This window comes from Heterodontus francisci, chromosome 15, assembly GCF_036365525.1.
Source record: "Heterodontus francisci isolate sHetFra1 chromosome 15, sHetFra1.hap1, whole genome shotgun sequence".
Taxonomy (NCBI): domain Eukaryota; kingdom Metazoa; phylum Chordata; class Chondrichthyes; order Heterodontiformes; family Heterodontidae; genus Heterodontus; species Heterodontus francisci.
This window is the reverse complement of record NC_090385.1, coordinates 11837486-11981664: the sequence shown is the minus strand read 5'-3', so window position 1 is coordinate 11981664 and position 144179 is coordinate 11837486. Positions and strand designations below refer to the sequence as shown.

Sequence of the window (144179 nt, the reverse complement as noted above, 5' to 3'; positions counted from 1 at the left end):
CTCCCATATCTAGAATGATCATTCGGTGAGGGACCAGCGGGTGAGAGGTATCTGTAAAACTGTACCCCAGATGAATCAATGCCTTGAGGCAAAGGGGAGAGTAGGCATGAACATTGAGGGGGGGAAGAGGCAGTGAGGAGAAAGTTCTAAAAAATAATAAATTACAACTCGATAATACATACAATTGCCATGTGAAATGAAATACCAGCATTAATACTTGTCTGAGAGTTAGCAGAAAACAACAATCTTCATTTATACAGCAACTTTAAAGTAGAATGCTTCATGGAGGCATAATCAAACAAAAAGAGGAGAGATAAAGAAGGCAATATTAATCGGGCTGACCAAAAGCTTGGCCAGAGAAGTGGTTTTAAAAAAAGCATTCAAAGGAGCAGAGGGAGACAGGGAGGGAATTCCAAAGCATGGGGCCTAGGTTGCTAAAGGTATGGGTACCAGTGGTGGAGCAAAGGTGCTGTGGGGGGATGGGGTAGTAGAGGAGGTGGGTGTGGGTGAGGCATGCTCAACAGGCAGAGGGGAAGTGCAGGGCTAGTGGAGGGTACAGAGATGGGGGAGGAGTGAAGCCATTAAGAGATGTGCGGCCCTGAAATTTCACTGGGAGTCTTCTCATTCCTGCGGGTTCTGCTAGTTTTCCAGAATTCCAGCAGATAAATGGGAGAAACCTTGCAGAATTTCAGGGACAGTATTTTTTGAGCACTGATGCTGTTTGGGGAATTAATGAACTCATCCTTAGACTTGTATCATAAACTCCAGGTGGGTATTTACAATCCTATTACTAAAAGGATATTGTGAATCTTTGGAATTCTCTACCCCAGAGGCCTGTGGAAGCTCAGTCATTGAGTGTGTTTAAAGCAGAGATTGACAGATTTCTAAATACCAATGACATAAAGGGATATGGGGATAGTGTGGGAAAAAAGGCATTGAAGTGGATGATCAGCCATGATCGTATTGCATGGCAGAGTAGGCTTGATGGACTGAATGGCCTACTCCTCCTACGTTTCTATGAAAGGTGTTATATAAATGACTTTCTAATTTTGCATAAAACAATGGTGGCAAAATTACCTGTCAAAGGCTTAATTTTTTAAAATTTTAAAACAGTTGAAATGAAGTTATGCAATTTCAACTAATGCTTCACATGGCTACAAAACTATACTTACTGAGTGGACGAAATAATTTGTTGAAGGTATTTCCATTCATTGCTTCTCTCGTAAACCTACTGTAACTCCACGCACTGTCTTTCGGAGGTTGTTGTTCCCGGTTAGTCAACCATAACTTCTTTGCTGTCACGGAACCTGGACAATCAGTTTCAGAATAAGCCATAAGTCAAATTATGTTTTCATGACTCTTTATATCTAAGAAGTGGTTGATGTGAGGAGATATCCATGGTACTCCTGAGCAGATGGAAAATTCATAACTGGCTTACTAATATTCTGATCCAGGTACATCTGACCTTACCAAGCTTTAAACATTTACTTTCAGGATGCGGACATCACTGGCAAGGCCAGCATTTAATGCTCATCCTCAGTTGCTCTGCTATAGCGGCTTAATACTTGTTGCTTGCCAAGCCACCTCTTAGAGCAGTTAAGAGTCAACCACATAAGTGTGGGACTGGTGTCACATATAGTTCAGGCTATGTCCTAAAAAGGACATTAGTGAATAAGTTGGATTTTAACAACATACTGACAGTTCCATAATCACTTTCACCTTCTTTACGCAGAGAGTAGTAAGAATGTGGAACTTGCTATCACAGGGAGTAGCTGAAGTGAATAGCGTAGATACATTCAAGGGGAAGCTAGATAAATATATGAGGGGGAAAGGAGTAGAAGGATATATTGATAGGGGGACTGGGTGGAGGCTGGTATGGGAAGTAAACACTGCCGTAGATCAGTTGAGTCGAATTGCCTCTTTCTGTGCTGTAGACTTGATGTAACCAAATCAAGCTTTTAATGTCCAGATTTAACTTCAATAGATTCAAATTTGATTAATTCAGCTTCTCAAACCACCTTGGTGAGGTTTGCGCTCTCTGGATTATGAGCCCAGTAACGTAACTGCTACATTATGACACACTGTAACCCCACTACTTTGCCCAATATTGATGTTAGGCTAAATTAAAAGCAAAACACTGCGGTTGCTGGAAATCCGAAAAAGAAACAGTAAGTGCTGGAAATGCTCAGCAGGTCTGGCAGCCTCTGTGGAGAGAGAAACAGAGTTGACGTTTTGAGTCGGATATGACTTCTTCAGAAGGAAGGTAGAAATGCGATGGGTTTTATGCTGTTGAAAGGGGGGAGGGGGTGGAAGAACAAAATGGAGGGTCTATGATAGGGTAGAGGGAGGGAGATATTAAATAACAAAGCTGTCATGGAACAAAAGGCAAAGGAAGTAGTAACAGCCATAGTAAAAGATAAAGCATTTGTCCGGAGAGAGTGGTAATAGTTACTAATAGTAATTGATGTTAGGCTATTGGACAGCAACTACACACAAACCTTTTCACCTTATAAAATAGGGGTACAGTTAACCATGTTACAATTCACCTGTGTTAAAACTCAGACAGCCAGGCAGTGAAGGATAGAATGCTGGAGACTGATCTTTACACACCTACAAGTTTTTATTTACAGAGATACACTTCACATATTGTGCAACTCCAACCAACAATCACACTTTCAGCCTGCTCATATATACACATATAATATATATATATATGTATAACATATATATATGAGCACAGGTGAATCCCCAATAAACAATTAACAACCTGTCACCTGTGTAATTCCTTTTTTTTTGTCATCCAATGTATTTGCCCAGATCATTTTGAACTATATCGTCCTTCCTGAGACTACTCAGCTGGTCATACAGCTTGCCAGAAGCAATTGCCTCCATATTGCTTTTGAATAGTATAAGCAACTGGGGTCACTCAGCAGCCTTCTAAAGAATGTCCCTGCCATTTTCTCACAGTTGCCAAGCAAGTTTTCAATTCAGTTCCTTATAGAATCGTAGGATCTTGCAGTACAGAGGGAGGCCATTTGTCCCATCGTGCCCATGCTGGCTCTTTGAAAGAGCTATCCAATTATTCCCACTCCCCTTCTCTTTCCCTCAGGGCCCTGCAATTTTCTCCCTATCAGTCACTAATTCCAGGAGGCTTAATCTTTTTTATAAGCCTCATCTGTGGAACATCATCAAACATCATCTGAAAATCCAGGTACTTTATTGCTACTGGATAGTCTATTAACTTATCTCTCAAATGAATCCCAATAGATGTAAGCAACATTCGGACTTCTCCCTATTATGTCTTTACTCTTCTAGATCTTCACCAATAACATCCTGTAACATACACTTAAACAATTTTGCATGGCAAATGTTAGTCAACCTACATTAGAATTAACTCATGGTTCACTGCTTTTTTCAATTACTTTAAATTATGAGAATGATTGATTGAAACTAAAATGTGAATCATCATTGGAAATGTTTTTTTTAAACTAAGGTGGCAAATTCAGCAATGGGAATGACACACAAGTTATAAAAATACTTATTTTGCTAAAATATTAAGCATAAATGGCAAGTTAATGGGGTGGAAATTCATTTTGGCCCATTTCACACCTGAACTCGGCAGGTAAGAAGCCAGAGGAAAGAAGTTCACCCAAAATTGGGCCTCATCAGCCTATTTCCAGCGAGCTGCAGATGCCAATCTGTCCTCCAGAGGTAAATCACCAGTTCCACAAAGGTGGGCCAGCTGACTCCCCAGCGCCCACCCTCAGGTAGACCCTGGTGGAGGTTAATCTGTTAATTGTGTATCAATTATTTGATTATGTGTAGGTGGAGGGTGTTAATTTGGGTCTTACTTGAGCACTTATAAGCAGACACTTACTGGTGGAGGGTTTTGTATGAGGAGTGACATGTTTGTAATCCTTTTACCCTACACGATAAATGTGAAACTGAGTAAAGATAGGCCACTATTATTCTTCCATAACAAGCTTTCTGGAGTTTAACATAGCGGTAGAGAATGGTTGCCTAAAGCTGAAGGTTGGAAACTAGGAATTTTTTTTTTTACATAGAAAACTAAAATCTCACTGGCTATTGTGGAAAATATGTCAGAAAGCAAGTGGAAATTGTCAGGGTATTATTACCCTCTGATGTTCTCTGAACCCTATGACCAGTGGAAGCAGGAAGTAGATATGTGGACACGGGTTACATTTCTACCAAAGAGGAAACAAGGTATGGCCTTAACGTTGTCACTTCCTATCAAAAGTAAAATCAGAAGTATAGTGTTTTATGAACTGGATACTCGAGTTGGATACTGATGAAGGGTGTTAGTATCTAATAAGTTCTGTTAATAGAAGTTAAATACCTAGTAGTTAAAGCTAACAGGGTGAACAGGTGTTGGGTGTTAATTAGTTAATTGCACTCATATGTGTATATAAAGAAAAGCCAGCTAATGCTGGCTGGGTGTTGGGAGTGGAGAAATAAGCAATAAACAGTCTCCAGCAAAGCATCCTAGTCTTTGTGGCAAACAGGCTTGGAAGTGTCTCTAACATTGGTACCAGGGGATGGTTTCCTAAAAGTGAAGATTGGAGACTAATATTTGTTTTCAATTAGAATTGGAGTTTTGTTTTTTTTTGAATGCTGTAACTGGAGTTTTGCCTTTGAAGAAAGATGGCTGAAACCTGATGTAAGGTGTTGGGTTATGATTTTCCAGCACTGTTATGTGAATCTGAATCTTATAAACAATGGAAGAATGAAGTTGATCTATGGACATGGGTTACATTTTTACCAAAAAGGAAGCAAGGAATAGCCCTTGCACTTTCATTTCCTGCCAGATGCAAGATCAGGTGCAAAGTGTTCTTCGAGCTAAAGGCTCATCATTTGGACCATGAGGAAGGTTTGGACAATCTCTTAAAATTTATGGATAAAATTTATATGAAAGATGACTTATTGAGTGCTTATGAGGTGTGGTCAGACTTTGATAAATTTAGAAAAATGGATGGTTCTTCCATAGAAGAATATATTCTGGAGTTTAACTGACTATACGCAAGGTTGCAGCAATTCTACTTGGACATTCCTATATCAGTACTTCCCTTCAAACTGTTGGATTGTGCTAGGATATTGAACATGGATAGGCTCTTGGTATTAACCAGAGTTACATTCAAAGAAAGAGATATGCTTTTTGATTAGATGTCTGACACCTGAAAACATTCCTTTCCAGCTGTTTTCATGGTGGAAATGGGCTCTTCAGCAATGACACCAAAGGTGGAGGATACAATGCTAGCAGCATTTTGAGGCTATTCAAATATGGAGCCCAAACGTCAGTACGAAAGGAGAATCACAAACAAAACGAATGAGGATAGAGACCCTTTTGGCAGCTATAACAGACGGCAGGAATTAAGCAATTATGGCAGAAGGATGAACCCCAGGAATAACCAAGGGGTGGTCAACAGGTGTTTCCGATGTGACTCAAAGTATTACTATGCGTTGCATTGTCCAAAAAGGAATAACAGGGTTTTTGAGATGACACATGTGGAAGATTCGGAAGGCGAGGATGATGCTATTGATCAATCAGAAGAAATTGTACTGGTCATGAGAAGCTTCAGTCTGGTAATGAGTGTCCTAGTCGCAGATTCGTTCAACTGCACAGTACTAGACAGTGGGTGTACGTCCACAGTATGTGGAGTGGACTGGTTAAGGTGTTACATGAATTCTTTAAGTAAGGAAGATCAAAGTAAGGTCAAAGAATGACAGTTCTGCCTGTTTCAGGTTTGGGGATGATAGCATGTTGAAATCACTGAAGAGTGGTAATTCCGTGTAAAATATCAAGGGTAAACCATTTTTAGTATGATGTAGTTTCCAGTGATATACCTTTGCTGTTAAGTAAATCGTCTATGAAAGGCTCGGATGAAATTGGATATGGAACATGATAAGGTGATTGTCTTTGGGAAATCTGTAGCTTTGCGGTTTACACAGTCGGGACATTATTGTATTCTTTAGCGAGATCAAACATCTGTAAGCAGGATGTTAAAGAAGTATTAATGGCATCTGGGTGTAGGGATTTAAAGGAGAAAAGGCAAATTATTTAAAAACTACATTGACCGTTTGCACATCCATCTTGTCATAGGTTGAAGATTCTGTTAAAAGATGCAGGGGCAATAGATGATGACTACACTAAACTTATCGAAGATATCAGTGGAAAATGTGATATCTATATTAAAAAAAATACAGGAGGACGACATCGCGACACTGAGTCTCCTACTAGAAAGGGACTTTAATGAAACTGTAGTAATGGACTTGAAGGTATGGGATAATGACAGAACATTTTTCTTCTACACTTTATAAACCTAGCGACTAGATTCAGTCTGTCATTGATAACAGAAACAAAAATTAATAGTGGACAAGATAATGGAAAGGTGGATAGGAATGGGTCTGGGAGCATCGGCTCAGTTTCTAACTGACAATGGAGGAGAATTTACCAAAGATGAGTTCAGGAGTATGTGTGAAAATATGAATATTGTAGCAATGCAGGTGGCTGCAGAAAGTCCTTTCAGTAATGGGATTTGTGAGAAATCATGCTGTGATTGACTAAATGCTCCGGAAAATTTTAGCCAACTAGCCAAATTGTAAATTGACGACTGCTCTAGTGTGGGCAGTATATGTGGGGAAAAAAAACACTTCAAATGGTTGGGGGCTACAGCCCATATCAATTAGTTTATGGCAGGAATCCAAAAATACCTTTGGTAATGTGGGATCATCCCCCGGCTTTAGAGGGGACAACAATCAGTTCAATTTTTGCGGAACATTTGAATGCCATGCATGCAGGAAGAAGAGCATGTAGGTTTCAGAAAAGATTAGGAGAGCTTTGAGGTATCAGATCAGGCCATCAGAAAGGAATTTTGATACCGGGGATATGGTGTATTACAAAAGAGAAGGGCAGCAAGAATGGAGAGGCCCAGGAAAAGTTATAGGCACTGATGGCAAAATGGTGATTTTGCAACATGGCAACCAAACCATTAAAGTACATTCCTCCCAGCTTATTGGCACTGATTATACATTGACAGAATCTGAGTAAATGATGGATACTGATGATCCACCATGTGCTTCGCATGCACCTATTTCGGACCTTTAAGACCAACAGATTTTGGCAGATAATGGGCTGACTGAGAGTGGACCAAGTTATAGTGAAGATCAAGATAAGGCCATTTATCCCAAAGGTCAACTAACAAAAGTTGGGACTAGAGTGACATATATGCCAGAAGGGACTAATGAATGGAGGGAAGCCACCATTATAGGAAGAGCAGGAAAGGTCACCAGGAAATACAAACATTGGCTGAATGTGCGAGACAAGGGACAGGATATCAGACCTATAGATTGGCAGAAGGAAGTGAAATTGTGGAAGGCCAGACAATGTAGTGTAAGTATCTTCAGGCCCACTGTCTGAAATCAGAGTCCAAGGAAATGGTGATGAATTTGTGAAAGGAAGGCTAAAATGAGGCTAGTTGAGAGGGGTTTTGAAGGACGACTGGGTGGTACCAATGTTAGAGTGGACTCTCCTACAGTTAGAAAAGTAATCATGAAAATCTTTTTAGTTCTTTGGCCATATATTCATGGGAGTGTAGATCCATTGACATAAAAGCTGCATTTCTGCAGGGTGATACTTTTCAGAGAATAGGAATAGGAGGATTGATCGATTGAACACGTGGCTGGAGAATTGGCGTAGGAGGGAGGGCATCAGATTTCGGAGACATTGAGACCAGTTCTAGGGCAGGTGGGACCTGTACAAGATGTACAGGCTACACCTCAATAGGAGTGGAATTAATATCCTTGCAGGGAGATTTGCTAGTGCTATTGGGGAAGGTTTAAACTAGCTTGTCAGGAGGATGGGAACCTGAGGGGTAGCTCAAATTGGAAGGAAGTAAAGCTGGTAACAGGAGGTAGAAAAGTAGCAAGCAACATTAGAAGGCAGGCGAAACGAAGGCAAGCACCAACTAGGGTTAGATTGTACAATAATGTCAAGAAGACAAGGTTAAAGGCACTCTATCTGAATGCACGCAGTGTTCGCAACAAGGTAGATGATTTAGTGGCACAAATAAAGGTAAATGGGTATGATCTAATTTTCATTATAGAAACATGGCTTTTGGGTGATCAAGACTGGGAACTGAATAATCAATGATATTCAACATTTGGGAAGTGATAGTCAGGAACTCTCAACGTTTAAGTAGTATTTAGATGAGCACTTGAAATGCCATAGCATACAAGGCTATGGGGCAAGTGCTGGAAAATGGGATTAGAATAGTTAGGTGCTTGATGGGCAGCACAGACACGATGGGCCGAAGGGCCTGTTTCTTTGCTGTATGACTCTATGACTAAAAGGAGGTGGTGTTGCACTGATAAGGGATGGGATCAGTACATTAGTAAGGGAGGATCTTGGGTCTGAAGAACAAAATGAGGAATATGTTTGGATGGCTTGAAGAAACAGCAAGGGGAAGCAAACATTGGTAGGAGTTGTTTATAGGCCACCAACCAGTAGTGGTAGTGTGGGGTATGGTATTAATCAGGCGATTAGAGAAGCCTGTAGCATAGGTAATAGAGTAATTATGGGTGATTTCAATCTGCACATAGACTGGGTAAACCTAATGAGCACTAATGGTATGGAGGACGAGTTTCTGGAGTGTTAGGGATAGTTTTCTAGATTAGTATGGTGAGGAAATGACTAGAGAACAGGCTATTTTAGATGTAGTATTATGAAATGAGAAAGGGCTAATTAATAATCTTGTTGTAAATGAACCTTTAGGGATGAGTGACCATAATATGTAGAATTTACATTACGTAGGAAAATGAGGTAGTTCAATCTGAAGCCAGGGTGTTAATTTGAACAAAGGAAATTATGAAGATATGAAGGGCAAACTGGCTGAGAATTGGGAAAATACATGAAAAGGTAAGACAGTGCATAGAGAACATAGTCTTCAAATAATTCTTACATAGTTTACAGCAACTATACATTCTTTCAAGGCACAAAAACCTCAAAGTCACGGCAGTCAACTGTGGCTAACCAGAGAAGTTAAGGATTGTATAAGGATAAAAGAAAAGGCCTATAAGTTGCCAGAAATAGTAGTAACCTGAGGATTGGGAGGATTTTAGATTACAGAAAAAGGAGGACCAAGAAACTGATAAAGGGAGAATAGAATATGAATGTAAGCCAGCAAGAAACCTAGCCAGACGTTTCCTTTTTGTGTACCTATAGACGCTTTTACAGTCTGTTCAAGACAAATGTGGGTCCATTACAAGTAGTCAGGAGAATTTGTAATGGGGAATAGAGAAATGGCTGAGAAGCTAAATGATTACATTGTCTGTTGAGGGTGCCTGCCTCTATCACCTCTTCAGGCAGTGCGTTCCAGATTCCAACCGCCCTCTGGATGAAAAAATGTTTCCTCAAATTCCCTCTAAACCTCCTGCCCCTTACCTTTTAAATCTATGCCCCCTGATTATTGACCCCTCCACTAAGGGAAAAAGTTTCTTCCTATTAAACCTATCAATGCCCCTCATAATTTTGTATACCTTTAATCAGCACCTCCTTTTCGCCCCCCCCACCCCAGCCTTCTCTGCTCTAAGGGAAACAACCCTAGCCTTTTCAGTCTCTTTTTTTTCATAGCTGAAATGCTCCAGCCCAGGCAACATCCTGGTGAATCTCCTCTGCACCCTCCAGTGCAATACATCCTTCCTATAGTGTGGAGACCAGAACTGTACACAATACTCCAGCTGTGGCCTAACTAGTGTTTTATACAGCCCCATAATAACCTCCGTACTCTTGTATTCTATGCCTCGGCTAATAAAGGCAATTATCCCATATGCCTTCTAACCACTTTATCAGCCTGTGCTGCTGCCTTCTGTGATCTATGGACAAGTACACCAAGGTCCCTCTGTACTTCGTAGAGTCCTACCATCCATTGTATATTCCCTTGCCTGGTTAGTTCTCCCAAAATGCATCACCTCACAATTCTCAGGATTAAATTCCATTTACCAATACTCCGCCCATCTGGTTATCTGGTAATTTATCTCATTGCTCTTTGGGAGAGATTGCTATCAGCAAGTTGGCCACCACACTTTCTACATTACAGTAATGACTCTTCAAAAAGTACTTCATTGACTGCAAAGAACTTTGGGGTGCCCCAAGGCCATAAATATTGAGAATGTTGATGAACCTCAATCAAGTCTGGAAACAGGAAAATTCCTGATGATGCCATAACCCTGCTTCCTTGCTTTGTTGTGAAGACGGGCTGCATTATTGTAGCTCATGTACTAATGACAAAAAGCTTGATAAAGGAAATCTACGTAACAAAAATAGTGCTGGAAATACTCAGCAGGTCAGGCAGCATCTGTGGAGAGAGAAATGGTTAATGTTTCAGGTCTGTGACCTTTCATCAAACTGGCAAAGGCTAGATAAGAATTAGTTTTTAGGCAAGTGAAGTGGTGGAGGGGTTGGTGAGGAAGAGAACAAAAGGGGAAAGTGTGTAATAGGGCAGAGGGCAGGAGAGATTGAATAACAAAGCTGTCGTGGGACAAAGGCAAAGACTGTTAATGCTTGTGGTGAAAGACAAAGCATTAGTCCAGAGAGATAGTTACTAGTAGAGTAATGAAAAGCTATGTCTAGATGACAAAACAGGCACATTTATAAAAAAAAAAAATAATTAAAAAAAAATTATGCAAAAAAAAAGCCAGTCATGCCTGAAATTGTTGAACTCAAGGTTGAGATCACAAGACTGTACAGTGCCTAATCGAAACAGGAGGTGCTGCTCCTCGAGCTTGCGTTGATGTTCCCTGGAACACTGCAGCAGGCCATGGTCAGAAATGTGGGCATGAGAGCAGAGGGGGTGTATTGGAATGGCCAGCAACCAGAAGCTCGGGGATATGCTTTCTGACTGAGCGGAGGTGTTCCGCAAACCGGTCACCCAATCTGCATTTGGTCTCCCAAATGTAGAGGAGACTGCCTTGTAGTGGGCACTTAGGCACCGGAAATGACCATGGCAAACCCAGCCCTTTCGACCCTGCAAAGTCCTCCTTACTAACATCTGGGGGCTTGTGCCAAAGTTGGGAGAGCTGTCCCACAGGTTAGTCAAGCCTGACATAGTTATACTCGCAGAATCATATCTTGCAGACAATGTCCCAGGCACTGCCATCACCATCCCTGGGTATGTCCTATCCCACCAGCAGGACACCACCAGCAGAGGTGGCGGCACAGTGGTACAGTCAGAAGGGAGTTGCCCTGGGAGTCCTCAACATTGAATCCGGCCCCCATGAAGTCTCATGGCATCAGGTCAAACATGGACAAGGAAACCTCCTGAAGAATATCACCTACAACCTACCACCCCCTCCCTCACAAACCCCCTGCTCAGATGATGAGTCAGTACTCCATGTTGAACACCACTTGGAGGAAGCACAGAAGGTGGCAAGGGTGCAGACTTCAAGAGTGGCTCGTAGCACCATTACTGACCAAGCTGGCTGAGTCATAAAGGACATAGCTGCTAGCCTGTGTCTGCGGCAGGTGGTGAGGGAAAAACAGACTTGACCTTTGTCCTCCCCAATTTGCCTGTTGCAGATGCATCTGTCCATGGCAGTATTGGTAGGAGTGACCATCGCACAATCCTTGTAGAGATGACGTTCTGTCTTCACATTGAGGATACCCTCCATCGTGTTGTGCAGCGCTATCACCCTGCTAAATGGGATGGACTTTGAACAGATCTAGCAACTCAACTAGGCATCCATGAGGCGCTGTGGGTCATCAGCAGCAGAATTGTATTCAACCACAATCTGTAACCTCATGCTCATCAAGCTGGGGGATCAACCCTGGTGCAATGAAGAGTGCAGGAGGCCATGCCAGGAGCAGCACCAGGCATCCCTCAATGAGGTGTCAACCTGGTAAAGCTACAACCCAGGACTACTTGAATGCCAAACAGCATAAGCAGCATGTGATAGACAGAGCTAAGCAATCCCACTACCAACAGATCAGATCTAAGCTCTGCAGTCCTGCCACATCCAGTAGTGAATGGTGGGAGTCAATTAAACAACTAACTGGAGGAGGCTCCCCAAATATCCCCACCTTCAATGATGGGGGAGCCCAGCACATCAGTGCAGAAGATAAGGCTGAAGCATTTGCAACAATCTTCAGCCAGAAGTGCCAAGTGGGTGATCCATCTCAACCTCCTCCTAAAGTCCCCAGCATTACAGATGTCCGTCTTCAGCGAATATGATTCACTCTACATGATATCAAGAAATGGCTGAAGGCACTGGATACTGCAGAGACTATGGGCCCTGACAACACTGAAGACCTGTGCTCCAGAACTTGCAGCGCCCTAGCCAAGCTGTTTCAGTACAGCTACAACATTGGCATCTACCCAGCAATGTGGAAAATTGGCCAGGTATGCCCTGTACACAAAGCAGGACAAATTCAACCTGGCCAATTACCTCCCCATCAGTCTATTCTCAATCATCAGTAATGTGATGTCATCAGTGCCATCAAGCGGAACTTGCATATCAATAACCTGTTCAGTGACTCTCAGTTTGGGTTCCGCCAGGGCCACTCAGCTCCTGACCTCATTACAGCCTTAGTTCAAACATGGACAAAAGAGCTGAACTCAAGAGGTGAGGTGCGAGTGACTGCCCTTGACATCAAGGCAGCATTTCACCCAGTATGGCATACAAGGAGCCCGAGCAAAACTGGAGACAATGGGAATCGGGGAAAACAATTTGCTGGTTGGAGTCATACCGAGCGCAAAGGAAGATGGTTGTGTTTGTTGGAGGTCATTCATCTCAGCTCCAGGACATCACTGCAGGAGTTCCTCAGGGCAGTGCCCTAGGCCCAACCATCCTCAGCTGCTTCATCAATGACCTTCCTTAAATCATAAGGTCAGAAGTGAGGATGTTTGCAGATGACTGCACAATTCGCGATGACTCCAATACTGAAGCAGTTCGTGTAGAAATGCAGCCCGGACAATATCCAGGCTTGGGCTGATAAGTGGTAAGTAACATTCGTGCCACACAAGTGCCAGGCAATGACTATCTCAAACAAGAGAGAAACTAACCATCTCTCCTTGACATTCAATGGCATTACCCTTGCTGAATCCCCCACTGTCAACATCCTGGGGCTTGCCATTGACAAGAAACTGAACTGGAGTGCCATATAAATACTGTGGCTACCAGGCTAGGAGTCCTGTGAAGAGTAACTCACCACCTGTCTCCCCCAAAGTCTGTCCACCATCTAAAGGCACAAGTCAGGAGTGTGATGGAATATTCTCCACTTGCCCGGATGGGTGCAGCTCCAACAACACAAGAAGCTCAACGCCATCCAGGACAAAGCAGCCCACTTGATTGGCACCCCATCCACAAACAATCACTCCCTCCACCACCGATGCACAGTGGCAGCAGTGTGTACCATCTACAAGACACTACAGCAACGCACCAAGGCTCCTTAGACAGCACCTTCCAAACCCGCATCCTCTACCACCTAGAAGGACGAGGGCAGAAAATGTATGGGAACACCACCATCTGCAAGTTCCCCTCCAAGTTACACACCATCCTGACTTGGAACTACATCGCCATTCCTTCACTGTCGCTGGGTCAAAATCCTAGAACTCCCTTCCTAACAGCACTGTGGGTGTACCCTACACCACATGGACTGCAGCAGGTCAAGAAGGTGGCTCACTACCTTCTCAAGGGCAATTGGGGATGGGCAATAAATGCTGTCCTAGCCCATGATGCCCACATCCCATGAATTAATTAAAGAAGAAAAGTACACTAAATTGAAGAAAGTACAAGTAAATTGCTGCTTCACCTGGAAGGAGTATTTGGGGCCTTGGATGGTGAGGAGAGAGGATGTAAAAGGGCAGGTATTACACCTCCTGTGATTGCATGGAAAGGTGCTGTGGGAAAGGGACAAGGTGTCAGGGGTGATGGAAGAGTGGACCAGGCTATCACTGAGGGAACAATTCCTTCAGAATGGTAACCAGGGAAGGGAAGATGTGTTTGGTGGCATCACATTGGAGATGGCGGAGGATGATCCTTTGGAGGTGGTGGGGTGGAAAGTGAGGACAGGGGGCACCCTGTCTCAGTTCTGGGAGGGAGAGAAGGGGTGAAGGCAGAAGTGTGGAAAATAGGTTGGACACTATTGAAGGCCCTGTCAACCACAGTGGGCAAAAATCCTCGGTTGCAGAAAAAGGAAGACATTGTCAGAAGTGCTGTTGTGGAAAGTTGCATCATCAGGACATTTGCCTTGGAGATGGAGAAACTGAGAGAATGGGATGCAGTCCTGACAGGAGGCAGGGTGTGAGGAAGTTTCAGTGCTGTATCTCTAAACTAAACTAAAGTGTAGTCGAGGTAGCTGTACAATTTGGCGGGCTTATGATGAATATTAGTGAACAGCCTATCCCCAGAGATGCAGACAGAGAAGTTGTGGAAGGGACGTGTCGGAGATAGACCATGTGAGTTGAGAGAAGTGTGGAAATTAGGAGCAAAGTTGATGAAGTTTTCCAGTTCAGGACAAAAGCAGGAAGCAGCATCGATAGTCATCAATGTACTGGAAAAAGAGTTGGGGGAGGGGGCCTGAGTAGGACTGGAACAAGGAATGTTTGAAATATCCTATAAAAAGTCAAGCATAACTAGGACTCCTGCAACATCTTTTATTTGAAGGAAGTGAGTGGAGTTGAAGGAGAAATTGTTCAATGTAAGAACAGGTTCAGCCAGGCGGAGGAGGGTGGTGGTTGGTTGGGCTTCTGTTCAAGGAAGTAGCAGAGAGCCTTCAGACTGTCCTGGTGGGGGATGGAGGTGTAGAGAGGTTATGTAGATGAGGCGATTAGGACCGGGAAACTGGAAAGAGTCAAAATGACGTAGGGTGTCATAAGAGTCACGGATGTAGGTGGGAAGAGACTGGACCAGGGGAGAAAAGACAAAGTCAAGGTAGGAAGAAGTAAGTTCAGTGGGGCAGGAACAGTCTGAAACGATGGGTCTGCCAGGACCGTCTCATTTGTGGATTTTGGGAAGGAGGTAGATGCAGGTTGTCCAGGGTTGCGGGACTGAGTTTGGAAGCTGTAGAGGGAAGATCTCCAGATGCAATTAAGTCAGTGACAGTCCTGGAGACAGTGGCTTGATGACTGGCCTTTTAATTTAAAAAAAAAAAAAAAAAAATTTTTTTTCTTTGCTTGTATTTTTTAACCATGTGCCTGTTTTTCTTGTGGACAGAGCTGCTTGTTCTGCCATTAATACTCTCTCTGGACTAATGCTTGTCTTTCACCACCAGCATCAACACACTCTTTGCCTTTGTCCCAGGACAGCTTTGTTATTTATTCTCCTGCCCTCTGCCCTATCTCAAACCTTTTTTCCTTTTTGTTCTCTTCCTCACCACCCGCACTCCGCCCCCACACCACCCCTTCACTTGCTTAAAACCTAATTCTTTTCTAACCTTTGTCAGCTCTGATGAAAGGTCACAGGGCTGTAATGTTAACTCTGCTTATCTCTCAGCAGATGCTGCCTGAGCTACTGACAAAGCATTAGTCCAGAGAGATTGTTAACAGCAGAATAATGAGCAGCATTAAAAACAGGTGACAAAAAATAAAATTTAAAAAAAATATATATAAAATACAAAAAAGACCAGTCATGCTCTGAAGTTATTGAACTCAATGTTCAGTCCGCAAGGCTGGCGAGTGCCTAATTGAAGGATCAGGTGCTGCACAAATAGCTGTGTGGGAATAGATGTTGTGGCAATAACGGAACCATGATTTAAAAATGGCAAGGACTGGGCACCTAATATTCAAGGATATAGTGTTCAGACAAGATAGGGAAGGGGAAAAAAGGCAGGGTGGCAGTACTGATTAAGGAAGACATTGTAATGTTGGAAAAAGGATCATAATGAAGGGGCAAGGACAGGATTGGAGTTGAGAAGCAAAAAGGTAGGGGTGGCCTAGAGTTTGTGGAAAGATTTTTGGGACATTTTCTAGGAGCAATACATTGTGGAACAAACTAGGGATAAAGCTATCTTAGATCTAGTATTGTGTAATGAAGCAGGGTTAATTAGCAATGTCACAGTAAAACAGTGATTCATAATACCATTGAATTCCATGTTAAGTTTGAAAGTGACTTGCTCCAATCACAAACAAGAATCTTAAACTTAAACAAAGCCAATTACGTAGGCATGAGGGAAGAACTGGCTAAGGTAAATCAGGTAATTAGACTAAAAGGTATGCTGGTAAATTAACAGTGGGAAACCTTTAAAGAAACAATTCAAAATGTTTAACAAAAATATAATCCTTTTGAAACACAAAACCTTAGCCAGAAAGACCCATTTGTGGCCCACTCATACTATTCGATTTAAAGAACAGGCTTAATAATTTGGAAAAAAAAAAGCGTAGCAAGTCTGAGGATTGGGAGTGTTTTAGAAACCAACCAACGGCCACCAAAAAGTTGATAAAGGAAAAAATAGAATGTAAGTAAACTAGCCAGCAATATAAACAGATTGTAAGAGCTTTTATAGGTATATCAAAAGGAAGAGAGTAGCTAAAGTAAATGTTGGTCCCTTTAGAAGCAGAGACAGGAGAAATTTTCATGGAGTATGAAGAAATGGCAAAGGCATTGAACAAATATTTTGTCTGTCTTCACCGTAGAAGACACAAGTTCCATACCAGAAATAGTAACCTCGGGGCTAAAGAGAGGACATTAAGGAAATTCATATCCGCAGAGAAAATGTATTGGAGAAACTTAAGGGACTAAAATCTGACACATCTTCAGGACCTGATGGCCTGCAGCCTAGGATTCTAAAAGAGGTAGCTGCAGAGATAGTAAATGCATGAGCAACGATTTTCCAAAATTCCTTGGATTCGGGTCCCATCAGATTGGAAGTTGGCAAATGTTACACCACTTTTCAAGAAAGGAGGGAGAGAGAGAAAACCATGAACTCCAGGCCAGTTAGCCTAACATCAGTCGTTGGGAAAATGCTGGAATCTATTATTAAGGAAGTCTTAACAATGCACTTAGAAAAGAATAGTATGATTAGAACAAGTCAATGTGGTTTTACTAAAGGGAAATCGTGTTTGACAAATGTCTTAGAAGTTTTAGATTATATAACTAGTAGAGTAGATAAAGGGGAACCTTTGTTGTATACCTGGATTTCTAAATGGCACTCCATAAGATGCCCCGCAAAAGGTTAATTGGCAAGGTAAGGGCTTGTGGATTGTGGGTACATGATTGTTTAACAGACAGGAAGCATAAACAGGGCATTTTCAAGTTGGCAGGCAGTAAATAGTGGGGTGCAGCAAGGATCCGTGCTGGGGCCTCAGCTATTTACAATCTATAACTTAGATGAAGATACAGAGAGTAATGTATCTACGTTTGCTGATGATACAAAGGTAGGTGGAAAGGTAAGCTGTGGGGAGGATACAGAGAGGCTGCAAAGAGATACAGACAAATTAAGTGAGTGAGCAACAAGATGGCAGATGCACTCTGGTAAGAATAGAAAAGTAGAATTTTTTTTTTAAAGTGTGAAGTTTGTAAGTGTTAATGTTCAAAGAAATTTGGGTGTGCTTATACAAGGAATGCAGAAAGTTAACATGCTTGTACAGCAAGCAATTAGGAAGGCAAATGGCATGTTGTCCTTTATTGCAAGGGGATTGGAGTACAGGAATAAGGAAGTATTGCTACAATTGTACAGGGTTTTGGTGAGACAACATCTGGAATACTGTGTGTTTTGGTCTCCACATTTAAGAGAAGATATTGCATTGGAGGTAGTGCAGCAAAGGTTCATTAGATTGGTCTCTGGGATGAGGAGGTTTTCTTAAGATGAGAAGCTAAATAAATTGGGCCTGTATTCTCTGGAGTTTAGAAGAATGAGAGGTGATTTCATTGAAACATAAGATTCTAAAGGGGCTGAATAGGGTAGACACAGATTAATCTGCTGGTTGGGGAATATAAAACACGGGCACAAGTTTCAGGTTAAGGGCCTGACCATTTAGGACTGAGATGAGGAGAAATTACTTCACTCAAAAGGTGGTGAATCTTTGGAATTCCCTACCCCAGAGGGTTTTGGATGCTCCATCGTTGAATAGATTTAAAGCTGGGACAGACAGATTTTTGGTGTCTCAGAAAATCAAGGGATATGGCGAGCAGGTGGGAAAGTGAAGTTGAATCCTAAGGTCAGCCATGATCGTACTGAATGGCAGAGCTGACTCGATGGGTGATATGGTCTACTCCTGCTTGGAGTTCTTGTGTATGATCACACTACTGGGGGTTTACAATACAAAATAAACCCCAATACAGAGCTTTGATAAAAGTATTATATAAATGCAAGCTCTTTTTCCTCTATCAAGCAGCATTAAGAAGAAAGACAGATGTGCATTTATATAGCTAACTACTGAGCCAGGGCTGAAAAAATGGGTCACTGCTTCAGGTCTATGACATTTTGACCATTTTGACAAAAGGTCATTGACCTGAGATGGTAACTCTGTTTTTCTTTTATGTGTGTTTCTATATTTTTTTTTTTTCAAAAAGTACATTAAGAGCTGATAGTTGAATTGTGGACTGAGTGAAGTGTGCACAGAGTGCAAGACACCTGTTTCCAAGCTGCTCAACAGGGAAATAACAGAAGATTTTTGTGGGTATTAATTTCACTTCTGCATTGTGAAAGAAGTGTGGGCTGGACCAGCAGCATGCAGTGATACCTGGCTGGGACATGTTTAGAAGACCAGAAAAAAAGACCTATTCTCTGTAAGAAGCTTGCCTCTCTTGAAAAAAGAAAACCTACATTTGCAATGGTGGATATGGTCTAGCTGGAGAGGGGCAAAGACCCCTGGAGAGAGAAAAGACTTGGGAAGAGAGGAGTTGCTACACACTGGAGGAACACTGCTTTGCAGAGGGGAAGTCTTGCATTTTTAAAGTTTGCAAATTCCTGAAGCCTCAAGTGACTCTCTTTTTACCTCTTTGTGTTTTGGGAGATCGTTAAAGCTCAAGAAAGCTTCTATTGCTAGTCTGCTGTTTCAAACCCAAGTAGACCTGTTGCTACATCCTTAGCTGAAAGATCTGTGCGACGCCTGCTGCAGACAAATTGCCTTGAAGATCTACCCATCACAGACTGCATCAACCTCGTGTGGTATGATCCTTTCACATGTAGTGTTATCTCATTTATTGTTTAGACTTAATTTATTAAATACTTAATTTTGTTTAAAGAAACCTGGTTTGGTGTGCTTTATTCTGGGGGACAAATAGAGGGTTTAATTTGGCTACTTTCCAGTAGGTGGGACAATTTGCTAATATGCTATGACCTGTGTTGCAGTGGGACTGAATTAATAATGCATTACTCCCACCTTGGTCGTAATACTCTCTACAGGTGCTGCCAGACTTGCTGAGTATTTTCAGCTTCCGCAGTATGTTGCTTTTGCAACATTTAAAATGGGGTGGGAAAGTGAGCTAGGAATGGAACAGAAGAGCGAGTGTAATCTTCAAATTAATCTGCAAGTAAATCATCCTCCTTGAATAAACTGCAATAAATCATCACTTTTAACAGCTGGATGCTTTAAAAATATAGATTAATGTTTTTATTTTATTTTAGAGATACAGCACTGAAACAGGCTCTTCGGCCCACTGAGTCTGTGCTAACCCTGCAGTAATCCCATATTCCCGACCACTTACCTACATTAGGGGCAATTTACAATGGCCAATTTACCTATCAACCTGCAAGTCTTTGGCTGTGGGAGGAAACCAGAGCACCCGATGGAAACCCATGCGGTCACAGGGACAACTTGCAAACTCCGCGCAGGCAGTACCCAGAACTGAACCCGGGTCCCAGGAGCTGTGAGGCTGCAGTGCTAACCACTGCGCCACTGTGCAGATGTTTTCAAATATAGCCTGAGTCCGATTGATCAAACACTATACATGGAGGCAAATATAGTGCCCGCTGTGCTTTGCTTTTGATTAGGTACCTGTACATTAGTTGGGTCTTTTATCCTCAAGGTATCCATAAATCATTAACAGAACAAAGCACCGTTCATCTATTTTAATGAAATGGTGGATTGATACAAATGGACTGATTTACTTTTAAATTGGCATATTATATAAGGCTGCATTTGCTGACAATACAACCACCAGGTGGCGCTGTACTGGCACATGTGCCAATGTAGCCTGTTCCACTTAAACGTCACAGTCTGCGATGTTCAGGCAGCGGCCGGGACTAAAGATGGCACTGCTGAATAATCACAGAATGACAAAGTAAACCTATGGCGGCACGCAATAGGAATCTAAAGTACAGCACCTCTGACAGTGCTGCAGAATTCTAATTGTTCTCAGTGCCATTCCGCTCTGGCCGCTCGCTCTCTGCCCCCTGCTCCCTTCCTGCACCGTGCCTCCCTAAGAAGCAAGGCGATGTAGGAGCACATGGCAGAGAGGCGGGACGCAGCGCCGCCGTGAGCTAGCGTATGGAGAGATGGGGGAGAGGTGGGGGTAGGGGTTGTGAGTGGAGCGGCCGGAGAGAGCAACGGGGTTGTGAGTGGAGCGGCCGGAGAGAGTGATGGGGTGGTGAGTGGAACGGCCGGAGAAAGCGACGGGGTGGGGGCTGGAGCAGAGTGGCCAGAGAGAGTGAGGTGGGGGGAGTGGAGCCAACCAGGCACGTTGCACGAAGATGTACACGTTGCGTGATGACATCGGCGCATGTGCTAAGCAGTCCTGGCAAGTCGGAACGCCGAGCAGGAGCCGACCTGCGCATGTGTGCATCTTGGCGCAGCCTGATGACGTCAACGGCCGGCTGCGTTGTCAGGAATCACTTTGATTACAGAACACAAAGTGTTCTGTGCCTTTGTTGTATTTAAACTTGACTGTAGAATTGGAATGTATTGCCAGAGTACATTTTCACAGAAACCAAACTTCAATTTATTAGACAGAAAAATTATTCTCAAAGTGACTAACATACTTACAGGTTGTGACATACGTAGAACCAATGAATAGTAGAACCAACCAAGTCTTTACAGCGAGACCCATCAAATAGCCATTCCTAACCAGGAATAAAAATGTTAGTGTCTTCAAAAACAGAAATCACTTGCGTATCACATACAAAGCAAAATCCTTCAAACATTTTGCATCTCAAAAGTCATTTTAGCAAGTTGGCAAAGTATCATTGACCAACTACATAGGTCACTGAAGTAAATACAAAGGATAGACTTACAATGCAGTGGTTACAGGTTTGTGGGGCCAAACTACCTTCTAATTCATTGAGTTGGATTGAATTGTGGTGAGCAAAGTATTTATTTAGGGTCAGCAATGGAGTGAACACACTCCCAAGGTCCAGGATTACATGCTGAGGGATGTACTAAAGCTGCGGCAGCTGCCACAGAAGCTCAATGGGGAAAGGCCACTGTGTTGGGCCCTCCCACCATTGTATACCGAGGGGCTGGAATCCATGTAAAACCCCTCGGTCTGTATGCACCAGAGAATGTCTGACATGAAATGTAAATGTACATTGTAAATATAACCTGTATAGACAAGGTTGTGAGGCAAATCATGTGCTGTATTGAAAGAAACTGATCTGTATTGCACTTTATGTAATGTCAAATTTGAACTATTATGTAATGCATTTTTACAAATGTTATGAATAAAGTATATTTTTGGAAAATAAAATCAATGGAATGAATGGTGATGACATAAGCCATGAATGTGCATTCAATAATATTCCCAGGGAAAACGGTACAATCAACCAAATGATCATCAACCAGAAACATATGCTCTCCCAGTGGTGAGTTTGAAGACGGGTAGAGCATTTCATTGGGCGGAATGGTGGCAGGTGGGGACCCCGCCACCCCAATTAAGCCCGTGGCGGGAAGGTCCATGGAAGTGGGAAAGGTCACAGGTTTGGTTGGTGCTGTTTCAGAAATCTGTACGGACAGATTCTTATGATCAAGGAGAGTATTTAGGAACATTTAAATCTCGATTCCAGCCTCACTCTAAAGCCCTGAGCACATAATCCAAGCTGACACTTGAGTACAGTAGAGGGAGTGCAGCACTGTTGGAGGTGTCTTCTTTCAGATGAAACATTGAAATGAGGACGTCTCTGCCCTCTCAGGTCGACATAAAAGAACCCTTGTTAGACAGTTACATCTGATAGCAATTGGCAAAAATGATTTAACTCAGAATTATGACATGACTTAACCGATCAACCTTTGTTGAATAAAACACTAATATTATGCTGTGACTTCTGGATTAGTGATTCCAGAGAGTACTGGAATTCTTCACAGCTCAAGTAGAAGAGGTGAGGCCATTCCGTTTGGCAAGGTCATGCTTTAACCATACAGTACAGTCACTAAATCAGTTTTCAATACAGTGACGAGAAATTAAGTAAATAAATTAGTCTTCTCATTTAAAGCTTCTTCACAAAAATACATATTTGTTGTTGTTTTTATTAGTAAGATAAATTTTTAATGCCTTTATCATGTGAAATGTTCTCACTGGCCAAGCAAAAGTCATAATGCTCCCTTCTGCCCGAAAAGGTTGGACAACCCTGTTGTAGATGGTTCACACTGCTGCCACCGTGCTCCAGTGGCAGAGGGAAAGAAGGTTTCAGATTGTGCATGGGGTGCTGATCAAGTTAGTGTTAGTACCAATCTAACCTGGGGTGGCTTTTGACATGCACATTAATTAAGATACTGAACACGCTAGCACAGTGATCCATATCGTCATCAGCATTCACTAAGTTAACATCATTCCAAATATAAAATGAAGCATACTGAATGTTACAGGAAATGGAACCTTCCACCCATTTATTAAATGTACTAGATACTACCCTGAGGCACAGTGTGGCTTTCGAGCAGAGAGATCGACCATTGACATGCTCTTCTCCCTTCGTCAGTTACAGGAGAAATGCCGTGAACAACAGATGCCCCTCTACATTGCTTTCATTAATCTCACCAAAGCCTTTGACCTCGTCAGCAGACGTGGTCTCTTCAGACTACTAGAAAAGATTGGATGCCCACCAAAGCTACTAAGTATCATCACCTCATTCCATGACAATATGAAAGGCACAATTCAACATAGCGGCACCTCATCAGACCCCTTTCCTATCCTGAGTGGTGTGAAACAGGGCTGTGTTCTCGCACCCACACTGTTTGGGATTTTCTTCTCCCTGCTGCTCTCACATGCGTTCAAGTCTTCAGAAGAAGGAATTTTCCTCCACACAAGATCAGGGGGCAGGTTGTTCAACCTTGCCCATCTAAGAGAGAAGTCCAAAGTATGGAAAGTCCTCATCAGGGAACTCCTCTTTGCTGACGATGCTGCTTTAACATCTCACACTGAAGAGTGTCTGCAGAGACTCATCGACAGGTTTGCGGCTGCCTGCAACGAATTTGGCCTAACCATCAGCCTCAAGAAAATGAACATCATGGGGCAGGATGTCAGAAATGCTCCATCCATCAATATAGGCGACCACGCTCTGGAAGTGGTTCAAGAGTTCACCTACCTAGGCTCAACTATCACCAGTAACCCGTCTCTAGATGCAGAAATCAACAAGTGCATGAGAAAGGCTTCCACTGCTATGTCCAGACTGGCCAAGAGAGTGTGGGAAAATGGTGCACTGACATGGAACACAAAAGTCCGAGTGTATCAAGCCTGTGTCCTCAGTACCTTGCTCTATGGCAGCGAGGCCTGGACAACGTATATCAGCCAAGAGCGACGTCTCAATTCATTCCATCTTCGCTGCCTCCGGAGAATACTTGGCATCAGGTGGCAGGACTGTATCTCCAACACAGAAGTCCTCGAGGCGGCCAACATCCCCAGCTTATACACACTACTGAGTCAGCGGCGCTTGAGATGGCTTGGCCATGTGAGCCGCATGGAAGATGGCAGGATCCCCAAAGACACATTGTACAGCGAGCTCGTCACTGGTATCAGACCCACCGGCCGTCCATGTCTCCGCTTTAAAGACGTCTGCAAACGCGACATGAAGTCCTGTGACATTGATCACAAGTCGTGGGAGTCAGTTGCCAGCGTTCGCCAGAGCTGGCGGGCAGCCATAAAGACGGGGTTAAAGTGTGGCGAGTCGAAGAGACTTAGCAGTTGGCAGGAAAAACGACAGAAGCGCAAGGGGAGAGCCAACTGTGTAACAGACCCGACAAACAAATTTTTCTGCAGCACCTGTGGAAGAGCCTGTCACTCTAGAATTGGCCTTTATAGCCACTCCAGGCACTGCTCCACACACCACTGAGCACCTCCAGGCCATTGTCTTATTGTCTCTCGAGATAAGGAGGCCAAAGAAGAAAGAAGAAGACTAGATACTGACAGTGCTGTACTTTAAAATGTGACTCTCACCAAAACTCCACTTACTGTGCAGTCTAATTGCTCTCATTCAACTCACATTTACCTCTAAACACACCCACCTGAAATGTCCTGCATCTTCACAACTTTCCAGGAATCAGCTACCCTTCATTGGAATGATCTTGGGTCTCCAGGCATCAGAATCGTGTGGGTAATTCTCCGAATGCCTTATGCCTGAATCAAATGAAGTTAGAATCCCTGTTTAATGGTTGCAAAAGTCAGTCCCAGTTTTGGATACGCTCTGCTTTCACCCCCAAGTCACCGAGTGACCTCACAATAACCTAAAGTGACGGTGAAGACCATTCCCTTCAAGGTTAGAGCAAGAGCAGAGAGTTGAACGCAAAACTCACCAACTCTCCCATCGACTTACCCGCAATGCAAACGATGAAACACTAGTGCAATATAGATCACAGCAACCACTAAAACTATTCTGTTCTCCATTCATAAACACACATGTCTAGACCTGGTCGCAGTTTATGCTCAATCGCTACTTTAAAATTCCAGAACGCAAGAAACACAAATCACAGGTCTATAATGACACGTTGCCTCACTATTTCCTCCCGTCTAAATACATTGATATGAACTTCGGAAACATAAGCACGTGATATTTTAACCTGCACCGCCTCTCCATAATAATGATAATTTAACGCTGGGAACCTCAGTCGAACCTTCCACCATCATTTCACTCTGAATGAGAGAAGGGATCCCAAAGACTGACACAGGTTACAACACGGTTTGAACCATTTTAAATTGTTTTTTTTAGCATCCAATGCTTCAAAATAGGTCATAGTTTTTCTTGCAAATGAGTGAGACTTAACATCTAATTTTGGAGACAAGATTGAATGCAATCAATAAATGACAGCGAGATTATTTATTGGTGCCAGCCATGGCTCAGTGGGTTATACTCTCACCTGAGTCAGGAGATTTTAGGCTCAAATCTCAGATATTTGAGCACATAATCCTGACTGACACTTCAGTGCAGTCCCAAGGCAAGGCTGCACTGCCAGAGGTGCCATAAAAAGATGCCCCTGCAGTATTTCGAAGAAGAGCAGAGGAGATCTCCCCAGTATTCTGATGACGATTTGTTCCTCAACCAACATCACTAAATCACTTGCTGCATTGGGGCTGGTTAGCTGGATGGTTAGCCTCTAGTCCAAAATAACACCCAACAACACAGGTTCAATTCCTGCGATAGACTCAGGGACCTGCCTCTTCAGCCTGTTGGAGGAATAAGGATGTTAGTCTGTGATACTGACACAACCAAAGCAGAAGGATTGTTGTTTGTAGTACCTTGCTGTTTGCACATTGGCTGCTGTACTTCCAAGCTTTACCATGACTGCACTTTGCTGTCTCTGAAGCACTGAAATGAGAAATTTCTTTACTCATCCATCGGTTCCGGTGAGATTCAGACGGGACGTTACCGCAATTCTGGTTTTTATGAGGTCGATAGAACCATTGACTTCCTCCTTTATCTGTGCTTTCCTCTCAAAACTTCTCCTTCGGCTGTTGGGGGTGTCTCTGTGGTTCAAATTCCACTTTGCTTCTCGCCAAAGTACAAAGAGGTAATAAGAGAAAATTAGCTGTAGCAGACAGGAAATTTCAACACTTTCTTGCTGTGTTTCTGTTACTCCTTGTCTACTTCTCCATTGGCTAAGTTTGTAGCCCATCGACTATGGGTGAAAACCAAGACTTATTTTTCTGACTAGTCATTTACTTTTGCTCTCTCAATTAAACTATGCTTTTCTCCTGTTATTCCCGAAGCTTTCTCAATCACTCCAGTGATCTCTGAACCTTATTGTGTTATTTACTTCTTATGCCCTTTCAATTACTGCATTTTCATCGAATGATCTCTCCCAATTCCATGCTCCTTAATTCTGTGTCTTGCTTGATGTCAGCACCAGCTCCACTTCACCACCCTGGCTGAGGAAATCAAGACACTTCAGGTAAAAGTACTATTCATTTTGGATACTGAACGATGAAGCAGTCCATCGAACGAATGAGTGAGTGATCAGGAAACAGTCAAGCCCTTGTCTTCAGCCTACACCATTTAAATTGCTCTTCCATCCTCAGCGCCTCCCCCTCCCCACCCCCCCCCCCCCCCCCAGTCCTACAAGTGCAGGTCAGAGGCTGGGAATTCTGCGGTGAGTAACTCACCTCCTGACTCCCCAAAGTCTGTCCACCATCTACAAGGCACATGTCAGGTGTGTGATGGAATACACCAACAAGAAGCTCAACACCATCCAAGACAAAGCAGCCCACTTGATTGGCACCCCATCCACCACCTTCAACATGCACTCCTTCCACCACCAGCGCACAGTGGCAGCAGTGTGTACCATATACTAGATGCACTGCAGCCACTCACCATGCCTCTTTCGACAGCACCTTCCAAAACCGCAACCTCTACTATCTAGAAGGACAAGGGCAGCAGACGTATGGGAACACCGCCACCTGCAAGTTCCCCTTCAGGCCACACACTATCCCAACTTGGAACTCTATCGCCGTTCCTTTTCTATCGCTGGGTCAAAACCTGGAACTCTCTCCTGTGGGTGTACCTACACCACATGGACTGCAGCAGTTCAAGAAGGCAGCTCACCACCACCTTTTCAAGGGCAATTAGGGATGGGCAATAAATGCCGCCCTTGCCGGTGATGCTCCCATCCCATAAATTAATTAAAAAAGGCAGCATGGGAGCCTGTGCTATATTTGGGTGGAGCAGCATGAGGTTGGGTGTGTCAATCCTTCAGAGCAAAACTTAGGAAATTAGTTGCTGTGGAATTCACATCTTTGTTTTCAAATGTTTCCATGGCCTGTCTCCACCCTGTCTCTGTAACCTCATCCAGTACTACAACCCTTGGATTCCTGTGCTCCTCCAATTCTGGCCTCTTGAGCATCCCTGATTTTAATTGTTCCACCATTGGCGGCCGTGCCATCAGCTGCCTAGGCCCCTAAGTCCTGAAATCTCCTCCCTAAACTTCTCTGCATTTCTACTACTTTCCTTTTTTAAAATGATCCTTATAACCTCTTTGATGAAGCTCTCGGTCATTTGTCCTAATATCTCATGTGGCTCGATTATTCATTTTTTTAAACCATATGCTTGCCCATTGATTTTTTTTTAATCATGTTTGTGCTTTGGGCCAGGACTGTTCATTTTTCTGTCAATTAACACCCTCTCTGCACTGACGCTTTGTCTTTCAGCACACCATTTGCCTTTGCTCCATGACCTTCTGGTCAGTTCTTCTCTGTGACCCTCTGTCCTATCCACACCTTCCCTTTTGTTATCTCTTGCCCCATCCCCGCTTTATTTGCTTAAAACCTATTACATTTCTAACCTTTGCCTGTTCTGATGAAAGGTCACTGACCTGAAACGTTAACTCTGCTTCTCTCTCCACAGATGCTGCCAGACCTGCAGTGCATTTCCAGCATTGCTTGTTTATATTTCAGATTTCCAGCATCTGAAGTATTTTGCTTTTATTTTAGTGTTTAATTCACTGCCACTTCTCTTCCAGGAATGCCTATCTTGAAGAAGTTCTGCTCTTCTCTTTGATGGGATTTTCGTTTGTCTCTTTTACCTTGTTCACCTTCATTGCGTTCTATTTCCCTCCTGGTGTTCGATAGATTGTCTACCAAAACCCTTTTCACAGCCACATTTCCTTCCTCAGTGATTGTTTCCGGTTCCGACTTATTCTACGTGGATTCCAACTGAAGTTTCATCCTTCATGTTTTGAATCCACCCAGGGCTATAGGTATCTCCGAGAAATACAACGTTCCTCGGATTGCTGTTCTTGACACATCCTGAGATCCACACTCAGTGCCATGCATCGCCACATGTACACACTGGACCTCTCTCTCCAGAAGCACTGCCTCACCTTATCTCAGCTGTTCTACTCCGAGGTTTCATTTCATCCTTTGTCTTATCTGACGCATTAACAAAACTTTCAGGTGTTAAGGAACACAAACTCCAGCAGCTGATGGGGACTAATGCCCCTCCAGATCCTTCTTCCCCGTCACTTCCCTCTGACCCCAACCATTCTGATCTGACCCTTTGCCGTGTATTCACTATAGCCTCTGAGCTTCCCCTCTCTGATGCTGAACTTTCTGTACTCAGCACTCAGTTTTATCCCCTTACGCCCCCACCTCAATGAATTTCGCACTTGGCATGATGCTGAGCTCTTCTTCCGTCGCCTTCGCCTCCGGGCTCACTTCTTTGATCAGGACTCCTCCCCCCTACCAGCAGACCCATTCACCCGCCTCCAGCATTCTCCCTCCACCTGGACCCCTCCCTCTGGCCTATTACGCACTCTTGATCTTTTCATTGAAAACTGTTGGTGAGACATCGGCCATTTCAATTTCTCTGCCCCCCCTCACTCACTCTAACCTGTCTCCCTCTGAACTTGCTGCACTCCGTTCTCTCAGGTCTAACCCTGACATTGTTATTAAACCTGCAGACAAGGGTGGTGCTGTTGTTGTCTGGTGTACCGACCTCTACCTTGCAGAGGCTCAGCGCCAACTCTCAGACACTACTTCCTACCTCCCCCTGGATCATGACTCCACCACCGAACATCAAGTTACTGTCCACAGTTTGGTCATTAACCTCATCTCCTCTGGAGATCTTCCCTCTACAGCTTCCAACCTGATAGTCCCACAACCCCGGACATCCGGCTTCCACCTCCTTCCTAAAATCCACAAACAGGACTGTCCTGGCAGACCCATTGTCTCAGCCTGTTCCTGCCCCACTGAACTTATTTATTCCTATCTTAACTCCCCTGGTCCAATTGCTTCCCACCTACATCCGTGACTCTTCTGACGCCCTACGTCATTTTAATAATTTCCAGTTTCCTGGCCACTTCACTATGGACATCCAATCTCTCTACACCTCCATCCCCCACCAGGACTGTTTGACGGCTCTTTGCTTCTTCCTTGAACAGAGACCCAACCAGACCCATCCACCACCACCCGCCTCTGCCTGGCTGAACTTGTTCTCACACTGAACAACTTCTCCTTCAACTCCACTCACTTCCTTCAAGTAAAAGGGGTTGCTATGGGTGCCCGCATGGCTCCTAGTTTTTTTAAATTTTATTTATTTAGAGATACAGCACTGAAATAGGCCCTGCGTCCCACCAAGTCTGTGCTGCCCAACAACCACTCATTTATACTAATCCTACATTAATCCCATATTCCCTACCACATCCTCACCATTCTCCTACCACCTACCTACACTAGGGGCAATTTACAATGGCCAATTTACCTATCAACCTGCAAGTCTTTGGCTGTGGGAGGAAACCAGAGCACCCGGCGGAAACCCACACGGTCACAGGGAGAACTTGCAAAGTTCCGCACAGGCAGTACCCAGAACTGAACCCGGGTCACTGGAGCTGTGAGGCTGCAGTGCTAACCATTGTGCCACTGTGCTGCCTGTCTTTTTGTGGGATATGTCAAACATTCCTCGTTCCAGTCCCACTCAGGCCCCCTCCCCCAACTCTTTTTCCGGTACATTGATGACTGTATCGGTGCTGTTTCCTGCTCCCATCCCGAACTGAAAAACTTTATCAACTTTGTTTCCAATTTCTACACTTCTCTCACCTTTACATGATCCAGCTCCGACACTTCCCTTCCCTTCCTCGACTTCTTTGTTTCCATCTCTAGGGATAGGCTGTCTACTAATATTTATTATAAGCCCACCGACTCCCACAGCTACCTCCACTACACTTTTTCACACCCTGCCTCCTGTAAGGACTCCATTCCATTCTCCCAGTTTCTCCGTCTCCGATGCATCTGCTCTAATGATGCAACCTTTCACGACAGTGCTTCAGATATGTCTTCCTTTTTCCTCAACCGAGGATTCCCTCCCACTGTGGTTGACAGGGCCCTCAACTGTGTCCGACCCATTTCTCGCACCCCTACCCTCACCCCTTCCCCTCCCTCCCAGAACCGTGACAGGGTTCCCCATGTCCTCACTTTCCATCCCACCAGCCTCCACATCCAAAGGATATCCTCTGCCGTTTCCGCCACGTCCAGCGTGATGCCACTACCAAATGCATCCTCCCGTCAGCATTCCGAAGGGATAGTTCCCTCCGCGACACTCTGGCCCATTCTTCCATTACCTCCAACACCTCATCCCCTTCCCATGCAATCACAGGAGGTGTAATAGCTGCACTTTTACCTCCTCTCTCCTCACTATCCAAGGCCCTAAACACTCCTTTCAGGTGAAGCAGTGATTTACTTGTACTTCTTTCAATTTAGTATACTGTATTCGCTGCTCACAAAGTGGTCTTCTCTACATAGGGGAGACCAAACGCAGCTTTGCGGAACACCTCCGCTCAGTCCGAAAGCATGACCCCAACTTCCAGTTGCTTGCATTTCAACACTCCCCCCGCTCTCATGCCCACATATCTGTCCTGGGCTTGCTAGTGTTCCAGTGAACATCAATGCAAGCTCGAGTAACAGGACCTCATTTACTGATTAGGCACACTACAGCCTGCTGGACTGAACATTGAGTTCAATAATTTCAGAGCATGATGGGCCCCCCTTTTTATTTTCAGTTATTTTTTCTTTTATTTTAGTTTGTCTCATCATTCATTTTTTTTTACCATGTGCCTACCCACTTATTTTTGATGTTTGTGCTTTGGCCAAGGCTGTTCAGTTTTCTGTCAATTAACACCTGCTCTGCACTAACGCTTTGTCTTTCAGCACACCATTAACATACTGTTTGCCTTTTCTCCATGACCTTCTGGTCAGTTATTCTCTGTGACACCTTCCCTTTTACCTCTTGCCCCACCCCCACTTTATTTGCTTAAAACCTATTACATTTCTAACCTTTGCCAATTCTGATGAACGGTCACTGACCTGAAACGTTAACTCTGCTTCTCCCTCCACAGATGCTGCCAGACCCGCTGAGTATTTCTAGCATTCTGTTTTTATACGCAGCTCATCATTAGGTGAGTTTTGCTATCAACAGGCACTGTACCAATTGTTATTAAAGTCAAATTAGATAGACATTGTGAAAATTTATATCAGTGAGATTTCTGAATGCCACATCGAATATACTTTTGTTGGGATTAACAAAACATCTAAAACAGCTGATGGTTTCACATGCCTCAATTCACAATAACATTTGTTTTCAGTTATGTGTTGGCTCTGCACACCAGTTAATGTAGCAGCAGCTTGGTTGCAACTTATTGTACTAGTTATCCTTCTTTTAATAAACACCCAAGCACTTATGTTTGGGTAGTGCATATACTGCATAGAAAATTTCATATTTTTTCCTTAATTTGTTCATCAGTCAGAACAAAAGCACTGTCCACTATCTCCAGAATATGTTGCCATTAGAATAAAAGGAATTGATCTATTTTTGCTGTTTTCACGTCATTTTAGATAGAACTTAACCTTTTTCCTTTATTTGGTTTTGATTGTAACACTGGTGACAGGAAATGGAGATCTAAATCCGAAGCCTGTTGTATTTATTGGAGGACATTGTCATGAGTCTGAGAATATATTTGCTATTTTCCCCAAAAGTGATATTACATCATCCCAACAACTTCCAACCTCCTCTGTGTGGCCAAGATGAAATCATTTAACTTACACTTGAATTCAGTAATACCAGTGTAGTATTTTACCTTGCGCCAGTTTGAATTGTGTGCAAAGACTCAATGAGGCCAGATTTTGATGGAATGTGGCACCTTGTGGTCTTCCCTGTTAGACTTGTTGAACATTTAAGTTTTAAAACTTTGCCCACTAAGTTTCTGTAAGTGTGAGCTGATATTGGCACAGCAAGGGCAATGGGGCATCTGGGACGTGGTGAATGACGGGGCCAACGGTGTATCCTGTTAACCAATGAGATTAAAAGGTTGAGAAATAAACAGATGAAGAACCAAAAAGGGGAGGGGGGGTGAATTCAATGTGAAATCAGGCACAGAAAGAGGGCTTGAGAAAGAATAGATTGTGAGAGGAAAAAAGGAAAATAAATTTTAAAAGACATTTTTTAAATCTCCAAAAACCATTCACAACCCGCAGAAATGAATGAGACGTCTCACTTATAATTATTTACTTTCTGGGCCAGAGAGGCTGATTGACAGTCAGTAACAATCATCACGTCGTTAAAAGGGTGCTTATGCTGATAATTATTGGACTTCACTTTTTGGGGAGTTTAATGGGCAAGTAAAATGCACAAGAGCAACTCTAAAAGTCAGAGAGGTTAAGTTCTGTTTTTGCAGAGATACTTATGGTGATCACAATTCATGGGGTATCTCTTAGATTCAGTCATTTATGGCATAGGAGGCCATTTGGCCCATTGAGTCCATGCTGGCAGTCCGCAGAGCAATCTAGTCAGTCCCACCACCCGTTCCCTGTAGCTCTGCAAGCTTATTTCCTTCAAGTGTCCATCCAATTTCCTTTTGAAATCATTGATTGTCTCCACTTCCACCACCCTCGTGGGCAGCGAGTTCCAGGTCATTACCACTTGCTGCGTAAAAAGTTCTTCCTCACAATCCCGCAGCATCTCTTGGCCAAAACCTTCAATCTGTGTCCCCTAGTCCTTGTACCATCAGCAAATGAGAACGTTTGTCTCTGTCTAACTTATCTAAGCCTGTCATAATCTTGTACACATCTATCAAGTCACCCTTAATCTCCTTTGTTACCTAACCTTGTAACTAAAATCCTCCATCCCTGGAACCATTCTGGTAAATCTCCTCTGCACCCTCTCAAGGACCCTCACATCCTTCCGAAAGTGTGGTGATCAGACGTGGATGCAGTACTCCAGTTGGGGCCTAACCGGAGCTTTATAAAGGTTCAGCATACCTTCCCTGCTTTTGTGCTCTATGCCTCTATTTATGAAACCAAGATCCCATATGCTTCGCTAATTACTCTCTCAATATGTCCTGCCACCTTCTAGGATCAACGCACATGAACCCCCAAGTCCCTCTGTTCCTGCACACTCTTTAGAACTGCACCATTAAGTCAATATTGCCTCACCCTATACCTTCTGCCAAAATGCATCACCTCACACTTGGCTGTATTAAATTCCATCTGCCACCTCTCTGCCCATTCTGCTAGCCTATGTCCTGTTGCAGGCAGTTCGTATCATCCTCACTGTTTGCCACACCTCCAAGTTTGGTATTATCGGCAAATTTTGAAATTCTACTCAGTATAATAAGAGCCAAGTCATTTATATATAGCAAAAAAACCAGTAGTCCTAGCACTGTCCCTTGGGGAACACCACTGTCTACCATCCAACAGTCTGAAAAGCAACCATTTACGACAGTTTGCTGTTTTCCATCCTTAAGCCAAATTTTTCCCATTGGACACTGACCCTCCTATTCCATGAGCCTCAGTTTTGTTAACCAGCCTTTCATGTGGTACTTTATCAAATGCTATCTTAAAATCCATATAGATAACATTCACCGCATTCCCTTCATCGACCTTTTCTGTTACTTCATCAGAAAATTCAATTAGATTAGTCAAGCATAATCTGCCTTTTATAAATCTGTGCTGGCTATCCGTAATTAACTCAAACTTGTTGATTTTTTCCCGATTATTGTCTCTAAAACCTTATCCACCGATGTTAAACTAACTGGCCTGCAGTTGCTAGGATAGTCCTTTCATCATTTCTTGAATTTGCCACTCTCCAATCCTCTGGCAGCTTCCCTGTATCTAGGGAAAATTAGATTATGGCAAGCCATTCCACTATTTCCATCCCCACTTCCTTTAGCAACCTGCGATACAAGCCATCAGGATCAGGTAACTTATCTACCTTAAGCCTAACCAGCTTTTCCAGTATCTCCTCCCTCTCAATTTGTACCCTATCCATTGCCTCTACTCGCTCCGCTTCTAACGATATTTTTGTCAGATTCCTTTCCTTAGCAAACACTGATACAAAGTACTCATTAAGTTTTCTAACCTTGCCCTGTGCCTCTAAGCATAATAGGCCCCACTCCACCTCTGACTACCCACTTACTATTTGCACACCATTCGATCTTTGAGCTCCATTTTATGTTAACTGCCATTCTATTCTCATATTCTCTCTTTTCCAGCCTTATTTTCCTCTTCGCCTCCCCTCTCAGCTTACTATATTTGGCCTGGTTATCACGAACAATTCACCTCACAAGCATCATACACCATCTTTTTTTAATTTCATCATAATCTCTACCTCCCTCATCACCCTAGGAGTCTGGCTTTGCTTCCCTTACCTTTAACCCTTGTTGGAATGTACCTAGCCAGTACCTGAAGCATCTCCCTGAAGATAACCCATTGTTCTGTTACAGTTTTTCCTGTCAGTCTTTGGTTCCATTTTTATCTTGGCTAGATCCTTTCTCATTGCATTGAAATTAGCCCTCTTCCAATCTGGCCATTCAGTCTTATATTGTTCTTTGCTTTTCTGCAAGTCTAAACCTTATATGATATGATCACTCTTACCTAAATGTTCCCCCACAGACACTTGGTCCACTTGGCTCACCTCATTTCCCAGCACCAAATCTAGCAATGCCTCCTTTCTAATTGGGCTGAGAAGATACTGACCAAGGAAGTTCTCCTGAACGCATTTCAGAAGTTCTTCCCCCTCTCCCTTTATTCTAAGATCATCCCAATTGATAGTTGGGTAATAGAAGTCCCCCAGAATCACCACTCCATAGTTCTTGCACATCTCTGCTATCTGCCTACAGATTTGCTCCTCTTTCCCTCTCAATATTTGGAGGCCTACAGAATACCCCAGTAGCATGATCATACCCTTTTTGCTCCTCAACTCTAACTAAATGGATCCTGTCCTTACCCCCTCAAGGACATCCCCCCCTGTTCAACACTACAATGTTTTCCCTAATCAGTACTGCCACCCCACCTCCCTTTTTCTCTCCTCTATCTTTTCTGAACACTTCTTATCCTTGTATATTAAGTGCCTAGTCCTCACAATTTTAAAGCCACTTTCCATTATTGCCACTACATCATATTCCCATACTGCTATTTGTGCTTGTAGCTCACCAACCTTATTCACTACACTGTGTTTACATACATGCATTGTACTCCTGTCTTTGCATTCCTCCTAGCCCTTCTCAGTCTGCTCCTATCTAATATGGAACTACTCCCTTCTCTGGTACTGTCCAACACTTAGATTATGAACCTTATTCCTCTTTCTTACTTCTAGATGCTGGTGCCCATACCCCTGCCAATTTAGTTTAAAACCTCCCCAACCATACTAATGAACTTCCCTGCAAGGGCATTAGTCCCAGCCCTGTTGAGGTGCAACCTGTTCCTTTTGAATAGGTTCCTCTGCCCCAGAACTGGCCCCAATGTCCCAAGAATCTGAAGCCTCCCTCCAGCACCATGGTTCAAGCCATGCATTGACCCTCCCTATTTTCCTATTTCTACTCTTGCTAGTACGTGGCAGTGGGAGTAGTGCAGAGATTACTACCTTCGAGATCCTACTCTAACTTTCCCACTAGCTCCTGAAAATCTGACTGTAGGACCTCAATGATATGATCACTTGCTGTGTCGTTGGTACCATGTAACACAACTTCTGGCTCACTCCCGTTCCTGCACTCATTCAGTGATGTCCTTTACCCTGGCACCAGGGAAGCAACACACCACGCGGGAATGACAATGATGGTTACAGAAATGCCTGTCTGTTCCCCTAAGGAATCCCCTATAAAAACTATGTTTCTACACTTTGCCGTTCCCTGTTGTGCCATTCCCTGTTGTGCAGTCCCTTGTCGTCATGGTCTCCATTGGCATCATGGTCTGGATTGCACTTCTTCAGGGTATCGTCACTCCCAGCAGTCTCCAAAGTGGAGTACCTGCTTGACAGTGGCACACATGCCAAAGACTTCTGCACCTCCTGCCTGTTTCTAGTCTTCTGGGTGGCCACCGACCTAGTATCCTGAACTCTTACTGCCTGTGAAGTGATCACCTCCTGGAAAGTATAATCCAGGAGACTCTCCTGCTCCTTGATCCGCCGCAGTGACTCCAGATGCCTCTCAAGCTCAGAAATCCTGAGCTTGAGCTGAAGCAGCTGGAGGCACTTCCTACCCACTTGGTCGCCAAAGACACATTAAGTGTCCTGGTGTTCTTCCTTATTACAAGTTGCTGACTGATTTGGGCATCAATAAATGCTTGTGTCATTCAGATGTTGCCATTTTTTCAGCAAAACCTGGACGAATGACAAGGATTTTTCTCTATCTCGTTGTTCGACTGAAGCTGGCGTTCAGTCAAGGGAGACCTCAGGCATCCAACAACAGTGATCGCATCAAGTAGGGTAAGTAGCCAATCACACTGAAGTATTCTCACAGACAGCAAACCAGGAAGTAAAATGCACTGATTATCCTTCACCTTTTACAGAAAGCGAAATGACTGGGACATACAAATGGGATTAAGGTAGAAGCTGAAAAATGAACAACTTTTTTAAAAACATGGAGTTTTATCATAATGGAGAAATTTGATATTCCACAAATATAAAATTAGATTTTCAGAGACAGAAAGGTTTTTCAGCAGTAACTATGAACTTAGTATGCCATTGAAAATGCAGTTACACCTCATTCTACAAGGTGTACATTTTTCAAGGGTTTCTACAGCAAGGTTAATAGCATAAAAGGGCAGGTGTTCGTCATTTCAGTGATTTCCAATTTACTGCATTTTGGGAGACTTTAATATCACACAGACTGGAGAAGCATAGAATCACTCACTGTAACTTCTGGATTTCTGTGTTTAACTGCGCATGTGCGGACTCCAGAAGCTGCATCAGTTTTATACGAGTAATGACGGCATATGCTGACAGTTTCGCCATCATTCCTAACACAAAAATTCAGGTCAATCCACTAAAGATGGAATAGAAAACATTGCAAATCCTGTGTCTTGTACATTGCGATAACATATCCTATCATTTTTATAACCATTGCAACTCAAATTGTGACTTTGCAGTAAATTAGCAGGAAGTAACTTCTGTCCTACAGTCAGCAGAGGAAGATCAAACTTTATTAATTGAAACTGCTTGCATACAAAATATATTGCACTTCAACCGAACAATATCAACATAAAACCAAATTATTTGTTTTCACTACTATGTACAGAGAAAAATATTGCCCCTGTTGCAGATTCATATACTGTAAGGTCAATCTACCTTTGTTAATCATCTACACTAAGTTAACACAATAGCCCATAGTGGACAGGTACATAAACAAAGCTTTTTCCTCCCCAAATTCTGTACATTCCCAAAAATAAATAACTACAAATCATCAGTTTGGCAACAATCTTCAGGCATTTTATGCCTTTCAAACAGTACACTATTTAATTCTTTACGTTTACCCTTATACATCAAATGCAGAGGCGTAAAGAAAAAAGTGCCCTCCCACACTGACTGATCAATGCCATACAAACTTCAGTGCAAGGATTTCTGATCCTTTACTGTTCAGCTAGATGCATATATAAGGAAAATCATGAAATCATGAAAAGCATGCATTCTTCTGTAAAGGTCCCCCGATATTTAACCACACTTTTTATCTACATACATTTATAATACAATGTAACTGTCTTCTGCTTGTTTAGCTTCCCTGATTTCTGCAACTATAGTAAGGTTACCCCCTTCTGGCAAGTTATATTGAAGGCACAGATCAAACAATATACTTTTTAAATTTTTTTTTTTAAAAAGGAGTTTTGCTAAGTGAAATGAAAATGGTTACATCACAAATGTTCCACCTGTCCACCAAAAGACAAAGTGGATCATGTGCATCAATCGTGCACAAATGAGTTTTATGTCTTTGGCCTAATAGGTTTCTCTAAATGACATGTAAGCATCCGGTTTGTATGGTTAATGAAAGGAAATTCAGAGAGAACATCACTCTACAGGTTATGCGCTTTAAGATACTCCATTCACCAGCACTTGCTCGTTGTCTGTGGGACTCTCTGGCTTCTCTTTCTTCTGAGCGCGCTCCTTGCTCACTCGCTGTCGAGTGCTCTCACCAAAGACATTTGGGCTGTGTGAAGCTTTCGTCACGACACTCCTTTCATTATTGCTGTCAATTCTGATCTGAAACAAATCAGAAACTGTTCAGAAATGAAATGTTGAACCCGTAACATTTATCGTATGTCAGAGACAAGTTGTAAAACTGGAATTTAAGAGGACTTTGCAAAAAAAAAATTGATGAAATTAGAATCGTATTAAACCTTTAGAGCTCAGCACAGCCAATAACTTGGACAGATGTTCCATACATGTTCTAGATAGTTTCACTGCTCGTGCCTGACACAGATGAACAGATCAAACCCAAAGCAAATGGAGCAAATGCTGGTGATGTCAAGTGAAATATCCATTCTTGTTTTCTATTGATGGAGATATCTTGAACTTATTAGCCATCGAATGCAACCTTGGTTAGACATATTCCACCAGGATAGGGCCTTCAACTTCTCTAGTGTCTCTCACCACTAGCCTTCTATACAAATTCTGCTACAAACCCTGCCCCACACTAAGTCCCGCTCGCCCATTACCCTCGTCCTCGATGACCTCCTTTGGCTCTCACCCTGACCTCGTTCACAAATCCACCCCCTCTGTGGACTCGTCCAAGTCTCCCTTTCCAATTGCTGCCAGTCTAACATCCCAGTCCATGTCCAATGGTCCTTGCATTCGAGCTGCCCCTTAACCCCCTCTGCTGCTCTATCATCAGTGAGCGCACCTTTAGTTGAGCTCCCTCCATCTTACTACTTCTTTCGTCATATTTAAAAGCCTCCTCAAATCCATGTTTTCAGTCACCCCTCCCAACTCCTGTACTATTGTGTACTTTGTCTGTGAAACACCCTTGGGAGAATTTACTGGGCTATATCAAAAGGTACTATATAAATGCAACTATATAAACACAAGTTGTTTTGATGTGCTGCAGTATAATGTGGTAGGATGCCAGTTCATTCATACCTGTGATTCCCCATATAGTGGCTTCCCAATCTTGGTCGTGTCAGAAAAAGAGAGAAAAGTAAAAGTACGTTTTAAAACATGCTGGGAACAAAAGTTCAAACAAGTGTACTTTCCATGAAATTTCCTAAGCAGCAGGTTAAAAATGTAGAATTCGAACGACAAATACTTGTCTTGCTAACAACACATTTTGCAAATTTCACAATTCCAAATTTCCATACTCAGAGAAATAAACAAAACAACCCACCTGAAGGCAAATCAAATGCCAATGACCAAAAATGATTCCATCAAATACAAGTGAATATTTTAGTAAATGTACACAGCAAGTAAAAAGCATCAGTTACTAAGTGTAAAGGATTCCCATCTTGGGTTAAATAACTCATAGAACCTTTTAAAAGCTTTTTGTAAGGCATCGTAATTTACATTATATATAAAAGATGGCTCATTATATTGAGGTTATTGAAAGTTTTGTCCCACTTTTATTCTGTCTGTAAAATCCTCAATCCAGCTGGTTTCTTATAGAGCTGCAGATTTCAAACCCATGTACAGGAATTGGAATTTTACATTCTGACCAGAGGCTTTTTAGCAATCAAAATATCACTTGAATATTGTACTGTTTACACGTAGCATATTTGCACCACAGGGTCTAGTTTTCAGGAACTTTGTAAATTATGATTTAAAAAAAACTCTATAGGCCCACTTAAACATATGCTGAGATTGCCTAGCTATTTGGAGACATGCTCCAAAATGTCAATTGCAATAACATTAAGGGAGAGATCGGTTAAGTTTATTTCTGCCTTAAAGAAAAACGAGACAGAATGTGAGTGTAAAAGGAAACACCAGACAGTTCAAGTCTCGGCAACTTTGATTTTGGTATCATAACACTTTAACACAGTACACTATAGACTTGAAACTGATGATCATTTTGGGAAATTCATTTGTCCACAATGATTAGTAGCTTTTGTTTTTGTTGTTTCAGAGGTACTACAACCAATTACATTTTCAATCAAACAATTCACATTGAAATAAAAGATTGCATGGTTTGTGGGCAAGGTGAGCGTGTATATACTGTGATATGCAAAGCATCACAATTGTGTGGGACAGGCTGGATGGACCAGATTCTTGTCAGTCATTGTTCATATGATCCTCCTTACCATCGGAAAACACAAATTCATTCCAAAATCAGACAAGTGGCACGTTCTGAAGAATACCTGTAGTACAAATGGGTGCCAGCTGTTTTAGAGCTGTTTTGGGAAAGAGACTAATGATACAGGTGAGATTTGACCAAATTGAGTTCAGGCACAGTGGCAGAGTTAGGAGGTTTTTAAGCATTCTACAAGGACACTGGATGCAGCAAATAGCCATCCAAATGTACCTTCTTTTGCACACTAATTGTAGCACTGCATGCATTAATCATGGCATCAAGGGCAGAGAGAGGGGAGCCAGATGTCTCATCTGAAACACTATTTGGCAGCAATCTCAACAAATATCATTCCTGGATGAGAACATGTAGACACTGGCTGATGTCACAAATCACATTCAGCTGCATTGATCCCAGTGGTCAAATTGTCTGCTGGAGCTCAATGATCAGGATCAAACATGAAGACTACTACTTGGGTGAGTTCCAGAGTGCATCCAGATAACGGGTCTGCATCTCAACACATGTTGCCATCTTCAACAGAAACGAGATGGGGCAAAATATTTTTTTGACTGCATTAGTACAAATAAACCCCATCAACCAGGTCTATTGCCACAAGATTCAGGAATTAGATCAACCATTGACGCCATCTGTCTTTAATCTCCAACACCCCACCTCCAACACAGATGGGGGTTAATACTCCCAAAGCTGCAAACAAGTGCATCAGAAAGGGCAGAAAACACTGCACTATCAGATGTTCATGTGGAAGTTAGAGGGAAGCCAAGTACAGTTAATTACAAAAACTGGAAGTTAAAAAAAAATTTGAAGAATGAGGAGGATTGCCTGTAAGTAACGTAATATGTGAATTTAAGCCAGAGATGGACACCCCAACCAATAATAGGTCAGCAAATTAACAGGCTCCAGATAGAAAGTCTGACCAAAATTTGGTTGTCGAAATCCACAGAGTGCCAAATTCTGTGCATGTTGAATTCCTACAGGTAATCAGAACCCATGAAGGACAGTCATAATCAATCGGAAAGCTAGGTTCGGCTGTCAAAACCAATCAAGGATTGCACCCCAATGACCCACTTCCTCTAACTGATACTTCTGATACTGGTTGGGAAACATTGATTAATCATAATACCATTCCACTAATTTATTAAATAAGCAGCAAAAATTTCACATAGATAATGCATATATCAAGTAAAGTGAAATAGAAAAAAATCTTCTACTTTTCGAGGTGCAATAATGTAAATTGAAACTTTTGTTTCAAGTCAGTAGGGAAACTGGCTGTGTAAAGGCTGGGTTGAGACAAAGTGGTGGGTGTTGTTGCAGTACAGCATGTATATGAACGGCCACTGGAAAACTGATCATTCTGTAAGCTTATTACACGTAGGGAGACAGTGGCATACCAGTAATGTCACGGAACTCAGCCTAGGCTAATGCTCTGGAGACAGAGGTTCAAATGGTGGTATTTAAGTTCAATTAGTTAATAAAAATCTCGAATTGAATGCTCGTCTCAGTAATGGTGCCATGAAACTATCATCGATTGTCGTAAAAACCCATCTGGTTCACTAATGTCCTTCAGGGAAGGAAATCTGCCATTATTACCTTGTCTGGCCTACATGTGACTCCAGCCCTGCAGCAATGTGGTTGACTCTTAACTGCCCTCTGAAATGGTCTAGCAAGCCACTCAGTTGTCAAGGAAAATTAGGGATGGGAAACAATTGCTGGCCTTGCCAGCAATGCCCACATCCCATGCAAGAACAAAAAACAACACTTATCTGAAGTGCTCTGCGTTTTGCCTTTTATACTCTTATTCCTCAAATTCTCAGAACCTAACCCCTTAATTTCAGCAACACACAACTTTCCTGCTTCGTCTACAAGACTTCATTATTTGCATGGCTGATCTTTCACTTTGGTAAACAGATCTATATTTTCTGCAGTGACAGGCACGCTTACCTTTGGGTCATTGACAGTGTATCTGATGTTATGATAGGGGGATCAAGTAGGAGTGTGACATTTGAAAACTTATAAAATCTAAAATGCAGAGAATCCTAATTTTTAGTCTGTTTTAGTTAATATTTAATGTTTGTATATTTAAGAAAATAAACTATGACCAGTTTTATTGGATTTTGCAGATCATTTGTTTTGTCAAAAAGAGCAATCTTCACACGTACAATTTGACAGAATTAGCTCTAGACCTCTTAAATACCAGAATGTAATCTTCACAAACTATATTAAAGTAGACCAGTCTGAACTGCGCAATCCAAAACCACAATTGAAAGGTTACCTGCAATGAGCCATCTGTCGTCCTGGTTTTTGAGTCTCTTGATGAATTACGTTTACGGATGTCTGCCCTCAAGAATTCATCTAAAATGCCAAACAAAAAAAATTATTTCAGATTGGGACAGTAGAAAATAAAATTATTCGAGCAGTCTGTCCACTTGTCATCTAGTGATAAGCCTACACACACACACACACAAAATTAATTTAAATCTGTTGAATTCTCAAAATGATACTGTTACCCAGCTATATAAGCACACACAATATCGTCCAGTCGCAGAACGTGTCCATATTATCCAGCTATGCATATGCAAATAATTTTTCTATTGCTTCTTGGAATACGAGTGTTACTGACAAGGCCAGCATTTGTTGCCCATCCCCAACTGCCCTTGACAAGGTAGTGGTGAACTGCATTCTTGAACCGCTGCAGCCATTTGGTGTAGGTACACCCACAATGCTGTTACGGAGGAGTTCCAGAATTTTGACCCAGTGATAGTGAAGGAACGGCAATATAGGTCCAAGTCAGGATGGCGGGAGACTTGGAGGGGAAATGCAGGTGGCAGTGTCTTCTGCTCTTGTCCTTCTAGATGGTAGAGGGCATGGGTTTGAAAGGTGTCGAAGGAGGCTTGGCGAGTTGATGCAGTGCAGCTTGTAGATGGGACACATTGCTGCCACTGTGTGCCAGTGACGGAGGGAGTGAATGTTTAAGGTGGTGGATGGGGTGCCGATCAAGTGTTTGCTTTGTCCTGAATGATGTCGAGCTTCTTGGGTGTTGTAGAAGCTGCACTCATCCAGACAAGCGAACAGTACTCCTTACTTGTGCCATGTAGATGGTGGACAGGCTTTGGGGAGTCAGGAGGTGAGTTACTCACTGCAGAATTCCCTGCCTCGGTCTGACCTACTCTTGTAGCCACAGTATTTATATGACTGGTTCAGTTCAGTTTCTGATCAATGCTAACCTCCAGGATGTTGATTGTGGGGGATTCAGCAATGGCAATGCTGATGATTGCGAAGGGGAGATATAGTTAAGATTCTTTCTTGTTGAAGATTGTCTGGCATTTGTGTGACACAAATGTTACTTGTCACTTGCCAGCCGAAGCCTGAATGTTGTCCAGGTCCTGTTGCATGCAGGCACGGCCAACTTCAGTATCTGAGGAGTTGTGAACGGCGGTGAACGTTGTGCAATCATCAGTGAACATCCCCACTTCTGACCTTATGATGGAGGGAAGGTCATTGATGAAACAGCTGAAGATGGGCTTAGGACATTGCCCTGTGGAACTCCTGCAGCAATGTCCTGGGGCTGAAATGATTGGCCTCCAACAAGTACGACAAGGACATTGTCATCTATCCAGTTGTCAAAAAATAGCACTGGTATCTAGACACACATACAGACCACACAATGGATATTGCAGTCTGCACACTTATTCAGAGTCCACTTTACAGATTTAGGTCCTTTGGATTGCAACATTAATCAATGGTAATTTAAATTACACAAAGTTTCAAACTGAAAGAACAGCTACATATACACTTATTTAATATTCTTGACACCCTACCTCATTTGGATGCACCTGGCAAAAAAGACTGGTAAATCTCTCTTTAACAGCTGAAATGCATGCAGATAATGATAGAAATGGAACTGATGCTTTCGCCATTTACCCGAAGATGTTGATGGATTTTTGTTGCTCCCACGGCCACGGCCTCCACCACGGCCACGCCCAGCACTGCCCCGCCTGCGACTGTCACCCCGGCGCGAATATGGTTCCCTTTCTTCGTCTGTTGGCGCTAGTGACCAATCACTTAGCTCATCTCTGTGCTCAGATTCAGTCTCAGAGGCATTGGACGCTTCAGAGTTATTACCTTAACAGCCAGGAAGAAATAAAAGCAAAATCAGTTATGGGATTGTAAAACCTCGCTCAATGAAAGCTACTGTATTGCACATTATGTAAGCAACTGTGCAAAAAGCACAATGTCCTCTATTTAGAGTCATAGAGAGATACAGCACTGAAACAGGCCCTTTGGCCCACTGAGTCTGTGCTGACCAACAACAACCCATTTGTACTAATCCTACATTAATCCCATATTACCTTACATCCCCACCTTCCCTCAATTCTCCTACCACGTACCTAAAACTAGGGGCAATTTACAATGGCCAATTTACCTATCTACCTGCAAGTCTTTGGCTGTGGGAGGAAACCGGAGCACCCGGCAAAAACCCACGCAGTCACAGGGAGAACTTGCAAACTCCGCACAGGCAGTACCCAGAAGCAAACCCGGGTCGCTGGAGCTGTGAGGCTGCGGTGCTAACCACTGCGCTGCCCCAAAATGACGGTGGCAGGATTCGAACCTACAATCTTCTGATAACCTCATGAAATACACCGAAGTCAGACGCCTTATCCATTAGACCACACGGCCGTTAGCTCCCTTATTTCTGAAATAATTTTTACTTGGATCATAACTAAACACTTAAATGCAGCTCAGCAACCTTGTTGAAAAAAAAGATATTAAGACCAACTTCATCCTTTGATTTTTTTTGGCAGCTCTCCCCATTCCAATCCAGTTTTTCTTAAGCTACACATACAACAGTGATAGCTCCAAAACATTGATATTGATATGGCAAAGTTCCTCCCAGCTGAACATTTTCTCCCATTTCCTTCACCTCAGTCTCTCCAGCCAGAAAGATAGGATGACCAGGTGATACCATAAGCCAACCATTCCATCTACTGCATAAACACAACAGTCGCCATCCGTTAACGAGACAGTACACAATGATGGTCTTTCCGATGGATGAATGAAGATGGGCCAAATGGCCTTACTCATCCATAATTATCTTGTGACAATAAGGACAGGTAGGATGGATCACTACTGAGGCTGGGACTCAAATATCACATACAAATCTCTGGTTGAGAATCCAAGCTCTTTTGCCACTTGTGAATTTTTAATTGGGTAACTAATAGTGATGTTAAAAAAAAAGTTGCATGTTTAATTTATTAGAATTTGAAAAAGTAAAATTGTTTTGAAAACTAACAGCAGCAAATGATTAACAGTTGCAAACTTTGTTGTTTGAAATAGCGATTTTTCTCTCAAACTGGGTGTATATATAAATTAAGAATGTTAAACCTGATGCATAGCCTGGGCCTCGTCTTCCACGCCCTCGACTACTGTAGGGTCTGCCTCCACGCAAATAACTTGTACTTTCATCGGTCGAGTAACCCCTTTCTTTGTCGGGGCGGTTTGCAGGGGTCCTCAATCCTGCACCCATCTGCCGAAGTTGCTCGTCAATTTGTAAACGTTCCATGCGCAGCTGGTCAACTTCCTGTACAGAAAACACAAAGACCTTTAGGATGGCTAAATTCACCAGAACTGTAATTACATATGTTACGACCAAGGCGGGAGTAATGCACTGTTAATTCAGTCTCACTACTCCAAAGGTCACAGCATATTAGTAAAGTTTCTCACCTACTGGAAATTAGCCAAATTAAACACTTTATTTACCCCCAGAATGAAGCACACCAAACCAGGTTTCATTAAACAACAACAAAATTAACTATTAATAAACCAAGTTTTAAACGATAGAGATAAATCTATATGTATGAAAAGATTTTATAACTTCTTATTCTTCCTAACCCTCATGCACACACACATACATTCAAAAACTAAACAGTTAACCGGGGAAAACAGATGTATTGATTTTACAACGGCTTCTTAGGAATAATAAAATAACTGGGTTGTAACTTCTGGTAGGATATTTACGGATCAGTGAGGTGTTCCAGAGTCGAATAGTCAGGTACTATTTGAAGTCTCTCCAGGCGAGTTTGATAAACAATCTGTGATGGGTTGGCACGCAAGGCAATTCATCCGCAGCAAGTGTCACACAGATCTTTTAGCTTAAGGTGTAGCAACAGATCTACTTGAATTTTGATGTGGTGGTCTAACAGTAGAAACTTTCTTGATATTTCAGGATCTCCCAAAAACGACACAGGGGTAACAGGAATCACTCTTGAGGCAGGGATTCTTGAGACTGGAGGCAGTAGAAATCCCGTTACCTTTAAAATGCAGGGACTTCCTCTCTGCAAAGCAGTGTTCCTCCAGACACTACAGCAATTCCTCTTTCTTGGGTCTTTTCTCTCACTTCAGGCATAAACAGCAACAAGGGTTTTAACTCCCATACATTAGGTTTGCAACTTCTTCAAAGTTCTTTTAACTTCATGAAGAAATTAGAATTTCACTGTCTTCCTGCCAAGCCTCTAGCAGCAATTGAAACTCTCCAACAACCAATTCCAAGACAGTCATAAATCATCCTGTTGTTTGGATACAAGTTTTACAGCCTGCACACTTGAAACACCAAGTCAGCATTCAGTGTTCAAAGCAAGTTCTTTTTTCTCAGTCTTAAAGGCACACAGACCTTTTAGTTTTTTAAAAAAGAAACACAACTCTCGTGACACATAGCAGGATCTGCAGATCCTACAAATTGGGACTTGACCAATGCTCGCAGGACAGTTTATTCTTGAAATTTAATTTAGCTGATAATAATTCAGGCTACCTGAATTGGGCTGTTGGGGGGGAGGGGTGTGATGAGAAAGAGAAATGCATCCACTAACATCAATTGAGTGACAAATTTCGGCACAGTTTTCTGCAAACAGATCTGCAAGGCCCAACCTGTTGCAAATCAGTTCACAGGAGATATAGAATTAAAAAGTGCTACAGGACAATATTCTTCAGGTTGGCACAATATGGAACCACTTCCACTGACGTACATGTGCCAAAATGGACATGAAACATTAAACTGCACTTGCCCCTTCCATTGACCAGATAACATATCGAGTCTTAGCAATAACCTTAGAAATAGGCATTTTGGTAATGAAGCTTCTGCAGATGGACAACAGTTTAGCTTTTTTCCACTGCTGATCCAAATCGACTAGAATTTGTATGCCAGATGGTGTGGTTATGAATAGGTTAGATGCTCTTATTACATGAAAAACTCGGGAGATATTTAGGGCTGGAAAGTGGTCATTAAACCTCCATTACTTAAAGTGTCAAGACAGAATCAGTAATTTTAATATGGGAAAACCATTGCAATAATTCTAATGGATCTAGAAGATGAACATTAAAGAAATGTTGTATGCTAGGAAGGAGAAACAATGCTGAAATAACCCAACACTTTTTTGAGGACATAAAATGGTCAAGTAAAAGACAATTGTTTGTACTTGGATTTCAGAAGATTTCAATAGGTCCTATATTGCTTGTTCTAAGGAATTATAGAACAAGAGATGAAAGTATAATCGCTGGATAGAGGATTGGCTTTAAAGTGGCTTAAAAGGCAACAGCTATCAAAAGAAACTTCTCAAGCTTGAAAGCTCAGCCTGGACAGGAGGAAACAGGTATTGGGTCTTTGCTATTGAATGCAGGCATTGTAAGCAAAACCTACATGATAGCAAAACTGGAAGGAGACCAAATAAGGAGAAACAATGTAGCTAGTTCAGAGGAAATCTGGATCTTTCAGTTGTGTCAAACGCAGCTCAGTGTGGATAAATGGGACAAGGAATCATTGGAAGGGATATGCATGAAACTGAACAGTTTTCCTATACTGGAATCAGCAAGGAGATCCAGAGGTTATGGTAGATAAAGCTATTAAGCTTTCCAGTAGTCATCTGTACTTAAAAACAAAATCAACAAAGATTACTAAGCTGAGTGACAAAGTACAGATTAAATGCGGTGGTATTGTTGCTGTACAAGACCTGTGGCAACTCTGATCAATTAATAATAGAAAAGACATTACCTTTTTGAACAGATATTACTTCCTTGAGACACAATTCCAGGTGCCATAAATTGATCAAAATTATGAGGAAGGTTTGAGGTAGTTAGGGATGTGACCTTTAGGAACAAAGGAACAGGATTAGGCCATACAGGCCCTCATTCCAGTTCTGCCATTCAATTAGATCATGCCTGATCTGTATCTCAACTCCATTTATCTGTTACTGTTCCATATTCACTGATACTTGTACCCAATATAAAGCTGGCAGAATGTGCACACCATGTCTGATCCTTCAGCATCAGCACATTTCACTTGAAGCAGCACGGAGGTGCAAGTGACTGCCCTTGACATCAGGGCAGCATTTGACCCAGTGTGGCATCAAGGAGCCCTGTCAAAACTGACGTCAATGGAATCGGAGGAAATTTCTCCATTGTTGCAGTCATACCTAACAGAAAGGGAGATGGTTGTGATTGTTGGAGGCCAATCATCTTAGCCCAGGACATCACTGCAGTAGTTCCTCAGGTGAGTGTCCTAGACCCAACCGTCTTCAGCTGCTTCATCAATGACCTTCCCTGCATCATAAGGCCAGAAGTGGGGATGTTCAATGAAGATTGCATAGTGTTCAGTACCATTCGCGACTCCTCAGATACTGAAGTAGTTCATGCCTGCATACAGCTAGACCTAGACAACATTCAGGCTTGGGCTGATAAGTGGCACTGCACCAACTCATCAATGCTCCTTCGACAGTACCTTCGAAACCCACAACCTCTACCATCTAGAAGAATAAGGACAGCAGACGCATGGGAACACCACCACCTGCAAGTTCCCCTCCAAGCCACACACCATCCCGACTTGGAATTATATCGCCGTTCCTTCACTGTCGTTAGGAAGGAGTTCCAGGATTTTGACCGAACAGCACTGTGGGTGTACCCACCCACATGGACTGCAGCGGTTCAAAAAGGCAGCTCACCACCGCCTGCTGAGGGGTAATTCGGATGGACAACAAATGCTGGCCTTGCCGCCGATGCCCAGGAAAGAATTAAAAAAAACAATAACTGGTGCAGGAAGTGTGTGCGATCAGCCATTTCCACAGGTTATAGTGAGATGAAATTTCCATCAGCCTTACTATCTGTAGTTTATTGTATACAACATGTGGTACAAATGGATGGGGAAATCAGATAACTTCAGCAGCCTCACTGAAGGATATTTCTGGTCTGTTTTATCTTCCAGAGAATGAGGAGGCTCCCCAATGATTTAGCTGGTTAAGGTAATAAGTAACTAAGCCACACAAGCTAGGAAACTCCCAGTTAGCTCATGTCAATCCAGCCAGCTGAAAGGTCTCATTTGAAACTTATGCCTGGAATGTGTGCGACTGGCAAGGAAGTACAAATCATCCATTTGTAGTATTTTTACAGATTTCAGCAACCGTCAATTAAGGCTGCAGGATGTGGGTAGGGCAAAGTATGAAAAGAATTAAAACTCATTAGTGTTCTCTATGCTGACCATCACACTGCTGAGTGCGCACTTATATATGAACGTCGGGGAAATGAAAGGTTCAGGCTCGGTTGTGATGACCCCTGTGGAAGCACAGCCTGCTGATTCTTACTGGCTTCAAAGGAAAAGAATGGCTACTTGAGAAAAAAAAGGGAGAAAATTGCAGGAAGTAAATGATGGGGTAGGGAGTGGTAGGAAGAGAAGAACGCTTTCTTAGTCTATGTCTCCTTACTGGAATCTGCTCTACAGGACAGAAACAGGTCACAGGACAAGTGATGGAATTGTGGTCCATATTGTGAACAGGATACATTTATGCCTTCTCTTGCTCATCAGACGAACTTGAGCAGTAGTACAAACCCTGCATACAAACTTGCTTCTGACGCTCAGATAACAAAGATATGCAAAAGAACTACCCTAACTGAACTGAGAAAATGCAGAATAGCAAAGGGAAGCCTCAGCCACCACACCCACATGGTTACCAGGGGGCTAAGATTATTGAGGATCCAGGTGTTTAATGTTTGAATATTAGGGGGTGGAATTTTTTTCGATCCAAAAAACCTCAGCTTGTAATTAGGGAAGCAGAAAGCCCATGGTGCAGATTGGAGAAAGAAAAAAAAAATCTCAATTTTACTTTTAGAAATGCTGTAGCCCTCATGTTGTTTATTCATTATTTAATGTAAATTTTCACATCACGGACTTGCATACAAGTGACAGCCTTAAAACACGTGGAAAATAACATTCAGGGAAGATGCAATTTTCCTCAGGAAAAAAAATGTATATTAACATCTGTGAAAGGATGCAAAACTCCAAATCAGATAAACACTGGCAGCATCAGTTAACTTCAGAATAGAAGAGGAAAAGAGAAGGTTCAAGCGAAATGTGAAAAGAGCATGTGGAAGAGGGAGTGAGAGGTTTGATGTCAAAAATGAAGAGGGCAGAGGGAGGCTGACTGGTGAGAGGAAGAAGGGGATGGAAATGCAGGGAAATGGAAAGACAGCGATGAGGAGTAGCATGGTAAAGGGAGGATGGAGGTGGCAACGAAGAGATGGAGGCATACAGAAGTGGAAGAAGTGAGAGGGAGGAAGAAAAAGGGATGGAGATTTTGAGCAGGAAAGGAAGAGGAGACTGCTGGAGATGAGGTCATGGAAAAGGAGATAGGGCGGGAACATCTAGTTTTTGGCCATCACAGACACGATGGGCTGAATGGCCTCCTTTTGTGCTGTAATTTTTCTATGGTTCTAACATAAGAACATAAGCAAGTGGGAACAACAAAGATAGGACAACTACCACATTCAGGAGCAGACAATAAACTGTCACAGCAGAAGCTGGGTAAGGGCCTGGTTTACATTCCTTGAAGTGATGGGGTTTAGGTCAACATTTCAAATCTTTTCCAGATGGATAATGGACTGCAACTTCAAAAAATCTCCCAAGACTGAGCTAAAATTGGCTTCACAGGCCCATTAGCACACATGGTGAGGGACAGAATTAGGATCAGCCCACAGGACTGAAAAAACACAACTGTGGGAGGAGTCATTGCATTTGGTGGGATGGTGCGTGGCCAGTGGAACAACACAGCAGGACTTGAACACACACTCAGCAGAGTGCAGTCAAAAAATGTGTCTTTTAAAAGATAAGAGTGACCTAGTTTAAATTTGATTTGTAGTTATTGCATTTCCTAATCTTTAAGAAACCAGAAGTGATGCTCCTTTGGAGCCATCTAGAGGACTGTGTTAAAATCACTTGGAGACTGCCAAGGACATTTTGCTTCACTGCTTACTTTTAAATCAATTTTTTTGAAAGAAGCACCACATTTTAAGCTTATAATGCCTTATCTGAGCACCACCTACCGATGTGCAAAGTGCTACATGCAAGGTCGTAGCCACCACCCCCATGGCTTTTTAATGTATAATGGATTTTGACTTTTTATAATTCATAGAATAGAATCAGAGAATGGTTACTGCTCAGACAGAGGCCATTCGGCCCATCATGTCTGTGCTGGCTCACTGCAAGAAGTCAACTAATCCCATTCCCCTGCTTTTTCCCAGTAACCCTGCATATTTTTTCTCTTCAGATAATAATCCAGTTTTCTTTAGAAGGCCTCGATTGAATCGGCCTCCAACACATTCTCAGGCAGTACATTCTAGATCCTAACCACTCGCTGGGTAAAAATGTTTTTTGTCACGCTGCTGTTGTTTCTTTTGCCAATCACCTTAAATCAGTGTCCTCTGGTTCTGGATCATTTGGCCAGTGGGAACAGTTTCTCCCTATCTACTCTGTCCAGACCCCTCGTGATTTTGAACACCTCTATCAAATCACCTCTTAATCTTCTCCTCCAAGGAGAACAGACCCAGCTTCGCCAACCTATCCACATAACTGAAGTTCCTCATTCCTGGAATCATTCTTGTGAATCTGTTCTGCACCCTCTCTAATGCCTTAATATTGTTACGACTAGGTGCGCAATGTCTAGGGGTCTGTTACTATCTTCACCTGGTCTTATTGTAACAGGGTTTAATTTTAAACACACTATGTTTTGAGCTCCCCCTTTGTGAATCCTTGTTCATAACTTTCCAATTATAAGGCAAAGAAATGAGCACAAACAGGCTTTCTGTGGTTTAAAGAAGATGAAATTTATTAAACCTTTAACTTAAACTCTAATGCGGTTAACGCCTACAGATAGATGATGCGCCCACGTTACACACGCAAATAGGGACAGAAAAGAGAAGAAAAGATAAGTAGAACAGTTTGAGGCAATATCTTGTTACTGTTTCTCGAACTTGCTGTAGTACTTGATTGAAGATATGGTCTTGGATTTCGTTGGGGTCTAGTATTTATCTTAAACCTTGTTCACGTAGGAGACTGTTCTCTCTTTGAGTTTACGTGTCTTCACAAGATTCAGTTCCGTGGGAAAGAGATGGAGGCAGGCAGACAGGAGAGGAGATGTTCTCAGTCCATGAGCACACGGCGTTCTCTGCTCCAATTCCTTTGTTGGGAGTTAAATGCAAAAAAACTCCCAGGTAGCCCAGCAGGTTAGTCATGTGAGTAGCTACTTATGTGGCACAGTCTCTTCAAAATCTGTTGTTGGAAGTTCAAATTCTTTGCAACAGCCAGTTAGTCATGAGACTAAAACTGGTCTGACCACTTCTGTGTATTGGGGAAGTAACTACTGGGTCTCTTTTGTTCCAACACTGCTAGCACTAGACAAATGCCCTTCCAGTCAGGGGCTTGCAATTTTAAGTTTTGATGTTCATGCGGCGAAATGCGGATGCGGGGTTTACCTGACGACATTCTTCCAAAAGTGTGGTGTCCTGAACTGGACACAATACTCCAGCTGAGGCTGAACCAGTGTTTTATACAGGTTTAGCATAACTTCCTTGTTTCTATACTCTATGCTATATATAATTGAGTTAAGGTTAGGAAACAGAAGTCACATTAGGATAAAAAATGGGTAATTTACTGAGGTTAGATTTCAATACAAGTATACAGCCAAATACCTGATAAAGAAATAAAAAAAGCGCAACAAAAATGTTATGTCATTTAGCAAAAGCAAAATACTGCGGATGTCGGAAACCTGAAATAAAAACAGAAAATGCTAGAAAAGCTCAGCAGCTCAGGCTGCATCTGTGAAGAAAGAAACAGAGTTAGCATTTTGGATCGATGACCTTTCATTTGGGCAAAGTTATTAGAAAATACAGTCAGGGAAAAGGGGGAGGAAAGAACATAGGGCAAGATCTGTGACAGACTGAAGGGTAGGAGTGATTAAACGACAAAAGTGATAGTGCAAAGCAAAAGGCGGCAGTAACAAGACAAGTTAAGACACAAAAGATGAGTCCAGAGGAGGTGTAAATGGTTTCAGCAATATAGCAAAGGAGGGACTCATGGAAAAATCAGGCAAGGAGAAGTCTCCCTTGGCCTGGGAACATGGCGTAAAAAAGTGGGTAGACCCCGAGGGTGTGGACCACCCAGCCGGCAGTGTATTAAATAGGAGATTCCTCAATCCAAGTAGCAGCCTACTCCTCCTCCACTCCCAGCGACTCTGGTGCAGCCATCTTCCACTAACAGAACCTGCTCGCCCATGGGAGTGGTGCTCAAGGTTTAAAGCATGTTAAGCTGTGTTGAGACCGGAGGCTTTATAAGTGCCCAGTAGAAAGCTGAGATGTTGTTCCTCTAGTTTGCATTGAGCTTCATTGGAACATCGTATGGGGTCAGCAAAGGATAGGCCAGAGTAGGATGGAAAACCCTTCAGCACTGTCTATCCACACAGGTAAACCATAGAAACTGAGAAGAGGAAATAGTTAAATCAAATTTGGTTAAAGGAGATTAATCTGACCTACTTTATTCACTTTTGACAATATATCAGCAAAACATTCCCACCTCCATTAAGTGTCAACAACAGAAACTTAAAGAAGCTAAAATTTCAAAAAGTAACCATCAGCACAGTCCTGTTAAGGGAACTTTCAGCTCTTACCTTTAAGTAATTCAGATGGTAATCCAATAGAACACGTGCATTGCTTATGCTCTCCTTTGTTCCAACAAACACAAAAGGAACCATGCCCTGAAAGTGATTTTTAGATCATATTTAAACCTCAGTTTAATACAAATAACCTCTCAAATAGAAAGTTATTTTTTGGATAAAACTTATAACAAATTCTAAAATGTTTAAACACTCATGACCAAACTGCAACACACGCTGTAAACCAATCTTAATCTTATTTTTAAACAGATGGTTCATGCTTTTTTAGCACACATTTAAGAAGCTTTGTTAATCCATGACATACACACCCAGGGCCACTGGTTATGGCAGCTGAGAAGTTTTTTTAAATTATGCAAGATTCCTGGATGTTTAGCGGGTGTTTTGGAGGACAGATCAAGTGATTCCATTCATTTTTCCCACCTGGTGAGGCCAGCAGCCTTGGTTATTTTTGTGAAGTAGTCCTTGAACATTTCATTCTATTTCCACCAAATTAAAACAGATGGAATAGTCTGATATTTCTGTAAATCTTTTTTAAACCAGATTGATTTATAGAATAGATTTCTGTTGTTAATGCTGAAACATTTCCAGCTTTTTCAGTCAATAAAAGGAAAACAGCAAACTGTGCACAAGGGAGCCTTCAAAGCAAATAAAGCCATGCCTGCAAAGTCATGACTTATGAATTTTCATCCAGCACACAAGGGGCTGAATTTTATCAGTGCGCCACGCTCCGTATGGAGTTCCAAAGGCGCGCGAATTGCTATTGACAGCCATAACATTGGCGTGGGATGGCCGCCGCCAGCAGGTAAGGTCATTTACATGTTAATTTTTGTGATTTCCATATTTTAATGAAGGCCACGCCGCACCGCTAATACCCGGCGGGGCTTTCTCGCGTCGTGGCGGCCCACTCCCGTTAGCATTTTATGGGCCTCTCCGCCACGACCCATGATGTCGAGCGGCTGGTAAAATTCAGCCCAAGGTCAATCAAACAGACAGAAAAGTTTTTGGCTAACATTACACGGCATTTATGATTTCACTAACAGCAATTAGCAGAAAGCTTTGTGAACTTCACCCCACCTCCCTCCCCCAACTGCTTCTCATTCTCTCTTGTTGATTCTAGCAAGGATTTAGTTCCATGGTCACCAGTTACCCACAAATAGTATAACCAATTCTTGTGCAAAGAATTAGCTTTCTATTTATATAATTATATGATGTCCTCAGGACATCCCAAGGAACTCCCAATATAGAGTCAACTATGTTAAAATATTTTCAATCACTCTTGTTATATATGCAAGCGTGGCAGCCAACTTGCATACAGCAAGGTGCCACAAGCAAATGGAATAAATTATGTTACTCTGTTTTTGGTCGTATTGGTTGAGGAGGGAAATTTGGCCCGGACACCAGAACTTCCTGATCTTCTTTGAATAGCGTCATGCGATGTTTTACAACTACCTGAACCAGCAGACAGTGCTGTGGTTTACTATCTCATCTGAACAGTGGCACCTCTGACAATGCAGCACTGCCTTGGTACTGATCTGAAGTGTTGGCTGCGATGATGTATTCAAGTCCTTCAGTGGGACTTGCACTTCAGAGGTAAAGATTAATGATCTGTTCATGTTTCAGGCGCACTCTTAATTAGATTGAGCAGAGGGAAGGGCTTAAGGAACAAGTTCTGTATCTCGGTGAATGGCTCACCTTCGTGTCAGAAGCAACTTCTATGTGGTTGCATTCATTTGATTCAGAAGACCAGCAGCCCTTAACAGCATTCTAGGAATTGCAATGCACAGCTTTACATGCATTCTTGGGGTTTAGTTTGATGAATACTTTTGCTGCTTCATTTAGTTGGCAGAGTGATCGTTCTGGGAAGCTTCATGAACTCAAACTGTATATTTCTTAGAAGAACAGTCCTTCAATGGAAAATGTCACAAAAGGCAACTGCAGAGCTAAGTTTAATCAATTCATTATAAATGTTGTAACATTAAGTTTAGAAAACTTACTTTTAGAAATGGATGCTCAGTATAGTCAGAAAATGAAAAATGGCATCTAAAAAGATTATTGTTAAAAAAAAAGAACACTTAATGATTTGATTGGCTTTGCATCCCATTTTAAACTCTTGGTAGATTTATAATCAGCAGTTTTCATTCCCACGTCACTTGCATATTGGTAGGCCTGTGACCCGCATAGCTGCGATTTTTAACTTTATCAATATGACATTTGAGTCAAAATCGATACCAGTGTGACAGACACAGATGCACAATAGTTGTTGTGTAATTAATGTTAATTACAGCCAACTGTCCATTCTTCAAGTGTTTTTCTCTGTTGCTCATGGAGCTTCTCTGGAGATTGCAAATGATTGGCTTCATATTAAAATAAAAATGACACAAAGTTTGCACACAGAAAAGTGCAACGCGCAACACAGGCATCATTTTAAAAAATCTGCCTATATATTATAAATCTTGCATCTGTGCAGAATTCCTGCTCGCAAAGACTTGCTTCCTGTTGGCACTTTTGCTACATGTGTCAATTTTTCTCCATATCCATTTTTATGATGGTAATCCATTTAAAATTACTGTGGTTGCAGGATCTGGATTATATTTTACTATATTTTCCCCACAAAGCTTCTCATTTGAAATTCAACCCCCATAACTAAAATTTCTAATGTCTAAAATAAGAGTTTGTCTTTAAAAATCATTTTTTTTGCAGTTACCTGATCACATTTATCCACTGAATTGTCCTTTTAATACTTTATATTAGAATGTTTAGTTAAAGACCTTAGACTTTCTGAAAAGCATGGTCTAGACCTAATATTTTTGCCTTGAGTTACGATGTTGTGATTAATTTTGTCTGTACACTCCGAGCATGTGCAGCATACCTGATTTCCCAGAATGTATCAGTACCATTGAATAAGCTGTACTGATGCAATATTTTCTTTAGCTTCTAACGGTTTCTGCTCAGTTGCTTTTCAAAATTATTTGATGAAAAACTAGAGAACAAATTTCAAAATCTTAAGGCAAAATTTATAGAGTATCTTGTAAACATGCATGTTGTGAGACTGCGAAAAACAATTAATTACACATCTGTTGCAGTTTGTGTTCTATAAATTTCACGTTGACCAGTGAGAGGAAAAATAAGACTTCCTTATGTTAATTTTCCATCAATTAAAAAAAGAAATCACATTTTAAAGCCACCATTTATCGCACCTATGTTTTTTTGAGTTAGAAAAGGCTCCTGGTCACAACTACAAAAGGTTCTAATCACTAACAACATGAGACAATGAGAGAGTAAGGAAGAAAGAAGTGATGCTTATTCCTGATATTAATTTAATTTCTCCAACAAAAAGGGCCAAGTTTTCGGGAAGGATGAATTCTAGGACCTGGGGCAAATTGGCATGGATTTTGTGGCTAGGAATCTGGAAGCCAGTGATTTCACTGCTGAAATAACTCAAAAATTTGTGCTGTGTTTAGATTTTTCTCTGGTATCTATTAAAGTTTAGAACAAACTCTTCACACCAGAGTTGTAAATTAAAAAATAAAATCAGTTTATTCAGTTCAGTCATATAGCTAGTTTCAACAATCTCCATCAGTTGTTGCAGAAAAGGCCCTGCAATTTAGGTCCCACTTTATTATTGAGTGGTTACTTGCACTTACTGGTTCAAGAGTGAAAACTTTAGGGGAAAAAAAAGGGTTTGTATGATTTTCTGTTGTTACTTTTCTGTCATTGGGACATTTTGATTGAGTTAATTAGATATTTAATTGGTGATTTGATAAAAAAGGGGTTATTTGAGCCATTTATGATTGTTTTGTTCTATGGACACGTGATGCTTTGGAAGGGTGACCTCTGAGGCATGACACTTGAGATGCGATGCCACAGAGTCCACACTTTCAGGAGTGATACCTTTCCAAGATGTAGCGTAATGACGTGTACCAGCTCAGGCCTTTTAATTTCATCCTGGCAAACCTCTTGTGGCACTGCTCTCAGCAAGTCAGAGATATCACTGCTTTGTAAGGACAGAAACATGCCATGTAATGCATTAATCTTCTTAAAGGGTAGGTGTACTTATCTAAGAAACAAAATCTAATTGCTGTTAAGTATGGGACAGTGGCTAGCACCGCAGCCTCACAGCTCCAGCGACCCGGGTTCGGTTCTGGGTACTGCCTGTGCGGAGTTTGCAAGTTCTTCCTGTGACCATGTGGGTTTCCTCCGGGTGCTCTGATTTCCTCCCACATGCCAAAGACTTGCGGGTTGATAGGTAAATTGGCCATTGTAAAAAAATACCCCTAGTGTAGGTAGGTGGTAGGAAAATTGAGGGAAGGTGGGGATGAGAGAGGGGGAAAAAAATGGGATTAATGTAGGATTAGTATAAATGGATGGTTGATGGTTGGCGCGGACTCGTTGGGACGAAGGGCCTGTTTTGGTGCTGTATCTCTCTTTGACGCTAAACACTGGGTGAGCTCATACAAATCAATTACGAAACTGCAGACATTCCAGCTCTGATATTTGGTGATATTTCAGAGTACTTTGCTTTATTTAGTTTGAGCCAGAAATCTCAATTTACCAAAGATGTAACCCAGAGAAGCAAATGTACAGTGGAGGTGAGTTTTAAAAAAAATCACGAGTATTTCCTGTGGCATTAGGTATATGCTGTTTTAGAACGATAGTGACGATATGCCAGGTATTATGAGGGACACTGATTTCTGACAACTGGAAAAGTCAGATCCTGTTGCAGTTTTCTGCAACTTTTTAATTGGTGTTTGAGTTTAAGTTCCACAACTCCTTCCATTTTTCTGCAAAACCTGTGTGAGAAGCCTTGATTATTGTGTGAATTTACCTGTGCATTTAATCTTTATCTCACTTCAAAAAAAAATGATACTCAGAAGATGGGGGGCAACAAGTAACAGATTGGAGACAGGTATGTTGAGTTTAGCAATACCTCTGCCAGGTTTAGTAGCATATACAAGGGGCTAGGCTTCAATAGCATTGGGGTGTGGTGTTGGGTTCCACAGTACCATTATGGTGAAACCTGGGATGGTGATAACCAAGTGAGTGGAAGGTGGGGTTTGATTTACTGGAAATTGTGGGGTTTAGGTTACTAGATGATTCCTGGGGGCTTAACAGTGGGGTGGGGGGGGGGGAAGGTGGGAAGCAGATGCCAAATGGACAGCACCAACAAAAGTGTCAGGCTCCGAAGCACTGAGAGGGGTGGTCATCAGATCCTGAGGGAGGTGGAGGGTGGGGAATATATCTGGGGTCTGGTAACTGGACTTCGGCGAGTGAATCATACTTCGATCAGATACATCTTCTTCAATAACAAGCTGCAGTACATTATGCATTGAACTATAACAAAAGCACAACACACCTCTTCCCGTGGAATCTTTTTATCACCGTCTCCTTCAATTCTCACTCGGACAACTCCCGATTTGTCTACAATTTCTTGTATGAGCTTCCCGTTTTTGCCTATTACTTTTCCTGGAGAAGGAATGGGTCAGTTCCATTTTATAAGTTCAATAATGAATAATATTTACTCAAGGGCATTTCTTATGATGGGCTTACCTACTAGATTCCTCGGTACTTGGACAGAGTCTTCTGTAAACTCGAGATAATTTCTGGCCTGCTTGACTGCCTCCTGGTCCTATAAATCAGATTGATATTAAAGGAAGAATGTCGCCTAGAGAAAACATTAATTTCAACTAAATTAATGATATTAATGTTACCATTTCTGTATAAAGTTACACTGCAATGCAATTTGAATTTTTTTTTTGCCAATTCGCTCCCTTCTGTACTGAAAACATTGGTTCCTTGCTGTGTAAGGTGCTAGGGGTTCACCTTCCAATAACTTGCTTAAGGAGACATGTAGGCAGACATGGAAATTATAAAACCTCGCAAATCTATTTGAAAATGGGAAATACTCATGCAGATACAGAAGGTAAGTTACTTACCTTGAAAGGGCTTCCTCATTTTTCAAATGAAACCATCCTCTACATAATAAAGGAGCAAGCCCCAATGGGAAGGTCAACATAAAAAAAAGTACCTTAAAGACAGTTTTGATGTCATAATGCCAAGATTCTCCCACCCTATGTTGTTTAAAGGTGCATGAGTTCTTTCCCAGAGGAGGAAGATAAAAAAATATAATAAATTTAACTATGTATAAATATAAATATAGCAGGATTAAGGGCACTGTGACATCACTATGTGGGGAGTGTTTTCATTCATAGAAGACTTTACAAAGCCAGAAAAACTCCCTTTCTTCCTCCACATAGCATATGATTCTAAACTAGCTGCATTGGCTGGGGGGTGGGGAGGGGGTTAGAATAGCAGACTTTCTGATTGTGATAAAACACCTGCAATCGAAACATATCGCCTAGTAGCAAATAATTTTTAGGTGAAATATCGATAATGCAGTATTGGGTGCGAGAAAGTACCTAACCTTCAAATATTGTTTATAAATTCATAGGATTAACAAATTCAAAACCTAATGGAATGATACTTATCGGAAAAGTTTCATACCTACTAGAATTTAGCCAAATAAAATATATTAATGCAACTGTTTGTCAAGTACCTTACTGAGATTACAGCCCGTGTCCCAAAGAGGTGGCATTTATAAACTGTAAGAGGATAAAGACCTTTCAGTATTGACATAATGATATATACACTCCATTGTCAATTCAGTCGGAGATGGGTAAACAGTAACTTTCTGTTGGAAGCTATCTTAGGTAGGAACCTGAAATGAAGAATTTTCATAGCCTAATGCAAATAAAGTAGGACTCACCAACCACAACTGCCTGTAGCTTATCAATGCTCTTAAGATCAGGCAAATAGGATCACATTTCTCTGCACAAGTAATTTCAATTTACCAAGAGCTCAATGGTTTGAATGGAGGGAAACACAAAACTAAGAACAAAGTTTAATCCAACAGGGAATCAAATAGATTGAATTTCAATGCTCTTTGCAGAAAAGATCCAGACTATTCCTCAAGGGAAGCAACATTAAATGATGCATTAAAAAAAACTAACAGTTGCATTATGCGTCCTGACAAAACTGAGTTCTGAAAAATTAAATCAACAATATTCAATGGCAAGATACTGAAGTTTTCACCAATATAAAACACAAAATCAATTACTGATTAGTGTGCCTGTGTGCATTGTTATTAAATTGCTATTTTTCCCCCATTTCTCTTTTCCACCTCCCTAATTAGTGTGCGCATTACAACTGAGAAAATCTACTGGTTTCAATTTGCACATTCCAGGCAATTTACTTGCATAATTAAAGCAAAAATATATCCTAAAAAAATGGACAAGTAAAAGACTTGCATTTATTTATAATGTGCCTTATCTCATCTCTCTCAAATATGCCAAGGTAGTGGGAGTTTTGTCAACAATACTATTGCCATTTTGGATCCCACAACGGCAGTGGGATAAATGATCAGTTGTTGGTAGTGTTGACTAAATGTTAGTTAAGACACCAAGAGAACCTCCTGCTTGTTTTTAAATAGTACCATGGAATCTTCAACATCCACGTGAACAGGCAAGACCAGATCTTGGTTTTATTCTTTGTTTGATGGAAAGCATCTCAGGTAATGCAGCAGTCACCTACACTGAAGTAACAACCTAGATTACGTGCTTAAGTCCTAGATCGTGTTTTAAACCTCCTGGCTCAGGGACAACATTTAATCAATGATACTTGCCTTTTATATATTGTGTATATTGTACAGCAACATGAGATTGATGGGAATTTTTTCTCAAAGTGCTAATGAAGAATTTAAAGCTTAATTTGCTGTCTGCCCACGTGGTCTTGACCAAGGAAGAACTGAAATCGGTAACCTAGACTTGCAGGGCTATGGGGATCGAGCCAGGGAGTGGGACTGACTGCATAGCTCCGTGGAGAGTCGGCATGGACTCGATGGGCCAAATGGTCTCCTTCCATGTTATAAATAAATGACTCTAAGCATAGCTGGAGAAGCAATCAGTCCTAATTGAACTGCACTGCAACATCTACTATTCATCAATTCTAGTCATGCTGAAACCCGACACAAATGCTGACTGATCGGTACACTTCTACAATCTTCAGTTTTAAAATTATGAACTATTCTACTTGTGCTTTTTCAACCACTGCATTGCTTAAAGATTACATAAACCAACAGAGGAGTATGTGCTTTGACAAGAAATCCTACAAAATAAAATTTGCTCCTGCTACCATGCCTCCTTCTTCAGTCAACAGGTCAAAGGGTTCTAGGCTTCTGCATTGCTGTTATGCCAGCTGACGATCCCCCAAGGCTTCATGCTGGACTGGATTAGTCTCATTAGTCTTACCCCCACTCCCATCCTCCCCTATTTCCCCCAGGATGGAGTCCTGCGATGCCACATCAGGTTTACTTCAATAGGCCCTCTCTTCACTGCAACCTCTACACCAAGAAGGACAAGAGCAGCAATACTAGTGGGGCTGCAATCACATCCAAAGTCCCTTAACATACACCAGCCTGACCTTGACACACATCTTCATCCCTTTTGAACATCACCGAGTCAAAGTCCTGTAATTCCCCAACATCGTGGAAACATCATCACAGGGACTGCAGCAGTTGTAGGTGGTCCACCACCACCTTCAGGGATAAACCAGGCATAGGCAATAAAAGGTAGCTTTGCCAGCATCACACATATCCCACAAACAAACAATTAAAAAAACAACAATGCAAACAAGAGCTGAGAGAATTTGACCAGTGAAGTTGGCCAAGTTCCACAACTTATATTTATATTGTGCCTTTAATGCAATAAAGCGTCCCAGGGTGCTTTACATGAGGATTATAAAGCAAAATTAGACACCGAGCCACATAAGGCAACATTAGGGCAGATGGCCAAAAACTTGGTCAAAGAGATAGGTTTTAAGAAGTGCCTTAAAGAAAAAGAGAGGTAGACAGTTGGAGAGGTTTAGGGAGGGAATTTCAGAGCTTAGGGCCTAGGCAGCTGAAGGCCAGAATCAGATGAGCACAGATATCTTGGAGGGTTGTGGGGATGGAGGAAATTACAGAGATAGGGAGCGGCCAGGCCATGAAGGGATTTGAAAACAAGGATGAAAATTTCAAAATCAAGGTGTTGCTTGACCAGGAACCAATGTAGGTCAATGAGCACAGGTATGATTGATGAGCAGGACTTGGTGCAATTTAGGACATGGGCAGCAGAGTTTTGGATGACCTCAAGTTTGTGGGGGATATAATGTGGGAGGCCAGCCAGGGGTGCGTTGGAATAGTCAAGTCTAGAGGTAACATGGGCATGAATATAAAACATCAATAGATTCATACTTTTTATTCAGAGTATCCCCCTTACTCCCCCCAAATTCACTTCATTTGTTCAATGGGTCATATTAACACAAAACAGCAAAGCTGTTTCAACTGTATAAAGCATTGGTGAGACCACACCTGGAATACTGTGTACAGTTTTGGTCTCCTTATCTAAGGAAGGACATACTTGCCAGCAACAGAAGTTCACCAGACTAATCTCCGAGATGGTGGGATTGTCTTATGAGGAGGGATTGCAGAAACTGGGCGTGTATTCTCTGGCGTTTCAAAGAATGAGAGGTGATCTCATTGAAACTTACAAAATTCTTACAGGGCGTGACAGGGTGGATGTGGATAGGATGTTTCCTCTGGCTGGTGAGTCTTGAACAAGGGGTTACAGTCTCAGAATAAGTGGCAGGCCATTTAAGACTGAGACGAGGAGGAATTGCTTTATTCAGAGGGTGGTGAATCCGTGTAATTCTCTACCCGAGGGCTGTGGAAGCTCAATTGTTGAGCATGTTCAAAACAGAAATCAACAGATTTCTGAATACTATCAAGGGTTATAGGGACAGTGGGGAAAAATGGCATAGAGGTGGATGATCAGCCATGATCTGCTTCAATGGTGGAGCAGGCTCAATGGGCCAAATGGCCTACTCCTGCTCCTATTTCCTATGATCCTATAAGCTAGTTAAAGTAGTTAATTTAAGAGAAGACTGACTAAAATTGATGGGCTCCATATGAAAGCATTTTCTAAATAGAGCTGGGGTCGGGTACAAGTATTCTGAATGAACTGTCTCTTTTAAAGCCAATTTAATCGTACATAATTTGAATCCTATTGGATGCTACACACCTCAAAACTTCTCTAAGTATCCTACAAATTTTCCTATCAGTAGTACCCAAATTGTAACCTGTGGATGACAGGCAGCCCCTAATACCTGCAATCCAGCTTAAAAGGCCCAGGCAACTCAATCCTATTTGTACTAATTTAATTTGTTCTGCTTCTAATACTGGTTTATCGACTGCAATTTTAAACATGAAAATCTGATATCAGTATCTGAAATGTATATAAATGAGTGGGGATATGGATGTAAGATCAGAAATAGGAGCAGGAATAGGCCATATGGCCTCTCGAGCTAGGTCATAGAGTCATAGAGAGATACAGCACTGAAACAGGCCCTTCAGCCCACCGAGTCTGTGCCGACCATCAATCACCCATTTATACTAATCCTACATTAATCCCATATTCCCTACCGCATCCCCACCTTCCCTCAATTCTCCTACCACCTACCTATGCTAGGGGCAATTTACAATGGCCAATTTACCTATCAACCTGCAAGTCTTTGGCTGTGGGAGGAAACCGGAGCACCTGGCGGAAACCCACGCAGTCACAGGGAGAACTTGCAAACTCCGCACAGGCAGTACCTGGAACTGAACCTGGGTCGCTGGAGCTGTGAGATTGTGGTGCTAACCACTGCGCCACCCCAAAAGACCATTCCAGAAGATCATGGCTGATCTTCTACCTCAATTCCACTTTCCTGCACTATACCCATTTCCCTTGATACACCTGGTGTCCAAGAATCTACTGATCTCAGTCTTAAATATTGACTGAGCATCCACTGTTCTATGGGATAGAGAATCCCAAAGATTCACAATCATCTCGGTGAAGAAATTTCTCCTCCTCCTCAATCCTAAATGGTTGACCCCTTATCCTGAGACTGTGACCCTCTAGTTCTAGACTCTCCAGCTAGGGGAAACAGCCTTTCAGGAGCTATCCTGCCAATTTTATACATTTCAATGAGATCACCTCTCATTCTTCAAAACTCCACCAGCTATAGGCCTCATTCAATCTCTCATCAGACAGCCCTCTCATCCCATTTAAACGTTATACATGGCTGCTGAAGATCCATGACATGCACCAAAGAGGTCCATAAAAACAAAGAGCTCAGAAACTGCAGTTACAGTGGTGTTTAAAATGATGATATATTTGTACCAATGAAAAATGGCTTTATTCTTTGAACATATTCTTCAATTGAAACTGGTGTGTTGAATTTATTAAAATAAATTAAACTCAGCAGTTCCACCCATGTTAATATGAAACACACATTTCCATTTATAATAGATTCTAAAGGAACCCACCTCACCGTAGATGTGGAAAGTGCAAGTCTCTTCATCCAGTTCGATAGCAGTGACCCCCGGCACTTTCCTAGCTTGCTGGATGTTGGCTCCGTGTGTACCGATGGCGAGGCCCATGAGATCTTCTCGTACAATGAACTGTTCATGGAAGCGTGAAGCAAGCTGTCGAGAGCTCTGCAAAGTTAAAACAAGCACAGCAGATATTACATTACTAGAGATACTGCAGCATCATCTTACAACATTCAACCTGGAAAACTGTTATGGCAAAACAAATAAAAAAAACTTCCCTTTATTCCCAACTTTTCAGTTGAAACAAGCTGTCAACAGTAGCAATAAAAATGTGGGTTTGAATCCACTCCAGCTACAAGTTGCAAAGAAAATTCTTTTACTTATAAGTTAACTTTACATAGTGTATTTCTGTTATTACTCACTTCTCTCTCTATTAAATAGTAATTTTTTTTTTCTCAGCGACATCTTATTCTGGTCAGGAAACTTATAGTATTGCTAAGAAGTCTGAGTAAAAGGTAAACAAACAGTTTCTTGTCTTTATCCAAAACAGGGATGTTGGAACTGGCAAATCAGTTTTCTTCCTCCCACTTCTGCCCAATCTTTGAATCAGCATCAATCCCAAAACAGGTGGTTTCATAAGTTTTTAAAAATTGCAGTAGCTGAGGAGAGGGAAGGAAAAGAAAGGAATCCAGATTAGCAGAGAAGCAAAGATTACCAGAAGGGCTTTGAGAGATAGAGGAATCTGAAATGGGTAAAAGAAAAATTCAAGCTTCGATGAATAAGGAGCAAGACAGATGCAGTATGACAACAATAGTTAGAAAGGAGAATGCGCCAGTACATCAGAAATAAAGCAAATTAGATTCATCTGGAAGGAAAAGCTGCAAGAGAAACTGGGAATTTGGAGAAAGAGGTCAGAGACATGAAATAACTGAAAAGTGTCACAAAATCAGTATGTTATTTTGTTACGACTAGATTACTGCATCTATGTGATTCTTCATTACGTCCGCTTGAAAATGCACCAGAAACAGACTATTTGGCCAACTGGTTTACGCCAGTGTTTTGCTCCAAATGTGCCTCCTCCCACCCTACTAGCATATATGCTGCTCTTCCTTTCTTCCTCATGTACTTGTCTAGCTTCCCCTTAAATGCGCCTATGCTATTTGCCTCAACTACAAGTTGCACATTCTAACCCTCTGGGTAAAGTTTTGCTGCTGTAATGTCCAAGTGCCCACCTGCCATCAAATCCTGAATGAATCAAAACATGTTGCAGGTCAACAAACGACAAAATTGAGAGTACTTTTAACTTCGGTAAGGGTGTAAAATGGGAGATATTGGATGAGTTCCCTGTTATGCACCGAGTTTTCCATAGGGAAAAAAAGGGCGGGGTGTATAATGGGTGGCTAATCAGAAATTACTCTCAAGGGGTCTTATTTGCTTCTCACCAGGACCTCAATGAATCGCTGGTGCTGACTCCATCAAATTGCCCTGGCTGTTCACTTGGGCTGAGCCAGGAAGTGTGTAATTTCAGCACAACCTTTGACCCTGGGCTGAGGTATCAACCACACATCCAGTCAGTCTCAAAGACTGTCCTCTTCTATCTCTGAAACAGCTGACCATTGCACCCATATCTCCCTCTCAAATCTGCTGAAACCCTCAGCCACACCATCATCTTGACGACCGATTGACCAATGCTCTCTTCGTTTCCACCCTTTCAGCTAAACCTGAACTCTGTAGACCCAAATCCTCATCAGACACGCATCAGTTCCATTGTCGCCTAGCTTCGATAAACCCTTTTCAAGTTCGTTAGGCTTAGTTTCAATGCCCATCTGATATTTTTTCATATAGTATTTTACATCAAACCATCCAAGATTCTAAGTAAATAAAAAAAAGAAAATGCTGGAAATACTCAGCAGGCCTGGCAGCATCTGTGGAGAGAGAAACAAAGTTAACATTTCAGATCTATGGGCCGGAATTTTGCGCCGCCCCAGCGGGTCAGATGGTGGCGTGGGGGTGACGTAAAATTGAGCGGCAGGCTCCGGGAGGCCTAACCGCTCCGATTCCGCCTCCGACCAAGTTTAGCCTGGCAATTGGGCACAGGGTGCCCGATTGAGGGCTGCCCCCGCCTGCCAACCCAACCCCGAGATCCAAGACGCTCCCCTCCCCCCAAACTACCACCCTAGCCTCACCAGGGCACGACCGATTCCCCTGGTGAGGCTGCCTGAACTTACCTTCTGTCCCGGTTCCATTGCGTCCTCCTCCGTCGGCTGGGCTGCAGTCTCAGCAGTGGCCACCGCTCCAGGTGGCGCTGCTGAGACTAAGAGCTGCCGACCCGCTGATTGGCCGGCAGCTCACTGAGGCGGGACCTCCTCCCTCAAGTGGGTGGAAGTCCCGCCTCGGGCCAATTAAAGCCGGGGGATCCGTAAAATACGGGATGGATCCCCAGGCTGGGCGGGTGCGGGATCGACACTGACATTTACGTTGGAATCCGGCTACTGTCCGCCCAGCGTAAAATTCCGGCCATGACCTTTTACCAGAACTGTTAACCAGATTGCTTAGCTACCTCTACATTGCAATGAGGGAACATTGCTAGTGCTCACCCCTGTTGACTCAAGTATAAAGAATGTCTTTATCAGTTCACTAAAAATGACAACCTGCTGACACTTCCTCTGCAAGGTGCCCCCTTCTCAAGCTAACACCATCCACTATCATATATGATGGGGAAGTTCTGATGAAAGGTCACAGACCTGAAACGTTAACTCTGTTTCTCTCTCAAGATGCTGCCTGATGTGGAGTATTTCCAGCATCCATGGTATTTTGCTTTTGTACCAAGATTCAAAGTGATATCTTTTACACTATTCATTGTACCCAAGTGCGTTCACAACAGAAGGCATAAAATAAATACAAATATTGAAATTGCTTCTAACTCTGTTTGAACCAAATAATTACAAAGTAGCAAAATTTAGCAGATCTGAGATGGTGGTCTTTGAAGTTCACTTATCAATTATCAAATGCAACGTATAGGTGAAAGTGCTTCTTCAGCTGTGATTTTATCACCAAGTTTAAGAGTTTGGAAGCATAGCAGAGCAGTAATTATCAGTTTAGCAGTTATCAGCAGTTGTTTGCCACCATGATGAGGAAATGAGCCCTTTTGCTACAGCAAGAAACTGTATGGATGCACTGAATGCAGAATTGAGAATGGATGCTAGGAAAAAAACTCCTTAAAAATCATTTTATCACAGAGGAGAACTTGATTATACAAATCAAATTAGTGAAGAGGGCAGCACAATTTGGCTCTGGTGTGCATGTTTAAATTCACAAGCTTGTGAAGAGCTTATATGCCAAAGCAGCAACAACTTATATTTGTTAAGTGCCTTTAACACCATGAAATGAATCAAGGCATTTCACAAGGACATTATAAAACAAAATATGACACCAAGCAGTGTAAGGAGATATTAGGTCAATTGACCAAATGCTTGTTTTAAGGAGCATCTTAAAGGAGGACAGAGAGGCGCAGAGGTGGAGGGAAGGAATTCCTGAGCTTAGGGATTGGGCAACTGAAGGTACAGCCTCCAATGGTGCAGTGATTAAAAGAAGGTTGTTCAAGAGCCAGAATTAAATGAGTGCAAATATCTCTAAGGGTTGTGGGGCTCTAGGAGATTACAGAGAGAGAGGGGGCGAGACCACGGAGGGATTTGAAAACAAGGATGAGATTTTTAAAATCAATACGTTGCTTGATCGGGAGCCAATGCAATTCAGCGAGTACAGAGGTGATCGGAACTTGGTGTGAGTTAAGACACAATCTAATCCCATTTTTCCGCACTTGGCCCATAGCCTTTTATGCTGTGGCGTTTCAAGTGCTCATCTAAATACTTCTTAAATGTTGTGAGGGTTCCTGCCTCTACCACCCCTTCAGGCAGTGTGTTCCAGATTCCAACCACCCTCTGGGTGAATTTCTTTCTCAACTCCCCTGTCAACCTCCTGCCCCCTACCTTAAAAATGAATGTCTTCTTCTAAAACAAAGGTGGTGTAAAGTGGCCACATCCTGGGTCATTGTGTGATCACCATGGTGAACACGGGAGGGGGAGAGAGAGAGACAGACAGACAGAGAGAGAGAGAGCGCCAGAAGCCACTTGTAACTGCTGGCATTCCAGAAAGCCAGCAAGCACATGCCCTGCTGGAAGAAATTGGACATCATAAAGGAGAGCTAGCAGTGACTCACCAACTCCAGAAAAACCTTCAATCAAGAGAGAAATCAACAATCAGCACAGGCCTGCAACTATCTGGACTTTGAGTCTCAACAGAATTCAACAGGTTCATCCTAACCCTTCTCCCCAACAAAAAAAAGACATCCACCCCTTTCTCTCCTCTGTTTCTTGTATGTGCATGTGAGCGAATGAGGTTATGTCAATTTTGGGATAAGGCATAGTGATCAATAAACAATTGACTTGCTGTTTTTTTAAAACCCAGAAGGATACACAAAGGGGCTAAACACTTAATACAAATACATTTGGCGCGGAGTGTAACAGTGGGAACCACCCACGTGGTCATAACAGTATGAATGAGGGTTTCAGCAGCAGATGAGCTGAGACAAGAGTGAAGTGGGGTGATGTTACAGAGATGGAAATATGTGGTCTTCATGATGGCGCAAATATGTGGTTGGAAGTTCATTTGGTGGTCAAATTTGACACCAAGATTGCAAAAAGACTGGTTTACTCTCAGACTGTTGCCAAGCAAAGGGATGGTGTCAGTAGCTAGGGAATGGCGTTTGGAGCCGTGTCTGAAAACAATGGCTTCAGTCTTCCAAATATTTAATTGGAGGAAATCTCTGCTCATCTAGATTCCAGGGCAAAGTACACCAGATGTCAGATAAGCAGTCTGATAATTTAGCAACAGTGGAATCGACGAAAGAGATGGTGGTGAGGTTGAGCTGGGCGTCGTCAGTACACATGTGAAAACTAACGTTGTGCTTTCAGATAATCTCGTCAAGGGATAGCATGTAGTCGAGAAATAGGAGGCCAAGGATCGATCCTTAGGGGACATCAGAGGTAAAGATAAAAACAAAAATCTAGTTCTCAAATCAGCTGACAAACAAGATTGTGGGGGGTGGTACTGGAAATTTAAATGTAGACTTGAAGCACTCTTACAATCCAAATTCCTGTTTGGCCTGAAGAATGTGGTTGCAGAAATCACAAAGGGTCTACACATCAATGGCTTGGGTTGGTAATTTCCTTTTCACGTTACTGCTTTTCCCACACCCAGTACTAAATAAGAAATGTAGATACAATAGGTTCTCTATGGATATTATCTGCCATGCAGTAGGTACACACAAAGTAATACTTTGGACTTTCATACACTACAGCAACTAACTATTTAACCTTGCGTTCCCTTCTAAGAACTGGCAGTACCATCTAGATTCCAGGGTAAACTACACCAGAAGACAATGATAACAAAAAACAGCTGAGAGCACAGACAACATCCCAGCTGTAGTGAAGACTTGTAACTCCAGAACCAGCCACACCCCTAGCCAAGCTGTTCCATTACAGCTACAACACTGGCATCTAGCATACAATTTGAAAAACTGCCCTGCAAAGACCAGTCCACAAAAAGCAGGATAAATCCAAATCTTGCCAAATACTACCCCAGCAGTCTATTCTCAATCATCAGCAAAGACCTCTAAAGCAGGACTTACTCACCAATAACCTGCTCACCGGTGCTCAGTCTGGGTTTCACCAGGGCAACCCAAATCCAGATCTCATTACAGCCTTGATCCAAACATGGGCAAAAATGCTGAATTCCAGAGATGAGGTAAGAGTGACTGCACTTGATATCAAGGCACTATTTGAGCGAGTGTGGCATTAAGGAGCCCTAGTAAAACTGAAGTCATTAGGAATCAAGGGGAAAACTTTCCACTGGTTGGAGTCATACTTGGCACAAAGTAAGATGGTTGTGGCTGTCGGAGGTCAATCATCTCAGTCCTAGGACACTGCTGTAGGAATTCCTCAGGGTAGTGTCCTAGGCCCAACCATCTTCAGCTGCATCATCAATGATCTTCCTTTCATCATAAGGTCAGAAGTGGGGATATTCTCTGATGCTTGTGGTGTTTAGTTCCAATTCTAACTCCTCTGATACTGAAGCAGTCCCTGCCTGCATGCAGCAAGACCTGGACAACATTTAGCTTGGGCTGCTAAGTAGCAAGTAACATTCGCGCCACACAGATGCCAGACAATGATCATCTCCAACAAGAGTCTAACCATCTAACCTTGACATTCACTGGCATTACCATCGCTGAATCTGCAAAAGTCAATATCCTGGGGTCATCATTGACCAGAAATTTAACTGCACCAGCTACAGAAATACTGTGGTTACAAGAGCAGGTCAGAGGCTGGGAATTCTGTGGCGAGTAACTCACCTCAACTCCCCAAAGCCTTCACCACTGTCTCCAAGGCACAAGTCAGGAGTGCGATGGAAAACTCTCCACTTGCCTGGATGAGTGCAGCTCAACACCATCCCGGACAAAGCAGCCAGCTTGACTGTGATCACATCCACCAACTTAAATATTCATTCCCTGCACCACCACTGTGGCCGCAGTCTGTACCATTTACAAGATGCACTACAGTAACGCATCAAGGCTTCTTTAACAGGACCTTCCAAATCCGTGACCACTACTGCCTCGAAGGACAAAGGCAGCAGGTGAACAGAACACCAAAACCTTCAAGTAAACCTCCAGGTCACACACCAACCTGACTTGGAAATATATCCCTGTTTCTTCATCATCGCTGGGTCAAAATCCTGGAACTCCCTACTTAACAGTACTGCAGGTGTCTCTGTTACGGTTCAAGGACAAGGCTCATATTGGGGATTGACAATAAAATATTGCCAGTGACGCCCACACTTCAAACTAAAAAAAAATCACTAACTATCCGCTATTGTACCAGTAGCTTAGAAATAAGACTGTCACTTGACATATCCTGGCCCAACAATTGGCTGAAGTTGAAATCTTGTTGATTCAAGGACGTGATAAAAATCAATTATTATCCAACAATGCTCTGCTACAGTGTATGGTCAAAAGTCTACTATTCAAGAAAGCATATGATTAAGGCTAGATAATAGTGGAGAAAGAATTTAGTGAATTTTGCTCACCTTATAGAGATACAATTGTTGACAGTGTAAAATCAGTACACCCAGAAAGAGAAACCCAGCAATAACAGTTAAAGCAAGGCACCTCAGAGGAAAGACAATAAAACCAATGACATCAGGTAGTCCTAGTCACATTTCTTTTGGTGTTCCATGAGACTATAGCCCCCCACAAACACTGTTCAGAATATTGCTTGCTTTGATACTAGAAGGACTATTGCTGACCCTTCCACTATTCACTGAGTAATCTGTAGCACCACAGTTTTGATTAGATTAGAGATACAGCACTGAAACAGGCCCTTCGGCCCACCGAGTCTGTGCCGAACATCAACCACCCATTTATACTAATCCTACACTAATCCCATATTCCTACCAAACATCCCCACCTGTCCCTATATTTCCCTACCACCTACCTATACTAGTGACAATTTATAATGGCCAATTTACCTATCAACCTGCAAGTCTTTTGGCTTGTGGGAGGAAACCGGAGCACCCGGAGAAAACCCACGCAGACACAGGGAGAACTTGCAAACTCCACACAGGCAGTACCCGGAATCGAACCCGGGTCCCTGGAGCTGTGAGGCTGCGGTGCTAACCACTGCGCCACTGGAACTACGATTGAAAGCATTACACAAAAGGGCACCATCGCACACATTCTCCCATGGTGAGAAATACATGGCTTGCCAGAACAGGCCACAAATTTCACTCATGCAAAGATGGAAATAAATTTGTTCACATCAGCATGCTTGCTTGTTTCTTTAATAATAGATGTCTGATCACGCTTCTGCATTAATGAGTTTATGCATTGGATAGGGCTGCTTATGTGACAAGCAGCTCAGCTGTGGTGGATGATTTATTATATCCTGTAATTATAATGTACCGTGTAATGTTTCCTATGGGTCCTATGCTGTTTTGCTGGATATGCTTTTGTAACAAGATATCAGTCGGTTCACTATTTGATCATTAGCCTGGGCAGAGAAGATTCCTTTTTGTACAGCTTTTCATCTGAAAGGATGAGATCTGCCACCTGAGGACAAATGTCAATGTCAACGTTGCTTAGTTTGGCAAAACTTTCCAACTACTTAGCAGCAGCTTCGAACTGGACCTGTCAGTAACAGGTCTGCAGACCCTCTTAGATGCGTGCAAACTGGAAAGCGGCATCTTAACAGGATTTAAGAATATGTTAATTACACAACACCTTCATCAGCTCACTCCCAATGTTGGAAAAGTGATGTTGTAATTTTTGTCCTCGAATGAACATATACTATTCCAGTTTCCATGTCATTCGGTCAGAAATATTTCTCACGTGAAGCATTTCATCCCTGAGATTATTGGTGTGCAAGATTTCTCTGAAGTTCAACAGCACAGCATTCAGGTCAAAAGTAATTTTTTAATGTTATTGTCTGATTGGAACCTCCTTTATAAGCTACAGCAACAACTGTTTTAACAAAGCAGGGGTTAAAAAGTTGTCCTGCCACAGCTTCCACCAGATATGTTTTTGCTCAGATTGGTAATTCAAGTGGGCTATCAAAATTCCTTAAGGCATTTGTACAAAGCAAATGTACATCAAATATCCAATTTAACCTATGAATGATTCAACTAAACACTACAATTGTTTTTCTTTTTGTAATTATCTGTATACAATATGCTGTGATAACTGCCTTGTTTGTTGCAAAAGTAGAACAGTGAATACCTTCATTAAGTGGCCTCTCCTGTCTTCATCAATTACTAAACGAGAAGGCAACTTTCCAGCTAAACATTTTATAGATTTAAAAAGCCTAATTTTAAAATCCTAGCAGATCCCCTGGCTTTGCTCAAGGTGAGCTGGAGGATATATAATTTTATAATATTAGGGGTGTTGCCGATGAAGTATGATGGGAAGTAGGTGTGACACAAAGGAAGTTGTGGACTACACATGAATCTTTTAATATACTGCATAGATTTGATTTCTTGAGATTCATAAGCATGTACCTCTTAAATTTGCTTCAGTAAACAGTGGTGCAAACACCAGCTAATAGTGCATGTCTGATCAATAACACATAGAATCAGTGATATTAAACCCGATAAAAAGACTAAATCAGAGCTCCTATGTAGTTTTGTTGCTCAGTTGATAAGCGTGGAATTGAAGATCCTGGTTTTTAATCAGCTGCGATGGCAGTTGGATCCCACTTCCGAAGATTCTCCAAAGACTCCTGACGAAAACTAGATAAGTACATGATCAGGCACAGCTGTGATACTCCCGCAATCAAACAGAACTGACGATCGTTGCCAAAGCTCTCTCACAAAAAGTAATGCCACTTGGATGAGATACTGCAGGGCTACCAAGACCTTGGGACAATGCCCAAGAATGTCTCAGTACCTTCATAAGAGAAAACTGGGGGACAGAAAAGCTGGCAAAACTGTGAGGTATTGTACTAGAGCTTCAGAAAGATTCTGCTATATTATATAACAAGCAGAGAATATTACCTGCCTAAAAAGTAAAACATACCTTTAAAAAGGCAGCAATATTTCATGGCATTTTGAGCATCAGCACATGAAAATAAATAAGTAGCGTTTTGTTTCTTTTGTTTTACAAATTGATCACTTCTTATACTTAGCATATATAACTGCACAGAATATATGCCTTGACAGATGTTTCATGATTAGAATAGTTTTAAATTCCTGCCTTTATTATTACATGTACTATGAGTTGAAATGTACCAATTTCCTTTCATTACTAAAAGCAAAAGGTCTTATAGCACAATGCTATGTTTCAATGGACTTTCAGTGACATGATTTATAATGTGATTAAAAGCTCATCTAGCTAGTTGTCTTACCTCGACTCTAGGTGTATTTGTCATTCACACTCCCAATATTTGAAAAGTTGCAATATGGTACCCTTGTGCTGTTCAGCAATACGAGCCTGATCACTGCCATCAGTAAGCTGCTATTTGCTGATGCTAATTTGTAAATTCTCCCACCATAATGTCAGGCTTTGAGGGGGCAGCAGGTGGTGTGGGGGGAAATGGTGTCAAAATATGACTAATCACAATAAGGAAGAAAATTATTTTTCATTGTGTTTTTTTTTGCTTCCTGCATGCTAGTCTTTCACAATAAGCTTTTACTTTGGACTTTTCTCCCAAATTAAGATTGCCAGAGAAATGAACACTTAAAAAAGGTGGACTATCTGAACGTACCTCCAGCTGCTTGCTGGCCTCCTCGTTCCTCAACATCAGAGTCAACTTTGTCCGGATGCTTCTGAAATGCATGTCACTCAACATGCTTGCGCGCTTTGCTGTCATTTCGTTGGTGGACTGGAGTTTTGCAAAGAAGTGCAACATTAGGGTCAAGTTGGTACAATAAAGCTCAAAAATTAAACCATGATAAAAGCACCAAGAAAGAAAATCCCACACATACCAAAACAACTAGTTGATTACTTTCTGAATCAAAGTACACACAATAAGCGCCAATAGCCTTTTTAAAATCCTTATGTGCAGATTCGTTGGCACATCTAGAAATAATTGAAATACACAATTGGAAACACTGAATGTGAGTTAAGACTACAAAATACATTAAAGCTGATTAAACACCGCAACAGAATCTAGATTTAATGTAGTAGTCACTAAATTCTGACATTTATTTTGTAACAAATTAAAATTTTACTTACGCACGCCTCAGGTCATCTGGAACGTCAAGTTTTACTTTATGGAATGTACTTTTTGTTGCAGGCTTATTAGGGTTGATAGGTCGTAGACGTTCTACTGTGACTATTTCATTGAAAGTGGCATCACAGACAGCGTATTCTATAACATAAAACTGAATAATTTTTTCTTTTTAAAAAAGCATTTCTTCAAATTTGTACTTACTTTGACCTAATGCACCAAAAACAGAATTAGTCAGAATTACAATAGAAGATTCCAAAAAAAATACAGCATGTGGGAATGGGAAATGCCTTATAGCCTCAATACAGACCATAATTACTAGGATACCTTTGGAATAATTGGCTGGGACAATGTATGCCATCTAACCTGCTCCTCATCAAGTTCTAAGAGGCTTGAAGAGCAACGTGGGCTACTTTACTTCCCAATATAGGCCGGAATTTTACGCCACCCCAACGAGCCGGATGATGGCGGGGGGGGGGGGGGGGGGGGGGGGGGTGGTGTAAAATGGAGCGGGAGGCTCCAGGAGGCTTTCCCGACCTGCTCCCGCCTCCGCCCCCCTTTACATAGGGTGGGTGGGGGGGGGGGGGGCGGAAAACGGCCCGCCAGCCCCAGGCCAATCAAGGCCCTTAAGTGACCACTTAACAGCCACTTAAGGGCCTTCGCCCGCCTCCACACGGCAAGCGGACATCCTGGAGCCAGGAAAAGCTGCCTGGGAAAAGTAGGCGGCTTCTGATCATCTCAGGATGGTGGGGGGGCCCCTGCTCATCAGGCACACGGTGCCCAATGGAGGGCCGCCCCCGCTACCCCAACCAACCCGCAAGACCCAACACACCCCACTTCCCCCCACCGAAAACCCTTTCCTCGCCGGTGCCCGACTGATTACCCCCGGTGAGGCAACCTCCTCTGGGGTCGGCTGGGCTGCAGTCTCAGCAGCGGCCACCGCTCCCGATGGCGCTGCTGGAACTAAGAGCTGCCGGCCCGCTGATTGGCCGGCAGCTCAATAAGGCAGGACCTCCTCCCTCAAGTGGGTGGAAGTCCCGCCTCAGAACAATTAAAACCCGGGGACCCGTAAAATGCGGGTCGGCTCCCCAGGCGAGGCGGATGCGGGTTCGTCACCGACTTTTCAGTCGGTGGTCAGCTCCCCGTCCGCCCATGAAAACCCGGCCATAATCAATCAATCAATCACTTGCTGCTGTTACTCCTGTTTACTTCTCGAAAGCCATTTCTGTATAAATTTTAGACAAATATTTTGTAAACCCATGCAAACTCCAAATCAGAAATGAGAATGACACCTCAGCTCAAAGTCACAACACGACCGATTTTTAGTTATAATATAGAGGACAGAAGATATGCCACTAACTCAATGCTCACTAAACGGCCACGGCTACCAAGTACCCACTACCCAGCATTTCTGTCCAGACAACAGTTTGCACTACCAACCTCTGGACTCCATGGGATTAGCTGTGAAAATGTGGACAAAATAAAAGCTTTATGAAAGTAGTTCCCCGTGTAATAGTGCCATTCAGACCATCTCCACCACCTCCCCCAGACTGCAGGCTTGCAGCATTAACAGAATTTGATTCCATGAATTCAAAGAAAATAACATTCAAGATGAAAACAAATTTGCAAAATATAGAGGAACAGCAATTAAAATAAATGAAAACATGCATTTTTGCAAAGCTTAACATGCAGCATCCTCAGAATAAAAAAGAAATTGCCTTTAAACAGTTTCTACTATTTCCAATCTTACTCAATTTTAAAATCAAACTAGAACATAATCAGCATTAAAATATGAAATAAATATTAAATTGAAACCTGAATGTAAGCATAACAAATTTCTTACTTCACCCTTCATCATTCTAACTTTTGCCAACCACCAGCCGCAAGGTTCTTTTTCATTTGCTCGAGAATACACCTGAGGAAAGAATTACAATTCCTAATTTAGAGAAATCTTAAAGTTCAGCAAAGGATTAAAAGAAAACCTGGATGGGCTTTCCGTGTTGATAGAAGTTTAGATCATTTATTACATACTTTCAAAACAAAAGCCTAACTAAAATGGAGAAATATACTAATGCACAAAACAGAAAATGGGGGTAGGGGAAGGGGCTGAGGTCCTATACCTTTGGTATGATCTGAACTATTGTGGTAATACTAAAGGTATTTAGTTAATTGTTAAATCACATGGTTTGTTTGTTTGCCAAACAGCCAGTTTAAAAGAAAACTGGTTTTTAAACAATGGCATTCCCCAGACAAAACTAAAGAAATCTTCCGATTATTAGCACTTGTTCTCCAAATATTTATCAGTCTTTGTTTGGTTTTCACTCTCTCTCCCTACATGCTTGCCAATCACTTCTTATTGTATTTAGCTTTATGTCACTAAATCTTCTCACTCTGCGTAATTTTTTCCTTTCTTTTCTGTGCAAGTCTCTCTATTGTACTGGCTCTAGCACATATTCCTTTATAGTTATGCTCAATTTTTAACCTTAGCTTTTATAAAGCACGGGGTAATCAACAAGATGGTAGGCAACATCAGGGATGGGTCCAGGCAGGAAAGGCTGTCCAGGAATATGTAGGTGAGGAAGTGGGGAGCTGGAGTGTCAGACTGGTAAGCAGGGATGGGACCTGGATTTGACACTTGGAACATGTGGACAGAGGGGGTCAGGGTGTGCTTGTAGGATATGGGGTCTGGGAAATAAGGAGGTTTGATATTCTAGCAGGATGAGAACTCAACTTGAAGGTTTGGAAATGTAGACAATGGCAAGAGAGGAGGAGAATGAGGAAATCATTAAGGCTGCACTCAAGTGTTTGGGTTGGAATTGGGGTAAAGATTGAGGCAGTGCACCTGGTACTACCTGCTGCAACTGATGGAAATCCAATGAAGAGGAAGGACAATCTCAATTTCCCCACAGTGGCGTAGTGGTAATGTCACTGAACTAGTAATCCAGATGCCCAGGCTAATTCCCTGGGCACAGAGGTTCAAATCCTACTACAGAAGCTGGTGGAGGAATTAATAAAAATTCAATTAATTAATAAAAAATCTGGAATTGAAAGCTAGTCTCAGTAATAGTGCCATGAAACTATCATCGATTGTTATAAAAACCCATCTGGTTCATTAATGTCCTTTATGAAAAGAAATCGGCCGTCCTACCTGGTCACGTTTACATGGGACTCCAGACTCTCAGCAATGTGGTTGACTCTTAACTACCCTCTGAAATCGCTTAGCAAGCCACTCAGTTGTCAAGGGCAATTAGGGATTGGCAACAAATGCTGGCCTTGCCAACAATGCCCACATCCCATGAAAAATTTAAAAAAACTATCTCTGCCACATGATTGTGCCCCCAGAACCACTATAGGTTTCCACTGTAGGATTGCTAAATCTTGGGATTCAGGTCACAGACACCAGGAGCTCCAGTCAACTCTTAGTGGCCACGGAGATCACTCAAAAAGCACCCTGAAAAATCTGGAAAGTATAGTCTATTTTTGCGACATACCAATGGAGAAAGGATGAGATATTCCACTGGTTCCTTTTATTTATTGGCTGCTTTTTAGTGAATAGAAGCAAAGTCAAAATCAACTGAATGCCTTTCTTTAAGCAGGTTATAGCTTGCAATTAGTTCAAATGCCCTGTTCACTCAACCCTTGTGGACATTTTCTGTCCTTACTAACAGGCACCAGATCCAAAACATTTTGACAGTTGGATTTATTTTAAAAGATTTCAAAAGCTCCTAAACAAAAATCCCCATGTAGACTAGAACATTGCTCTTTCACCCCTAGGTGAAAGGCTTTCTATAGGTATATCAGGAATAAAAGAATGACTAGAGTTAGAACAGGGCCAATCAAGGATTGTAGTGGGAAGTTGTGTGTGGAATCAGAGGAGATAGGGGAAGCGTTAAATGAATATTTTTCGTCAGTATTTACAGTAGAGAAAGAAAATGTTGTCGAGGAGATTACTGAGATACAGCCTACTAGGCTAGATGGGATTGAGATTCACAAGGAGGAGGTGTTAGCAATTTTGGAAAGTGTGAAAATAGATAAGTCCCCTGGGCCAGATGGGATTTATCCTAGGATTCTCTGGGAAGCCAGGGAGGAGATTGCAGAGCCGTTGTTGTTGATCTTTATGTCGTCATTGTCGACAGGAGTAGTGCCGGAAGACTGGAGGATAGCAAATGTTGTCCCCTTGTTCAAGAAGGGGAGTAGAGACAGCCCTGGTAATTATAGACCTGTGAGTCTTACTTCGGTTGTGGGTAAAATGTTGGAAAAGGTTATAAGAGATAGGATTTATAATCATCTTGAAAAGAATAAGTTCATTTGCGATAGTCAGCACGGTTTTGTGAAAGGTAGGTCGTGCCTCACAAACCTTATTGAGTTTTTCGAGAAGGTGACCAAACAGGTGGATGAGGGTAAAGCCATGGATGTGGTGTATATGGATTTCAGTAAGGCGTTTGATAAGGTTCCCCACGGTAGGCTATTGCAGAAAATACGGAAGTATGGGGTTGAAGGTGATTTAGAGCTTTGGATCAGAAATTGGCTAGCTGAAAGAAGACAGAGGGTGGTGGTTGATGGCAAATTTTCATCCTGGAGTTTAGTTACTAGTGGTGTACCGCAAGGTTCTGTTTTGGGGCCACTGCTGTTTGTCATTTTTATAAATGACCTGGATGAGGGTGTAGAAGGGTGGGTTAGTAAATTTGCGGATGACACGAAGGTCGGTGGAGTTGTGGATAGTGTCGAAGGGTGTTGTAGGGTACAGAGGGACATAGATAGGCTGCAGAGCTGGGCTGAGAGATGGCAAATGGAGTTTAATGCGGAGAAGTGTGAGGTGATTCACTTTGGAAGGAGTAACAGCAATGCAGAGTACTGGGCTAATGGGAAGATTCTTGGTAGTGTAGATGAGCAGAGAGATCTTGGTGTCCAGGTACATAAATCCCTGAAGGTTGCTAACTAGGTTAATAGGGCTGTTAAGAAGGCATATGGTGTGTTAGCTTTTATTAGTAGGGGGATCGAGTTTCGGAGCCACGAGGTCATGATGCAGCTGCACAAAACTCTGGTGAGGCCGCACCTTGAGTATTGCGTGCAGTTCTGGTCACCGCATTATAGGAAGGATGTGGAAGTTTTGGAAAGGGTGCAGAGGAGATTTACTAGGATGTTGCCTGGTATGGAGGGAAGGTCTTACGAGGAAAGGCTGAGGGACTTGGGGTTGTTTTCGTTAGAGAGAAGGAGGAGGAGAGGTGACTTAATAGAGACATACAAGATAATCAGAGGGTTAGATAGGGTGGATAGTGAGAGTCTTTTTCCTCGGATGATGATGGCAAACACGAGGGGACATAGCTTTAAGTTGAGGGGTGATAGATATAGGACAGATGTCAGAGGTAGTTTCTTTACGCAGAGAGTAGTAGGGGCGTGGAACGCCCTGCCTGCAACAGTAGTAGACTCGCCAACTTTAAGGGCATTTAAGTGGTCATTGGATAGACATATGGATGAAAATGGAATAGTGTAGGTCAGATGGTTTCACAGGTCGGCGCAACATCGAGGGCCGAAGGGCCTGTACTGCGCTGTAATGTTCTAATTCTAATTCTAAAAAAAAAAAGGTGCTGAGAGGTAATCAATGCAGTGCAAAAATGCCCAAAGTCATGGTTGCTGGTTTATGGTGACTAAATAAAATTCCACTTTTATTCCATAGGAGGCACCTGGAATTTTTAAATACACGTTTGGATGACATCATATTCTATGATTATATCCATATATCACTGAAAAGGAATGAAACCGGACGGACCACCCGGCATCGTTACAGGCACCGGAAACGACAATGGCAAATCCAGCCCTGTCGATCCTGCAAACTCCTTCTTACAAACATCTGGGGGCATGTGCCAAAATTGGGAAAGCTGTCCCACAGACTAGTCAAGCAACATCCTGACATATTCATACTTACAGAATCATCCTTACAGACAATGTCCCAGACACCACCATCACCATCCCACGGTATCTCCTATCATACCGGCAGGACAGATCCACCAGAGGTGGCAACACAATGGCACATTTGGATTGGAGTTGCCCTGGGAGTCACCCTGGGAGTCCTCAACATTGATTCCAGACGCCATGAAGTCTCATGGCATTAAGTCAAACATGGGCAAGGAAACCTCCTGCTGATTACCACCTGCCCTGCCTCGGCCGATGAATCAGTGCTTCTCCATGTTGAACACCAATTGGAAGAAGCACTGAGGGCAGCAAGGGCACAGAATGTACTCTGGGTAGGGGACTTCAATGTTCATCATCCAGAGCAGCTCGGTAACACCACTACAGACTGGGCTAGCCGAGTCCTAAAGGACATAGCTGCTAGACTAGGTCTGCAGCAGGTGGTGAGGGAAGCAAGAGGGGGAAAACCGACTTGACCTCGTCCTCACCAATCTACCTGTCGCAGATGCATCTGTCCATGATATTATTGGTAGGAAAGACAACTGCACAGCCCATGTGGAGACAAAGCCCTGTCTTCACATTGAGGGAACCCACCATCCAGTTGTGTTGCACTACCACTGTACTAAATGGGATCAATTTCAAAAAGATCTAGCAACTCAAAACTGGGCGTCCATGAGGCACTGTGGGCCATCAGCAGTGTTACATAACTTCAAAGCCTGTTTGTGAAGAAGACACTGAGACCAGGAAGCTTAGGTAGAGGCTGTTTATTGCTTGCCACAGAGCTTACTTCTCCACTCCTAACACACAGCTAGTGCTGGCTGGCTCTTTGTATATACACATCTGAATACAATTAGCTAATTAACACCCAACACCAGTTCACCCTATTACCTTGAACTACCAGGTATTTATCATCCATTAACAGAACTTCAGGCCCAAATAAGCAGTCGCAGAATTGTATTCAACCACAATCTGTGGTCTGGCATATCCACCACTCTACCATTACCATCAAGCCAGGGGACCAACCCTGGTTCAATGAAGAGTAGAGGAGGGCAGGCCAGGAGCAGCACCAGGCACACCTAAAAATGAAGTGTCAGCCTGGTGAAGCTACAATACAAGACAACCTGTATGCCAAACAGCGGAAGCAGCATGCGATAGACAGGGCTAAGTGATCCCACAACCAACAGATCAGAACTAAACTCTGCAGTCCTGCCACATCCAGTCATGAATGGTGGTGGACAATTAATCAACGGACAGGAGGAAGAGACCCCACAAATATCCCCATCTTCAATGGTTCTTAGTGAATGCTTTGCGCCTGCCTTCACAGAAGAAGGGGCCGATTCAGACATTGTAGTTGAGGAGAAGCGTGAAGTATTTGATGCAATAATCATAGGGAGAGAGGAAGTATTAAAGTGATTAGCATCCTTGAAAGTAGATAAATCACTAGAGCGAGATGAATTGTAGTCCAAGTTGTTAAAAGAAGCCAGAGAGGAAATAGTGCAAGATCTGATCATTTTCCAATCTTCATTGGTCACAGGTGTGGTCCCGGAGAATTGGAGGTCTGCTAACGGCATACATTTGTTTAAAGAGGGATCAAGGGAAAGACCGAATAATTACAGGCCAGTCAGTTTAACCTCAGTAGTGGGCAAATTATTAGAATCAATTCTGAGAGACAGGATAAACTGTCACTTAGAAAGGCATGGATTAATCAAGGGGAGTCAGCATGGATTTAAGGGAAGGTCGTGTCTGACTAACTTGATTGAATTTTTTGAGCAGGTAACAAGGAGGATTGATGAGGATAGTGCAGTTGATGTGGTCTACATGGATTTTAGCAAGGCTTTTGACAAGGTCCCGCATGGCTATAAAAAAAAAGCCCAAGGGATTCAGGAGAAGGTTGCAAGCTGGATACAAAGTTGGCTCAGTGGCAGGAAACAAAGGTTAATTATTGACAGGTGGTTTTGCGACTGGAAGGCTGTTTCCAGTGGGATTCCACAGGTTCCAGGTTCCCTGCTTTTGGTGATATATATTAACAATTTGGACGTAAATGTAGGGGAAATGATCAAGAAGTTGGCCACGTGGTTGACAGCGAGGAGGATAGCCATAGACTGCAGGAAGACATCAATGGACTGGTCAGGTGGGCAGAGAAGTGGCATATGGAATTTAAACCAGAGAAGTGTGAGGTGATGCATCTGGGGAGGTCAAGCAAAGCAAAGGAATACACAATAAATGGGAGGATACTGAGAGGTGTAGAGGAAGTGAGGGACCTTGGAGTGTATATCCACAGAACCTTGAAGGTAGCAGTACAGGTTAATAAGGTGATTAAGAAGGCATATGGAATATTTTCCTTTATTGATCGAAGCACAGAATCTAAGAGTAGGGAGGTTATGCTGGAACTATATAAAACATTAGTTAGGCCAAACTCGAGTAGTGTGTGCAGTTCTGGTCACCTCATTACAGAAAGGATGTAACTGCACTAGAGATGGTACAGAGGAGATTTACGAGGATGCTGCCAAGACTGGAAATTTGCAGCTATGAGGAAAGATTGGATAGGCTGGGGTTGTTCTCCTTGGAACAGAGGAACTTGATGGGAGATTTGATTGAGATGTACAAAATTGTGAGGGGCCTGGAAAGAGTAATGTGAAGGACTTGGATAGAGTGGATGTGAAGGGCCTATTTCCTTAGCAAAGGGGTCAGTGAATAGGGGGGCATAGATTTAAAGTGATTAGTAGAAGGATTAGAGGGGAGATAAGGAAATATTTATTCACCCAGATGATGGTGGGGGTCTGGAACCCACTCTGAAAGGGTGGTAGAGGCAGAAAACCTGATCTTATTTAAAAGGTGCCTGAATGTGCACCTGAAGTGTCGTAATCTGCTGGGGCTATGCACCAAATGCTGGAAAGTGGAATTAGGCTGGATGGCTTATTTTTGGCTGGTGTAGACACCTTGGGCCAGGTGGCTTTTTACTGTGCCGTAAACGTTCTACGCTTATTGTCAACACTTTCTACATATATATAGCACCTCCCCATCTCTTTAACCTCATCCAGCCCTATAACGCTTGAGGATCTCTGCTCCCCTCCAAATGTTGCCTCATGCGTATCCCTGATATTCACTTGGTTGCCATGCCTTCAGCTGCCTAGGACCCAAGCTCTGGATTGACCTCTCTAAAGCTTTCCCGCCTCTCTTCATTTAAGAAGCGCCTTAAGAAGAACTATTACCAAACTTTAGGTCAGGTGCCCCAATATCCCCTTGTCTGGCTCAGCATCAAATTTTATTTGAAAATGCACCTGTGAGGTACCCTGGGACTACATTAAAGGTGCTGTATAAGTGTAAGCTGTTGTTCTAGCCGAAGCAGATTTATTTAAGGTGTCATGAAAACCACTCCTGCCGAAATGAGACATATTAACTCCGTCATATAGAACATTAATTTTAAACTGTCACTGGACTAAAAAGATAACTTGCCTAAAGAGACCACAGCAGTGGCTGAAAACATACTGCTCATTTGAATTCTAAAAGACAGTTGCCTGGAGAAGACAATGGGAGTGCCTCCCCTAATTCAATTAGCCAGATGGATTTTGGATCAAGAGACACAATGTGTAAAAGCCAGCATTCCATCCCACCACTGAGGGTGTCTGCTAAGATTGAAAGAATTCGCAAAACCTCACAGTTCAGGTGTAAAGCGTCCCAAAAGTACAGCCACCACTTACCCCAATACTGGTGCCAGTGCTCCACGAACCGGAAGCCACTCCTAACACACCAGTCTTTGAGCGACGCATTAATTTCTCTAATCTTATTTGCCCTATGCCAATGTGCACATGGCTCAGGTAATAATTCAGAGATTATTACCTTTGAGGTTCTGCTTCTTAATTTGCGGCCTACTTCCTCATACTGACTATGCAGAACCTCTTTCCTTGTCCTGCTTATGTCGTTGGTACCTACATAGACCACGACGACTGGATCCTCCCCCTCCCACTATAAGTTGCTCTCTAGCCCTGAGCAGATGTCCTGAACCCTGGCACCGGACAGGCAAAAGAGCCATCTGGACTCTCGCTCTTTGCTGTCGAGAACAGCGTAAATCCCCCTAACTATACTGTCCCCTAATACCACTACATTCCTTTTTTCTCCCTCCACCTGAAAGGCTTCCTGTACCATGGTCAGGTTGCTCCTCCACCCTGCAGCCCCCACTCTCATCCAAACAAGTTGAAAGAACCTCAAACCTGTTAGACAATCGCAAAGGCTGAGGCTCCTGCACTCCTGCCCTCTGGTTCCCCTTATCTGCCTCAGCTGCAGCCACTCTCTCCTGTCCCTGAGCAAATCAGAACACCCTATCCTAAGGGGTGTGACGCCTCCTGGTACAAATTGTCCAGGTAACTTTCCCCCTCCTTGATGTGTTGCAGTGTCTGCAGCTTGGATTCCAGTTCAATGACTCTGAGCTGAAGCTCTTTGAGCCACAAACACTTACTGCGACGTGGTTGCCCTGGATCACACTGGCATCCAGCTCCCACATGCTGCAGCCATGACACATCACCTGCCCTGCCATCCTTAATGTGTTTTAATTAACTACTTAATTATTTTATTTAATTATTTATTTTATTTTCCTTTTTTTAATATATTTTATTAAGTTTACCACTAGTTCATTTACTATTTTAAACGGTAGGACTAGAATGACCTTAAACACTTACCAGATACTCACCAAACAGGTAGCTTCTTCCCAAACCAACCACCTACCTGCTTGCCTGTGATGTTTGATGCTATGTTTGTGTCAGGCAAACCCCCCCCCACCTGCCAGGACTGAGGCACACGTTATTTCGCCACATGAACAAAAACTTAAAATTGCAAGCCCTGACTGGAAGGACATTTGCATAGTACCAGACAATGTTGAAACAATGGGGACCTAGTAGTTGCTGCCCCAATGCACAGAAGTAGTCAGACCAGTTTTAGTCACATGACTAACCTGCTGTTGCAGTTTAGAAATGAGAGTTTTAAATGGGAGAAAACAGGATTTGAACTGAGACAAAGCCGTGTGCTCATGGAGTAAAGAGCTCTCCTGGAACTAAAGCAAGAAGAACTCTCTCCTGCCTGCTTCCAACTCTTTCCTATGGAACTGAATCTTGTGAAAATACGTGAAACTCAAAAAGAGAAAAGTTTCCTGAGTGAACAAGGTTTTAAGATGACTACTGGGCCCCAACGAAAAGCAAGACTACTTTCAAAAGGACTACAGTGAGCTCGAAACACCATAACAAGATATTACCTCAAACCCCTCTCTACTATATTTTCCTCTGCTCTTTTCTGTTCCTATCTGCATGTGTATATCACATGTGCATGTCGTAAATCCGTGGGCATGAACTGTATTAGAGTTTAAGTTTTAATAACATTTCATCTTTCTTCTTTAAACCTCAGAAAGCCTGCGTGAATTGGTTTCTTTGTCTTATAATTGGAAAGTTGTGAACTAGGATTCACAAAAAGGGGAGCTCAAAACACAGTGTGTTTAAAATTAAACCCTGTTACAATAAGACCAGGTGAAGATAGTAACAGACCCCTAGACACATTTTGCACCTGGTCGTAACATTTGATTAAAATTAAATTAAATTGAAAGCTTACCTGTATATTTGCTCCTGCAGCTCTCTGTTTCCCTGCTCCCTCTGTTGATTGTAACGTCACTCTGATGTCACTTTTCGATTTTTCCCTGCTCTGCTCCTGCCGTGCTCCTCTCTCTCTCTCGGTCTCTGTCTCCAGTCTCCGACTCTGGGCTTTTGACACTTTTTTAAACCTCTGCTCCCGCCATACTTCCTCTCTCTGTCGCTCTGTCTCCGACTCTGGACTTTTGGCGCAATTTTTAAACCTCCGCTCCCACCATGCTCCTCTCTCTCTCGCTCCGTCTCAGTGAGACTAATAATGTCAAAAGTGGAAGATCGTGCCAACTCAAGTGTTACAACCAGGAGAGAAAGAGGTCTAGGGGTCCCTTTTAGCCTTCACCTGGACTTACTTTAACAGTGTTTTTTTTAGCTCCCCCTTGGTGAATCCTTGTTCACCACTTTCTAATTATAAGGCAAAGAAACCGGCACAAACAGGCTCTCTCAGGTTTAAAGAAGAAAAGTTGAAATTTATTAAACATAGATTTGGTTAACGCCTACACATATACGACGCGCCCATGCTACCATGCATACGTGATACACACATGCAAATCGAGACAGAAAAGAGCAGAAAAATAAAGTGGAAAAGTTTGAGGCAATATCTGAAGAGTTGTTGTAACGGTTCTTAGAGCTCACTGTAGAGTCCTTGATTGTAGGTAGATCTTGCGTTTCATTGAGGCCCAGTATTCTTCTTAAACCTTGTTCGCTGCAGGAGACTTTTCTCTCTTGGGGTTCATATGTCTTCAGTGTATTCAGAGGCTTGTGAGAAAGAGATGGGAGCAGACAGGAGAGAGATCTTCTCAGTCCAGGAGCAAACTGTCTTTCTGAGTTCAAACTCTCTGTGGCCAGTTCAGAAGAAAACCCTGGAACAGCCAGATAGTCATGTGACCAGCTGGTCTAACCAGTCCTGGCCCTTGTGGATTGTTTCCTCCGTAGCAGGCCCTGGAATGCGCTTCCTCACCTTCGATGTCTGTTAGTCTGCAAATATTTTTTTCCAGCCACGGCTTATCGATTTAACAGTCATTTTCTCGCTCCAACAAGAGTTAAAAATCAATGTTCATGACAAAATTGATGTGACTCATTCTTGGTAGGTGGGGGCCTGCCATGACACAAGTGATTTCTAATATTTCTATCTGCTGGGATGCCAACAGCATACCCTACAAAGGAGCAGGGAATTACCAACAGCAACTTCTGGACTTCTGCTTTTAACTGCGCAAGTGTGGATGCCACAAGTTGCTCTCAGTTTCAGTTATGCTACTACAATCACAAAATCTGGGTCCAAGTGTCATTGTTCATGCAGAAGCTGGAAGCACGAGGGCAAATCTTAGGGGTTTATCCTGGAAATGTATCCCAGCACCAAAACGCAGACAGGAGACTCAATGAACATGGTTTTCTCAGGAGTGAGCCGAAGTCGCATCCTATGCGATGTACCGAATGTTGTGCTGTTAGGATAATTTTCCATGGCTGGGAGTGATCTGGATGCAGGTGATTCATAATGATTACTTGCCCAAGTAAAGTACTGCCTGGTTTGTGGCTTTGAAACATGTCCAATGTTGATCAAATGCTTGTGACATCAGTCTTCAACCTTCTGGTACTCGATTAGTTATAAAACTAGCCTTTAAATCCAGTTCTTAGCCAGAGACTATTTCCCACCTGCCACCCAAATGTGGACTGTTAGGATCACTAGAAAGCAAGTAGGAGTATTTCAAACTTGGAAATTGGAAAGGTGTTTAGATGGTTAGAATACAGTATACTAGCTGGAAATTAAAGGTAAGGTAAAAACACCCCCCCAAAAAACAGCATTTCTCAAACATTTATTTTAATTCATCTTCAGCTAACTCAGAGTGCCAGCAGGTGAAGAGGATGCACTCTCAAAGTTTTCAGCTCCATGAATGGAAACAAACTATTAAAATGCCAAGAATAGCTTGATCGATCAGAATGAAAAAAATACTTTGAAATGCTTCATTTTTGCCCTCCTGTCTTATTTCTCCTCCACCTCAATTTTCCTCGAAACCATATTGTCCCATTATAATAGTCTATTCTATACAAATCCTGATTTCTCTAACCACTCCGCAACTACAACCCCCCTACCCCACCGCTACCCAAACTCCTGACTCGTACTGTCCATTTCTGGCATGTGAATAATATCTGAATACAGAATTGTTCTTGGAGTAGTTGAAACTGGTTGAAGCCCAGAAAAGGCTGCCCTTGAATGATAAAAACTTTTTGGTGGTCCCTGGAGCCAAACAGTGCCCAAATACTAGGCATCAGTTGGGAGTATTCCAATGCCATTCTGGGCACCCCATTAGAACTATACCAGGATTATAGTTGTTAAGAAAATATTAAAAATTTGGAGCTTATTCTACTGGAATGCCGGTTACGGGGATCCAACCGTTTGTCCAAAATTATGAAAATTTTTGAGTGGCAAATAGTGAAATACTGACTAAATGGAAAATCAAGAAGCCTAACGGCATACAGTCATTATGGCACTGAAGGAGGCCGTTTGGCCCATCAGGTCCATGCCGGCTCTCTGTAGAGCAATCCAGTCAGTCCCATTCCCCCACTCGATCACCGTAGACCTGCAAGTTCATTTCCTTTAGGTTCCCATCCAATTTCCTTTAGAAATCATTCATCGTCTCCACTTCCACCACCCTCAAAGTTAGCGAGTTCCAGGTCATTACCACTCGGTGTGTAAAAAAGTTCTTCCTCACATCCCCCTGCATCTCTTGCCCAAAACCTTAAATCTATGTCCATCAGCTAATGGGAACAACTTTTCTTTGTCTACTTGATCTAAACCTGCGATAATATTGTACACCTCTATCAAATCTCCCCTCACTCTCCTTTGCCCTAAGAGAACAACCCCAGCTTCTCCAACTTAGCCTTTGTAGCTAAAATCCCTTATCCCTGGAACCATTCTGATAAATCTCCTGTGCACTGTCTCAAGGACCCTCACATTTTCCCAAAAGTACAGTGACCAGAACTGGATGCAATACTCCAGTTGTGGCCTAACCAGAGCTTTATAAAGGTTCAGCATAACTTCCCTGCTTTTGTACTGAATACCTCTATTTATGAAGCCCAAGATTTCATATGCTTTCCTAATTCCTCTCAATAGGTCCTGCCACCTTCAAAGATCCATGCACATGAACCCCCAGGTCCCTTTTTAGAACTGTGCCATAAGGTCTATATTGCCTCTCCCTATCACTTCTGCCAAAATGCATCACCTCACACTTGTCTGTATTAAATTCCACTGCCACTTGTCTGTCCATTCTGTGAGCCTATGTCCTGCTGCAGGCGATTGGTATCATCCTCACCATCTGCCACATCCCCAAGTTTGGAATTATCAGCAAATTTTGACATTTTTGACTGTATTCCAATGCCCAAGTCATTTATATATTTCAAAAAAGTAATGGTCCTAGCACTGAGCTTGGGGAGCACCACTGTCCACCATCCTCCAGTATGAAAAAACATGCATTTACCACAACTCACTGTTTTCTGACCTTAAGCCAATGTTTTATCTAAGCACTGACCCTCCATTTCCATGAGCCTCAATTTTGTTAGCCAGCCTTTTATGTGGTACTTGGTCAGACAAACACTTTCTTAAATTCCATATGGACAACATCCATTGCTGCCCGTTCATCAACCTTCTTTGTTACTTCATCAAAAAATTTAATTAGATTAGTCAAGCACGATCTGCCTTGTGAAAAGCGATGCTGGCTATCCTTAATTAACTCAAACCTCTCCAAATGCCTGTTGATGTTTTCCCTGATTATTGTTTCTCAAAGCATACCCATCACTACTGTTAAACTGGCCTGCAGTTACTATGAATGTCCTTACACCCTTTCTTGAAGAAAGGTGCCACATTTGCCACTCAATCAAGAGTGCCAAGCCTGTTATACTCTCAGCACTACATGAACTGCTTTGCCTGTGCTGGGACGAGAGAGCAGTACCCCAGGACATGCGCGATGCCAATATTATCACCCTCTATAAAAACAAAGGTGACCGCGGTGACTGCAACAACGACCGTGGAATCTCCCTGCTCAGCATAGTGGGGAAAGTCTTTGCTCGAGTCGCTCTAAACAGGCTCCAGAAGCTGGCCGAGCGCAGCGTGAACGAGAGAGACTCACAGTTGGTATGTTGCCTCCCAGGTGCCAGGGTTCGTGATGTCTCGGATCGTGTTTTGGGGATCCTTAAGGGGGAGGGGGAGCAGCCCCAAGTCGTGGTCCACATAGGCACCAACGACACAGGTAGGAAGAGAGATGGGGATTTAAGACAGAAATTCAGGGAGCGAGGGTGGAAGCTTAGAGCGAGAACAAACAGAGTTGTTATCTCTGGGTTGTTGCCCGTGCCACGTGATAGCGAAGCGAGGAATAGGGAGAGAGAGGAGTTGAACACGTGGCTGCAGGGATGGTGCAGGAGGGAGGGTTTTGGTTTCCTGGATAACTGGGGCTCTTTCTGGGGTAGGTGGGACCTCTACAAACAGGATGGTCTTCACCTGAACCAGAGGGGTACCAATATCCTGGGGGGGAGATTTGCTAGTGCTCTTCGGGGGGGGTTTAAACTAATTCAGCAGGGGGAGAAAGAAAATGTTGTCGAGGAGAATACTGAGATTCAGGCTACTAGGCTAGAAGGGATTGAGGTTCACAAGGAGGAGGTGTTATCAATTTTGGAAAGTGTGAAAATAGATAAGTCCCCTGGGCCAGATGGGATTTATCCTAGGATTCTCTGGGAAGCTAGGGAGGAGATTGCAGAGCCTTTGTCCTTGATCTTTATGTCGTCATTGTCGACAGGAATAGTGCCGGAAGACTGGAGGATAGCAAATGTTGTCCCCTTGTTCAAGAAGGGGAGTAGAGACAGCCCTGGTAATTATAGACCTGTGAGCCTTACTTCGGTTGTGGGTAAAATGTTGGAAAAGGTTATAAGAGACAGGATTTATAATCATCTTGAAAAGAATAAGTTCATTAGCGATAGTCAGCACGGTTTTGTGACGGGTAGGTCGTGCCTCACAAACCTTATTGAGTTTTTCGAGAAGGTGACCAAACAGGTGGATGAGGGTAAAGCCGTGGATGTGGTGTATATGGATTTCAGTAAGGCGTTTGATAAGGTTCCCCATGGTAGGCTATTGCAGAAAATACGGAAGTATGGGGCTGAAGGTGATTTAGAGCTTTGGATCAGAAATTGGCTAGCTGAAAGAAGACAGAGGGTGGTGGTTGATGGCAAATGTTCATCCTGGAGTTTAGTTACTAGTGGTGTACCGCAAGGATCTGTTTTGGGGCCACTGCTGTTTGTCATTTTTATAAATGACCTGGAAGAGGGTGTAAAAGGGTGGGTTAGTAAATTTGCGGATGACACTAAGGTCGGTGGAGTTGTGGATAGTGCCGAAGGATGTTGTAGGGTACAGAGGGACATAGATAGGCTGCAGAGCTGGGCTGAGAGATGGCAAATGGAGTTTAATGCGGAAAAGTGTGAGGTGATTCACTTTGGAAGGAGTAACAGGAATGCAGAGTACTGGGTTAATGGGAAGATTCTTGGTAGTGTAGATGAACAGAGAGATCTTGGTGTCCAGGTGCATAAATCCCTGAAGGTTGCTACCCAGGTTAATAGGGCTGTTAAGAAGGCATATGGTGTGTTAGCTTTTATTAGTAGGGGGATCGAGTTTCGGAGCCACGATGCGGCACAGTGGCGCAGTGGTTAGCACCGCAGCCTCACAGCTCCAGGGACCCGGGTTCGATTCCGGGTACTGCCTGTGTGGAGTTTGCAAGTTCTCCCTGTGTCTGCGTGGGTTTTCTCCGGGTGCTCCGGTTTCCTCCCACATGCCAAAGACTTGCAGGTTGGTAGGTAAATTGGCCATTATAAATTGTCACTAGTATAGGTAGGTGGCAGGGAAATATAGGGACAGGTGGGGATGTTTGGTAGGAATATGGGATTAGTGTAGGATTAGTATAAATGGGTGGTTGATGTTCGGCACAGACTCGGTGGGCCAAAGGGCCTGTTTCAGTGCTGTATCTCTAATCTAATCTAATCATGTCATGCTGCAGCTGTACAAAACTCTGGTGAGACCGCACCTGGAGTATTGCGTGCAGTTCTGGTCACCGCATTATAGGAAGGATGTGGAAGCTATGGAAAGGGTGCAGAGGAGATTTACTAGGATGTTGCCTGGTATGGAGGGAAGGTCTTACGAGGAAAGGCTGAGGGACTTGAGGTTGTTTTCGTTGGAGAGAAGGAGGAGGAGAGGTGACTTAATAGAGACATATAAGATAATCAGAGGGTTAGATAGGGTGGATAGTGAGAGTCTTTTTCCTCGGATGGTGATGGCAAACACGAGGGGACATAGCTTTAAGTTGAGGGGTGATAGATATAGGACAGATGTGAGAGGTAGTTTCTTTACTCAGAGAGTATTAGGGGCGTGGAACGCCCTGCCTGCAACAGTAGTAGACTCGCCAACTTTAAGGGCATTTAAGTGGTCATTGGATAGACATATGGATGAAAATGGAATAGTGTAGGTCAGATGGTTTCACAGGTCGGCGCAACATTGAGGGCCGAAGGGCCTGTACTGCGCTGTAATGTTCTAAAAAAAAAAAATCTACCCTGAGGCACAATGTGGCTTTCGTGCAGAGAGATCGACCGTTGACATGCTGTTCTCCCTTCGTCAGATACAGGAGAAATGCCGTGAACAACAGATGCCCCTCTACATTGCTTTCATTGATCTCACCAAAGCCTTTGACCTCGTCAGCAGACGTGGTCTCTTCAGACTACTAGAAAAGATTGGATACCCACCAAAGCTACTAAGTATCATCACCTCATTCCATGACAATATGAAAGGCACAATTCAACATGGTGGCTCCTCATCAGAGCCCTTTCCTATCCTGAGTGGCGTGAAACAGGGCTGTGTTCTCGCACCCATACTTTTTGGAATTTTCTTCTCCCTGCTGCTTTCACATGCGTTCAAGTCCTCTGAAGAAGGAATTTTCCTCCACACAAGATCAGGGGGCAGGTTGTTCAACCTTGCCCGTCTAAGAGCGAAGTCCAAAGTACGGAAAGTCCTCATCAGGGAACTCCTCTTTGCTGACGATGCTGCTTTAACATCTCACACTAAAGAGTGCCTGCAGAGTCTCATCAACAGGTTTGCGTCTGCCTGCAATGAATTTGGCCTAACCATCAGCCTCAAGAAAACGAACATCATGGGGCAGGACGTCAGAAATGCTCCATCCATCAATATCGGCGACCACGCTCTGGAAGTGGTTCAAGAGTTCACCTACCTAGGCTCAACTATCATCAGTAACCTGTCTCTAGATGCAGAAATCAACAAGCGCATGGGAAAGGCTTCCACTGCTATGTCCAGACTGACCAAGAGAGTGTGGGAAAATGGCGCACTGACACGGAACACAAAAGTCCGAGTGTATCAGCCCTGTGTCCTCAGTACCTTGCTCTATGGCAGCGAGGCCTGGACAACGCATGTCAGCCAAGAGCGACGTCTCAATTCATTCCATCTTCGCTGCCTCTGGAGAATACTTGGCATCAGGTGGAAGGACCGTATCTCCAACACAGAGGTTCTCGAGGCGGCCAACATCCCCAGCTTATACATACTACTGAGTCAGCGGCGCTTGAGATGGCTTGGCCATTTGAGCCGCATGGAAGATGGCAGGATCCCCAAAGACACATTGTACAGCGAGCTCGCCACTGGTATCAGACCCACCGGCCGTCCATGTCTCCGCTTTAAAGACGTCTGCAAACGCGACATGAAATCCTGTGACATTGATCACAAGTTGTGGGAGTCAGTTGCCAGCGTTCGCCAGAGCTGGCGGGCAGCCATAAAGACGGGGCTAAAGTGTGGCGAGTCGAAGAGACTTAGTACTTGGCAGGAAAAAAGACAGAGGCGCAAGGGGAGAGCCAACTGTGTAACAGCCCCGACAAACAAATTTCTCTGCAGCACCTGTGGAAGAGCCTGTCACTCTAGAATTGGCCTTTATAGCCACTCCAGGCGCTGCTTCACAAACCACTGACCACCTCCAGGCGCTTATCCATTGTCTCTCGAGATAAGGAGGCCAAAGAGAAGGTGTCACATTTGCCACTCTCCAAACCTCTGGCACCTCCCCCCATCTAGGGAAGATTGGAAGATTATGGCAAGCCCTTCCGCTATTTTGATTCCCACTTCCTTTTGCAACCTGGGATGCAAGCCATCTGGCCTAGGCGATTTATCCATTCTGAGCATAGTCAGCCTTTCCAGTACATCCTATGAATTTCATCCCATCCATTGCCTCTACCATTTCTGCTTCTAACGATATTTTGTCAGCAACCTTTTCCCTCGTAAACACTGATACAAAGCACTCATTAAGTACTCTAGCCTTGTCATGTACCTCTAAGCATATATCACCTTCTTTGTCCCTAATAAGCCCCATCCCACCTCTTACTACTCGCTTGCTATTTACCTGCTGTTAGAAGATTTTTGGGTTCCCATTATGTTAACTGCCATTCTATTCTCATAATTCTCTCTTTGCCAGTCTTATTTTCCTCTTCACTTTTTTCAACTTACTGTATTTGGCCTGGTTCTCATTTGAAGAATTCACCTAATATGTAGCATACACCCTCTTTTTTTGTTTCATTATGATCTCCCTCATCATCCAAGGAGCTTTGGTTCCCTCACCTTTTGCCCTCGTTGGAATTTACTTAGCCTCAAACACCACCCCCTTATTATTCTGTTACAGGTTTTCCTGTCAATCTTTGGTTCCATTTTACCCTGGCTAGATCCCCTCTCTTCCCATTGAAGTTGGCCCTCTTCAAATTTAGAAGTTTACTTTACATTTCCTTGCTCTTCTCCATTACTAATTTAAACCTTATGATACAATGATCATTCTTACCCAAGTGTTCCCAACAGATCGTTGGTCCACTTGGCCCACCTCATTCCCCAGCATCAGATTCAGTAATGCCTCCTTCCCAGTTGGATCAAGAACATACTGATCAAGGAAGTTCTCCTGAATCCATTTCATAAATTCCTCCCCCTCCATTTCCTTTACTCTATCATTATCGCAATCGATATTTGGGTAATCCCAGTCTCCTCGTATCATCACTCTATAGTTCTTGCACATCTCTGTGATTTCCGTGCAGATTTGCTTTTCGATCTCTCTCACTATTTGCAGGCCTATAGAATACCCACATTAGTGTGATCATACCCTTTTTGCTTCTCATCTAACCAAATGGATTCTGTCCTTGCCTCAAAGGACATCCTCCTTTTCCAACATGACAAGGTCTTCCTTAATCAGTACTGCCACCTCAACCTCTCTTTTTTTCCTTCCCTATCTTTTCTGAACACTTTGAATATTAACATACGAATTAGGAGCAAAGTAGGCCATTCAGCCCCTGGTGCTTGCTCCACCATATAAGATGATCATGGCTGATTTGATTATGGCCTCAATTCTACTTTCCTGTCTCCCTCCCCAACTCCACCCCCACACCACTGCCATACCCTTTGACTCCCTGGTCAGTCAAGAATCTATCTAACTCAGCCTTAAAAATATTCAATGATCCAGCCTCCACTGCTCTCTGGGGAAGAGAATTCCACAGACTGAGAGAAAAAAAATTCTCATGTCTCCTTATTTTAAACTGTGTTCCCTAGTTCTAGTCTCTCCCACAAAGGGAAACATCCTCTCAGCCCCCTTAGGATCTTATACGTTTCAATAAGATCACCTCTCATTCATCGAAACTCTAATGGACAGAGGCCCAAACTGTACAACCTTTTCTCATAAGATAACCCCTTCATCCCAAGAATCAGTCGAGTGAACCTTCTCTGAACTGCTTCTAATGTAATGACATCCTTTAAGTATGGAGACCAAAACTGTGCACAGTACTCCAGATGTGGCCTCACCAATGCCCTGTACAACTGTAGTAAAACTTCCATACTCTCATAGTTGATTCCCCTTTCAATAAACGACAACATTCCATTTCCCTTCCTAATTATTTGCTATCCAGGGATATTCAGTATTTAGGAAGGACAGACAAAAAGCAAAAGGCGGTGAAGTTGCACTGCTGGTTAAAGATGAAATTTACGCAATAGTGAGGAAGGATATTAGCTCTGACGATGTGGAATATGTATGGGTAGAGCTGAGAAACACGAAGGGGCAAAAAACGTTAGTGGGTGTTGTATATAGATCCCTAAACTGTAGTGGTGATGTTGGGAATGGCATTAAACAGGAAATTAGAGATGCATGCGATAAAGGAATATCTGTAATTATGGGTGACCTTAATCTGCATATAGATTGGGCAATCAAATTAATCACAATACCGTACAGAAGGAATTCTTGGAGCGTATACGGGATGGTTTTCTGGACAAATATGTTGAGGAACCAACTAGAGAACAGGCCATCCTAGACTGGGTACTGTGTAATGAGAGAGGAATAATTGACAATGTAGTGGTGCGAGGCCCCTTGGGGACGAGCAAACCATAACATGATAGAATTCTTCATCAAGATGGAGAGTGACGTAGTTGATTCTGAGACTAGGGTCCTGAATCTTAGTAAAAGAAACTACGAAGGTATGAGGCGGGAGTTGGCCATGACGGATTGGGAAACATTACTTAAAAGGATGACGGTGGATGGGCAATGGCAAACATTTAAAGAGTGCATGGATGAACTGCAACAATTGTTTATCCCTGTCTGGCGCAATAGTAAAACGGGAAAGGTAGCCAAACCATGGCTTACAAGAGAAATTAGAGAGAGCATTAGATCCAAGGAAGAGGCATAAAAATTTGCCAGGAAAAACAACAGACCTGAGAATTGGGAGCAGTTTAGAATTCAGCAAAGGAGGACCAAGGGATTGATTAAGAAGGGGAAAATAGAGTACGAGGGCAAGCTTGCGGGGAACATAAAAACTGACTGTAAAAGTTTCTATAGGTATGTGAAGAGAAAAAGATTGGTGAAGACAACTGTAGGTCCCTTACAGTCAGAAACAGGGGAATTTATTATTGGGAACAAAGAAATGGCTGACCAACTAAATGCATACTTTGGTTCTGTCTTCACAAAGGAGGACACAAATATCATACCAGAAATGTTAGGGAACACAGGGCTTAGTGAGAGAGAGGAACTGAAGGAAATTAGTATTAGTAGAGAAATGGTGTTGGGGAAATTGATGGGATTGAAGGCCGATAAATCTCCAGGGCCTGATAGTATGCATCCCAGAGTACTTAAGGAAGTGGCCCTAGAAATAGTGGATGCATTGGTGGTCATCTTCCAAGATTCTATAGATTCTGGAACAGTTCCTACAGATTGGAGGGTAGCTAATGTAACCCCACTATTTAAAAAGGGAGGTAGAGAGAAAGCATACCTTCTGTCCCTTCATCCAAGTAATTGATATACATTTTACAACTTTTTACAATTTAACTCTGCTCCTAATTCTTATGTCTGTATTGTAAATAATTGAGGCCCCAGCACTGATCCCTGTGGCACTCCTCTAGTTACAGCTTGCCAACCTGATAATTACCCATTTATCCCTACTCTCTGCCTTCTGTTAGCTAACCAATCCCCTATCCATGCTCATATATTATCCCCCTACACCATGAGCTCTTATTCTGTGTAGTAACCTTTGATGTGGCACCTTATCAAATGCCTTTTGAAAATCCAAGTACACAACATCTGCAGGTTACCCTTTATCCACCTTGCTATGTTACTTAATCAAAAAACTCTAATAAATGAGTCAAACATGATTCCCCCTTCACAAAACCACACTGACTCTGCCTGATTGCATTGAGATTTACCAAGTGCCCTGCTATAACCTTCTTAATAACAACTTCTAGCATTTTCCCTATGATGGATGCTCGGCTAAGCGGCCTGTAGTTTCCTGCTTTCTGTCTCCCTCCTTTTTGAATAGAGGAGTTACAATCACTATTTTCCAATCTGATGGAATCTTTCCAGAATCTAGGGAATTTTGGAAATTACAACCAAAGTATCAACTGTCTCAGTAGCCACTTTCTTTTAAGAACCTATGATGCAGGGCATCAGGTCCTGGGGACTTGTCAGCCTTTAATTCTGATAGTTTGCTCAGTACGCTTTCCTTGGTGATTGTAATTGTTTTAAGTTCCCTCCCTCCCTTTCACCTCTTGATTTACAAGTATTCCTGGGATGTTATTTCTGTCTTGTACAGCGAAGGTAGACACAAAATATTTGTTCAAGGCTTCCGCCATTTCTTTATTTCCCATGATTAATTCCCCTGTTTCACCCTCTAATGGATCAACGTTGATTTTAGTTACTCTTTTCCTTTTTAAATACTTGTAGAAACTCTTACTATCTGTCTTTCTATTTCTAGCTAGCTTTCTCTCATACTCAAATTTCTCCCTCCTTATTTCTTTTTAGTCATTCTTTGCTGGTTTTTAAATTCTGTCCAATCCTCTGACCTACCACTAATCTTCAGAGTTGTACACAGATATTAAGCGCCTAGTCCTCACCATTTTTAAGCAACGTTTTCATTATTGCCACTACATCGTATTCCCACACAGCTATTTGTGGTTGTAGCTCACTAACCTTATTCTCTACACTTCGTGCATTTACATACTTGCATTCTAAACCTGTCTTTGTATTCCTCGTAGTCCTTCTTAGTTTACTCCTTTCTAATATGGTTTCTACTATTCTACTATTTTATTCTATTATTCGATTACTATTCTACTAAAATTCTACTATTTCCTTCTCAAATACTGTTCTACACACTCACTCCTTATGCACGTCATTCCTCTTTTCTACTTCTACATGCTGGTGTCCACCACTCTGCAATTTAGTTTAAACCCATCCCAACCACACTAGCGAACCTCCCTGCAAGGACTTTGGTCCCAGTCCTGTAGAGGTGAAATCGTCTCCTTTGAATAGGTACCTCCTGCCCCAGACCGGGACCCAATATCCCAAGAATCTGAAGTCCTCCCTCCTGCACCATGCCTCAAACCATGCATTGATCCTCACTATCTTCCTATTTCTACTCTAGCTAGCACGCAGCACTGGGAGTAATCCGGAGATTACTACCTTTGAGGTCCTACTTTTTAACTTCCTCTCTATCTCCTAAAATTCTGACTGTAGAACCCGAATACCTGCTCTCTCCAAGTCATTGGTACTGATGTGCACCACAATTTCTGGCTCACTCCCTTCCTCCTACAGAATATTCTCCATCCTCTCCGTGATGCCCTTTACCCTGGCATTAGGAGGCAACACACTATGTGGGACACACGATGATAATTACAGACTTGCCTGTCTGTCCCCCAACTATGGAATCTCCTATAATGGCTGCTTACTCTTTGCTATGCCCATCCTATGCAGCCCCTTGCCAACTGGCACCCTGATCTGGACTGCATTTCTTCAAGATTTCCGCACCCACCAGTCTCCAAAGCTGAGTACTGGTTTGAGAGTAGCACATACCCCCAAGACTCCTGCACCTCCTACCTCTTCCGACTCTTCCAGATGACTACCCATTTACTATCTTGAACTCTCCTGCCTGTGGGGTGACCACCTTCTGGAATGTATGATCCAGGAAACACTCATCCTCCATAATGCTCTGCAGTGACTCCAGCTGCCCCTCAAGCTCGGAAATCCTGAGTTTGAGCTCAAGCAGCTGAAACACTTCCTACACAGGTGATTCCCCAAGACACATGAAGTGTCCTGAAGTTCCCAAATGGCACAGGAATTGCAAGCAACAGGTCTCAACTGCCCATCCATGATCTAAGAAAAAAAATTCTCTATCCCTCGTTTAGAATCTAGTTAACACCTTGCATAAACTATTTTAATTAATGTCTCAAGACCTGCTCTGTGCTAATATTAATACTAATTCCTTTACTGTTATACTTACCCCAATTGAAATGTTATTAGTTTTAACTAGTTAAGCTATAAATTTAATACAATACTACATAGTTTCCACATCCTAGTTTAAACTTGGACTCTGGATTAACCGAAAGGAAGCACAAACATTTTTCCTACGATTGGAGGGCATTAAAATTTGACCTGCTCTGTTTTCCTAAAGTGACTACTGAGGCCTTATGAAAATAAAATTGGATATAAATTTTAAAACTGGAAAAGGACAGAGAAAGAAGGCAGGGAAGGAGGATTACAATAAATTTTGTTCTGATCTACACACTTGCTGTCAAAAAATGCAATAAAAGAAAATCCCACTTTTAAGCTCACACTTCATGATAAGCATTTTAGAATGTTCTATGTACTCAATGTATTTTGCACTGAAGGTTACACGAAATACCATGGGGTCATAGAAATTTCAGCACAGAATGGGGCCATTGGTTCCTGGTGCCTCTTCTGCTACAGGCTCTTCAACTGGAGATATTGAAAGGAAGCAAAGAAAGATTGACATGCAGTTCTACAGCACCTTTCACAACCTCAGGATGTCCCAAAACACTTTACAGCCAATAAAGTACTTTAGAAGTGTTGTCGCAGTAGGAAAGATCAATTTAGTTCTAAATGCCCACCATGAAGTGTGAGCTTAAAAATGCGATCTTCTCTTACTTATATATTTTTTGTCTCCAAGTGTGCAGATCAGAACAGTGAAAATTAAGGGTGTGCCAAATAATCCAAACAAATACTTTTTAAAGAAGATTTACACTAAATTATGTCCTGGCTAACTTTAAAAGTACTTTTTAAAGAAGATTTACACTAAATTATGTCCTGGCTAACTTTAAAAGTGTCAAGCAGTTGCTGGATTTGTTTTCATATCTATTAAGATAACATTACGAGTGCACCCTTCAATAACTCATAGAAGCCTCAAGACGATAAAACATGTTGCATTACACATTCATGGATATTCACATACCTCAACATCATCACCTTCGTTAATGTCTTTGTGATAGTCTGCCGGTGGTGGAAATCGAACATCGTGGAAAGGAATTCGTCGCTCGGGTTGCCAGCTGAAACCAGAATTTAAATGAGCTGATTCAGAGAATAAAATGGTGGAAACAGGAGCAAAAACAAGCCAGCCCGCTGATTGGGTTCGTATGTCTGTTAGCAGAACCACATTTTTAGCCCTGGTACCTGTTTGAAACAAATTTTCCAAATGCACGATTCTTCAGCTTAGTATTGCTCCTGTAAAATATCTAGTCTTGCTATAACAATTTCTCCAAATGCTACATTCAATCTAAACTCACCGATGACAAGGAACTGGTGCTGACTATATGGAGAAGAGGTGTTCACATTTCCCACGGTCAAGTGCTGTATTGCACTAGCTTCTCTCTTCTTGGGGGTTTCTGACTCGCTCATGCGCTTCCACCTCTGCCATTCCTGCAGCCATTTGCCTGTTGTCACCTTTCCTGCACATAGACCCACCATCTCAACATGATTTCCAAATTAGGAGACAGCACATTGCCGAACTAATAAAAGTATCCGAGCACCCCACTTAGCCCTTTGCCTTCCTGGACATAATTCATGCCACAAGTGGACTGCAAATTAGAATCAGCAGGAGTGCCAATGTTAGCAAAGGGTGCAATAGCCCAATGATAATGGACTTGCAACCAAGAGGTTGAGAGTCCATAATCCTACCAAGGCAAGTTGAGAAATGAATTCACTAAATCTGCTAATTTATGGCCTGGTTGAAAGTCACCAGATCATAACACCCTTCACAGAAGGATCCGCCACCCCAACTAGCCTAGCCTTGGTGATTCCAGCTCCACATGACATGATTGACCTGTAACTAGGGATGAACAATATAAATCGCCATGTCAGTGTCTCCCGCATCCCAAGACCAAATAAAAACCAATCATGATGCACCCTATTTAGTGCTCTGTAACGCAAGCCACATTCTGCATATAGGCCATTCTTTGTTGTGTCTGGGTTGGCCATCCTTCCTTCTCATCTGAGCATAGGAAAAAGCAATTTTAATCGCTTCAAAAAGGAGCAGCTGGTTAAATTCTTCACCTAATTTAAACATTCTGTAAGAGGAATGCATCATTTTCACAATAATAACAGTGAGCCAGTGACTTACATTGGGGTTAAAAATAATTGCTATAGCAGCAAGTTATCAGAAATTCAGAACACTACAACCAGCTTAGAACGTCTTAAGTGGCTAAAAGTCAGTCAGATGCCAGCATCCAGAGAACCTACAGGCAATTAAAGGAACTTGAGTTTATATAAAAGCAAGTTCACACTAAAAACTTTCCACAGGCTCCCTGAGCAGGTTTATCCAGCCTGGATATGGGAAAATTCCATGTTATATCCCCGAGTTAGCCAATATGAACCAGAGTAGTAGCAGAGAAAAACTGGCAAAGCTCCTCATTGCTATTGAGTGACCACCGCTGGAAACTCAAGTATGTGTGGACATCAGATAAGAACAGGATTGAGCTCAGCTATGATTCAAATACTGCCAATAGCAATGTGAAAGCATGGTTAAAAATTAATATTTGGACATTTGAACTCAAGGATAGACCAGTTTCGAAAAGAAGAGCGGAAGAGAAAAAAGTCCAGGGGAAAAAAAAAATGCACTTTTTTGCAGAAAATTACACTTACAAGTACGCTGAACAAAAAATAAAAATAAGGAAATCATGCAGATTTCATTTCTACTCTCAATTAAAATTTTACACTCCCGTCAAAAATTAACAAGCAGTTATGTTCCAACGGCCATGTAAGACAAGGACTTACTTGTTCTCAAAAGCAACAGTCAAAGCCTCATCATGCACATCCTTCACAAATGCCTGTAAGAAATTAAAAACAACATAAAAAGTATGTGATAAAATAAATGCAATTTGTGGAAAGTGCCCATTTTGGCAGCGCTTACCATGACTGATACACATGTTTTAAATCATGTTAGGTGAACAAGTACCAACTCAACACAGTATTGTGATTTGAAGGACTATTGCAAATGAATGCAATATACATAATATTAAGGATAGCCAGGATAAAGATTTGTGCAATAGCATAGACACTACTGATACTGATTATTAAAAAAACACGCAGTATCGACCCTAGACGCTGGACATAACAAAGGCACACCCTGCTCCGTCAACTCTGCAAACTCAATAGCATCTGGGGACTTGTGCCAAAATTGGGAGAGCTGTCCCACAGAATAGTCAAGCAGCAGCCTGACAGTCATACTCTCAGAATTATACCTTTCAGCTAACATCCCAGACTCCTCCATCACCATCCCTGGGTATGACTTGTTCACCGGCAGTATAGACGCAAAAGAGGTGGCGAATCAGTGATACGCAGTCGTGAGGGAGTGGCCCTGAGAGTCCCAAATCTTGACTCAGGACCCATGAACTCGCATAGCATCAGGTCAAATACAGGCAAGGAAAACTCCTACTGATTACCACCTACTGTCCACCTTCAGCTGATGAATCAGTGCTCCTCCACGTTGAGCACCACTTGGAAGAAGCACTGAGGGTAGCAAGGGCACAGAATGTACGCTGGGTGGGGAGCTTCTGACCAAGCTTGCCAAGTCCTGAGGACATATTTGCCAGACTGGGCCTGGGCCAGGTGGTGAGAAAAATCAACAGAAGGGGGAAAACCCAATTGACCTCGTCCTCAGCAATCTACCTCTCATCTCATTTCACACTGTGGATACCCTCCTCGTGCTAAATGGGATAGATTCAGAACAGATATAACAGCTCAAAACTGAACATCTATGAGGCTCTGTGGGGCAAGAGCAGCAGAATGATATTCCACTATATTCTGTAACCTCATGGCCTAGAATATTCCTCACTCTGTCATTACCATCATGCTGGGGGCCAACTCTGGTTTAATGAGGAGAGTAGAAGAGCATGTTAGGAGGAGCACCAGGCGTACGTGAAAATAAGATGCTAACCTGGTGAAGCTACAACACAGGACTATATATATTCCAAACAGCGCATATTATAGACAGAGCAAAGTGATCCCACAACCAGCGGATCAGATCAAAGCTCTGCCATCCTACTACATCCAGTTTTGAATGGCGGTGGACAATTAAACAAGTAATTGGAGGAATAGGCTCCATGAGCATCCCTGTCCACGATGGTGGTGGAATCCAGCACGTTAGTGCAAAAGACAAGCCTGAAGCATTTGCAACTAGTTTCAGTCAGAAGTGCAAGTGGATGATCTAGCTCAGCCTCCTCCTGAGATCCCCACCATAAAAGAAACCAGTCTTCAGCCAATTCAATTCATCCTATGAGACTCAGGAAACCTTGAGTGCACTGGATACAGCAAAGGTTACGGGTCCTGGCAACAGCCCAGCTGTGGTGCTCAAGACTAATGCTCCAGAACTAGCTGCATCTCTAGTTAAGCTTTTCCAGTACAGCTACAGCACTGGCATCTACCCGACAAAGGAGAAAGGTGATGAGGAATATCCTGTCCACAAAAAGCAGGACAAATGCAACTGGCCAATTACCGCTCAAACAATCTTGTTACAAAGGTTTCTTTTTGTACTCAGAACTTAGAATTCTATGTGTTTTAAAAAACTGAGAAAAGGATTTTTTTTGCTCAGTGGAAGACACCTGTAAATAGTTGGAATTCCTGCAATGTTTTGAAAGGAAGTTCATAACAAGAGTGAAACCTTATGAGTGCTTTGAAAGGAAGTTGAATTTGTACAAGGACAGGAAGGCTAGCAGTTTCAAGGATATCATAGGGGTTTGACCTTTCCTCAGAGCAGTTTTTTTTTTGAAGGACAAGAGACACTGGGCTGAATTTTACATTAGGCAGACGGGAATCTGCCACCGATGTGGAAGTCGGTGGTCAACCCGCTTCTGCTTAGCCCGGGGATCCGTCCCGTATTTTACGGATCCCCGGTCTTTAATTGTCCCAAGGCGGGACTTCTGCCCACTTGAGGGAGGAGGTCCCACCTCTGTGAGCTGCCAGCCAATCAGAGGGCCAGCAACTCTTAGTCCCAGCAACGCCACCGGGAGTGGTGGCTACTGCTGGGACTGCAGCCCAGCCGACACCAAGGAACCTGGAGGGAAGGTAAGTTAAGGTTGCCTCACCAGGGGGATCAGTCCCTTCTTGGTGAGGCGGGAGTGGTCGTTTTGGGGGGGGGGGGGGGGGCGTCCTGGGTCCCAGGGTTGGGTTGGGAGGTGGGGGCGGCCCTCAATCGGGCACCCTGTGCCTGATTGCCATGGAACCCACCCCGGGCTGCGGAAAAGCCGGTAGCTATCGCTGGGCAGCCTTTCACGTCCCCAGCGTGCCCACTTGCAACGAGTAAAATACCCGTGGAGGCAAGCGAGGGCCCTTAAGTGGCCACTTAAGGGCCTTGATTGGCCTCGGGTGGGCGGGCCATTTCCCACCCCCTGCCCGGCGCCGTAAACTTGGCCGGAGGCAGAAGTGGGGTGGGTAGGCCTCCCGGAGCCTCCTGCTCAATTTTAAGCCGCCCCCACCCCACCATCCGACCCACTGGGACAGCGTAGAATTCAGCCCACTGTGTCTGGACATGAGACCATGTTCAGGAAAGTTTTTTTCACCTTGGACCTTTTAAAAAGCCAGTGAATTGGACAAAGTGCATACATTTGAAATCTTACTTTGAACTGCCTACAGCAAGGGACCAAAGACCCAGAAAAAATATTACCTCTCTCTGTAAAGGCGACTTGCATCTCTTGAAAAGGAATCCTGCATTTGAAAGGTGGCAGATTCCTGTTGCCTCCAGTCTCTGAAGAATTCCTGCATCCATTGAGATTCCTGCTGCCTCCTGTGCTATATACTAAGAAATCCTGAAATCTGAAGAATTCTTCTACTGCTAGACTGCTGCTTCAAAATCCAAGCAGACCTGTTGCTAACATCCTTGATGGAAGACGTATGTGATGCCTGCTGAAGTTAAACTGCCGTGAAAGCCAACCTATCAGACTGTTCATCAACCTCGCCTGGAAAGACTTCGAGTGGCATCCGACTATTCGACTCTGGGACACCTCACCATACCGAAAACATCCTACTAGAACGTGAACCTCAATTATTTTTATTACTCCTTCTATTCCTAAGAAACAGCTGTAAACCAAAAATCCTTTTTCCCCAGTTAACCAGTTTCTTTTTGAATGTATTTGTGTGCGCACGAAAGTTAAAGGAATAAGGGGTTTTTCATGCGTAGATTTATCTTGTTAGTAGTTAAAACCAATTACTTCTTTTCGAATAAACAGTTAATGTTGTTGTTGTTTAAAGAAACCCGGTGTGGGGTGCTTTATTCTGGGGGGAAAATACAAGATTTAATTTGGCTATTCTTCGGTTGGTGGGAAACTTTATTTGATATGCTATGACCTGTGGAGTAGTTGGGCTGAATTAGCAGTGCATTACTCCCACTTTGGTCGTAACAATCTACTCTCAAACAATACCAAAGTGATGGCTAGTGTCATCAACGGTGCTATAAAACTGCACTTACCAATAATCTGCAGCCCACTGTTCAGTTTGGGTTCCATCAGGACCACTCAGTTCTGGACCCCATTACAGCCTTGGTCCAAATATGGACAAAAGAGCTAATTCCAGAGGTGAGGTGAGAATGACTGCCCTTGACATCAAGGGAGCATTTGACCGAGTGTGGCATCAAGGAGCCCTTGTAAAATTGAAGTCAATGGCAATCAGGGACAAAAACTCTCCACTGGCTGGAGTCATACTTAGCACAAAGGAAGATGGTTACAATTATTGGCGGCCAGTAATCTCAAACCCAGGACATCACTGTAGGAGTTCCTTACGACAGTGTCCTAAGCCAAAGCATCTTCAGCTGCTTCATTAGTAACCTTTAAATCAGTGAGATGAGGAGAATCTTCACTTCTTCTCCACCAATTCTCCTAATCTCACCCCTTGCTGTGTATTCACAATACCCTCTGACCTTCCCCTCTCTGATGCTGAACGAACTGTACTTAGCAAAGGACTCCGTTTTACATCCTCACGCCCCACCTCAATGAATTTTGTGCTTGACATGATGTTGAGCTTTTCTTCTATCGCCTTCGCCTCTGGGCTCACTTCTTTGGCCAGGAGTCCTCCACCAGACCAGCGGACCCATTCACCGACCTCCAGTACTCTACCTCCAACTGGACCTCTCCCCCAGCCTCTTAGTTTTCAATGAAAAGATCAAGAGAGGCTGTCAGTGCGACATCGACCGTCTTAATTTCTCTGCCCCCCTCACTCACTCTAACCTCTCTCCCTCTGAGCTTGCTGCACTCCATTCTCTCAAGTCTAACCCTGACATTGTGATCAAACCCGCTGAAAAGGGTGGTGCTGTTGTTGTCTGGCGCAACAACCTCTACCTTGCAGTGGCTGAGCGCCAACTCTTAACCACTTCATCCTATCTCTCCCGGACCATGACTCCACCACCGAACATCAAGTCACTGTCTCCAGGACTGTCACTGACCTCATCTCCTCTGGAGATTTTCCCTCTACAGCTTCCCACCTCACAGTCCCGCAACCATGAACAGCCCGCTTCTATCTTCTTCCCAAAATCCACAAACAGGACTGTCCCGATAGACCCATCGTTTCAGCCTGTTCCTGCCCCATTTAACTTATTTCCTCCTATCTTGATTCTATTTTTTTCTCCCCTTGACCAATCTCTTCCCACTTACATCTGTAACTCTTCTGATGCCCTACGTCATTTCGACAGTTTCCTGGCCCTAACCGCTTCCTCTTCACTATGGACGTCCAATCTCTCAATACCTCCATGCCCAAGATGGCCTGAGGGCTCTCCGCTTCTTCCTTGAATAGAGGACCAACCAGTCCCCATTCACCACCACCCTCCTCCGCCTGGCTGAACTTGTCCTTCCACTTCACTCATTTCCTCCAAATAAAAGGTGTTGCTACGAGTACCTGTATGGGTCCTAGCTGTGCCTGTCTTTTTGTGGGGTATGTCAAACATTACTTGTTCCAGTTCTACTCAGGCTCCCTTCCCCAACTCTTTTTCCAGTACATCGATGATTGTATCGGTGCCACTTCCTGCTCTTGTCCCGAACTGGAAAACTTTATCAACTTTGCTTCCAATTTCTACCCTTCTCCCATCTTTACATGGTCCATCTCCGACACTTCCCTTCCTTGACTTCTCTGTCTCCATCTCTGGGGATAGGCTGTCCACTAGTATTTATTATTAGCCCACCAACTCCCACAGCTACCTCGACTACACTTCGTCACACCCTGCTTCCTGTAAGGACTCCATTCCAGTCTCCCAGTTTCTCCGTCTCCAATGCATCTGTACTGATGATGCAACCTTCTACAACAGCGCCTCTGATATATCTTCCTTCTTCCTCAACCGAGGATTCCCCTGTACTGTGGTTGAAAGGGAACTTGACCGTGTCGCAACCATTTCCCGCATTTCTGCCCTCACCCCTTCCCCTCCCTCCTAGACCTGTGACAGGGTTCCCCTTGTCCTCACTTTCCACCACACCAGCCTCCACATCCATAGAAAGATTACGGCACAGAAGGAGGCTATTCAGCCCGCTGTATCTGTGCCGGCCGAAAAAAAACTAGCTGCCGAATCTAATCCCATCTTCCAGCACCTGATCCATAGCCTTGCCGGTTACAACACTTCAGCTGCATGTCCAGGTACCTTTTAAAAGAATTGGGGGTTTCTGCCTCCACCACTGTTCCTGGCAGTGAATTCCGGACACCCACCTCCCTTCAAAAGTTTTTCCTCATGTCCCCTCTAATTCTTCTACCAATCACCTTAAATCTGTGCCCCCTGGTAATTGACCTCTTCACTAGGGGAAACAGGTCCTTCCTGTCCACTCTATCTAGGCCCCTCATAATTTTGTACACCTCTATTAAGTCACTCCTCAGCCTCCTCTGTTCTAAGGAAAACAACACTTACCTATCCAATCTTTCCACATAGCTGCAACTTTCGAGCCCTGGAAACATTCTCATAAATCTCCTCTGTACTCTCTCTAGAGCAATTATGTCCTATGTAATGTGGTGACCAGAACTGTACGCAATACTCCAACTGTGGCCGAACCAGCATTTTATACAGTTATAGCATTACATCCCTGCTTTTGAATTCTATACCTCGGCCAATAAAGGAAAGCATTCCATATGCCTTCTTCATCACTCTATCTACCTGTCCTGTCACCTTCAGGGACCTGTGATCAAGCACTCCAAGATGTCTCACTTTTTCTACCCCTCTCAATAAACTTCCATTTATTGTATATTCCCTCCCTTTTATTTGCCCTCCCCAAATGCATTACCTCACACTTTTCTGGATTGAATTCCATTTGCCACTTTTCCACCCACTCAACCAAACCATTGATATCTTTCTGGAGTCTACGGCTATCCTCTTCGCTATCAACTACATGGCTAATTTTTGTGTCATCAGCAAATTTCCCAAACATGCCTCCCACATTTAAGTCCAAATCATTAATATATACCACAAACAGCATGGGACCCAACACTGAGCCCTGTGGAAGCCACTGGAAACCGCTTTCCATTCACAAAAACATCCGTCGACTATTGCACTTGGTTTCCTGGCCCTGAGCCAATTCTGTATCCAACCTGCCACATTCCCCTGTATCCCACAGGCTTTCATTTTACTGACCAGTCTGCCATGTGGGACCTTGTCAAATGTCTTCCTAAAGTCCACGTAGACCACATCCACTGCACTACCCTCATCAATCCTTCTTGTTACTTCCTCAAAAAACTCAATTAAGTTAGTAAGACATGACCTTCCCTTAAGAAATCCATGCTGACTATCCCTGATTAATCCATGCCTTTCTAAATGGCAGTTTATCCTGTCCCTCAGAATAGATTCTAACAATTTACCCACCACCGAGGTCAGACTGACTGGCCTATAATTATTTGGCCTATCTCTCGTATCCTTTTTAAACAATGGCACAATGTTCGCAGACCTCCAATCATCTGGTACCTTTCTTGTATCTAGTGAGGATTTGAAGGTGATCCTCAGTGCATCCGCTCTTTCCACCCTGGTTTCCTTTAACAACCTGGGATGCAATCCATCCGGCCCTGGGAATTTATCCACTTTCAAGGATGTCAGACCCTCTAGTACTTCCTCTCTCATTATGCTCATCATATCTAATATTTCACACTCCTCTTTAACTACAATGTCTAACTACCCTCTCCTTTGTGAAGACAGAGACAAAAAACTTATTAAGAACCTGCTCATATCTTCTGGACCACGCATAAGTTCCCTTGTACATCTCTGATAGGCCCTACCCTTTCCTCAGTTATCCTCTTGCTCTTAATGTACTGATAAAACATCTTCGGGTTTTCCTTGATTTTACTTGCCAATAATTTTTCATGTCCTCTCTTTGTTTTTCTAATTTCCTTTTTTACTTCACCCCTGCACTTTCCATACTCCTCTAGACTTTCTAAAGTAGTAAGATTGTTGTGATCATCATAAGCTTTCTTCTTCTGCTTTAACTTACCCAGTAAGCTTCTAGATAGCAGGGGGCACTAGATTTGGCAGTACCACCCTTTATCTTTGTGGGGACAAGCCTATACTGTGCCTGTAGTATCGTGCATTTGAATCCCCCAATTTAGAACTTTTACTCCTGTTGTTTCCTTGTCCTTTTCCATGACTATGCTAAAACGTACTGTATTATGGTCACTATCTCCATTTGCCCAGATTCATTACTGAAGGTTAAAAGTAGAATTGTGCCCCCTCTCTTTGGGCTTGATACATGCTGGCTAAAAATGTTCTCTTGAATGTAGTTCAAGAACTTTGTCCCCTCTGTGCCCTTCACACTGTTTGTATCCCAGTTGATATTGGGGTAGTTGAAATCCCCATTATTGCCCTATAGTTTTTGCACGCAGAAATTTGCCTACATATTTGTTCTTCTACCTCCCTCTCACTATTTGTGGGTCTATAGTACACTCCTAGTAATGTGGCTGCTCCTGTTTTATTTCTGGGCTCCACCCATATGGCCTAATTTGATGATTCATCCCTCCTCAAAGCTGTTATTGATTCCTTAACTAATAATGCTACACCCCCTCCTTTTTCATCTCCCTCTCCATCCCACCTGAAAACTCTTTATCCAGGGATGTTGAGTTGCCATTCTTGCCCCTCCTTAAGCCAAGTTTCCGTTATAGCAATGATATCATGTTGCCATGTGTCTATCTGTGCCCTCAGCTCATTGGCTTTATTTACTATACTCCTTGCATTTAAATAAATACCTTTTAACACTGCCAAATTCCTGTGCTGCACATTTTTTTAACCTTTGCTTCTTCTGTCTTTCAGAGTCACTCGCTGATTTTCTGCCTCCTGTTCCCTGTCCTGAAACTGTCTTAGCTAAGAGTCGCTCAGGTTCCCATCCCCCTGCCAAGCTAGTTTAAACCATCCCCAACTGCACTAGCAAACCTTCCTGCAAGGATATTTGTCCTAGTGCTGTTCAGGTGCAGACTGTCCGCCTTGTACAGATCCCACCTCCCCAGAACTAGTCGCAATGCCCTAGATATCTGAAGCCCTCCCTTTGGCACCATCTCTCCAGCTATGCATTCATCTGGTGTATTTTCCTATTTCTATACTCACCGGCACTTGGCCTTGGGAGTAACCTGGAGATTACTACCTTTGAGATCCTGCTGGCTAATCTCGTTCCTAACTCCCTAAACACAGCCTGTTGGACCTCATCCCTCTTTCTCCCTATATCGTTGGTACCAATGTGGACCACGATCTCTGGCTGTGCACCCTCGCCCGCCAAAATGCGCTGCAGCCGCTCGGTGATATCCATGACCCTTGCACCAGGGAGGCAACATACCATCCTGGAATCATGTCCGCGACCACAGAAATGCCCATGTGTTCCCCTAACTGAAGAATCCTCTATCACTATTGCTCTGTTGTCCTTTCTCCTTCTTCCCTTCACAGCTGAGCCACCCATGGTGCTCTAGTTATGACTCTTGCTGCACTCTCCAGAGAAACCCTCTCTCTCATCGGTACTCAGAACTGGGAACTCATGCACTACCTGCCTTGAGCTTCTTGTCTATCTGGCAGCAATCCAGTCCATCTCTGCCTGTGCTCTCTTAAGCTCCGGGGTGACTACCTCCTGAAATGTGCTATCCATGTAATTCTCTGCCTCGCGGATGTGACACAGCGACTCCAGCTACTGCTGGAGTTCCGAAACCCGGAGCTTCCTGATGCTTCCTGCAGATGTGTTCGTCAAGGACACATGGTGCATCCACGACTTCTCACATGCCACAGGAGGCACATTCCACTTGGCCAAGCTGTCCTGCCATTACTTAGCTTTACAAACTAACTATTGCTAATGTAGTAAGTGGAATAACTTATCAGTTACTTGCCAATCAGCTTCTTCCCCTGTACCGTGGGGGCTGAAAAGGCAGAAAAGAAAGACTGTAAAGAGCACCTCTTTCCCCTAGTCAGTAAAATCCCTCACACACAACTTACAGCCTGACTCTGTCCAAACAGCACTATTATAAGCAGTAATTATTAATGTCCCGACTCCAGAAAATTATGCAAAATCTACTCCGGTTGCAGTCAATGGGGTTCGAGGTCAAAGAGGACCTCCAAGAGGTGAAGAGCCAGCAGGCCTCGCTCTTTGCCAAGGAGGCCTCCAAGATCATATTCCGGTCCAGAGTCCGCTCCATCGAGCAGGATGAGACGTGCTCGCGTTACTTCTTCCAAAAGGTACACAGAGAGAGCTCTGTTATCAGCAGCCTGAAGGAAGAAGATGGCTCGGTAACGTCTTCGCAGTCCGACATACTAAGGATCAGCAAATCCTTTTATGCTGGGCTGTATGACGCGAAGCCCACAGACAGCAGAGCCTCCCAGTCCTTCCTGTCATCTATCACAGAGGTCTTAGATGACAGCAGGAGGGAGGGATTGGACAAGCCGCTAACTCTGGACGAGGTGACAAAGGCCGTCGAGTCCTTCGAGACGAGTAAAACTCCCGGAAGCGACGGCTTACCGGTCAAGTTGTACTCGGCCCTGTGGGACTGGGTCGGCCCGGACCTGCTGTAAGTATACGAGAGTATGCTCCTGGCCGGCAGCATGGCAGAATCCATGAGGAAAGGCATCATCACCCTCATTTACAAGCAGAAGGGGGAGAGGGCAGAAATCAGAAATTGGCGGCCCATCTCACTGCTTAATGTTGACTACAAGATTCTGTCCAAAGTCATAGCCAGTCGAGTCAAATCTGCTCTGGAGTTGGTGATTCACCCCGATCAGACCTGTACTGTACCCGGCAGGAAGATCTCTGATAGTCTCGCGCTACTCAGGGATACGATCGCCTACGTACGGGACAGGAGGGTGGACACCTGCCTCATCAGCCTGGACCAGGAGAAGGCTTTTGACAGGATCGCACACCTACATGATGGACGTGCTTTCCAAAATGGGGTTTGGGGAGGGAATCTGCAATTGGATCAAACTGCTCTACACAAACATCAGTAGCGCAGTCTCAATCAATGGGTGGGAATCGGAAAGTTTCCCGATCAAATCTGGAGTCAGACAGGGCTGTCCTCTCTCCCCGGTCTTGTTTGTTTGCTGTATTGAACCCTTTGCTGAGTCTATTAGGAAGGATGCGAGCATAAGACGGGTGACAATCCCAGGCAGCGGAGGCACTCAGGTTAAAACCTCCCTGTACATGGATGACGTCGCCGTCTTCTGCTCGGATCCGCTGTCCGTGCGCAGGCTGATGAGCATCTGCGACCAGTTCGAACTGGCCTCGTGAGCCAAAGTTAACCACAGCAAGAGCGAGGCCATGTTCTTTGGGAACTGGGCTGACCGATCCTTTGTCCCTTTCACCGTCAGGTCAGATTACCTGAAGGTGCTGGGGATATGGTTTGGAAGGGCCGGGGCGTGCACCAAAACCTGGGAGGAGCGAGTAGCCAAGGTACGACAAAAGTTGGGCATGTGGGGGCAGCGATCTCTCTCCATTGTGGGTAAGAACCTGGTCATCAGGTGCAAGGCGCTCACATTGTTGCTCTACGTGGCGCAGGTCTGGCCCATACCTCACTCCTGCGCGGTGGCAGTCACCCGAGCCATTTTCCGCTTCATCTGGGGATCTAAAATGGACCGGGTCCGGAGGGACAAAATGTTCAAATCTCTGGAGAAGGGCGGGAAAAATGTACCCAACGTGGCCCTCATCCTGATGACCACCTTCGTGTGCGGCTGCATAAAGCTGTGTGTAGACCTCCAGTACGCAAACTCCAAGTGTCACTACGTGCTGAGGTTCTATCTGTCCCCGGTGTTGCGAAGGATGGGCTTGGCCACATTGCCGCGGAACGCTCCATGCAGTTGGGCCGTGCCGTACCACCTATCCTTCGTGGAGCAGTTTCTGCGGGAAAACACCTTTGACCACCGGTCCATCAGGCAGTGGTCTGCACGGAATGTCCTCAAGGCCCTACAGGAAAAGGAGACGGTGGATGCTGTCGGATGGTTCCCCGAGCAGACCGTCAAAGTCATTTTGCGGAATGCCTCATCACCAGAACTTTCAAACAAGCACCAAGACGTAGCTTGGCTGGTGGTGAGAAGGGCCCTCCCCGTCAGATCCTTCATGCACACCCGAAGTCTCGCCCCCTCCGCACAGTGCCCCCGCGTTGGCTGTGGTGGGGAAGAGACGGTCGCCCACCTCCTCCTGGAATGTGTCTTCGCAAAGCAGGTGTGGAAAGAGATGCAGTGGTTTTTGTTGAGGTTCATCCCAAGCAGCTCTGTAACACAGGAGTCTGTGCTCTACGGGCTGTTCCCAGGGACGCACACCGAGACAAACATCAACTGCTGCTGGAGGACTATCAATTCGGTGAAAGACGCCCTTTGGTCTGCCCGAAACTTGCTGGTCTTCCAGCGCAAAGAGTTGTCCACCACCGAATGTTGCAGACTGGCACATTCCAAGGTCCAGGACTACGTGCTGAGGGACGCACTAAAGCTTGGGGCAGCCGCAGCAAAGGCTCAATGGGGGAAGACCACAGTGTAAGGTCCCCCCACCAAGCTGAACTGAGGGGCTGGATCTATGGGAAACCCCTCGAGCTGTATCAGAGAAATTGTGTGTGCTGTAAATGTAAAAATGTATATGGCATGACAATGAAATGGAAGGGTTGTGAGGCAACTCATGATTGTATAGAAGGTAACTGATCACCGTTGCACTGTCTGTATTCTTTGACTTGATGCTGTTTTAAAATGTTTGGGAATGTAATTTTTACATATTTTTATGAATAAAGTATATTTTGGAAATAAAAAAAATAAAAATTATTAATAAATTACAGTAATTAAAGCAAAAGTTTAGTAGTACTAACCTTATCACTTACAAGGTAGCTGTTTGAGGGTTTAAAAAAAAACTTTTTTCCGCTGGTTTTGCAAGCTATTTACAGGCAATAACAGCTGTTACTTACCAACCAATCAGCTTACAGGTTTCCCATGACATCACTGGTAGGCTCCAAAGATCATTCTCTGCCATTTTCACCACCTCCAGTGTGATGCCACTACCAAACACATCTTCCCCTCTCCTGTCAGCATTCCGAAGGGACCGTTCCCTCCTCGACACGCCTCGGCTCTTTCCCACAGCACCTTCCCATGCAATCCCAAGAGGTATAATACCTACCCTTTTACTTCCTCTCTCCTCACTATTCAAGGCCCCAAACACTCCTTCCAAGTGAAGCAGTGATTCACTTGTAGTTCTTTCAATTTAGTATACTGTATTTGCCGCACTGGGGAGACCAAACGCAGATTGGGTGACTGCTTTGCAGAACACCTCTACTCGGTCCATAAGCATGATCCTGAGCTTCCGGTTGCTTGCCATTTCAATTCACCACCTTGTTCTCATGCCCACATTTCTGTCTTGGGCCTGCTGCAGTGTTCCAGTGAACATCAACGCAAGCTCGAGGAACAGCACCGCATCTTCCGATTAGGCACTCTACAGCCTTCTCGACTCAATACTGAGTTCAATAATTTCAAGCCAGGAGCCCCATTATTTCTTGTTATATATATATATATATATATATATATATATTATATAAAGAGTATATATGTGTGTGTGTGTACATATATTTTTTCTTTTTTAAAAATTATTTTTTTAACCATGTGCAGTCCTAAACTTCTTTTTCAGGTTTTTGCTTTTGTACAGAGCTGTTCATTATTCTGCCATTAGTACTCACTCTGGACTCATGATTTGTCTTGTGCTACAACTATTTAGCACTCCATTTGCATTCTGTTCCATGACATCTCTGTTATTAATCTCTCCCCCTTCCGTCCTATCACAGACCTTCCTTCTTGTTCTTCTTCCCCCTCCCCCCTTTCACTTGCTCAAAGACTGTTACATTTCTAACTTTTGCCAGTTCTAATGACCTGAAACGTTAACTCTGTTTCTCTCTACACAGATGCTGCCAAACCTGCTGAGTATTTCCTGCACTTTCTGTTCTCATTGGACAATATTCAGCTTTGGGCTTATAAGTGGCAAGTAGCATTCGTGCCATACAAGTGCTGGGCAACGACCATCTCCAGCAAGAGAGGGTCTAACCTTTTCCCCTTAACATTCAACAGCATTACCAGTACTGAATCCCCCACCATCGTGCTGGGGGTCACAATTGGCCAGAAACTTAACTGGGCCTACCACCTAAATACTGTGGCTAAAAGAGCAAGTCAGAGGCTGGGTATTCTGCAGCGAATGACTCACCTCCTAACTCCCCAAAGTCCACATCTGCAAGGCATAAATCAGAAGTTTGAGGAAGATAGCATCGTGGTGATCTTTTTGGACTAATAATCCAGAGACACAAGTTCAAATCCCACCATGGCAGTTGGGGAATTTAAATACAGTTAATTAAATAAATCTAGAGTATAAAATGTTAGCATTACTAATGGTGACCAGGAAATGACTGATTGCTGTAAAAACTCAACTGGTTCACTAATGTAGTTTAAGGAAGGACATCTGCTGTCCTTGACTGGTCTTGACTTCAGACCCACAGCAAGCTGGTTGACTCGTAAGTGTCCTCTGAAATGTCCTAGCAAGCCACTCTGGTTGTATCTCGGGGCAATTAGGGATACGCAATAAATGCTGGCCTTACCAGTGATGCCCACATCCTGTGAATGAATTAAAAATACTTAATCTCGACTCTACCAGAGCATGAAAGCAAACTTACAACACAGGGGGAAAAAATTGTTTAATGTTTTAGAGGGAAGCAAATATGTGCAACCTGAACTATGAAAGAAGTAATTGCTGACAGTTTTCTTTTGCTTCCTCCTCTATTGTGGTTCTTCCACAGCAAATGTTCTCATTCTTCGCTGGCCACTGCAAGTGTACAAGAGTGACCGAACATTAATCTAAACTCCATAGCACAAACAGGATAAAACATTTTTTTCCAACCAAGCAAGGCAAGTAGATGTTAATGGGCATTAATGCTAATTGGGGATTTTACAAATATCACCACAACTTAGAGGCCATCTACTGGAATGTAATGAAATTTGCCATCGGTTTCTGCACAATTCATATTCCCAAACCGTTCTCATAGGGTTAGCATCCTGGAGCCTTCTTCACTGCACTCTCAATCTTTTCTACCACACCATCAGTCTGCTCTTTTCATTCTCTGCCTCAAGAAATTTCCTAACCATGCTCCCATTAATCACTGACATTCCATACAGACCATATGCCTTTCACACTTTTGAGCCCATGATACGACACATTTCATCAGCTTTCTTTCATGCATCATCTCTATTTTTGCCATTCTCAGAATGGTCAATTCCATCATATGCATGATCACCGCTTATTCTGACCATAGCATATCTTGCCCAAAATTTGCACTTCTTATCTGCACTAGAAAAGTACCCAGTTTACAAAAGATGGGGCAGTGAAGAATAGGAAGGATAAAGAGTACTTGGAAACAATTTTGCTTCCACCTACTTTGTGCATGCTGGAACTCTGATCCAAATAACCAGTAATATAGGCAGAATTTGGTATCTAAATAAATGTAGACCCAAGGTAACATGGCTCTAACAGGTTCCAAAAATTTACCCACCTCCATTTCTGACTGGAATAAGACACAAACAAAACTTAAGAAAATGCAGCAAGATTATTTACATAGTACAAGCACCATTACATTCAAAACATATTATGTAGGTGCGCCCATCTGTCTGAATTGTAAAGAGGATTTGAAAACAGTTTTTCAGTAGATAAGCTTTGGGAAAAAATACATTGACAGAAAAAAAGGCACAAGACATGGATAATGAATAAAATTACTACTATAAAGTACAATTTGAAGCTGCAACTATCAATCAAGTTTGGATGCAAGATACTCCCCAAAAATGACTTTTCTCTAGAGTTAATTTATAAAACTGAAGGGGGGGGGGGGGCGGTGGAGAGAACAACAGCTTAAAAATTGATACTTTGGCAAAAACAAAGATACTTAAAATAATGTACTGATAAAACTCAATCAAGTACATAGTATTCCAACCTTGGACCACTACAGCCAACTAAGATTACACTGAACAAACCAATTATGTTGATTGCAAAATTGCAAAGCAAATATACATTCCAATCATTGCAATAAGACAAAGATGGCAGGAAGTTTTGCAAAACAGGATCAAAGTAGCAGGATCAAATGTGCAAATTTGTACAGGCTGACAACAATATCATTATAATAAGCAGTTTTAAAACTTCCACACTATCCTGGATTATAAAAGATCAGTATTGTGGCAATTGGATCTACAATCATATTTTTAACAGTATTTAACTTAATACACGACCCAATACGACCGCTTAGTCAGGCCTTTAGAAAAATATCTGGCACTGTACACAGAATAACATGGCAGAAACATATCATCTACACCATGAAGAGGGACATAGAATGTACTTTATGTTCAACATTATCAATCTAGGCTTTCTTGGACTGAAAATGCCCTGCTTGGATTGTTTCTGGAGAGAACACTGAGCTTTATAACATTAGGATCGTGGTTGGGGCATTTTGAGGTGATTTATTAAGGGTACCACACATATGCATCAGCTCAAGCAGAAATATTTCCTCTAATAATCATCTCAAGTCATCATGCTCTCTTCCTCTGAGTTGACTTATCATCTTACCCTCCCTTAATCTCTCCCTCCAGATAAACTCCCTAACCCATATTCACAGCCATCCCAAGTGGCCTCACTATTCCCCTCATGTCAATCACAGACAAGGCCATCTCTGATCACTTTCTTGTCTTGCTTTCCAGCCACACACCCCTTCCCCCTCATACTTCTCTCTGTATCTGTCCGAGGAAAAAACATCTCTCAATTCACTTACAACTGCACAATCCCAACTGTCTAGCCTTCAACCCTGTGTTCACCATGACATTTCTGCAGCGACTGATTTGCTCAATCACACCCTCACCATGGATATCCCAGTCCTCATTAAAGCCATTACTCTCACCCTGGCCATTCTCCCGGTACAGCCCACAACTCCACACTTTTAAGTCCAAGGAATGCGGACTAGAACAGATATGGTGGACAATGGCTTAGCCGTTCACCGCCAGATCTGGCTGGTCCACAAAGCACTGTCGGGTCTTGCTCCCATCTGCCAAAAATCACGCAATATTCCAGTATTTTCCTGGAATGCAAAAATAACCCTCAGCTTTTTTTCACTACTGCAAATGCCTTTTTAAACCCCTCTCCCATCTTCTGCACCCTCACCTCCAACAGGTTCAAGGAGCTCATGGAGTTCTTTGCCACTGAGATCAAGACTGTCCAATCAGCTGCCTGTGCCACTTCCTTCCATTCCCCTAGCACACCAAGACAAACTCCCTCTATGGGTCCCACCATGTCCTAGGCCTGTACTCACATTCACTTCAGTTTTCTATCTCCCCTCAACCTCCTCAGAGTTCATCTTGTGCATGAGATGCACCTGCTGCTCCCTCGACTCAAATCCCACTAAACTACTGATCACGCAGCCTCTCTTCCTGGCTCCTATGCTTATTACAATTAAGATTCATGAGATTGGGAGTAACATATTAGCATGGATTGAGGATTGATTAACGGGTCGACGGGCTGTAACTAGCAGGATACCACAAGGATCAGTGTTTACACCCCAGCTATTTACAATCTATATCAATGACTTAGATGAGGGGACTGAGGGTACTGTATCCAAGTTTGCTGACGATAAAAAGCTAAGTGGGAAAGAAAGCTCTGAGGAGGACACAAACAGGCTGCAAAGGGAAATAGACAGGTTAAGCGAGTGGGCAAGAACATGGAATAGGGAATATAATGCGGAGAAGAATATCCGCTTTGGAAAGAAAAATAGAAAAGCAGAATATTTTGTAAATGGTGAGAGACTGGAAATATTGGTATGCAGAGGGGCCTGGGTGTCCCATATGCAGGTACAGCAAGCAATTAGGAAAGCAAATGGTATGTTAGCTTTTATATCAAAGGAATTGGAGCATAAAAGTGAAGTCTCACTGCAATTGTATAGGGCTTTGGTAAGATCACAACTGGAGTACTATGTACAGTTTTTAAAAATGCTTATCATGATATATCAGCACACTGGCAAGACCAGCATTTGTTACCCATCCCTATTTGCCCTTAAAAAGATGGTGGTAAGGTGTCTTCTTGAACCGCTGCAGTCCACGTGGCATAGGTACACCCACAGCAATGTTAGGGAGTTCAATGATTTTGACCCAGCGACAGTGAAGGAACGGTGATATAGTTTCAAGTCAGGATGGTGGGTGGTTTGGAGGGGAACTTGCTGGTGTTGGCGTTCCCATGCATCTGCTGCCCTTGCCTTTCTTGGCGACAGAGGTCGTGGATTTGGAAGGTGCTGTTGAAAAAGCCTTGGCGTGTGCTGTAATGCATCTTGCAAATGGTACACACTGCAGCCACTGTGCACCGATGGTGAACGGAATGAATGTTTAGGATGGCATACCCATCAGGTGGGCTGCTTTGTCCTGGATGGTGTCAAGCTTTTTGAGTATCATTTGGTCCCCCTACCTCAGGGAGGACTTACTTACCTTAGAGGGAGTGTAATGAAGGTTCAATGGATCAATGCCTGGGAAGATGGGATTGCCTATATTCCCTAGAGCTGAGAAGAATGAGAGGCGATCCCACTGAAACATAAAATTCATAAGGGGCTTGATAGGGTGGAATCTAGGAGGATATTTCCCCTGGCTGGGGCGTCCAGAACACAGGATCAGAATGTCAGAATAAGGAGTCAGCTGTTTAGGACTGAGATGAGGAGAAATGTTTTCACTTATTGGGTTGGGAATCATTGGAATTCCCTACCACACAGAGATGTGGATGCTCAGTTGTTGAGTATATTCAAGACAGAGATTGACAGATTTATGGGTACTGAGGGATATGGGAATATGAGTGGGAAGGTGGAGCTGAGCTAGATCAGCCATGATACTGAATGATGGAATGAGCTCGAAGAGCCGAATGGCTTACCTCCTGCTCCTGTTTTTTACATTCTTACCTTAACGGATATTGCTAATGGTTCTCTTTCCTCAGGTACTGTCCCTCTCTTTCAAATCTGTCATCATTCCTCTCCTCAAAAAAAAAGCTGACCCCTCCGTCCTTCCCGCACCGTCTCCAATCTCCCTTTCCTCTCCAAATTCTTTGAACATGTTATCGCCTTCCAAATCTTGCTTTCCTGAAACTCCATGTTTGAATTCTTCCAGTCAAGTTTCTGCCCCTTCCACATACCAAACTGGCTCTCAAAGTGGCAAATGACATCCTATGTGACTGTGACCATGGTAAACTATTCCTTCTTGCCCTTTCTGCAGCCTTTGACACACCATTCCCCTCTAACACCTCTCCACCATCATCTAGCTGGGTGGAACCACACTCGTCTGGTTCCGTTCTTATCTATCTAATCACAGCCAGAGAATTCTCTTCCTGCTTCTGCACCGTTCCCTCTGGTGTCCCCCAAGGATCTATCTTGGCCACCTGCCTATTTCTCAGTTGCATGCTGCCCCTCAGCTACATCATCCAAAAGCATGGCATTAATTTTCATATGTACACTGATTACACCCAGCTCTATCGCACCAGAACCTATCTCAACCCCTCCACTGTCTCCAAACTGACAAATTGTTTTGAATGGGCAAAAATGTCCTCCAACTAAGTACAGGAAAGACTAAAGACATTGTCTTTGGTCCCCACCACAAACTTTATTCCCTAGCCACCTAATTCAGCCTTCTCTCTGGCAACTGTCTGAGGTTGAACTGGACTGTTCTCAACATTGGTGTTACATGTGATCTCGAGAAGAGCTTCCGACCACATATCTGTGCCATCACCAAGATCGCGTATTTCCACCTCTGTAAAATCATCCGACTCCATCCCTGCCTCAGCTCATCTACTGCTGAAATCCTCGCCCCTGTTTTTATTATCTGTAGCTCTGACTATTTCAATGCACTCCTGGCTGGCTTCCCACATTTTGACCTCCTTTTTGAAGTTATCCAAAACTCTGCTGCTGTCCATGTCCTAACTTGCACCAAGTCCTGTTCAGCTATCACTCCTGTGTTTGTTGACCTACATGGCTCCCAGTCAAGCAATGCCTTCATTTTTAATTTTAATGAAATCTTTAATGTCATCCAGCCCTACGAGATATCTGTGTTCCTCCAATTCTAGCCTCTTGAGCATCCCAATCGTAATTGCTCCATCACTGATGGACATACCTTCAACTGCCAAGGCCCTAAGCTTTGGGATTCCCTCCTTAAACCTCTCCACCACTCTACCTCTTCGCAATCAAGATGCTGCTTAATATCTAACTCTTTCAGCAAGCATTTGGCCATCTGCCCTAATATCTCATGTGGCTCAGTGTCAAATTTTGCTTTATAATGCTCCTGTGAAGCACCTTGGGTGCTTTATCACATTAAAGCAGTTTTATAAATACAAGTTGCCGCTGTTGCATTGGTATCAATTTGCTTAGTATATCTGGTAACATACAGAATGATTCTTGGAAATAAATTATGAAATAAACCCTGCAGTAGGTGGGAGTATGGAATTAGTGAGTGTGATGCATCCACCATGCATCAGACCAAGTCACATGCACATTGTCATGAGCAAATGTTTGTTATTAGTATATATTTTTCCTGCATTAAACAGTGACTGCACTTCAAAAGCACTCACTGGCTGTAAAGTGCTTTGAGATGTCCAGTGGCCATGAAAAGCTTTTCTTTTTCTTTTCTTCCACATCAAACTGCTAAGAAAGGAAGGGAAGAGAAAACAGAAAACCACAGGCCAGTCAGATTGACATCAGTAGCAGGCAAAATGCAATTTATTCGAGACATGGTAACAGGGCACTTAGAAAATATGATTGGGTAGGGTCAACACCTATTTATGAAAGGGAAATTGTGTTTGACAGAACTGTTAGAGTCTTTTGGCATTGTAACTAGCAGAGTAGATAGGGGGAACCAGTGGATGTAGCAAATTTTGATATTTGGCAAACATTTGATAAGGTACTAGAGGAGTTTATGACACAAAATTGGGATCATGGTATTGGGGGGGTAATGTATTAGCATGGATTGAGGTTTGGTTAATGGATAGAAAACAGAGTAGCAATAAACTGTCATTTTCAGGTTGGCAGGCTCTAACAAGTGGGGAACCGCAAGGATCAATGCTTGAGGCTCAGCTATTTACAATCTATCTCAATGACTTAAATGAGGGGACAGTGTGTAATCTATCCAAGATTGCGATGATACAAAGGTGGGAAAGAGAGCTGTGAGGAGGTAAGGAGGTTGCCAAGGGATATAGACAAGATGAGCGAGTGGGCAAGAATATGGCAGATGGAATATAGGGAATCAGGTGGATAATTCTCCGTTGGTTGGAGTCATACCTACTATAAAGGAAAAATGTTGTGGTTTTTGGAGGTCAATCATCTCAGTCCCAAAACATCACTGCAGAGTTCCTCAGGGTACTGTCCTAGGCCCAACCATCTTCAGCTGTTTCAATGACCTTTCTTCCATCATAAGGTGGGGGGGGGGGGGGGGTGGGGCGAAGAGCAGGGTGGAAGGCGGGTAATTTTAGCGGTGGTCACCCATGGAAACTTTTTTTAAAATCAGCTCTGCAATGGGGGAACTGGAAATTTTAAGAATGTTGCTGGGAAGATACTTTCCCTGGCTAGGGAGTTTAGAACTAGGGGTCAAAGTGTCAGAATAAAGGGTCAGCCATTTAGGACTGAACTGAGGAGAAATTTCTTCACTTAGTGGCTTGTAAACCTTTGGAATTCTCTACCCCAGGGAGCTGTGGATGCTCGGTGTTTGAGTATATTCAAGACAGAGATTAACAGATTTTTCAGGTACTAAGGGAATTAAGGGATATGGGGATAGTGCAGAAAGGTGAATTTCTTGTAGATGAGCCATGATCTTACTGAAGGGCTTGAAGGGCCAATTGGTCTCTTCCTGCTCCTATTTCTTACATTCTTAAAATTTCCACTCGCATTTTAAGCACAAACCAAACAATATTAAAATTCAAATACAGTAGAATGATTAATTTACAAGTTCACAAGACAATTACAGGCAAGGAGTAATTTGGCCCATCTTAATTGATCCATCTAAAGGACAAAACAGTGCCCCCATTGCAGAGCTGATTTTTCAAAATAATGTTTCCAACAAGGTTTTTATCTCCACCAAGAAGCTCATTCCATGTTGATCATTCTGTACAAAGAAGAATTTTTAGTGCCTTTTTAAACTAGTTTGATCCATTGTCCTCTAATCCCACTTTCACATTTTAGTTTAAAGCAAGATACCAGATTTACCTTTTCCATATCTTAACCATCTTGCATACCTCTACAAAATCACTCATATCACTAGCTCTAGGGAGCAGCCTTGTGGCTCTTCTCTGCACTGTCTCCAGCACTCGAAAGTCTCCCTCGTCTCACAGTAGAACTGGACATTGTATTTTTTGACTTATACAAGTTTTAGCTCTGTAGTTCAACATTTCATTGGCTTTGTTGATTGCTTCCCTGCATGGGACAGACATTTTTGTCAAGCCCATTAAAATTGCTCAATCTCCTTCAGCTTTATCCTATTTGCATCAACACTAAAATCAGGCCAACAATAAAGTTTAAAAAAGTCCAAAAAATATTTCTCAAGTATCATCATGCCGAATAGACCTCATGAAGTTGTCCTAGTGGTGCTGCACCTCATGGATTGCCAAAGTCTTATGCTCACGATTGCCTGCACTGCAATATACCAAAAACTGACCTGATTTGCAACAAGGAAATTTAACGGACACCAAATGAACCTAAAGCTGCTCTTTTACACTTACAAAAGTACCAGAAGTGACATAAGAAAATATTTTTTCAAAAATATTTACTGTGATCTGGAAAGCATGGCCTGAAAGTTTGGTGGAAGCAGATTCAATAGTAACTTTCAAAAGAGAACTGGATAAATACTTGAATAAGAAAGAGGAAAGTGAGACTAGTTGAATAGCTCTATCAATCAGCTTTCCAAAATAAGATAGTATAATTTGATTTTTTTTTAATAAGTGGCAACCTTGGAGGAAATTTCATGTGTAAAATTTGTCCAAAGAAAGCCCCAAAAATTTACTGCAGGACCAAAAGTTACAAATTACAGGAATCAAAGATAAATACTGAAGAGGAGGATCTTTTAGGCTTGTATCCGCTGGAGTTTCTAGAGTAAGAGGTGACTTAATTGAAACATGCAAGACGCTGCGGGGTCTTGATAGGGTGGATGAGGAAAGGATGTTTCCTCTTGCGGGAGAATCTAGAACTAGAGGTCACTGTTTAAAAAAGGGACAGAGATGAGGAGAATGTTTTTCTCTCAAAGGGTTGAATGTCTTTGGAACTCTCATCAAAAGGCAGTGGAAGTAGAGTATTTGAATATTTTTAAGGCAGAGTTGGATAGATTCTTGATAAGCAAGGGGGTGAAAGGCTATTGGTAGCAGGCGGAAATGTGGAGTTCAGGTTATAATCAAATCAGCCATGATCTTGTTGAATGGCAAAGCAGACTCAAGGGGCCGAGTGGCCTACTCCTGCTCCTAATTCGTATGTTTAGTGAAGTCTTCAATACAACACTGTCCTATTTCCTTTCATTCTTTAAAGTATATTCTCGACTAGGTTGATAAAAAGGGAAAAAAATAGAATGAGTGTAACTAGCCAGGACTATAAAACAGATTGTAAGAGCTTTTACAAATATATAAAAAGGAGCACAGTAGCTGAAGTAGCAGGAGGCAAACACGGGAGAAATTATCATGGGGAATGAGGAAATGGCAGAGACGTTGAACAAATATTTTGTATCTGTCTTCATAGAAGACACAAATTATATACTAGAAATAGAGTGTAACCCAGGGGCTAATAATAGTGAGGGACTTAAGGTGATTAATGAGAAAAATTATTGGAGAAACGTGTAGGACTAAAATCCAACAAATCCCCAGGACCTGATGGCCTACATCCTAGGATTCTAAAAGAGATAGCTGCAGAGATACTGGTTATGATTTTCCAAAATTCCCTAGATTCTAGAATGGTCCACTATTCAAGAAAGGAAGAACAGAGAAAACAGGGAACTACAAGCCAGTTAGCCTAACATCAGTCATTGGGAAAATGCTGGAATCTATTACTAAGGAAACCTTAACAATGCACTTGGAAAATCATAGTCTGATCAGACAGTCATCATGGAAAGGGAAATCGTGTCTGACACATTTAATAGAATTGTCTGAGGATGTAACTAGCAGGGTAGATAAAGGGGAGCCGATCGATGTAGTATACTTGGATTTCCAAAAGGTATTCAATAAGCTCTCATACAAATGGGTAATACACAAGATAAGGGCTCATGGAGTTGGAGGTGATATATTAACATGGATGGAGGATTGGTTAATGGACAGGAAGCAGCAAGTAGGGATAAATGGGGCATTTTCAAGTTGGTAGGCTGTAACTAGTGAAGTACCACAAGGATCAGTGCCAGGGCCTCAGATATTCACATTCTAAAATGACAGACAAAATGACTGAGAGTAATGTACTTAAGTTTGCTGATGATACAAAGCTAGGTGAGAATATAAGCTGTGAGGAGGACACAAAGAGGCAGAGAGATATAGACAGGTTAAGTCAATGGACAACAAAATGACAGATAGAGTATAATGCAGGGATGTGTGAGGCTATCCACTTTGGTAGTAAGAACAGAAAAGCAGAATTTTTTTTTTTAAAAGGCGTGAAACTTCTAAATGTTTATGTTCAGAAAGACTTGGGTGTACTCATACAAGAAACACAAAGCTGGCATGCAAATTCAGCAAGCAATAAGGCAGGCAAATGGCTAAACAAGTTCCATTGGTGGAGGTCAAATTGGCACCACAAACAGATATTCGGCTATCTGAAACTTTCTTTGGGGATTTGGATAATCTGAAGGAAATGGTCAGCAAGTCTTCTCTGATCAAGGTTCAAGGATCCAGAATTAAGTAAAGTGGCACAATCAGATCTTGTAATAGTCTCTATCACGAGACACAAAGTATTTGACAAACAAATGGGACTAAAGGCAGACAAGTCGCCAGGACTTGATGACCTGCATCCAAGGGTTTTAAAGGAAGTGGCTGCAGAGATAGTGGAGGTATTGGTCGAAATACTTCAGAACTCACTGGATTCTGGGAGGGTCCCAGTGGATTGGAAAACCGCTAATGTGACGCCCCTGTTCAAGAAGGGAGGGAGACAAAAAGCAGGAACCTATAGGCCAATCAGCCTAACATCGGTCGTTGGGAAAATGCTAGAGTCCATTATTAAGACACAGCAGGACATTTAGAAAAATTTAACGTAATCAAACCGAGTCAACATGGTTTTGTGAAAGGGAAATCGTGTTTGACAAATTTGCTAGAGTTCTTTGAGGATCTAACAAGCATAGTTGATAAAGGGGAACCGGTAGGTGTAATGTATTTGGATTTCCAGAAGGCACGCGATAAGGTGCCACATAAAAGATTATTGCACAAGATAGGAGTTCACGGTATTGGGGGTAATGTATTAGCATGGATTAAGGATTGGTTAACTCTCAGAAGATAGAGTGTCAGGATTAATGGGTCTTTTTCAGGTTGGAAAAACTTAACTAGTGGAGTGCCACACGGATCACTCCTAGGGTCTCAATTATTTACTATCTATATTAATGACTTGGAGGAGGGGGCAGAGTGTAATATATCCAAATTTGCTGACAATACAAAAATAGGTGGGAGGGCATGTTGTGATGAGGACACAAGGAATCTGCAAGGGAATATATATAGGTTGAGTGAGTGGGGGGAAAGCTTGGCAGATGGAGTTTAATGTAGGAAAGTGTGAGATCATGTACTTTGGTAGGAAGAATCAAAAGGCAGGCTATTATTTAAACAGACAGAGACTTCAAAAAATTGCAGCACAGAGGGATCTGGATGTCCTTGTGCATGAAACACAAAAAGTTAGCATGCAGCTGCAGCAAATAATTAAGGCGGCAAATGGAATTTTGGCCTTTATTGCTGGGGGTTGGAGTTTAAAAATAGGAAAGTCTCGTTACAACTGTACAGGGTGTTGGTGAAGCCGCACCTGAAGTACTGTGTACAGTTGTGGTCCCCGTATTTAAGAAAGGATATAGTGGCACTGGAAGCAGTTCAAAAGAGATTCACCAGGCTGATACCTGGGATGAATATCAAGAACAGCTGAACAGGTTAGGCCTTTATTCATTCGAGTTTAGAAGAATGAGGGGTGATCTTATTGAAATGTACAAGATTCTGAGGGGCCTTGACAGGGTAGATATTGAGAAGATGTTTCCACTCGTGGGGGAAATCTCGAACTAGGGGACATAGTTACAGAATAAGGGGACACTCATTTAAAACTGAGATGCGAAGGAATTTCTTCCCTCAGAGGGTAGTGAATGTCTGGAGTTCTCTACCCCAGCGAGTTGTGGAGGCTAGATCACTGAAAGTATTTAAAGAGGAGGTAGATAGATTTTTGAAATATTGGGGAGTTGAGGGCTATGAGGAGCTGGCATGAAAGAGGAGTTGAGCTCTGGGGCAGTTCAGCCATGATCTTATTGAATGGCAGGGCAGGCTTGAGGGGCCGAATGGCCTACTCCTGCACCTATTTATGTTGGTCTTTATTGCAAGAGGATTGGAGTACAAGAATAAGGAAGTCTTGCTACAATTATGCAGGGGTTTGGCGAGACCACACCTGGGGTACTGTGTTCACCTCTCCATATTTAAGGAAGGATATACTTGCATTGGAGGTATACTTTGAAGATTCAGGGTAAACATAGAAACTGTTTCCTTTGGCTGAGGAATCTAGAATATGAGACAGTCTTAGGATAAGGGGTCAATGATTTAGGACTGAGAGGAGGAGAAACTTCTTTACTCCAAGGCTTGTGAATATTTGGGATTCTGTACCCGAGAGTGTTGTGGATGCACCATCATTGAGTATATTTAAGGCAGAGATAGATTTTTGATCAAGGAATATAGGGAGCAGGCAGGAGAGTGGAGTTGAGGCACATCAGCCATAATTGTATTGAATGGCGGAGCAGGCTCGAGGGGCTATATGGTCTACCCTTGCTATTTCTTGTGTTCTATCAAGATGCCAACTAAGTACCCAATTCTTAGCTGTGAATGTTCTGATTGAAAAAGCATGCATGAGTTAACAATGAAAAAAATTCTGAACAACTCTGTACTCCCATACCTCTTCATTCAGGTACAGAATAGATCACCCACGGCTCCAACTGTATGCCTCCCCATTGTTATTGGTATACTACACTGTTTCTAACTGTAAAGTTTACTTCATTTGTTTTTGATATTAACAACATTGGTTTTCTGTTTATTCCAATTTATAAAAAGATTCAACATGCAACCACTTCCACACACAATAAAGCTAAAAAGAACTTGCATTTACAGGGCCATTCATATTCTCAGGATGTCTCAAAGTACTTCACAGCCAATGAAATGCTTTTGAAGATTAGTGAATGCACTTTTGCAGCACACCACAACTGCCAATTTACACACAGGAGGATCCCACAGATAGCGAGAGACAAGTGACGTGTTAACCTGCTTTGCTCACGTTGGTTGAGAATTGATAAAAGGACCAGAATTCCCTGCTCTTCAAACAATGCATTGGGAAGTTTCCATTGACTTGAACAGGAAGGCAGGCCTTATTTTAGTATCTCATTCAACAAAATAGCACCTCCAACAAAGTAGCACTCCTGTCAGTACTACACTGAAGATTAAACTGTGATGTAGTAGGGCTTGGACTCAAGAACTTAGAGGTCAGTACAAATATTGAAGCAAAGCTTTACGATTTACTGAACATCTGATTAGTTTACAGCTGGGAACACACTTCCCAACACCTGCCATTTTCTATAATGCTTTGTCATTTGTCAGGGAATGGTGCCTAAAGCAGAACACTGAAAAGTCAGCAATCCCAAATATTAACTTTTTCTCTCTCTGCAGACGCTGCCTGGTCTGTTGAGTATTTCCAGCATTTTACATCTTATATACCTATATATGAATTGATCACAGTAACCAGCAGGATTTAGGAATTAAAAGTTGTTTCCATAACCCCCCATCCATCAACTCCACTACATGGTAAAGTTAAAAGTTTTTTAAAAATTCAGATAGTCATAATGTCTTATGATTTGAGCAATTAGAGCAACAAAAATCACAACAGTAAAGTAGTTAATGAAGAGTCCCATGGCAGAAAAGGCTGGAAAGAAAATCCAACACCTTTTAACTACATATTCACATCTACAATAGATTAAAGCCACTCCACATCACTATCTGATACAAGATACCAACCAACATAAAAAGACAATTGCCCCAGGCATCATTTGGGCAGCAAAATTACTAAAATTTTAAAAATTACCATACGTTAAAATATATTTAAGATTAAAGTATGAAGTGGTTACTGCAATCTGAACGCCAATCTTTGAGGAAGGCTGAAGATTTTACTAAACTCTTATCAAACACTAAACCGTAACTTGGGACAGTCCGAAACATCAGCTTATTTCACAGATAAATAAATCCACACATTCATCGAATAAAAACACAAAGTCCTTCAACGAAAGGAATTCACAGGGGCAATATGAAACGCTTATGTGCAGGTGAGCATTCCTCCACACACAAAGAGTGCCTGAAAGGAAAGTGTAAACACAAAAGGAATCGGGGGGGGGGGGGAGGAGGAGGGGCCTTCGGGTTTTTTTTGAAACTGTCAAACCTAAAGGTACAGGCTCAGAAAAAAAAATTCAATACAAAGCCCGTTTTTTATCTGCTTGGATTCAGGGGCCTCCTCGCCATTGTAAGCAAGACAATAACAAGCAGCAGCTTGGGCTACAACCGTTGAGCGAGAGAGACCCGCCCACCCAAAGCAAAGCCCGGGTACTCCTGAGGTAAAAACCATCAGACAGAGAAACATATCACAATATCTGCATAGCAGAAAATGACTGGTGTATTCAAACTGGTAACCGGTGTGTAAGGGCTGTTAAATGTGAAGGAGAGGGGTGATTACAAGCCGCCATCGCTCCCACTACCTTGTAAAAGGCTCCATTAGAGCCGCGCACCTCCACCATTAAATCCTCCATCTTGGCTTGCCGCAATGCAATCTGGGCCTGTGTGCGCGCCAGGTGCGTGCGCCAGGAATGCGCGCGCCCGGCCACCGCGGGCGCGCGCAGCGCCCTCAGCCCGTTCTCCTGACGGACTCCCCCCTCTGGCGGAGTGGAGCGCATGCGCAGCTACCCCGTCTGTGACGTCATCGACAAACCGTCTGGAGCTATTTTTAAAAATGTATTTCTAATTTCTTTTCCCCTCCTTAAAAAAATAATTAATATAAAAAATGATTACACCGCCTCCAAGTTAAACGGTAAGGCATTGATGAAAAAAAAATCTCCCTGACCGGCGTGCAGTCGCTTCCCCACCCCCCCCCACACACACAATCCATCAGACCCCGCCCACCGAAGATTTCAAGGCGGGGCGCGAGAAAGGGGGCGGGGCGCGAGAAAGGGGGCGGGGCGCTAAATAGGTTGACTGACGTGTGGAAAGGCCAATGGTTCTCCGGAGACCGGCCTACTATTGTGTAACTCAGCCAATCGGTGCGCGGTTCGAAGGCGGGGCTCCTTGCTGATGTACTGCGGGCGGTTGTTTGGCTGAGGGGGTTGCCATGGTTTTGAAGGCCTATTCTCCTGTCAGGGGCCTGGCGCAGAGGTCATGGTTACTCAAGCCAGGACAGAGGGAGGAGACAGGAGTTGGAAGCCAAACCAGATCTTGCCCCACCCCTGTTTTTCTTGCTTAAAACTTTTCACATTTCTAATATTTGCCGGTTCTGAAGAAGGGTCACTGACCTGAAATGTTAACTCTGCTTCTTTCTCCACAGATGCTGCCAGATCTGCTGAGTATTTCCAGCATTTCTTGTTTTTATTTCAGATCTCATAGGGATTTATGTGGAACTTTGCATCTACTTTCAGAGAGCCTGTTTGTTGTTGCTGATGTACCAAGCTGGCACGTCGAGGAGCAACATAGTACAAGAAAGGTTAACACAGTAGCAGCATATTGAACTCTGCTTCTCTCTCCACAGATGCTGCCAAACCTGCTGAGTATTTCCAGCGCTTTTTGTTTTTATTTCAGATTTCCAGCATCTGCAGTATTTTGCTTTTATTATAGCAGCATATTAGTATTGGGTTTGCATTTAACTTAAAAAATGATACAGCACATTCGGGCCATCGAGCCCATACTGGTTCTTTCATAGAGGTTTCCAATTAATCCCACAACCCCTACTCTTTTCCTATAGTCCTGCAAATTTTTCCCTTCAAGTGTTTATCCGATTCCCTTTTGAATGTTATTAGTGAATCCGCTTCCACTGCCCTTTCGGCCAATGCATTCCAGATCTTAACAATGTGGTATGTAAAAAAAAAAATCCCCTGGCCTTTTTGCCAATTTATACTTAAATTTATACTCTCTGGTTTCTGACCCTTCTAGCACTGGTAACAGTTTCCCCTTAGTTACTCCATCAAAACCCTTCATCATTTTAAACACCTCTATCATATCTCGTAACCTTGTATGCACTAAGGTAAACAACCCTAGCTTCTCCAGTCTCTCCACATAACTGACGCCCCTCAGCCCTGGTACCATTTTGATAAATTCCCTCTGCACCCTCTCCATGGCCTTGACATCCTTCAGCAAGTGGGTTGCCCAGAACTGAACACAATACTCCAGCTGAGATTTAAATAGTGTTTAGCAGAAATAAATAACTGCTACAGACGAAAGCACTGTGGGTGTACCTAAACACATGGACTGCAGCCGATCAATAAGGCGGCTCACCAACACCTTCTCATGGCAGCTGGTTGATACCTACGAAAGATGATGGACACACAGCAGACAATCCATTTAGATGGGGTGTCTTCTGTTGGTGCACCTTTGCTGATGGCAGAGGCATGTTCTGCCACAAGTGTCACATGTGAAGCTGCCAAATGACGCTGTGAGTTGTTGTTTTTGGCATTGGCGCATGTTGCCAAGCTGCTGTAGCCCATTGGTCATCGTGGTAGTGCACACCAATCCACAGGATGTGTCGCCATTTCCCTCTTTTGCCAGTTGGTGACTCCTAGGTGCGATAGTCGACATTTAGGGCCTTCATTTCACGCTTGCAAGCATCCTTGAAGCAGAGCTTTGGGTGTCCCACCGGTTGTCTGGCTGGCCCTGGCTACCTCACCATAGAGGTCCTTGAGTATGCGACTGTCTTCCATCCTGTGGACTTGTCTAATTCACCAAAGCCACCTCTGATTGATTAGTGCCAACACACTTGGGAGCTCTGCCTTTGAGAGGACTGCCACATTTGTGATTTTGTCCTATTAGGATATACTTATAATGCACCACAGACAATGAAGATGGAAATTTTGAGCTTCTTTCCTGGTAGCTGTAAGTTGCCCATGTTTCACAACATACAAGGTGCTCAGAGCACAGGTCTTATAAACCATCAGCTTGTTCCTAAGGGTCAGCTTGGTGTTTTCCCATGCATGTTTTGCAAGCCACCCAAAGGTAGTAGCTGCTTTCCCTATGCGTGTATCGAGCTCTGCATCAAGGGACAGATTGTCTGTCTGTGTGAACTCAAGTTAGTAGAATTTACTAACCACGTGCAGTAGGGTGTTATTTAGTGTGATCAGAGGTGGACATGCAACACCTTGTCCCATGACCACAGTTTTTGTGATGCATATAGTCAAGGAGAACAAGATACAGGCATGGGAGAGACAGTCCATGAGTCTTTATAGCTGAGTTTCCATGTGAGCAACTAGCACAGCAGCATCAGCGTAGAGGAGTGGCTTTAAATGCAGCATGAATCAGACCCAGGAAGCCTACTACTGCGTACAGGAAAATTTAGTAAGATTCCGGAGGGTTATCAGGGTATTGTGTCTGAAGGGAGAGTAACCCCATACATTTTGAGTGGGGTAAGCAAGCCCACAGTAATCCTCAGGGACACAGGGGCCATGAGATCCCTTTGAGAAAAGGCCTGAATTTTCTCCCAGAGTATGCAGTAAACACAAGAATGGTAACGAATGGTATTGGAGGGCAGTGTATGCCTGTACTTTTGCACCGGTTGCACTTGGAGTGCAACCTAGTTTTGGGACTGGTGACCATAGGGATTTTCTCTAGTTTGCCTGTGGATGGGGTTGACCTGCTCCCAGGTAATGATCTGGCGGGGACGAAGGTTGTAGCTTCCCTAGTAAAGAGAGATCATAGGAGGTCAGAGAAACAGGGCAGTGGCAGAAGACGGTCCCCTGCAGTTTCCCTGAATGTATAGTGAATCAGGCCAGAGAAGACTGAATTGGCAATGCAGGCAGATGACCATGAGATCTGTCTGTCTGAGACTTTCTTTGGAAAGTTAGAAGACACAGGGAATAAGTTAAATGGATCTTCCCTAGCTGAGGCTCAGCGAGCCGACCCAGTACTGAGAGAGTTAGCACAGTCTGCCCAGTCTGAAATTGAAGCAGAGGGAGTCCCTGATTGCTACTATTTAAAGAATGAGGTACTGATGAGGAAGTGGAGTTCTCCTCACAGACCTGAGGGCAAGGAGTGGACAGTGGTTCACCAGTTAGTGATGCCGCAGAGGTACCGGAGAGAAATTTAATTAGCCCTAGGTTGGAGTTCTGCTCATGGGCGACGGCAATTGTGGAACCACTCTGAACTCTCTTTCAGTGCTGTGATGAGTCATGCAAGGGCTTTTCATGTTAGGGGATGGTTGGTTCCCTTCTGTGTGGGGGAGGATTCCTTGATCATCTTCCCTTTGTCCTCTGGGACACTCTTGCATGCAGGTATTTGTCCAGATTCTATTGCAATCCCATGCGGCACTTCTACTAGGTGAGGCATCTCCCTCACGGGTTCTCTGCCCTCTTGAGGACTTTCTTTGTCTCTGCAGGTTCCTGTAAATGCTATCAGCAACTCTGGTGGGGTGCTTCTAGTGTCTGCATTTACATAGGAGGATGTGAGGTCTAACCTTTCAAACATTTCGGGGTTAGCTGACCAAACAGTAGGGGTTTTCATGAGGGGTTCCTCCTGGTCTTCCATTAACCTGCCCTCTTGGTCCCTTTTTCCCCTTTCTTTTCTAACCTTTTGCCACCCTTGTGCCTGCCTGTCCCATTTTGTTCTCGGCAGGGGTCCCTTACAGAATGGCGCACAAGACTACAGTGGTGGTACATGTCGGTATATGAAAAACCAAAGCCCACATAAGACAGCAGTTTGACTGACCAAAACTCCACAAAGATGTGGTGTAGTATTGTAGGAGTTGCCACATGTGCCAGGTTGAGGGGAAACCCCAAACTACAGTGAAATCTGCACCTCTAAGTCCTGTATTGGTGTTTGGATAATCCTCCAGCAGAGGGCTGGTGAACTCAGTTGTATCTGACCGCTACAAAATCATTAAAGAATGAAACTGGACGGACTACCCGGCATCGACCTCGGCACTGGAAACGACAAACCCAGCCCTGTTGACCCTGCAAAGTCCTCCTTACTAACATCTGGGGGCTTGTGCCAAAGTTGGGAGAGCTGTCCCACAGACTAGTCGGGCAACAGCCTGACATGGTCATACGCACGGAATCATATCTTACAGACAATGCCCCAGACATCCCACCGGCAGAACAGACCCAGCAGAGGTGGCGCCACAGCGGTATGCAGTCGGGAAGGAGTTGCCCTGGGAGTCCTCAACATCGACTGCAGATCTCATGGTCTCGTGGCATCTGGTCAAAGATGGGCAAGGAAACTTCTTGCTGATTATCACCTACTGCCCTCCCTCAGCTGATGAATCAGTACTCCTGCATGTTGAACACCAATTGGAGGAAGCACTGAGGGTAACAAGGGCACAGAATGTGCTCTGGGTGGGGGACTTCAATGCCCATCACCAAGAGTGACTCGGTAGCACCACTACTGACTGGGCTGGCCGAATCCTAAAGGACATAGCTGCCGGACTGGATCTGTGGCAGGTGGTGTGGGAACCAACAAGAGGGAAAAACATACTTGACCTCGTCCTCACCAATTTGCCTGCCACCTTCACACTGAGGATACCCTCCATCGTGTTGTGTGGCACGAGCACCATGATAAATGGGATAGATTTCGAACAGATCTAGCAATGCAAAACTGGGCATCCATGAGGCACTGTGGGCCATCAGCAGCAGTAGAATTGTACTCAACCACAATATGTAACCTCATGGCCTAGCATATTCCCCACTCAACCATTACCATCAAGCTGGGAGACCAACCCTGGTTTAATGAAGAGTACAGGAGGGCATGCCAGGAGCAGCACCAGGTATACCTCAAAATGAGGTGTCAACCTGGTGAAGCTACAACCCAGGACCACTTGTGTGCCAAACTGTGTAAGTGATAGACAGAGCGAAGCTCTTATGGGATCCCATAACCAACGGATCAAATCTAAGCTCTGTATCATCCAGTCGTGAATGGTGGTGGACAATTAAACAACCAGCTAGAGGAGGTGGCTCCACAAATATCCCCATCCTCAATGATGGGAGAACCCAGCACATCAGTGCAAAAGGTAAGGCTGAAGCATTTGCAACAATCTTCAACCAGAAGTGCCGAGTTGATGATCCATCTCGGCGTCCTCCTGAAGTCCCAAGCATCACAATGCCAGTCTTCAGCCAATTCGATTCACTCCACGTGATGTCATGAAATGACTGAAAGCACTGGATACTGCAAAGGCTATGGGCCCTGCCAACATTCGGCAATAGTACTGAGGACCTGTGCTCCAGAACTTGCTGTGCCCCTAGCCAAGCTATTCCAGTACAGCTACAACACTGGCATCTACCTGGCAATGTGGAAGATTACCCGGGTATGTCCTGTGCACAAAAAGCAGGACAGATCCAAACCGGCCGTTTAACACCCCATCAGTCTACTCTCAATCATTGTTAAATTGATGGAAGGTGTTGTCGACAGTGCTATCAAGCGGCGCTTGCTTAGTAATAATCTGCTCACTGACGCCCTGTTTGGGTTCTGGCAGGGCCACTCAGTTCCTAACCTTATTGGAGCCTTAGTTCAAAAATGGAAAAATAGCTGAATTCAAGAGGTGACGTGACAGTGATTGCCCTTGACATCAAGGCAGCATTTGCCCAAGTATGGCGTCAAGGAGACTAAGCCAAATTGAAGTCAATGGGAATCGGGGAAATCCCTTCACTGGTTGGAGTCATACCAAGCACAAAGGAAGATGGTTGTGGTTGTTGGAGGCCAATCATCTCTGCTCCAGGACATCATTGCAGGAGTTCCTCAGGGTAGTGTCCGAGGCCCAACCATCTTCAGCTGCTTCATCAATGACCTTCCTTCAATCATAAGGTAAGAAGTGAGGATGTTCATTGATGTTCAGTACCATTCGCAACTTCTCAGATACTGAAGTAGTCGTGTCCATCTGCAGCAAGACCTGGACAACATTCAGGCTTGGGCTGATAAATGGCAAGTAACATTTTCACCATACAAGTGCCAGGCAATGATAATCTCCAACAAGAGAGAATCTAACCATCTCCCCTTTGACATTCAATGGCATTATCATCGCTAAATCTCCCATTATCAACATTGTGGAGATTATCATTGATCAGAAACCAAACTGTGGTTACAAAAGCAGGTCAGAGACTGGGAATTATGCGGCAAGTAACCCACATCCTGACTCCCCAAAGTGTGTCCACCATCTACAAGGCGCAAGTGTGGAGTGTTTTGGAACATTCTCCACTTGCCTGGATGAGTGTGGCTCCATACTCTGGAAGCTCAACACCATCCAGGACAAAACAGCTCGCTTGATCTGCACCCCATCTTAAGCATTCACTTCCTCAATCACCGATGCACAGTGGCATCAGTGTGTACCACATACAAGATGCACTGCAGCAACTCATCACACCAACTTCAACAGCCCCTTCCAAACTAGTGACCTCTACCATCTAGAAGGACAAGGGCAGCAGATGCGTGGGAACACCACCATTTGCAAGTTCTCCTCCAAGCCACACACCATCCTGACTTGGAACTATATGACCGTTCCTTCACTGTCGCTGGATCAAAATCCTGGAACTCCCTCCCTAACAGCACTGTGGCTGTACCTGCAGCAGATGGACTGCAGCTGTTACAGAAGGAAGCTCATCATCACCTTCTCAAGGGCAATTAGGAATGGGCAACAAATATTGGCTTGTCAATGATGCCCACATTGCATGAAACGAATGAAAGAAAAAAATCTGTGCTCCTCCAATTCTTGCCTCTTGTGCATCTCTGATTTTAATTGCTTCACCATTGGTGGCTGCGCCTTTAGCTGCCTGGGCCCTAAGCCCCGGAATACCCTCCCTAAACCTCTCTGCCTCTCCACCTCGCTTTCTTCCTTTAGGACACATCTTAAAATCTACAGCCAGAATTTTATGTTGGGCAGGAGGCCCCACTCACCAGTCAAAAAGTTGGGGGGCGAGCCCGCCTCTGCCGGGCTTGGAAGCCACGCTATGATTTTACGTGGCCCAGGTTCTTTATTGGCCTCGGGTGGCACCTCCGCCCCCTGAGGCAGGAAGTCCTGCCTCCAGGAGCTGCCAGCCAATCAGTGGGCTGGCAGCTCTCAGTTCCAGAAGCCACTGTATTGAATGTATTGCAGTGGGGCAGTTGGGCCGTGGGGGGGCCCTCCGTGGGGCACCGGATGCCCGATCAGGAGGGCACCCATCGCAGCCTGCAAGGAGGTTGCCAGGTTTTACTGGGTGTCCTCCTGAGGGGCCTGCCTGCTGCTGGTAATATACCAGTGGCAGCTAATTGACCACTTAAGGGCCTGAATTGGTCTGGTGTGGGCTGGCCGTTTCTTGCTGCCACCTCCCCTCATAAAATTGCAGCGGGAGCGGGAAGGCAACGGGAACGGCACCCCCCCCCCCCCACCTGCTTCCAGCCTGCTGCTGCTGGGGGAGTAAAATTCTGGCCCTGCTCTTTGCCCAAGCTTTTGGTGATCTGTCCTAATATCTCCTTTTGTGGCTCGGTGTCATACTTTGTTTTATAATGTTCCTGTAAAGCGCCTTGGGACATTTTATTATGTTAACGGCACGATATAAATATATGTTGTGTTTAAAAATGCTGCCTTTTGTGACTACTGAAATGTAAGAAATTAATCTTAATTTTGGATAATAGTAAATAGATGAAAATCTGCCAATTTTAATTAAAGTATTTAAGCTAGTTTGCTAGCCATTAGCCTACATAAGCCAGGGAAAGATTTACATTTATGTTTCTATGATTAAATGTAAGTCCGATACCAGCTATTGTATCAAAACTAAATGGCCATTTTCTCTCTGGGATTCTGTTACCCCAGCAGTTGCCTTGTTTCACTGGCCAGTAACGGTGGTGCTACATAATTGTGTTTTCAGCTCGTAAAACACAGTGGAAGAATTTAAGCTTACCACTGATTTGGCTGTTTTGGCAAACTTCGCAAATAAAATGTGATGATCTCCATTTCCTTTCGATTGTGCTTCAGAACTGTTCTTAAATTTGGCAGTCGTGAGACGATGGCTAAATTTGCAGAGTATTTCCTGAAGACATAGCTGTGGTCTGCAAATTGTGTTGCATTTCTGGTTCCTTGGCAGGAGTTACTTTGAAAGTAAAATCCCTTGGCATTAGCATTCCTTATTCAGTACAGACACCAGATCAAAGTATTCCGATGTATAATATTACCAACGGAACTATAATTTACTGCAAAAAAACTGCCGTCCAACACTCACTGCTAATGTGGCATGAACAGCTGTGTGTCCATACACCAGATGCAACAGTTTGCCAGGTAAAATCACAGCTTGTTGCTCATGAATAACAGGTCTTTTATGCCTTTCATTCTTTTGAACAATTTCTCCCTATGTGTATAAATCACAACTAATTTCTATTTTACTTGAAGGGTTTGATTCAAAAGTTTTTCTTCTCCAAAGAGCTAATACAAGTTGCTTAGGGGCTCTGTGAAACTATTGTCTTAGGTTTAAAAACTATAAATTTCCCATCGACTATCTTATGTCAAGCTGTGTATCTGGGGGAAAGAGAAGTGTTCAGACTGTTACTTGCCATTTATCAGCCCAAGCCTGGATGCTGTCCAGGTCTTGCTGCATATGAAAACGGGCTGCTTGAGTATGGGAGGAGTCACAAATGTGCTCAACATTGCGCAATCATCAACGCACATCCTCACTTCTGATCTCATGATGGAGGGAAGGTCATTGCTAAAGCAGCCTAAGATGGTTTGCCTAGGACACTACCCTGAGGAACTCCGGCAGTGATGTCCTGGTACTGAGATGATTGACCTCCAACAACCACAACCATCTTCCTTTGTGCTATGTATGACTTCAACAAGCGGAGACTTTTCCCCCTAATTCCCATTGAGTCCAGTTTTGCTCGGGCTCCTTAATGCCATACTCGGTCAAATGCTGCCTTGATGTCAAGGGCAGTCACTCTCACCTCACCTCTGGAGTTCAGCTCTTTTGTTCATGTTTGGACCAAGGCTGTAATAAGTTCAGGAGCTGAGTGGCTCTGGCGGAACCCAAACTGAGCATCAATGAGCGGGTTATTGCTGAGCAAGTGCCACTTGATAGCACTGTCGACAACCCCTCCATCACTTTGCTGATGATCGGGAGTAGACTGATGGGGGCGGTAATCAGCCGGGTTGGATTTGTCCTGCTTTTTGTGTACGGGACATACTTTTGCAATTTTCCACATTGCCGGGTATATGCCAGTGTTGTAGCTGTACCTGAACATCTTGGCTAGGGGCGTGGCAAGTTCTGGAGCACAGGTCTTTAGTATTATTGAATGTCGTTAGGGCCCATAGCCTTTGCAGTATCCAGTGCCTTCAGCTGTTTCTTGATATCACATGGAGTGAATCAGATTGGCTGAAGACTGGCATCTGTGATGCTGGGGACCTCAGGAGGAGGCCGAGATGGATCATCCATTTGGCATATCTGGCTGAAGATGGATGCAAATGCTTTAGCCTTGTCTTTTGCACTGATGTGTTGGGCTCCCCCATTGTTGTGGATGGGGATATTTGTGGAGCCACCTCCTCCTCCTGTCAGTTGTTTAATTGTCCACCATCATTCACGACTTGATCCGTTGGTGTGGGATTGCTTAGCTCTGCCTACTGCATGCTGCTTCTGATGTTTGGCATGCAAGTAGTCCTGTGTTGTAGTTTCACCAGGCTGACACCTTATTTTTAGGTATGCCTGGTGCTGCTCCTGGCATGCCCTCCTGCACTTTTCATTGAACCAGGGTTGGTCCCCTGGCTTGATGGTAATGGTAGAGTGGGGGATATGCCAGGCCATGAGGTTACAGATTGTGGTTGAATACAATTATGCTGCTGCTAATGGCGCACAGTGCCTCTTGGATGCCCAGTTTGAGTTGCTAGATCTGCTCGAAATCTATCCCATTTAGCATGGTGCTGGTGCTGCACAACATGATGGTGGGTATCTTCAATGTGAAACTTAGTCTCCACAAGGACTGTGCAATGGTCACTCCTACTAATACTGTCATGGACAGATGCATCTGCAACAGGTAGATTGGTGAAGACCAGGTCAAATAGGTTTTTCACTCTTGCCGCCGACCCAGTCTAGCAGCTATGTCCTTTAGGACTTGGCCAGTAATGGTGCTACCAAGCCACACTTGGTGATGGACATTGAAGTCACCCACCAGAGTACATTTTGTGCCCTTGCTCCTCTCAGTGCTTCTTCCAATTGGTGTTCAACATGGCGAAGCAATGATTCATCAGCCGAGGCAGGTGGGGGTGGGGCGGTAGGTGGTAATCAGTAGGAGGTTCCCTTGCCTATCTGTGACCTGATGCCATGAGACTTCATGGGGTCCAGAGTCATAGTTGAGGACTCCCAGCTGTCTACCACCGTGCCACCACCTCTGGTGGGTCTGTCCTGCCAGTGGGGCAGGACATACCCAGGGATGGTGATGGTGGTGTTTAGAGCATTGTCTGTAAGGTATGATTTGT

The 144179-nt window shown here is 43.3% G+C and overlaps 1 protein-coding gene across 5 annotated transcripts; it reads right to left on the bottom strand.

The window, feature by feature from the left end:
- Positions 1 to 37250: 37250 nt before the first annotated feature.
- On the bottom strand, positions 37251 to 133355 carry fmr1 (fragile X messenger ribonucleoprotein 1). Of its 5 annotated transcripts, none has more exons than XM_068047107.1 (16): positions 133264 to 133355; positions 104652 to 104704; positions 102835 to 102928; positions 78360 to 78431; positions 76522 to 76670; positions 76272 to 76365; positions 76052 to 76168; positions 65736 to 65906; positions 59885 to 59963; positions 59691 to 59800; positions 54332 to 54418; positions 45738 to 45933; positions 44277 to 44477; positions 42628 to 42707; positions 39200 to 39229; positions 37251 to 38323 (listed from the first exon to the last, which is right to left on the bottom strand). In XM_068047107.1, the coding sequence occupies exons 1-16, from the start codon at positions 133312 to 133314 to the stop codon at positions 38153 to 38155; spliced, it is 1755 nt and encodes a 584-aa protein (XP_067903208.1). In that variant the 5' UTR covers positions 133315 to 133355; the 3' UTR covers positions 37251 to 38152. The 5 variants fall into 5 exon arrangements, with proteins under 5 accessions (XP_067903208.1, XP_067903209.1, XP_067903210.1 ...); XM_068047110.1 differs by having other exon boundaries at positions 38238 to 38318; XM_068047108.1 differs by lacking the exon at positions 39200 to 39229.
- Between the last annotated feature and the right edge of the window lie 10824 nt (positions 133356 to 144179).

Bases quoted from the DNA above. Each gene is read 5' to 3' on its own strand.
- fmr1 (XM_068047107.1), bottom strand. From the start codon at position 133,314: ATGGAGGATTTAATGGTGGAGGTGCGCGGCTCTAATGGAGCCTTTTAC. The intron at 78,432-102,834 runs GTATGTGAATAT...TTCTTTCCTCAG, and splicing joins ACGAAGGTGATGATGTTGAG to GTGTATTCTCGAGCAAATGA. The intron at 59,964-65,735 runs GTGGGTTCCTTT...TCTGATTTATAG, and splicing joins CTTTCCACATCTACGGTGAG to GACCAGGAGGCAGTCAAGCA.